Here is a 144,179-nt window from a genome sequence, read left to right on the forward strand (position 1 = left end):
GAACCATCCCTAAAAATTCCGATAGGCCCACAAACAGAGCTCGTATCCTGGAATCTCCTATCAAGACTATGCTGTTCTTTCCAAATTGTTTGGCAATTCCTATCATACATTTTTTGGCGTCCCTGCAAAAGCAAAACAAAAATTGTCAAAATATTTAAAAGACCGAAAGAAGTAAATTTTTGTTTTAATTTTTAATTTCTAGTTGCTTTCTTCTTTGAGGGATATGGTCTTATAGCCGTTTTCCGGTTTCGAAAAAAAACATTCTCACCAGAATTGTCTTTTTGCAGCGGCTAAATATTAGGACTGTTAATTGGTGGTAAGTTTTTTTTTTAAATATGTAAATATTCAATGTCTGTAATTTGATCCAGCCTGTGATGTCACATTGTTATTGAGTCTCTGCTAACGCAACTCATACGGAAGCTATTTATTGTTGTTTCTATTTATCAAGGGAGGTTTGTAAATTGTACAAATTACTTTATGATGAGCATGCTTTATGAAACATGCAGCTCTCTATTGATCATGGCAACCGCACTCGAGAATGTTTTACTCAACTATCGCCTTTCGGCAGGTACCTCATAAATTCCCTGACATGAAGCCGCAGCAAAACAAACAGTAGCTGGATTTGAACACGCGACCTCACTGCCCAGGGGCTGATTTGCTACAGCGAGGAAGACGTTTGGTCTAACTGGGAGAACAATGGCTTAAAATTGGGAAGTTTCGAGTTAGAAAATCGCCGAAGGTAAAAGAAGCCTTAACGTACCATGTGACCTGTCAGTCGTGTTAGGCAACTATTTGATTACCTTTACTATAACATATAACAAATGTTTCGCAAAACATTATTAAGACTAGAGACACGATGGAAAAAGCTGAGAAGTTGAGAGTTTGTAAACGTAAAAAGTTCCTGATAGAAAGGAGTGTTATTTTGTCTGCAGAACACGGTGAGACAGTAAATATATATCAGCCAACTTTTTGTAAAATGTTTCATAAGTCACATGGCACAGTAGGACTATTTTTATCTTTAAAACCGCAAAACTCCCCTATTTGAGGTATCCAATTACTCTGTCAGCAAGTAATTCTCTTACCACTGTGTGTAATTGTGTAGATTACATCCTCTGGTCACAAACCACGGTTCCTCTGTTAACGGTAAACAGGCGTCGTACAGAACCCTGTCACACATCTTTGGTTCTGAAGGATCCTTTTGTGTGTTTATCTTGACTTCATAATCTGTTTCGACAGAGAGGTTTTTTCGTTGAAGTTGTACTGACTGAATATATTGATCTATTTAATTGATTGATGTACTCGATAATATTTCATTTATACGACGGTGACCAGAATCACGGTAGGAAAACCCATAACCATCCGCAGAACGTCGCATGCGCGACCGGCAAGGAAGACAGCATGAGTTGGGTTTGAACTCACAGCAATCGCACATACGAGACTCACCGCCCTGGGACATTGTACCGTGCTAGCACGCTACAACAACGTCTCAAAGAATAGAAATAAACAACACTGGACTTACAATGGTCGTGATCACTGCACGCAAACACAAAAGTTCATCTGATGTTATTTTCGTATGAAGTTTGGCGTTTAACCCGAGTTATTCATTTATAACATGCGCTGTTATCTGATTTATTCATTTGTAGCTTGTATCCTAACCTGATGGATAGACAATTCTCTGCGCAGTCAAAGTAACCACTGTCTCTTCTCTTAGTAATGGGAATAGAAAGAAAAAAATACATGGCAGTTTTATTTGGTAACGTTGAACATCAGTTCTCTTGAGCCGACAGTTCTTTGTTTCTCATCCTTCACCTCTCATCCTGCACTATCTGTATGATATATCTGATTATGTTCATATAATACTGATGTCAAGGAATACAAAAATCTTTCTCTGTCTTTATTCTACGTGTATTTTTCTGAATGATTTGGTAAAGTTCTTAGAACAGGATGGATGTACTGTAGTAACTGTAGAGGCAAATCAAGTTTGGACTGTAGAGGGACCGATTTAAGTAGGCCTACATGGACGTGTGTTGAGGATCAAACAAAAAATTTAATAACACAATGGAAAAAAATATCGAATAGGCAACAAAAGCGGTACACAGAATATATACCGTAGACTGTTATATGCCTTGAAAGCATTTTGCAAGATCTGAGAGATCATGTTACTTTTGCAAAACTGTTGTTGTTGGGAGAGAATCATTATATGTTTGGTTGTAAACATTATGCAGTCCTTCGCCAGAGGTTACCCGATAGTTCACTGAGCGGTGGAATAGGCGCCCCTTACTTTTTCAGAATAAAGATATGTGTATCCTTAGTAACTTCGCTAAAATTATCACAATTACATTAGATTATATTTTTAATATAATAATTAAACTAATAAAAGTCTGTATTTCGACAAACGTGTTTGTGTGTGTACTGGATGCACAGCCTCCTATATCCGGTAACAGACCTAGGGGAAAAATAGAGTCTATTCTATTCTATGGCTTCGAGTTACCGGTTAATTAACCAGATGTCATTCCCAGGTAAATCGTTCGGACCGGACTGAAGAGTCAGCTGTGAATGGTTTTTGTTACTTTTGCACTGTCGGAAAGCTATTTTTCTGTTCCCTGGATTTTAGCTAGAACGAACGCGTTAACAGATCCGCAACGCTCTCTTTGTTGCTCAAGTCACTGGTTGAACGCATGCATGGTTATGCGGTTTGTGGAAGTCTGTTATTTAGGCTATCAAAGCCTTCAACCTCTAGGTCCATGCTCTGGCTAACCGTCCATCTTCATACACCCTTCTGTCGTCCTTCGCCAGTATTTGATCACGGGTTATATTTACCCTGGACCATTGCGCCCAAAGGCCATTCCACAAACAGAATACTCAACATTCACTTATTTATTTTATTTGAGGTAATACTAAAAACTGGTCACCGCTACATTTATGTCAAAAGCAATGCGGCTTTCCTAGGAAATGTAAAAAAACGGGATTAACACCATGGTTCAATAGGATTTAGGATGAATAACACTGTCTACCCTCTATAACTGGCGAGTCCCGTCAAAATGCCTGGTGTAACGTTACAAAATTATCCGTGTGTTGAGAAGGGATACAGGGACATAAACTCCCAATTGTTCAATTTTGACCTTTAACCAAAGGCGAATATTTATCACATAAACAGCTATACTTGTGAATATAAACTACTGAGCTAAACAAAATCATGCACGCCATGGCCATTCCACACAGCGCTAATATGATATCGTGACATCCAAAAATTGACTTCAGGCGAACTCATGGTGTCACGAGACGATGCAGCCTGACTTTGGGCATCTGGGGTTCCCAAAAATGAAGAATTCATAAACGTTTCTACGACTGCTGGCCACTATTTATGTCCTTTAGACTTAACTTTCGATTCCTGTTTTTTCATGTACGTGTATACCAAATAAGTTATTGGCTTGCATTGCTCTTTAAGGACTTGCCGGGCAATATACATATTAGCACTGGTACAACGAATTACTTGTTTGTAGTTATTACGAAAAATGTTCGATATCTCGCTGACCTAGTATGCGTATATGCATGCGAACCACATGCGGTTGTCCTAACACTTACATACATAAAAAAAGATATTAGTCAGTAGCATAGTGAATCGATATTTGCACAACTTCAACATTATATTAGGCTGTTTGTCTGATTTAGGCTGTACTCAGAAATATTTCACTTAAACGACGCCGGCCAGGATTTTTGGTGGGTGGAACCCATGAAAGGTACTGAAGGACCGCAGGTTACTGAAGGACACCTTACCCCGTAAGTGCGGAGAGGAAGACTGCATAAGCTGGATTTCAACTCATAGCGGTCGATCCTGGGTCATTGTGCCGCGCTAGGACACTAACCAATAAGGGGCTTCAGTTCAGATTTATATATTATCATTATGTACTCTATGGTTGCATAGGATTAACATAAATAACAAAACAATGGGGCATGCAATGGAAACAGTTCATCTAATTAGCACAAGTTGAGAGGCTTTGAGGCCAGCATTCAGGGTCAGGTTTTCTCCCTGTATTGTCAAGGCTCGTTTCCACAACACCGTGTTAGTACAATCAGCTTTGTCAATAAGTTTGCAACAGGAGAATTTCGAGTTCGAACTCTTTTGTGGTTAAAGGTATAAACAGCCCTACTGTATTATGTGACCTGTGAGAAATGATGGGCAACCTTTGTTGACATTAATTTACCGATCACTTATCTCGCCATGTTCCAGAGCCACAAATGACACGTATTTCCTTCAAAAATATTCGCAAGTTCACGAACATTCAGCTTTTTAATTTTCGCCATCGTTCGTCTACTCTAAATTATTTTTTTGAAAGTTTTTACGGACACCCATGTTAAAGTAAATGTGATCAATAACATTTTTGACACGTCACATGATATAAAAGAGTTCGAACACGAAACTTCAATATTCTTCATAAATGAACTGCTTAGATGGAAAATCTATGTCCACTGTGGTGATTTTATGCTGTACGGATGTGCCATTTTTGGATAGATATGATAGTATTATCGAGGAGATGAGGGCACCTGGTCTTATAGACTGGGTCATATGAATTAGGTGTTAAAAAATGCTGAAAACAACTTACGAATATGCCGAAAATATGTCCAGAAAATCACAACGCAAAATAACAAAAAGCCTAGGGAAAACCGGGCTTTTTGTAAACGAAAAGTCTTGCAACTAGACCACGGTCTGTCTTTACTCGAGTCCATAATCCCGAGCGGGTGGAGATACAAGTAGTCCTCGAAGCTTTTACCCTAACCTGCCCTTGTGTCTGATCACCACCAACTCTTCCTCACCCCAACAACACCCGGCCTACGACTCACGCAAACCAGTCAATATCTCTGAGGTCACGTATCTAGGGCGAATTCAGCGCCCATTTTTCTGGAACGGGTTTACAGTCCTGTCTTATGTTTGTCCACCTCTCAGGCAAGCTGTTACTTGTGCAACTAAGCAAGAATGAATAGACTGCGGACTCACAATGCGAAAGAAAATTAAATAGGTCATCGAGAATTTTACATCACCTCAGAGACTGACAGCCTATATTAGAGGAGAACCGACATCCATAAGCAGACCGGAACATGTAACTTGTTCGTTTACAAATAACTGGGCAAGGTATGAGACTATAGGCCTGTATATTTGAGTAGCACTGGGCAGCCGCCATCCATGAGCAGAACGTCCACGAGGAGAACGGACATCCATGAGCAGAACGGAACAAGTAACTTGTTCGTTTACGGATAACTGGGCAAGGTACGAGACTATAGGCCTGTATATTTATATTGGCCTATAGCCGAGCAGATAAATTCTCAACACTTTAAACCCCTTATTATCCGAAAACACAGACATTACTGTAACCCTGAAGACCTTCTCTAATGTGTCATTGTTAATTAGTAACCTAATAGTCCTCCATCACTAACTTGAAGAAAAAATATTAAAGATCCACGAGGAGGACCTTGCCTAGTTCACCTCCCCATAGGTATAAAGTATAACATCCACGAGGAGGACGGTGGCTAATTTACCTTCCTACTGGCATAAGATACAACATCGACGAGAAGGACAGTGGCTAATTTACCTTCCTCCAGGTAAAAGGTACAACATCCACGAGGAGGACGGTGGCTAATTTACCCTCATATAGGTATAAAGTACAACAGCCACGAGGAGGACGGTGGCTAATTTACCTTCCTATACCCATAAAGTACAACATCCACGAAGAGGACGGTTGCTAGTTTACCTTCCTATAGGTATCAGGTAGAACCTCCACGAGGAGGACGGTGGCTACTTTACATTATTGCAGGTATCAGGTAGAACATCCACGAGGAGGACGGTGGCTAATTTAACTTCATATAGGTATAAAGTACAACATCCATGAGGAGGACGGTGGCTAATTTACCCTCAAATAGGTATAAAGTACAACATCCACGAGGAGGACGGTGGCTAATTTACCTTCCTATAGCCATAAAGTACAACATCCACGAGGAGGACGGTGGCTAATTTACCTTCCTGCAGGTATAAGATACAACATCCATGAGGAGGACGGTGACCAGTTTACCTTCCTGCAGGTATCAGGTACAACATCTACAAAGAACACGGAGGCTAATTTACCTTACTATAGGTATAAAGTACAACATCCATGAGGAGGACGGTGGCCAATTTACCTTCCTGCAGGTATTAGGTACAACATCCACAAAAGAGGACGGTGGCTAATTTACCTTCATACAGGTGTAAAGTACAACATCCACGAAGGGAACGTTGGCTAGTTTACCTTTCTGGAGGTGTCAGGTATAACATCCACGAGGAGGACTGTGCCTAATTTACCTTCCTACTGGTATAAAGTACAACATCCATGAGGAGGACGGTGGCTAATTTACCTCCATGTAGGTATAAGGTACAACATCCAGGAGGAGGACGGTGGCTATCTTACCTCCATGTAGGCATGAGGTACAACATCCACGCGGAGGACGGTGGCTAATTTGCTTTCCCATAGGTATAAGGTACAACATCCACGATGAGGGCGGTGGCTAATTTACCTTCATATAGTTATAAAGTACAACATCCGCGAGGAGGACGGTGGCTAATTTACCTTCATATAGGTATAAAGTACAACATCCATAAGGAGGACGGTGGCTAATTTACCTCCATGTAGGTATAAGGTACAACATCCACGAGGAGGACGATGGCTAACTTACCTCCATGTAAGCATGAGGTACAACATCCACGAGGAGAACGGTGGCTAATTTACCTTCATATAGGTATAAAGTACAACATCCACGAGGAGGACGGTGGCTAATTTACCTTCCTTTAGCCATAAAGTACAACATCCACGAGGAGGACGGTGGCCTATTTACCTTCCTATAGCCATAAAGTACAACATCCACGAGGAGGACGGTGGCTAATTTACCTTCATGTAGGTATAAAGTACAACATCCACGAGGAGGACGGTGGCTAGCTTACCTCCATGTAAGCATGAGGTACAACATCCACGAGGAGGACGGTGGCTGATTTATCTTCCTATAGGTATAAAGTTCAACATCCACGAGGAGGACGGTGGCTAGTTTACCTTCTTACTGGTATAAAGTACAACATCCACGAGGAGGACGGTGGCTAGTTTACCTTTCTGGAGGTTTCAGGTACAACATCCACGAGGAGGACGGTGCCTAATTTACCTTCCTACTGGTATAAAGTACAACATCCATATGGAGGACGGTGGCTAATTTACCTCCATGTAGGTATAAGGTACAACATCCACGTTTAGGACGGTGCCTAACTTACCTCCATGTAAGCATGAGGTACAACATCCACGAGGAGGACGGTGGCTAATTTACCTTCATATAGGTATAAAGTACAACATCCACGAGGAGGACGGTGGCTAATTTACCTTCCTATAGCCATAAAGTACAACATCCTCGAGGAGGACGGTGGCTGATTTACCTTCCTATAGGTATAAAGTACAACATCCACGAGGAGGACGGTGACTAGTTTACCTTTCTATAGGTATAAAGTTCAACATCCACGAGGAGGACGGTGGCTAGTTTACCTTCCTACTGGTATAAAGTACAACATCCACGAGGAGGACGGTGGCTGATTTACCTTCCTGCATGTATAAAATTCAACATCCACGAGGAGGACGGTGGCTAATTTACCTTCCTACTAGTATAAAGTACAACATCCACGAGGAGGACGGCGCCTAATTTACCTTCCTACTAGTATAAAGTACAACATCCACGAGGAGGACGGTGGCTAATTTACCTTCCTACATGTATAAAATTCAACATCCACGAGGAGGACGGTGGCTAATTTACCTTCCTACATGTATAAAATTCAACATCCACGAGGAGGACGGTGACTAGTTTACCTTTCTATAGGTATGAAGTTCAACATCCACGAGGAGGACGGTGGCTAATTTACCTTTCTGGAGGTGTGAAGTACAACATCCACGAGGAGGACGGTGGCTAATTTACCTTCCTACATGTATAAAATTCAACATCCACGAGGAGGACGGTTGCTAGTTTACCTTCCTGGAGGTGTCAGGTACAACATCCACGAGGAGGACGGTGCCTAATTTACCTTCCTACTGGTATAAAGTACAACATCCATGAGGAGGACGGTGCCTAATTTACCTTCCTACTGGTATAAAGTACAACATCCACGAGGAGGACGGTGCCTAATTTACCTTCCTACTGGTATAAAGTACAACATCCATAAGGAGGACGGTGGCTAATTTACCTCCATGTAGGTATAAGGTACAACATCCACGAGGAGGACGGTGGCTAACTTACCTCCATGTAAGCATGAGGTACAACATCCATGAGAGGGACGGTGGCTAATTTACATTCCTACTGGTATAAAGTACCACATCCACGAGGAGGACGGTGGAAAATTTATCTTCCTATAGTTATAAAGTACAACATCCACGAGAAGGAGAGTGGCTAATTAACCTTTCTACATGTATAAAATTCAACATCCACGAGGAGGAAGGTAACCAGTTTACCTTCCTATAGCTATAGAGTACAACATCCATGAGAAGGACGGTGGCTGATTTACCTTCCTATAGATATAAAGTTCAACCTTTATAGGTAAAAAATTTTCCATCCTTCAGGTATGCAGTACAACATTGATGATTACCAAATTAACTTCTAATAAAGATTTAACTGATTGATTAACACACAGTTATGAGGACAATAGATAAGTTATATGTCGTTTTGGTACAGCTAAAATCTATATGCGGAGGACTGTTGTCTTGTTTATTTCTGAGAAATATATATAACATATAATGTATAAGTATGTATGTAAGGTGATGGATACCAGGGTTTGTTACATGTTTAGGAAACTTTTTTAAAACTAAGTATTAGCCCGATTTGAATGGAAGCCCTATAAGTTATATAATAGCTCTTCGCCAGCCTGATCACACTTGTGTGGTAATTAACCATAGGTTGTTTATTGTTACTTAGAAATGTTGTATGTTTTATGTACATGATTATTATTATTGCTTTATTCTGTGTACAGTAAACTTCTGACGCTTAATGTTGTAATCCCTTTTGATCTCTGCCTGTGCATAGCTGTTCACAGCGCTCTTGTTGTCAATTAACGTTCAATGGCCATTTAATTAGTATGTAAAAACTTGTAGAGATATAAAGCCTGGCGAATTGTTACGCTCAGTTCCTTGATAAGGACAAACAAGGTCTTTGCTGCTGTTGTATAGCCTTATTTATAACCCCAAAAATACACATATGTAGCTTGAGACCATAATTTGTAAAGTGCGAAAAACATTGAATATTTAAGAAAGCTTATTTTGCCAAAGATATCAAGTAAGTTTTTCAGAGTTTGCTTCTTAACACACCCCACACATTATTTCCTCTTATGACAGAGAAAGGTTCAAGCGTCTAAATTCTGTGTGTCTGACCTCTGACTTTCATGCATGACCGAGTTTATTTTGTTATACCGCAGAAGCTTACATCCACATATATCAGATTTCACTGGTGGACAAGTGATCGCCCGCTTTATTGCTCCTGAATTCTCTAAGTGAAAACATTTAACTTGAAACTAAATTAGGCGTCTCCATCTTATAGGGTTTTCATATGTCGCGCTACCATAAAGTTACTTGCTTTATTTATGTATTTATTTATTTGATTATTGTTTAACGCCATACTCTCTTTAGGACACATGGTTTGTTTATTCACAACGTAATGTATATAACATCCTAGCCCAGCAAACCACGGTGGAATTTTTAGAAAGACATTATAGTCCTCAGACTTAAAAAGGAATTCAGACTTATCTCCTTGTCAAGGAAATCTGTCAGCTATAACTTTCTCATACCCAGAATTGTTTTCTTTGACCTAAGCAAGATGCATTTATTACTAGTATTATTCAGTTTTAAAAAATAAAATGATCAGAATCATAAAAATCCACACATCACAAAATATTTCTTAACAAATATGTGTACAGGCAAAAGAATGCAACAATACAGGTATATGTAAATATACCGTCAATGTAATTATGTAACTCAATTCGCATTAAAATTTGCCTTTCCCTGCCCGACAACCAAGCAGCAGAAGATCCATGTATAATACAATATGAATTGGGGTCGGGCTTTTTGAATAGCGCTTTGATTTTATTCATACAATGAATGAAATCCTCATGAAATGGCTGAAAAGGAAGTATGTCAAGCAAATACCATTTCATTTGTACTACCTAGCACATTGGGCCTACTATAGTGCTTGAAAGTCATATCTGCAGTGTCGTGATAGCTTTTGTTATGGTTGAAGAATTTAAAATGTACTTCGGACCAATATCTTCATCTTAGAAATTAAGTAGGACTATTTTATTTTGTTCATATGGACATGTTGTCTCACATGAATGATCTTCATGTCTCCTAATCCCAATTTACTTGGAATTCGACGGTGGAGAGTTATTTCCAGAAAAATTAACGAGTTCTATCATGTACGAGTTTGTTTATGTTTTTCGGACGCCAGAGCAATACAATATTTGGAAAAACTCGATGTTGATAGAGGTATAAATGATTTTCTAATTCGATTATAAGATAAAACATTTTCAGTTAAAGTTAAAAACGTGGAGTTTCTAAGAACATTCAGTATATAGGCCTGCTCTTTCTACACTTTTATACCTCCGTGCATCACTTGCCACAATGTCTAAACAAAACAAAATTATGGGTAACTTTCGTGTGTCTGGACCGTGGAAAGCCGAGGTGGCGGTGTGTTTGTAAACACAGTTTCCCATCGCATGTCTGCTGAAGTAATACTATCTCAGGGTGAATTGTTAGCTTTGCAGTTTGGCTAATGTAGTACATAGCTTTTATAAAAGCTTTCCACTTTTCCGACGAGTTTATTTCTGGACGCTGCAATGTAACAATGACAGCACACCAACCTGTCGTGATTCAGTCTGTGGATGAATTGTTAAGTTGTGTAAAAAGTTGCAAGGATTGTTGTAAAGGAGATTATATTTCATTCCATTGTCCGTTATGTCCACCGTCAAAGTTCAAGCCAACAAGGAAGAAGAAAGTAGAGAACCATTTGAGAGCTGTACACTGGAAAGCACGCGTTGAGGGACAAAACGGTACGTAAAATTAAGCATCAATACGTTTCATTCATCTAAAATACTGTGTACATATATAGTTATCGTCTGCGGCTTTATATGATAGGCGAGCTTTTTGATTAACTTTTCATGTTAAAAAAATAGATACATTCCCTGTCAATGAGATGATATGTTCTTAAATTATTTTTCTTCATCTTTTTTCGAAATGTATACTCCTAGTGGTCATCCAGACGTATATGCAGATTTATCGGCTCTGTAGGTGACGCCAATTTAAAATATTCTTCCACTGATGAGGCAGAGTAAAATAGGTATCAAAGCAAATCTAAACTTACAGATCTTATTTTCGTAATTGGCCCTGGAGATGGATGTAAAACAAAAAGATGCCATCAACTTCCGGTCGGGCAAATGCAAGTGTCTAATTTGCAAGGGAAAAAATAACTAACACAAATAGATCAGATCATCTATGCCTGCAATAGAACTTCTACTCAATGGCCTCATGTGAATAGTAGTTGTGTAGTGTTTGTGTACATATTCTCTCTATTAGACCAACAGATTAGTCATTTGGCGTGTATGTTTTAATACCACACAATGTAAAGAACGCTCCCGCTGCGCTAACCGTAACTCGAAAGCCAACAGATGTTTTTCTTACATAATGCATGAACGGTGGCAAAAATTTTAATGCCAATCACTGGAAAACTATTCGTCTGAAATAATTTGATACGAGAGAAGAGCACAATTTGTCCTGCTGACCAACTTTCAACATTGCACCATTACTGTTTTTCGCATCGTGTCTCAAAAATCAGAATAAAGTGTGCCTAAAAGCGAAAACTTCTTAAGAAACAAAACAAAGCCACATTCGTGGTTAGCTCTTTATGCCTAATGCATGAACAGTAGATAAATTGTGGTCAAACTTCTTAAGCTAGAACAAAGGCAAAGCCAGATTCATAATCTATTTGTCAAATTACACTGTATATATTCACACAAGAAATTGGATCAGCTCTGCACGGGTTTAAACTTCTTTCCAAAGGCTTCACTGTGCGAGCAATCTAATTAGGCTTTAAGTCCATGCACATATGTCCATAAAACTGACCGCCATCACATGGGCTGTAAATTGAGCTGTTTTTCAGGCGTAAAACACCATTGAAATAAATAACTAACTTATCACAATGTTCAAAAGACGTGTTTATTTTTGTAGGTAAAAGTGCCGTTCTTTGCCATCTAACTGAACACAGTTCTTCACGGCATTTCCATTGCACGTCATGTTCAAGGATAATTATTCGCACAGAGAACTTGAAGCACCACGTTCAAACATGTGGTAATAGTCTTAACACGCCTGTTGCATCCAAATTAATCCCCTCTACCCGTACAGCGAAAAATTCTTATTCGTCGCGTGCAAAACACAGATCAGAAAACCATCAGAATAACGTAGTAGAGGCACAGGAAAGTGACGCGGTGACAAGTGACAAAGACCATTGCTATGCCACCCAGAGTATTAATCTGAAGACGACTTGTTCTAGATCATTGGATTCCCATATTTCAACAAAGACGTCATCCCTTCGAGCACGTTGTACACTATGTGGTAAAATTATAACAGTGAAATGGATGAAATCGCACTTGAAATCTCACCAGTCTCTACAGCATGATGTTAATGTCTACAATCATCACCATACTGTTGTAATCGATCCAGCCAAAGAAGTGTATTGTTCGTCCAAATCAAGAAGTGGTCCTCAAATCCCGATACATCTGCAGAAAAATACGCTCACAAATGCTCCGATCAGCATTTGTGAAAACAACTCATGTATTGAGTTGAAATCGGCGGCAAGAAGAGGTGGGAACAGTTCCTTTGAGTGTGATCACGTTCGTTCCGTTCCTTATGCTATTCCTGGAAGAGAAACGATTCTTAGACAAGACACACTTGAATGCATGCGGAGTGAAAATTTCATCACCGAAAGTAGATACAATGAACTAAAGCAGTGCCAAGAAACAGCTGAAAGCTCAGGACGCCCATTTGTAGTACTCATTCCACCTCATCAGGACCTATTATCCTAGACATATTCATCTGTACACGGGGAAAAAAAGGTTCTGGTGCAAACTACAACGGACTATAGTAACGTACGATAAACAAAGAAACACCACAATATGCAGGTGCACAAAAAGCATTCGCACATGCCTCCATAAACTCATCTGCAAATGGTATCTAAAACAAGAGCTACCAGAATTGATATCGTCAGATGACGTGCAGTCATTATCTGATCAAGAAATTGACCAACAAGAATCTGACACCGAACAGGTAAACGGGAGCCAAAGGCCAGTTCCACTGAGAAATAACAGCCAACATTTCCGATCATTACCAAGGAGTATACCAAAGGATATCCCTCTGGAAGTCAGGCAAATTATCAGAAATCACAAAAGAGACGGTATCCTCGAAATCACTCCAAGAGAAACATCATGTGTTCGATGCCAATTACCACGCGATGTTCGTCTTGTTTCCAGCAAGTCGAAAATAATACATTTACAACTGGTGGTAAAAGGTAAGGTCTCCAACTATCAAGAACTTTAGGTCACTGTGCTCAGAACAACTGAAGGAATGAATGGTTATGGACATGATATATCGACAATATTCTTGTCATACGGTATCCTGGCACAAGCTAGGTCCAAATTCAGGACACTAAGCAGAACTGAACAATGAAAAAACCAGCTTGGCCTAATATTAAACATGACATTGTAATATATTCACTGTTAAATAATTATATTAAGCCTTTATGTCTGTTCCTATATATCATATGCTCATGGCATCGCGAGCAAAGCTGTCCGATAATTGAAAAGATTATGTGGATATTTCGTCAAATATACACCCACGTTGGAAATGTTCTCATAAAAAACACAAAAGCTTTTGGAGAGAGTGAAATACGTAAATATGATGTAGTGTATTAATGATTCAGCATGGAATAGTTTAGCATGGCAGTTCTTATAGTTCCTTGATTTTCTATTTGGTTACATTTATCTGAAATTAGACCATGTCTTGATATCCTAATTCTTCGCCGTTATATAATTAATAATAGTTAATATAATTAAGTATAAAATTTTAGAATTATCAAACGCCTTCTCTTTCAGATATAACCGTATACAACAAGGTATGCAAACGATGCCAACTGTTGTATCAATTGTGTCCTTTGTGGGTATCACCCTTCTATACTTATCTTCGACACCTGTCGCAAAGTAGCGTTCCGCCATTCAGGTAGGTGGGCATGCAGCGTATATGACAAGACATGTAATTGGATGATATACATTTCTGAATATTCTGAATCAGAAGATTAGATTTAATGTTACACAATGACATGTATAAACGTGGTTGAAAAGCGCTCTAGATATCCAGCAATATTAACATTAACACCCCAACAGCAAAACCATAAATACATATTCGATTACCTGCCCATACATGTCAACTTTCACGCCAAAAGCATAAAATTGAAAGTAGTTTCATAAGCCATCGGACTAGGTCATATTTGGATTGTTGATAAATTCTAAAACTCTGATGGTGTTAAATAATTATTTATCCTGGAAGTATAAAGTCAAAATTTCCGACATATCTTGCTGTTACTTACTATGGCAAGCCGTTCCGGCCTTAGAGCATTTATTTAAGACATTTTGAATTCATTCCAGATATCTTGAGTTCATTTGGACATATCTGGAAATCATTTTCAGACATCTGAAATTCATTTTAAGATATCTAAAATAAATTTCGTGCTGCATATATCACAAAAAGCATTTCCAGATATAACAAAATGAATTCAAGATTTCTTAAATAGACGTCAATTTGATATATCTGGAAGTCTCTTTGTGATAGGTGCCCTACATTTGTCTGGTTATTTATGTGAACAAAATGTATGCTCCTTAATTATATCACCACGATCATCCATGATGGCTTGCAGTACGCATGAGCAGATCTGCACTAATTCTGTTTCCGCTCAGGGAGCAGTTATTGCATTTTGTACATTTTGGCACAATTTCTGTGGCTCTTTTACGGTTATGTGCATCCCTGTTTTTTATTCCGAGATATGTTCAAAAGAATTTTTGATGTCTGGAAAGGATTTTCAGAAATGTGAAACACATGATCTATATATTAACACAAGGCTGCTATTTAAGAAATGTAGAAATGAATTGTAGATATCTGAAAATTAATTCAAGAAATCTTAAAATAAATTCAAGATATCTGAAAAAGGCAGTTTTTTGTTTCTCACACAGGTGCCCTGTAGAGCAGAAGATGACAAAATAGCCTCACCTGAGCTACACGAAGAGCTCCCACAGTAAGGATAACCTTATTACTACACGTAGCGCAGCGCAATGACCCAGAAGCCTCCCACCAATGCGGTGTCGCTGTGAGATTAAGTCCAGCTCATCCTGGCTTCCTCTCCGGCCGTATGTGGGAAGGTCTGCCAGCAACGTGCGGATGGTCGTGGGTCCCCCCTCCCCCGGCCTTTGCCAGGTTTCCTCCCGCCATAATGCTGTCATGTAAGTGAAATATTATTGAATACGGCGTAAATCACCAACTAAGTAAATAAATAAATATTACTACACGCGGATTGAATGAGTGAGTGCTTGGGGTTTAACGTCGTACTGAACAATTTTTCAGTCATATGACGACGAGGAGTTCTTCTAGGTTGTGCATATGAAATGTGTCTTCTTGTGGTAGGGCGCCAAGGTTTGCCGCCACTGGAACGTCATGCCGAAGACACCAAACGTGACACACCACCCAGTCACATTATACTGACATCGGGCGGAACAGTCCTGTTTCCTTGCTCTAACCTCTCAATGCTGAGCGCCAAGCGAGGCAGCAACAAGTTCTGTTGGTATGACCCGACAAGGTACTTCACGCGGAAACGGGCCTGTCAGCCTAGAGTGCCTCAATTCATAACACTAATTAAGGAAATGCATTTCAAATCTGAATTGAATATTGTACTCGTGTATATCTGCATTGTGGTGCTTGGGGCGACAAATGCTGGGCATGACTGAACATTGTTGCATGTCTTCGGGTTAAGGTCTTTGTCTTGAACACATTCTTTCCAATACGTTTTGCTTTAGAATGTGTAACGATGTGGCCGTCGATTTTGATAAGTGTTGCAGTCATTTCTCGTATGTTTTCAAGAAAGATACAACTTTTGTGATGTCTTGATTTCTGTAGGTTTTCGTCAGAAGACTTACAAATGTCCAGGATTATTCCATTTGCGGACGAGGAACTCAACAATGAGGAGCAGGATTCCAATATGTTTATTTGTGTATCTGATGTCATTTCACAGGTATGGATAAGGGAGCAGTTGTCATGCAGGTGACATTGATTTGTTTATTTGATTGGTGTTTTACGCCGTACTCAAGAATATTTCACTTATACGACGGCGGCCAGCATTATGGTGGGAGGAAACCGGGCAGAAATTAAATTATAATTTACAGACACAGTGTATTTAATTGACCCTTGTATTTGACTATATACAGTAGTTTTAAACATATGATCATCTCTGTATTTCACTATTCTTCTATAGTGGCGTGCAGCACCACTGTACATTCATATCACACAAACTCGAAAGATTTCGCTGCTGTTTGAAGAATAGTTGCTGCGATACAAATAATTAATTTGTTACATGACATATAGTTTAATGTATTGTTTCACATCATACAGCCACACTTGATGGTAGCATGTGATTTCATGAAGATCCTCATGCACTTCATCGCCCGGGATATATTATTATGTATCTAAAAAGAGTGTTTTAGAGTGTTTCACTGTATTATATTGATATCTTCTCCTAACCCCTTCCTCGTACAACTGTATACATGATTATGTGTTTATCTAGGTCCGAGAGCTCTGAGCTGGAGATTTTCTTGACAAATCCGAGAAGGGAATTTCTAAAGGGCTTTGGATTCGGTTATGTCTTGGACTTGGTACGTAAAAGTGTGATTTCGGTGTATAAATTGTTTATAAATTGATATTGACTTTTTCGCTTAGCTTGATTTATATGTACTGAAAATACCCTTTGTATGGAAAAAGCCCTGTTACTATATTTATATATGTTTTACGTACCAAAAACAACGCTGCGGGACTTTGGAATTTTGTAAATGTTTTGTGAGTAAATTATGGCCATTCTGGGTGTTATTGCGAATGGGTATGCGTATGGTACTTAATAAGATTTTCTCTTTTAGGCTTATACATATCTCGAAGCCTATGCGGAAAAAAAGTTCTTCAAACTGAAGCTTAGGGACAAACGGTACGTATAGGTACATGTAGGTAGGGTGGTTGCCAGTAATCCCGGTCTGCTCCATGCATGTTTCAAATTTTTTTTTGTTTAATGTTTTATAAGGGTTTTTTTGTTACAGTACAGATCTGGGATGTTCTGTTTGTTTGTTGTCACAACTTATTTTGGTCCAAGAGTGAAGAAGAAAGTGACGGATTCATTGCTGCTTACATGGAGCGTGATTAAATTATGCGAAACAATCTGCATATGCTTGTGTATACCTTGTCTGTATATGTGCATTGGAAATAGGCCATGCTTATCTTTCACTGTGTGATTATATTCTTGTGCGAAACATTGCTTCAGGCGCCCCGCCACATCTGGATTTGTACACAAGCTAGTCCAGCTACCAGGAACCGAGCGAATTAAGAAGATTTTAAATGTGGATGGGTTTGTATTTACCTTGTATTTTATCTGTCTGTTTTTGTTTTTAGGTATAATTAGATATGGCTATTTTGGCTCCAGTTATGCATGGAGTAGTATCGGAATGGCTTTCCAGCTTTCAAGTTATCTATATACAGACAGTTCAAATGTGTATAAACATTTGACAAGGCTAAAGCCATAAAAAAGGAGGAAAGTAACTAAGAATATTGCAGTCATCAAGTAGTCATTTACATGTAGATGTGTGTTTAATTATTTAGCATTATAATTTCATAATTTTGTTCCGCGCATGATTTGTTAAAAAGTGTGCAGGCATATATGTTTAATTAGTAGTAATCTATATACATTTCCAGATTTCAGTCTTTTACAAATGAATAGGAAGCCTTTAACAGGATTGCATTCTGTTCACATTTTTTCTTTGTAGGTACGAAGGGACAGTCAGGAGTAGGAGATGTAAGGAAGCCTTGGTTCGGGATGTAGTCGCACTGCTTGTATCCAACAAACTGCACATATCTTTACCAGAAGCAAGACGAAGATGCTGTCAAACTGAACATCCATCGTTACACACGGCACTTAAAAAAAGTGAACAATTAAGAGCACACCGCTTAATCAGCAGTACCGAGTCGTAAATGGCATGCTGTGTGTGTAAATAATAGATGACTGATGAGTTGACAATGTGTATTTTATATCATTGTTATCATTGTATCATGGCTATATGCCGTGTACATATAGCCTACACCTATAATGTATTTTCCATTCCACCTCCATACCATTCATTGCTTCACTTACACATGTATAGAATCTTAGAATGTACAAGAGAGTTAATACACTAATAAACTTGCCTAGGGTACTGCAGCATATGTAATGAAACACAACTTTTATCCGTACATCTCAGTAAAGCGTTCTTCAGTTTATAATAGTTTTTCTGTAAAGGTTTTTTGCAAACCGGATGAATACAATGCTGTAACCATTTTTAGGGAAAGGAACTTGTTGAATTAGAGTTTCTGTTGGCAAACTCTCCATGGGCGGTGGGTTATGGCACTGCGACAGGGCTCCTTAAAATACATATATTTAAACTAGAATGTGGTTGTTGACTTTTTTATTCAACTGTCCGGAATTGGTGGTCAATGGATTTCTCATATTGGATGATTCGAGGATTATATTCTAAGGCTCTGTGAAAACTTTCTCATCTACGTACGTGTAGAGAAAGGCAAACTCGGTTTGTCCTCGTTCGTGTTGGGCTTTTCCCATCTGCGGAGAAAAAGGATGGTAAATTAGTCACCGTCCTCCTCGTGGATTTTGTACCTGATACCTATAGGAACGTCAATTAAACACCGTCCTCTTTATGGATGTTATACTTTATACCTGCAGGAATGTAAATTAGCCACCGTCCTCCTCGTGGATGTTGTACTTAATACCTATAGGAACATAAATTAGTCACCGTCCTCCTCATGGATGTTGTATTTTATACCTATAGGCAGGTAAATTAGCCACTGTCCGCCTCAAGGATGTTGTACCTGACACCTCCAGGAAGGTAAAGTAGCCAACGTCCTCCTCGTGGATGTTGTACCTTTTACCTGGAGGAAGTTAAATTAGCAACCGTCCTCCTTGTGGATGTTGTAACTTACTTCTGTAGGAAGGTAAATTAGCCACCGTCCTCCTCATGAATGTTGTACCTTATACCGGCAGGATGTTAAATTAGCCATCGTCCTCCTCATGGATTTTGTACTTTATACCTAAAGGAACATAAATTAGTCACCGTCCGCCTCGTGGATGTTGTACTTTATACCTATAGGAAGGTAAATTAGCCACCGTCCTCCTTGTGGATGTTGTACTTTACACCTGCAGGAAGGTAAATTAGCCACCGTCCTCCTCGTGGATGTTGTACTTTATAGGCTACCTGGAGGAAGGTAAATTAGGCACCGTCCTCCTAGGGGAAGTTGTACTTTTTACCTCTAGGAAGTTAAATTAGCCACCGTCCTCTTCGTGGATGATGTACCTGGCACCTGAGGGAAGGTAAATTAGCCACCGTCCTCTTTATGGATGTTATACTTTATACCTGCAGGAATGTAAATTAGCCACCGTCCTCCTCGTGGATGTTGTACTTAATACCTATAGGAACATAAATTAGTCACCGTCCTCCTCATGGATGTTGTATTTTATACCTATAGGCAGGTAAATTAGCCACTGTCCGCCTCAAGGATGTTGTACCTGACACCTCCAGGAAGGTAAAGTAGCCAACGTCCTCCTCGTGGATGTTGTACCTTTTACCTGGAGGAAGTTAAATTAGCAACCGTCCTCCTTGTGGATGTTGTAACTTACTTCTGTAGGAAGGTAAATTAGCCACCGTCCTCCTCATGAATGTTGTACCTTATACCGGCAGGATGTTAAATTAGCCATCGTCTTCCTCATGGATTGTGTACTTTATACCTAAAGGAACATAAATTAGTCACCGTCCGCCTCGTGGATGTTGTACTTTATACCTATAGGAAGGTAAATTAGCCACCGTCCTCCTTGTGGATGTTGTACTTTACACCTGCAGGAAGGTAAATTAGCCACCGTCCTCCTCGTGGATGTTGTACTTTATAGGCTACCTGGAGGAAGGTAAATTAGGCACCGTCCTCCTAGGGGAAGTTGCACTTTTTACCTCTAGGAAGTTAAATTAGCCACCGTCCTCTTCGTGGATGATGTACCTGGCACCTGAGGGAAGGTAAATTAGCCACCGTCCTCCTCATGGATGTTGTATTTTATACCTATAGTAAGGTAAATTAGCCACCGTCCTCCTCGTGGATGTTTTACTTTATATCTATAGGGAGGTAAATTAGCCACCGTCCTCCTCACGGATGTTGTATTTTATACCTATAGGAAGGTAAATTAGCCACCGTCCTCCTTGTTGATGTTTTACTTTATATCTATAGGGAGGTAAATTAGCCACCGTCCTCCTCGTTGATGTTGTTCTTTACACCGTCAGAAAGGTAAAGTAGCCGCCGTCATCCTCGTGGATGTTGTACTTTACACCTGTAGGAAGTTAAATTAGCCACCGTCCTCCTCGTGGATGTTGTTCTTGATACCTGTGGGAAGGTAAATTAGCCACTGTTCTCCTCATGGATGTTGTACTTTATAGGCTGCCTGGAGGAAGGTAAATTAGGCACCGTCCTCCTAGGGGAAGTTGTACTTTTTACCTCTAGGAAGTTAAATTAGCCACCGTCCTCTTCGTGGATGATATACCTGGCACCTGAGGGAAGGTAAATTAGCCACCGTCCTCTTCATGGATGTTGTATTTTATACCTATAGTAAGGTAAATTAGCCACCGTCCTCCTCGTGGATGTTTTACTTTATATCTATAGGGAGGTAAATTAGCCACCGTCCTCCTCATGGATGTTGTATTTTATACCTATAGGAAGGTAAATTAGCCACCGTCCTCCTTGATGATGTTTTACTTTATATCTATAGGGAGGTAAATTAGCCACCGTCCTCCTCGTTGATGTTGTTCTTTACACCGTCAGAAAGGTAAAGTAGCCGCCGTCATCCTCGTGGATGTTGTATTTTACACCTGTAGGAAGTTAAATTAGCCACCGTCCTCCTCGTGGATGTTGTACCATATACCTGCAGGAAGGTAAATTAGCTACCGTCCTCCTCGTGGATGTTGTACCTTATACCGGCAGGAATTTAAATTAGCTACCGTCCTCCTCATGGATGTTGTACCTCATACCTGCAGTAAGGTAAAGTAGCCACCGTTCTCCTCGTGGAGATTCTACCTGATATCTATAGGAAGGTAAACTAGCAACCGTCTTTCTCGTGGATGTTGTACTTTATAGCTATAGGAAGGTAAAGTAGCTAACGTCCTCCTCGTGGATGTTGTACTTTATACCTATATGGATGTAAATTAGCCACCGTCCTCCTCGTGGATGTTGTACTTTATACCTATAGGAAGATAAATTAGCTGTCCTCCTCGTGGATGTTGTACTTTATAGCTATAGCCTCGTGGATGTTGTACTTTATACCTGCAGTAACATAAATTAGTCACCGTCCGCTTCGTGGTTGTTGTACCTTATGCCTATAGGAACATAAATTAGTCACCGTCCTCCCCGTGGATGTTATACTATATACCTATAGGAAGGTAAAGCAACCACCGTCCTCCTCGTGGATGTTGTTTCTGATACCTGGAGAAAGGTAAATTAGCAAGCGTCCTCCTCGTGGATTTTGTACTTTATACTTGCAGGAAGGTAAATTAGCCACCGTCCTCCTCGTGGAGGTTCTACCTGATACCTATAGGCAGGTAATTTAGCCACCGTCCTTCTCGTGGATGTTGAACTTTATAACTATATGAAGGTAAAGCATCCACCGTCCTCCTCGTGGATGTTGTTCCTGATACCTGGAGGAAGGTAAATTAGCCACTGTCCTCCTCGTGGATGTTGTACTTTACACCTGCAGGAAGGTAAATTACCCACCGTCCTCCTCGTGGATGTTGTTCCTAATACCTGTGGGAAGGTAAATTAGCCACCGTCCTCCTCGTGGATGTTGTACTTTATACCTATAGGAAAGTAAACTAGCCAACGTCCTCCTCATGGATGTTGTACTTTACACCTGCAGAAAGGTAAATCAGTCACTGTCCTCCTCGTGGATGTTGTACTTTATACCTGCAGGAAGGTAAATTAGTCACCGTTCTCCTCGTGGATGTTGTACTTTACACCTGCAGAAAGGTAAATTAGTCACCGTCCTCCTCGTGGATGTTGTACTTCACACCTGCAGAAAGGTAAATTAGCCACCGTCCTTCTCATGGATGTTGTACTTTACGCCTGCAGAAAGGTAAATTAGCCTTCGTCCTCCTCATGGATCTTGTACTCTACACCTGCAGAATGGTAAATTAGTCACCATCCTCCTCATGGATGTTGTACTTTACACCTGCAGAAAGGTAAATTAGTCATCGTCCTCCTCATGGATGTTGTACTTTATACCTTTAGGAAAGTAAACTAGCCAACGTCCTCCTCATGGATGTTGTACTTTATACCTGCAGGAAGGTAAATTAGTCACCGTTCTCCTCGTGGATGTTGTATTTTACACCTGCAGAGAGGTAAATTAGTCACCGTTCTCCTCATGGATGTTGTACTTCATACCTGCAGAAAGGTAAATTAGCCACCGTCTTCCTCGTGGATGTTGTAATTCACACCTGCAGAAAGGTAAATTAGTCACCGTCCTCCTCATGGATGTTGTACTTCACATCTGCAGAAAGGTAAATTAGTCACCGTCCTCCTCGTGGATGTTGTACTTCACACCTGCAGAAAGGTAAATTAGCCACCGTCCTCCTCATGGATGTTGTACTTTACACCTGCAGAATGGTAAATTAGTCACCATCCTCCTCATGGATGTTGTACTTTATACCTGCAGAAAGGTAAGTTAGTCACCGTCCTCCTCATGGATGTTGTACCTTATACCTGCAGGAAGGTAAACTAGTCACCGTCCTCCTCGTGGATGTTGTACTTTATACCTGCAGAAAGGTAAATTAGTCACCGTCCTCCTCATGGATGTTGTACCTAATACCTGCAGGAAGGTAAATTAGCCAATGTCCTCCTTGTGGATGTTGTACCTTATATCTGCAGGAAGGAAAACTAGTCACCGTCCTCCTCGTGGATGTTGTACCTTATACCTGCAGGAAGGTAAACTAGTCACCGTCCTACTCGTGGATGTTGTACCTTATACCTGCAGGAAGGTAAACTAGTCACTGTCCTTCTCGTGGATGTTGTACCTTATACCTGCAGGAAGGTAAATTAGCCAATGTCCTCCTTGTGGATGTTGTACCTTATATCTGCAGGAAGGAAAACTAGTCACCGTCCTCCTCGTGGATGTTGTACCTTATACCTGCAGGAAGGTAAACTAGTCACCGTCCTACTCGTGGATGTTGTACCTTATACCTGCAGGAAGGTAAACTAGTCACCGTCCTACTCGTGGATGTTGTACCTTATACCTGCAGGAAGGTAAACTAATCACCGTCCTCCTCGTGGATGTTGTACCTTATACCTGCAGGAAGGTAAACTAGTCACCGTCTTCCTCGTGGATGTTATACCTTATACCTGCAGGAAGGTAAACTAGTCACCGTCCTCCACATGGATGTTGTACCTAATACCTGCAGGAAGGTAAATTAGCCAATGTCCTCCTTGTGGATGTTGTGCCTTATACGTACAAGAAGGTAAATTAGCCAACGTTCGCCTCGTGGATATTGTAATTTATACCTGCAGGAAGGTAAATTAGCCACCGTCCTCGTCGAGGATGTTGTACCTTATACCTGCAGAAAGGTAAACTAACCACCGTCCTCCACATGGTTGTTGTACCTTATACTTGCAGGAGGGGAAATTAGCCACCGTCTGCCTCGTGGATGTTGTACCTTTTACATATAAGGAGGTAAATTAGCCACCGTCCTGCTCGACGATGCTGTATTTTATACGTACAATGAGGTAAATTAGCCACCTTCTGCCTCGTGGATGTTGTATTTTATACCTGCAGGAAGGTAAATTACCCACCATCCTTTTAATGGATATTGTACCTTATCCCTGCTGAAAAGTAAATTAGCCACCGTCCTCCTCGTGGATGTTGTACCTTATACCCGCAGGAAGATAAACTAGTCACCGTTCTCCTCATGGATGTTATACCTTATACCTTCAGGAGGTTCAATTAGCCACCGCCCGCCTTGTGGTTGTTGTACCTTATACGTATAAGGAGGTAAATTAGCCACCTTCCTCCTCGTGGGGGCTGTACCTTATACGTATAAGGATATAAATTAGCCACCGTTCTCCTAGTGAATGTTGTACTTTGTACCTTCAGGAAGGTAAATTAGCCACCGTCCTTCTCGTAGATGTTGTACTATATACCTGCAGGAAGGTAAACTAGCCACCGTTCTCCTCGTGGAAGCTGTACCGATTAGGTACAAGGAGGTAAATTAGCCACTGTCCGCCTCGTGGATGCTGTACTTTATACATATAGAAAGGTAAACTAGCCGCCGTCCTCCTCGTGGATGTTGGAAATTATACGTACAAGAAGATAAATTAGCGACCGTCCGCCTCGTTCATGTTGTACCGTATACCTCCACGGAGGTAAATTAGCCACCGCCCTCTTCGTGGATGTTGTACCTTATACGTACAAGGAGGTAAATCAGCCACCGTCCTCTTTCTGAATGTTGTAGCTTATACCTGCAGAAAGGTAAATTAACCACCGTCCTCCTCATGGATGTTGTACATTATACCTGCAGGATTCCTCGTCCTGGATGCTGTTCCTTATACGTACAAGGAGATAAATTAGCCACCGTCCGCCTCGTTGATGTTGTACTTTATACCTGCAGGAAGGTAAATTAGCCATCGTCCTCCTCGTGGATATAGTACTTTATACCTGCAGGAAGGAAGGTAAATTAGCCACCGTCCTCCCCGTGGAAGTTGTACCTGATACCTGCAGAAAGGTAAACTAGCTACCGTCCTCCTCGTGGATGTTGTACTTTACGCCTGCAGAGAGGTAAATTAGCCACCGTCCTCCTCATGGATGTTGTACTTTACCCCTTGAAGAAAGGTGAATTAGCCACCGTCCTCATCATGGATGTTGTACTTCACAACTGCGGAAAGGTAAATTAGCTACCGTCCTTCACACTGATGTTGTATTTTACACCTGCACAAAAGTAAATCATTCACCGCCTTTGTCGTGGATGTTGTTCACCCGCGAAAAAGGTAAATTAGCCACTATCGTCCTCATGGATGTTTTACTTCACATTTGCAGATAGGTAAATTAGCCACCACCCTCCTCATGGATGTTGTATTTCACACCTGCAGAAAGGTAATTTATTCACCGTCCTCCTTGTTGATGTTGTACTTTACACCTTTAGAAAGGTAAACTAGCCACCGTCCTCTTCATGGATGTTGTACTTTACACCTGCAGAAAGGTAAATTAGCCACCGTCTTTCTCGTGGATGTTGTACTTTACACTTTTAGAAAGGTAAACTAGCCACCGTCCTCTTCATGGATGTTGTACTTTACACCTGCAGAAAGGTAAATTAGCCACCGTTCTCCTCATGGATGTTGTACTTTAGAAAGGTAAAGTAGTCATGGTCCTCTTTATGGATGTTGTACTTTACACCTGCAGAAAGGTAAATTAGCTACCGTTTTCCTCATGGATGTTGTACTTTACACCTGCAGAAAGGTAAATTAGCCACTGTTCTCCTCATGAATGTTGTACTTTACACCTGCAGAAAGGTGAGTAAACCACCGTCTTCCTCTTGGATGTTGTACTTAATACCTGCAGAAATGTAAATTACTTACCGTCCTTCTCATGGATGTTGTACTTCACACCTGCAGAAATGTAAATTAGCCACCCTCCTTCTCATGGATGTTGTACTTCACACCTGCAGAAAGGTAAATTATTCAGCGTCCTCCTCATGGATGTTGTACTTCACACCTGCAGAAAGGTAAATTAGTCACCGTTTTTTCCATGGATGTTGTACTTTACACCTGCAGAAAGGTAAATTAGTCACCCTCCTCCTCATGGATGTTTTACTTTACACCTGCAGAAAGGTAAATTAGCCAGCGTCCTCTTTATAGATGTTGTACTCTATACCTGCTGAAAGGTAAATTATTCACCGTCCTCCTCGTGGATGTTGTACCTCATACCCGTAGGAAGATAAATTAGTCACCGTCCACCTCGTGGATGTTGTACCTGATACCTGCAGGAAGGTAAATTAGTCACTGTCCTCCTCATGGATGTTGTACTCTATACCTGCAGGAAGTTAAATTAGACCCCGTCGTCCTCATGGATGTTTGATTTCACATCTGCAGGAAGGTAAATTAGCCACCGCCCTCCCCATGGATGTTGTATTTCACACCTGCAGAAAGGTAAATTTTTCACCGTCCTTCTCATGGATGTTGTACTTCACACCTGCAGAAAAGTGAACTAGCCACCGTCCTTTTCGTTGACATTGTATTTTACACCTGCAGAAAGGAAAATTAGCCACCGTCTTCCTTGTGGATGTTGTACTCTACACCTGTAGAAAGGTAAATTAGCTACCGTTCTCCTCATAAATGTTGTACTTTATACCTGAAGAAAGGTAAATTAGCCACCGTCCTCCTCATTTATGTTGTACTTTACACCTGCAGAAAGGTGAATACGCCACTGTCCTCCTCGTGGATGTTGTACTTTACACCTGCAGAAAGGTAAATACGCCACTGTCCTCCTCGTGGATGTTGTACTTTACACCTGCAGAAAGGTAAATTAGCCACAGTCCTCCTCATGGATGTTGTACTTTACACCTGCAGAAAGATGAATTAGCCACCGTCTTCCTTATGGATGTTGTACTTTACACCTGCATAAAGGTAAATTAATCAGCGTCCTCCTCGTGGATGTTGTATTTTACACCTAAAGAAGGGGAAATTAACCACCGTCCTTCTCATGGATGTTGTACTTTACAACTGCAGTAAGGTAAATTAGCCACCTTCCTCCTCATGGATTTTATATTTTAACACATGGAGAAAGGTAAATTATTCACCGTCTTCCTCGTGGATGTTGTACTTTAGACCTGTAGAAAGGTAAATTAGCTACCGTTCTCCTCATAAATGTTGTACTTTATACCTGAAGAAAGGTAAATTAGCCACCGTCCTCTTCGAGGATGTTGTACTTTACACCTGCAGAAAGGTAAATTAACCACCGTCTTCCCCGTGGATGTTGTACTTTACACCTGTAGAAAGGTAAATTAGCTACCGTCCTCCTCATAAATGTTGTACTTTACACCTGAAGAAAGGTAAATTAGCCACCGTCCTCCTCATGGATGTTGTACTTCACACCTACAGAAAGGTAAATTAGCCACTGTCCTCCTTGTGGATGTTGTACTTTACACCTGCAGAAAGGTAAATTAGCCACAGTCATCCTCATGGATGTTGTACTTTACACCTGCAGAAAGGTGAGTTAGCCACCGTCTTTCTTATGGATGTTGTACTTTACACCTGCAGAAAGGTAAATTAGTCACCGTCCTCCTCATGGATGTTGTACTTCACACCTGCAGAAAGGTAAATTAGCCACCGTCCTCCTTGTGGATGTTGTACTGTACACCTGCAGAAAGGTAATTTAGCCACCGTCCGCCTCATGGATGTTGTACTTCACACCTTCAGAAATGTGAATTAGTTAACGTCCTCCTCATGGATGTTGTTCTTTACCCCTGCAGAAAGGTAAATTAGTCACTGTCCTTCTCGTGGATGTTGTACCTTATGCCAGTAGGAAGGTAAGTTAGCCACCGTCCACCTCGTGGATGTTGTACCTGATACCTGCAGGAAGATAAATTGTTCACCGACCTCCTCATAGATGTTGTACTCTATACCTGCAGGAAGTTAAATTAGCCACCGTCCTCCTCATTAATGTTGTACTTAATACCTATATGAAGGTAAATTAGGCACATTTTATATAGATGCCGGGGGAAAAATCACCCTCCTGCACCCGATACCAAGTACCTGTATATTGTATAGTTCTCTAGGCCTACGAACCCCATGTCGGGACAACGGTTTTGGAGAGGCCGTGGGCTGTTTTATCCTTATGGTATAGAATACCTTGTCTTATTCATCATCTATCGTCGATAGTTCGATTATTTGGGGAAGCCCTGTAGTAAATAAAATTTAAGCTAATGGTATGAGATATACAGTGATATAATCCGTATGTCTTTTTAGTGAACACAAATGTGTAACTATATCCCACTACTTTACATTTCGCGCCATATGTGTGGTAATGCGCACTACACTGTCGTCCTGATGGATGTCCGTTCTCCTAGTGGATGTACTTCCGTTCCCCTCGTGCATGTAGGCTGACGAGTACTGTTGGCTCATGGATGTGGGCTGCCCAGTTCTACTCGCTGAATTGCACAGGAGGCAAGGTGTCAGACGAAGACTAATTTTTTGAGGTAGCCGTGCGGTATAGCCGCCTGGGTAAAGACAGAAAAGTAAGTAGACGGCAGAAAAAGGGAGATATGGGGAAAATCTTTACGATGAAATTGATTTTAGCGGTGATTAATTACTCAGAAACAAAGTGTAACTACTGAAGACATTTTTGGACAGACTGTCGCTGTTATTTGGAGAAATCATACACAAAATACCCCTTTTTGGGGGTACTGTTCCAAAGCATTTAAGAATGGCACTAGTTGCTGTCTCGCTTGACACTCAGCATTGAAAGTTTAGGGCAATGAAACAGGAATCGTTGGCCCGGTGTCAGTATAAGGTGACTGGGTGGCTTGTCACGTTTGGTGTCTTCGGCATTATGCTTCAGTGGCGGTAGCACTTTGGCTGCATGGACTCGCCTTGCCCAAAGAAGACACAGTATGTGTGCACACACCTAATGACTCCTCGCCGTTATATGACTAAACAATTGTTAAGTTCGACGTAAAACCCCAAGAATACATAACATATATATATATATATATATATATATATATATATATATATATAATATATATATATATATCCTAGTAATCTTTGGTGTACAGATTCTCTCGCCTGTTAATCATATACATGTAGTCATGCAATATGTAAATCAACGTAGGCCTACATGTAAAGGGCATTCTCCAGAAAGAATTGTTAGTGAAATGAAAGCAGCGGCGGCAGACAATTGCATGTCATTATAAAATTGACCATAATTTTAGCGAAGGACACAATTTCCCCAATTTGTTTTACCGGAAGCACTATATTACGAAATTGTCACTCGAAAACCGCGAGAAAATTAGTAGGAAAAGAGAACACCAACCGTTTCATATATATGAATGCAGACAGAAAGTTATTAAACATTCTCATATGTTTCGATCAGGCCAAATTTGAAGGGACATAGAACAATTTCAAAAATCCGATTAGCACGAAACATTTGTAAGGGTCTTCAAATATTTCCTTGTTGAAGGGACATACCTGGTTTCGTATATTAGAAACATAAGCCCCATTGGATGCACCATTTACACATACACATTTAAGTGCCTATTAAAAACAACTACTTTCAAATTAACGTCCAATGGTAAATACTCATGCCGTCTGCAAATAGACGGTCAGTAACTTTGAATTAACTCTTGATGAGAGATCATTGATCATAACATCAAATAATGTAAGAGGAATAGGACCTGAAATTATATCGAGGTAAGAACGCATAACGGCATTAGACTTCTATTGTTATACATCAACTAAGCCATTATTACAGGGTTACACCAGTTAAATTACCTTTAATAACAGTGTTACAGCTATCCTTCCGTGAGGAACTACAATGCGGTGTAATACATCTGTGACTTTCACAATGTCGTTGTTGTTTCTTTTTTGTTTCATAACTTCATTAAGATTCAAACTGTGATGTGCATACCAAGAAAGTCATCTAAGCGGACTTCATTTATTTATTTGATTGGTGTTTTACGCCGTACTCGCTTGCATGATGGAGGCCAGCATTATGGTGGGAGGAAAACGGGCAAACCCCGGGGGAAACCCCGACCATGCGCTGCAAACCATCCCACGTACGGTCGGAGAGGAAGCCACCATGAGCTGAACTCACTGCGACCGCATTGGTGTGAGGCTCCTGGGTTAATGTGCCGCGCTGGCTTGCTAATCCCCTCGGTCACGGAGGCTCCCCGGACCTTTTCTCAATGCTGCTGTGCAGCATGGTTTAAACTGATGATGGAGGATGAGTGGCTTTTCGTCGTGTCTTACATGAATCTAAGCGTCGAAACAGACGTCCGTATACGTCAACCAATATGGACATTCCGGGTCAGTAATCGCAATTCCCAAAACGACGTTTAACACAAGCTACCTAACAACTAAGAAAGTATATAAAGTATGAAAATAGGACGGAATTATACAAAGAGGAGCAGTTTTCAATGATGTAGGAAAGACACAAGGTATGTTTTAGGCGACTAGAATATAAGTAGTCGATAATAAAATATGTATTTCAGTTGCTCTTTGATTGCAACTGTTCATATATCCAAAGTGACAGTCTAATTCAACACGATGAATACATCGTCCCTAGCACCGGGTGAAGCGGAATTAGAGACAATCATGAAGCACAGCGCCAAAGAGTCCGTACACTATGTCCATAATTACCTACCAGGGAATTATACTCATTGTAAAACTTAAGAAACTTGGAATGAAGGCGTTTAACGGATTTGTGCATTAAAAACCTTTGACGTTGCATGAAATCGTCACACAAAATGTAGGATCCAACGAATGCTTCAAGGCGAGATATGTTCACGCCATATGCAGGACCATTCGGACCATTCGGTATATTGCTTATCTGTAAGGATAATTTTACAATGTCAAAATTGAAACTAAGCAATATATTGCTTAGTGAATGAGAAAGATCGGGGCTGGGGAACATTACTCCTTAAGAGTATCTGCATATAGTTGAATTCATATGAGAACAGGTGTAGGTCGGTCAAAAGCGGGGCACGGTTTGCACCCATCGGAATACCTATACTCTTTCATATATAGATTCCCTTAATTTCACACAAATGGTGTCTATGAGGAATTCCAGCAACTCAATGAACATTGGAAACCTCCCAAAAATGGCAACCCTTGTATGTACTGGAATTGAAAAAGGCTTTGTTGCCTTTGACGTTAACGTAATTATGTCTATTAAATCCGTGTGAGGAATCGTAATATAGAGAGTGGAGAAATAACAAGTAGATATATCCTAATATGGAATGGGTTTAATAGCGTATAGTTCTTCAGTGAGACGCTTAGAATTTTTAAGTGTGCACGCTCAGTTGACGCCTGCATTTTTTGCAATAGGGCAACGGTAGTTGTTCCAAAATGAGGCCTTTTTACTATTGCTTGTTAGACCTGAGGTGAACCCTGGGAAACGGGAACGCAATAACTTTGGATGAAGGTTTCACTTCCACAGTATGAAGTCCAGGGCTCGTTCTTATATAAACGGTATGGTATTCTCAAGCTAATGTACTAACACTTCACTCCAAACTACACTGGACTTTTTTGTGTTCCGATTCAGAAACGTCATCAAAGACGGCTATAACATAAACATCCAAATTTCTTATTTGTGTCACTTTTGCTAGTCGCTATACCTCACTTTAACCATTAATTTTGCAGATTTACTGCTCTACACATAATTTGTTTTGGAAGTTTTCTCTCGTGTCCCTTTTGCCTATGTGATATCTCCACATTTTAAGGAAGCCGTCGGAGTGACAATATACTAAACATAACAAATAATTAAATATTATCGTCGACTTCTCAATATTTTATTAAATTTGTTGTCTTTAAATATTTTTTTGTGGAAATATATCTATTTAAGGCTTTGGGATTCAAAGTTTTTCACCATCAAAACGTATCAAAAGTGTTGCTAAGATGACCACCAAATCAACACCAGTTTAGCTAAACCACTGTACAACCCGGAAGTTAGGTATATTGTTCAAAGATGTATTTTGAGATTGACTATATAAGGATTTGATATGTCACTTTCGGGACTCCGATATTCATGATGCATTTGCTCAGATGAACGTCTGTGACCTGGCCAAGAAATCCAAAGACACGTTCAGGAGCAACTCCTGTATCACAGGCTCTCCGAGTAGTACATCTTATCTGGGCCCTATATTTATACAAAGACCAAAACGGTTTCTTCTCTCGCAGACTGTACAATAGGGAAAGTTTCAAATTTCACAGTGTAAATTATCATTGCTCGGGCAGCAATATACCGAAGGGTCCTGCATATGGCATGTACATATCTCTTCTTGTAGCACTTCGTATATACTGTGTGTTATGGTAATAATTTTCAATCTACGTCACAGGTTATTACCGCAAAAAAAATTGTGCATCAAGGTTGTTCGATCAAACGCCCTCGTCAAACAAGAGGCCGTATTTCACCGAATACGTGTGACCAATTGCCAGATGTCACACTGTCGTCGCTGCTCTGCTCTTACACTCTGTGCAGTACGTCTTTAATTCTATCCATTGTTTTACAATGAGTATAATTATCTTGTGAGTAAATATGGACAAAGCGTCCAGAATCTCTTGCACTCTGCTTCATGTTGTGTCTGATTTCACCCAGGGCTAGGGGACGTATATTCATCGTGTTGAATTAGATCGCCACATTAGATATATGAACAGTCGCAATCAAAGCGCAACTGAGATACACATTTTATTTTCAACAACTTTGTATTCTATCATGCTACACGGTTTGAACACGGATTTCACTCAATCACCTAGAATATACCCTGGGTCTTCCGCAACATCACGGACAACAGTTGTTGACGGCCTCTCTTTACATAATTCCGTCCTATTTCCGTACTTTATACACTTTCTAATAGTTTGTGTTAACGCCGTTTTGGGAACTGACCTTGCTATTATTGACCTGGAACGTCCATCTTAGCTGACGGCTGATATACAAATGTCTGTTTCGACGTATAGATTCATCTTACCGGTGAGACATATAAAATATGGATATTCAAGTTCTGCCGTTTAAAACCGAGACACTAGTGAATTCTGATTAGTCGATTGTTTTCCACACGTGAACTTTTCAATATATTAGAGAGTAGGATAATTGCTGTTCAGTATTAGATTGTTGGTTGATTGATCAGTGCTTAACACCGTACTCAGGAATGTTTCACTTCCATGATTTCGGTCAGGTTTACGGCTGGGTTAAACCAGAATGCACGGAGTAGACCACCCGACAAGCCTCTTGACGTCAAATGGTAGCCGAAACAGCGAGAGCGGGATTCGAACACGTGAATTAACTGGTCAAGGACCTGACAGTCTTGGACAGTCATGCAGTACTTTTGTCATCGGAGAATTTACATGAGCATTAAGACTAAAATCCTAAATGACATAAATTGAAAGACCGGATTTCACCGGTTTCACTTGACCATTTGCCAACTATCACCTTTTCGTCGCTGCTATGGTTTTACTCTCTATGCTGTAGTCCTTCAGAAGCTCTGATCTATTAACGTTTGCTGGCTATACCCTTCTTTAACATAACAAAATACGTTGCAAATACAGAGTATTGTCCCCTTGTACATATGGGCATGAGTCAGGTTTCCCTTTTCCCAGAGCATTACTTTTTAAATATCGTGTCTTTCTAAAATCGGCAACTGAATGAACAAATAATGAATAACTGAGTATTGTTGTTTTTTAAATTTTATTTCTCACATTTTCTTTGCACGTGATATGACATACTTACTATCCCGTGAAATCCGATAATTTACTACATCTTTGCATCCATCCAGCAGGGTGTTTGCTATCGAAGGTTTAAAAGCCTAAACATCGAGTAAGACATTCAAGGGTTAAAGTTTAGGGAAACTACGTATGTCATGGAACTACAACGTTTTGTAACCAAAGGAAATATGCCCCACAATATCCCTAGACGTGTATGTAGTTAGTTTAAACAATCTGGTGTATCAGAATTGTTAAAAGACGATCAAGAAACGGACGTACAACCATCAAAATAATACGAATTAATACCAGCATAAGACAGTTTCCATCCAAAATAGGATTCAGTTTCGCCAAGTAGCTCAGGGGATACCCTATCCACAAGCAGTAACAAATCAAAATAACAAAAGCAACTAAGGTCAACAAGTTCTACTGAGTTGTTATGGTCTCCATGTGAAAGCGTGGAAATAAGTTTGATTAAAAGTAGTCGAGGAGATGTCCTGCTGACAAACAGTAACCAAGCCAAATAGTTAAAACAAGGCCAAGGAACAAGCAGTAATTGAGGTTTTCATAATTACATATGTTGGTAATCAAATTTGATAAATTCCCTCCCAACAGTTTTAAACGTATCTTGCAGGCTAGCTGCATTGACTGACGGCTTTCAATTGACATCATAAATTCATTAGAGGACACCCCAATATAAATAAGTGATACGTAACAACCAGGATCAAATATGTTTTTTTTTTCTACTCAGCACACAACACAGACAAAAGAAATATAAATAGTTGGATTATCATTAAGCCACTCTTTGCAACACTGGACGCCATTGACCTGGATATAGTGACAACACTGGACGCCACTGACCCGGATATGGTGACAACATTGGGCGCCTTTGCCCTGGATATGGTGACCACACTGGGCGCCATTGACCAGGATATATTGACCACACTGACGCCATTGATATGGTGACGTGTATTAGTGCTGTTTTTACAGAAAAGCTACTCGCTTGCACAAGAATCGTATAAAATCACGAATACGATGAACTGAAACCTTAAAACAGATTTTTTTGTCATCAATAGTGTTTTCTTTCCTTTATCGATGAGAAACCTAGCAATGTCGTTAGTCTAGTAGAATGCGATAAATAAGCGGGAGAACGATAAGGCTTACTGCCGGAAACATTTGATGTCAACTTGTGAAGATTCATTTGTTATGATGTCAGCAATCAGCTGATAGCCTCAGTTCTGAGATCAGGTTCCACTGGTATCTGTTACAACAAACAGAAAACAATCTCTTAAGAGATAAATATCGCATGAAGTATAAGCATGACTTCTGGCAACTGCCAGACACGAGGCACACGATGGATATGCACAATCCCTGATTTCACAAGAAACTATAGCCCTCTGTTTGTGACATGGATAATAAATCTGTCTAACCCTAAAAACTTGATGCGAAACTCGACACAGAAATGTTTAAAGAATACATGAAAAGGTACTATAAGACGAAATGTATGATAAGGAAAATAAAGCAAGATACGCCAAAAATGAGAAGTGAATCAAAAATCTAATTATACAGACGCTTAAGTCGTCTTTTTACACGACAGGCTAGGTCGAGTGGAGCATAATGTTGAACACCGAGTTATATAATTCTTCTATAGACCTAAAAGATTTTTTTTTTTTTTTGGATTGGTGTTTTACGCCGTACTCAAGAATATGTCACTTATACGACGGCGGCCAGCATTATGGTGGGTGGAAACTGGGCACAGCCCGGGGGAAACCCACGACCATCCGCGGGTTGCTGACAGACCTTCCCACTTACGGCCGGAGAGGAAGCCAGCATGAGCTGGACTTGAACTCACAGCGACCGCATTGGTGGGAGGCTCCTGGGTCATTACGCTGCGCTATCGCGCTAACCGACTGAGCCACGGAGGTCCCTAGACCTAAAAGAGCTTGCTTTTCTATCACCATTGACATCGCCAAGGCAGCTTACCAAAATTCCGGAGTAATTTATTTTGAGTTCTAAGAAGAAAGCTTAGAAGTCTTTTTTGTACTTTCATATGTTAGGCCAAATCATATCCATCGCATTGAGGAGAAACCCAAACGTTTCATGTATTCTTTGATGCTTTTTCTGTCCTAGACCCATGCAGAATGTTTCCATTCATATGGGTACCGAATTGGCTCATTTTCAAACTGCGTTCTTTAAAGAAAGAGAACAGGAAATGAACTCATCGGCTTCTGACATACCTTTAAAAACTAAACTATCTGCACTGTAAAACAATATTTTAGCCACATTAAACGCATTGAAATATTTGAAACGTGAAGTCGGATTTATTGTGATTTTGTGCAAATGTTCATCGTTGGAATGCGCAGCCGTTCTTTAATCTATTATAGCGAGTGTGAGTTGTACAGGCGCATTTCAACTGACACTTGCCAGCAAATGAAATGATGTATATGCTATATATAGGGGGCTTGTCTGCTATAGTCAGTACTTATAGTGTAATACTTTACTTACTACTGCCATTTAAAGGAAATCATGGGGCCTCCGTGGCCGAGTGGAGTAACACGCAGGTACGGCGCAATGTTCCAGCAGCCTCCCACCAGTGCGGTCGTTGTGCGTTCAAGTACAGCTCAAGCTGCCTTCCTCCCCAGCTGTACGAAGGAAGGTCTGTCAACAACCTGCGGATGGTCGTGGGTCTCCACTGGGCTCCACTCGCTTTCCTCCCATAATGCTGACCGTCGTTGTATAAGTGAAATATTTTTGAGTACGGCGTAAAACACCAATCAAATAAAAAAAGAATATGAGGAAGACCTAAAATACCAACCCGCCAGATGCAATTAATGCAAAAGTGGTCGCGCTTTACTTCTAATTTAGCTTAATTTAATATCCGTTTTATTCCATTGTTCAGGTACTATGAAATGAATCTAAGCGAAAATGGCAAACATTATACAGATAGCGGATACTGTGGGATAGGATATGAGGAATTGTCAGCTGGCAAGAAGTGATATTCAATAAGGGCGAAGTCCAAGTTGAATATCACGTGTAGAGAGCTGACAATTCCTCATATCCAATCCCACATCATGTACCATATGTTTTATTATACGGAAAAAACAGTGTACCTTTCCAGCTGTGTTTAAAACGCCGGATTTGTACGACGATAACGGAGCTGTAGCCGTAAACAATTTGTTTACGAACACGTACACGTCGGAAAGCTAATTAAGGGAGAAAACTGCCCTGGAATAAACACACGTGATCGTTGGATATTGGCACGAGATCGTTGGACAGTGCCTCGTGGGATAATATATTATGAGCGTGACGTTGTATTCTTTGGGCGCGTGATCGTTGTACATCATGTTTGGCTAAAATTTAATGTGACCGTCTCTCGACCAGTGGAAGCGGACCAATGGAATCCTATGGGGAATAATGACATGGCTTGTCCGCACGATCGTTTACAGAGAACAAAACTGATTCGTTCAACAAGTTTGTTGCGTCTAAAAGTCAAGAAAAATGTCATCGCATATAATGGAGACTTTCATAAATGAAAGTTCGGCTGCGGTTTTAAAACAGGGTATATGTTAGGTACTTAACGAAGGGCGCGGGTGTCCTAAATGCCCCAGGACTTACAACTTTCATGACTGTTGAAAATTAGCATTTAAGTACAAATACCTGGTAAGCCACAAGTGAAGAATAAGTCTGGCTTTCAGTTCAAGACTGCTTTGTGATCCCTAAGGCTTTTGTTCAGCAGTGTATTAAGAGATAAGCCAGGCTTAATAGCAGCCTAATAAAAAACTAATGACATTTGAGTCCACACTAAATTTAATACCGGGCTTAACTGCTAATACACTGTCGAACAACTGGAACCTGGGGCCTCGATCCTAGTACTCCTGTTTCCTCCATCACTCATATACCCGACGGCCGTCATATCAGTGAAATTTTCAGAATACGGCGTTCAATGGCAATGAGACATCAATAAGTAACATAGGGATATCCGTTTATGTATTGGTATATATCTGCTTATCTGCGTAAGAAATATAAACTGGTCGTAAGGTAGCCCCCCCCCCCCCACACACACACACCCCACACACATACACACACGCACACACTTGAAGGTTATGTTTTAGGCAAAGAGCGTTTGCTTTCATTTGGACACTACATAGTTAAAGACATTAATTTTCCCTCAACTTACCTTTAAATTAAAGTCAGCGGAGCGCTTAGCTACATCAAATGAAGGTATGTTGAATATTTTGGTCTCTGTGTTTGCTGTAAAAAAAATAAACGAAAGCTGTTCAAAAACAACTTTGCGGAAATGCTGTACGCTCGGAAGAACTTTGTGAAATTTTAGTAAATATGCACAATGAACATTTTCTTGTTCCTTTAGACATTTATAAACAGACGACAGTAAAAATAAACCAAGTATTATTGTCATTGCAGGATAGAGGTAAATTCCTACCTCCACTTAGCGGGGTCCCCTTTCACGAAACCTCTTCAGTTTATTCTTGGCTTAAGCAAAACTAAGCGATTATCGTAGTTGACTCACTCAGCTATGCAGTGGGTTTTTTTTTAAAAATACGTGACGTTGAGAGTTTAGGAAAACACTAGTAACCAAAGCAATTTATTGAACTTATGAAGTAGCGTGAAACATTAACATCCCGAAATATTTAAAACCCACACAATTTTTAACTCTCTACAAGAGAAGGCTATAAATAAATTTCCTGGAATCATGAATAATCCTTACCTTGTCCAGCTTCCGGAGCAACTTTGCTGGAATACCTTCCAGCAGTGGACGGTGGACTACTTACTGTCAAATCTCTGGCCGTTTCTCGCGGCCGCACACCGCCCTCTGTTGTCATGAACACTTTACCTGCTTGCTCGTTTCTTCGTAACACCTAGAAAATTAAAAACAGCCGTGTTGTCATGAAAAGTGTTACGTGTAAAAATGGTCTGATATTGTGAACCGGGTCTGAACAGGAAACGGTTGTATGGCGTATCAGTCATGTAAGGCGAAATCACGCTTTACAGAGTGATATTGGTATGTTATCGGAGAGACTCGTGTTCACGTGTCAGTCCGATCATTTTGAACTAAATTCACATTGACAATCAGGATTTCGCATTCCATGAAGTATATCCCGGAAGTGTCAAAACTAAAGGTCGTAAACCCGGCATTACTCTTTGAATTCAGTTAAAGTTAGTGACGACTGGTAATATACAATATAAAAGATTCTAAAACGACACAAAATCACTAATTAAATAAGGTAAACAGAGGCTTCGATTAACGCCTTAAATCAGGAGGCTTATAAACACATGGTAAAAATGGAGTTTTACCCCTGGCACACTGATTTCCTGTACTCATCATAAAAAATACAAACAAATACAAAATATGAAAATAAACTACAACACCTGTGCGTGTGAAGGAAAATAAACAATTGAAAAATTTTCTTTGTAAGAAATTATTTTGCCAGAAACAAAACCGATATGGGAGTCTCCGAGGCAGAGGTGGTTAGCATGATAGCGCAATGACCCAAAAGTCTCTCACCATTATGGTCGCTCCGAATTCAAGTCCAGCTCATTCTGGCTTCCTCTCCGGTCATAGGTGGGAAGGTCTGACAACAACCTGCTGATGGTCGTGGATTCCCCAGGGCCTCGTCGGATGCCGTAGTATTAGTGAATATATTCTTAAGTAAGGCGTAAAATACCAATCAACTAAATAAATAAATAAATAAATAAATAAATAAATAAATCAAACCCACACCTTCGGACGTTAATCAGTAACCATAAAGCATTTTCTTCATAAACGTGTTGGAAAGGGTTATAAAAATCAATTAACGTTGCTTTTGGACAGACATAATAAATATTCATTTATATACTCTTATATGTAACAATCATAGACAGTTTGACTACCTTGGGAACAAATACAATGCACAAAACCAGCGTGGTGCAGAAGATGGTGAATGCCGAGGTGATAACAAAGGCGGAGCGTTGATTGGGTGTCGCTTAGCACGTGATTTACGGGAACTGCGAAGGCACAAATCACCACAACGTTGTACACACAGAAGCCTATCAGCCGTGAATCATTGAGGACGGGGATGGAGACTTTTCGTGTCTCCCAAGCCAGGAACGTCCCGAATATGAGGAGAAGCCCTTTGTAGACATAGGCGGCGGCTAACCAGTAGGTCTGGTAAGGACTAACGCACACAATGTACATTTCCATTACGATGACGTCACCGCCGGATTGCTCCTGTGGAGAAAACAGCAATTGTACGAATTTTAACAAAAGGCAAACTTAAAAAATACAATAGTAGCATTGTTTTCTTATTTAAATTAAATGCTCTCAAATTTTCAAACTATCTGATTGCACTTAATTAAGGTTATATTTTTTTCTTTTTCACATTTACCCATGGGTTACGGACATGTCGACTGATTGGTTTAAATTATCTCAGGTCGTATGTGGGAAGGTCTGACAGCAATCTGCGGATGGTCATAGTGCTAACCACCGTCGTAGATGTGAAATATCCTTGAGTACGGTGGTAAACATTAAATAACTAAGTAAACAAATTTTCACAAAAGCGCAAAAAGAAACAGTAACACATTCAACTGGTTCATGGCCGGTTTCCTCCCACTATAATGTTTGCCGCCGTCGCATAAGGGAAATTTTCATGAGTACGGCGTATCCACCAATCAAATAAATAAATAAACATAAGTACTAAGCGATTATAGAAGACCCACAGCTGAAAGTAGTAAACGTTTACATGTACGCAGGAAAAGTATTACCTTGCAATGGATGGTATTGTTTTTTCGAAAGTTACATTTACCAGCAGAAGCCATACACGAATCCTATGGTGTATTAAATATTTTATCCACAGACAGACAGCAAACTTTCACATGCGCGCACTGTGTCACGCATGTCAAAAAGGTGAGAAAAGGGGTAATAAAAAAAACCAACAACATAAAATGACCTTGAAAGTATATTTTCAAAGATAACTCCGGCCACAATAAATTCGATACATGGTACAACAGATCAATATAATTGAATGGAAGTTTTGCCCATACCTGTCTAGGAAAGTTAAATGAAGTTTTTACCTGTTCAGCATGTTTAAGGTGCTTCTCTGTCAAGGGATGGACAACTTGCCAGGGTATAAGTATAACAAGGTCTATTAACAACAGCAGCCCCACCAAGCCGAACAGCCTCTCGTCACGTACCGTCTGCAAGCACACACGTTAGTGAAACGATGAATTAACATGACAAAGGCGTGGTGTGTAGAGACTTCTTTATTTTTACGAAGCCCATAATTTACAGTCTAATAGTTAACATAAAAGACTACATTACGGAGAGAAAAACCAGAGCAGCGACTACAGCTTGAACTCTTGAAAAATATACCTTTCGCTTTAGTCGAGTATTTCGGAAGAGAATATGCACCCGCCATGTTTTTGAGAACAGCGCACCAAACGACAAGGTAAATCCAAGGGAAGTAACCCAAACACGTGCCTAAAAAGAAACGTCAGCCTGCATAAACTTTGGCAATAGACAAACCCTTGAACAGCCAAAAAATTAATCTGCTAACTTTAACAGAAAGTCTGTTATCTGAGTGATGCTAGAATGTATTCTGCTGTTGCAACAGATTCTCTTAAATATAACACACATATTCTAATAATCCAACATAAAGATTCTATTTGGGGCCTCCGTGGCTCAGTCAGTTAGCGCGATAGCGCAGCGTAGTGACCCAGGAGCCTCTCACCAATGCGGTCGCTGTGAGTTCAAGTCCAGATCATGCTGGCTTCCTCTCCGGTCGTAAGTGGGACGGTCTTGCAGCAACCCGCGGATGGTCCTGGGTTTCCCCCGGGCTGTGCCCAGTTTCCTCCCACCACAATGCTGGTCGCCGTCGTATAAGTGACATATTCTTGAGTACGGCGTAAAACACCAATCAAAAAAATAAATAAATAAAGATTCTATTAAGACTGACAGAATACGCTGCTGAATATAACACAGTATTATGTTATAAAAATAGTATACATTCTAGCATTACTCGGACAACAGACTTTCTGTTAAAATTATCACCTTGATTGATTGAGTGAAGCATGTTGCTATTTACATAACCGTGGGAAGAAGCACGTTGAGTCGAAAACAAACAATAATCGGCAATAATCTTCATCATGATTAAACCTTCCCACAGGTCGGCGGAAGTCAGGTACTCTTCTTCTGCACAGCTTGGGTGTGTAGTTCGAAAACTGTACTGTCGAACAGCTCGGAGGTGTTCATGTAAGTTGGATGTGTCGTCTGGGTACATACCCCTTACAAGGGCATGTGCCGATGGTTAAAGCTACAAATTTTGCTTGAAATCTTAAACTACGCGAAGATCACGTAGTAACAATGAAGAGGCCGGAGATGAAGTCAGAAAAGCAAAAACGCTAATCCATACTTGACACATTTTCTTCATCTAGAGTATGCACAACGAAAAGCAATATGTTATTGAAAATGCTGATTATAGCTAAGAGCAAACGCATTAGCGGTTAGGCAAAAACTCAACAATCTCACGTGTGTCACACGTGTTCCATGGGTCAAACTTGTGTAGTTGTGGCAGTGAAGTAAAGGGAGTGTATACTGCGATGCATGCGCTGTAAGGACTATGTTCTGGGCACTGTTGCACAGTTTGGCAGCATTCAGAGAAGCAACTATCATGCATTTGAGGTTTAGTCCGGGGGACGGTCCCCAAATTCGGCGAGATTCATGTAAACACTTACCATGCAGAGATTTGAGGTGTTGTCCGGTGGACGGTCCCACAGTTCGGCGGAGTTCAGATAAACCGTAACGTACATGACGATAGAGCCCAGTATAATTAGGTTGTTGATGTTTGGACTTGACATCTTTATTGCCCTGCAAAATTAATGCAACCGTTGGATAGGGGAAGTTAATGGTTCTTCTGTCAGCTGTCCCGTCAGTTTAGTAAATCAATGTGGATAGGACAAGCACAAGCCCCCTTAGACCTGAACGCTGGTATTTTACCTGTCAGGCTAGTTCAAGTGGCGCAATTATTTGAGTTTCGGCTTATATAGTTCTTCTGAAAACGTGACGTTGTTTGTTTTTCCGATGGTTGAACGACATTTGTCTACTCAACGATTAGAGAATGTGAAAATGTTTGTTAAGATGCCAGCGTATGTACGAAACATATTTAAACATAAAGCTATTAAACACCTCCTCCAGGCCTGGTCATACCAAAGAGAGATTAAAACAAGGAAACAGCACTGGTGGACACGGCCTTGGTATAATAGAGACCTTTAATTAGCTGTTAGTTTATCTATTCTAGTTTGAAGTCACAGTTCAACTTCTAACCAAAGGTGTTTAATGTGATTAGGGGGAGTGTCTCCGGCGGTAGTGATACTTCAGTGGCAGTAGCACTTTGGCGGCCCTGCCACAAGAAGACACAGTACATGTATATGTACACAAAACTAGTGACTCCGTGTCGTCACATGACTGAAAAATTACTACATCTATGTGCGAAGTGTAAAGCTCAAAGCATTCATACACCTCCTGCGCTAGACAGTCATTGTTTCACGATGACATGCGCTGCCAGTGCTATTGGTTTGGACATTTCTAAAAACTACGTTTGACAAACGTTCACCAGCGAGTAATTTAACAAAGCAATTAAAACAAGAGTAAATGTGTGGAAAATCTATTTACAGGAAGACAAACCAAATATGGATACTCGACACAATTAAAAACCTGACACTTGCTTAAGTGAATCTAAAGTATTTCGTAAATAATAATGAAAATTGATGTTTATCGTAGTGTTATTATACAGGTAACAATATTGACAAAACAATACAACTGGATTATAGTATCAATGTAGGGGAAAATATGCACCACATCCAATTACCACCCTATGTAGTATAGTAAACACGAATTTCTATAGCTATGTACACAATACTTTCAGTGTAAAATTCAAGTAGACAATTATCAAGCTATTAAATTGGGAAATAAGTCAGAAATTGAAAAATATTGTAGAAAAAAAAATGCTCGCAAATATATAAAAAAAGATTTTGTAGAGGTCATATATTTCGTTTCACGTAAATGACAACGCTCAATTACTTACCGTTGAAGCAATGTTAAATCACAGCACAACTTACAGTTTGGTGCGGAAAGCTTTTTTAAATCATCGCACATGTTACAGTTAGGTAAGGAAAGCAATGTTAAATCACCACACAACCTACAGTCGGGTGCTGAAAGCAATGCTAAATCACCGCACAACTTACAGTCGGGTGCTGAAAGCAATGTTAAATCACCGCACAATTTACAGTCGAGTGCCGACAGCGATGTTAAATCACCACACAACTTACCGTCGGGTGCGGAAAGCAATGTTAAATCCTAGGCATAGAATGGCACAGATGACGCCAGCAGTGTTGAAGACGACGATCAGGGCTACAGCGGCTTTGCTCAGTCGTGGGTACCACTCCATGTAGGTAAACTTGTCCTTAGGGGTGTGGCCGTCTGACGAAAACATAAATTATTGATTGGTTGGAACGAAGAGTTTATGAATTAATTGACTGATTAATTCTATTAAATGACTGTTTGAGTGATGCATTCATATATTAATTGATTAGAATGTAAACGTGTCCAAAGGAGTGTTACCCTCTGGCGACAAGACAAATAATTGATTGAGCGGCCGGAACGATGAATTTATGAATTCATTGACCTGTTGATTGATAAATTCTGTTTAAAATGATGGTTGAATGATAAATTGATATATTGATTGACTATAATGTAAACGTGTCCTTTGGATGTGATTGTTTGGCGACAAAAGAATTTCCTTATTGATTGGTTGGAACGATGAATTTATGATTTTTGAAATTTATGAATAGATGGCTTAACCGGTTTTAGTAAATGGCTGGTTCATGATAGAATCTGACTGACATATTTACCGACAGCTTTAAGCGGACATTAATAAATTTAATTATTGATACAGGTGCACTAGTTTAATCATAAGATGACTGCGCTATTAAATGACTGACTTACTGATTAATTGAATAATCGACCGACTGATTGATTTATTGATTGATTAGACGTTAACCTATGTCATGAGTTTCACTGTCGCATTCACGAGGCTAAAGATTCATGCATTCCGCATGACTATTGTAGAAGTTTCTAGCAATTATTATTCTTCACTTGGCTTATTTTTTTCTATCCTATACACCGGCTAAAATAGACCATTATATTGTGACTGTGTGTGTTAACGTTTCTATAATTGCACTCCAATCATAACTGTAAGTTTCCGGTCGAAGTCAGGACAATATTTTCACTGTCAGTATATATTTGCTCACTCAATAGCCAGCACACCGCGTACATATACATTTGTAATGACTGGTCGCATGGTAACAATAGGAATCCACAGTTTACGGTCATTACAATGACCCACATAACTGCATATACAAGGTGCAACGCGCTTGTCCATAAGAACAATTCAAACCAATATTCCCCGTTATTTACATAAGAGCACTTCAGACTGAAAACTCCGCCGCATGTAACTGTAAGCACGCCTGTCTACGTATATTGACGTTCTGTATCACTTACCTGTGAGCGGTAAATACATTGTCCGAAGCCTTCACAACCCAGGGCAAAGCGCATCTACACGTACAGGGAAGTCGGATACAACAAGATGCTGATTGAACGAGGCTATATGTTACATATTCGCAGTTGGAGAACATGTACTCCAACGGAAGTGTGCAACATTGTCAGATAGACGTCGTTGGTTATGATGGGCAAAAACAGAGCTTTAACAGCAGTGTGATAATTGTAAATGGTCACACGTAACCCATGAAGCCCGGTCCCTCATCAATTTACCTTATTCGAGGTTTAATTCTAACCGTACAAATAACTTTTTAGATAGAAGAACACTTACCAGTTCCTTTTTTACCACGACTTTACTAGAATTAAGCACAAAAATACCGTGATGTTAGCCACAATTTATTTGACGTCATTAGTTGCTAAGAAAGGGCCAATGCGTGTTAGGCGATGATTTGACCCATTTAAATTCGATGTGAACTGGAGTGGATAGAAAACATCATCATTTTACATTACCAGAAAAGAAGCAAACATCAATTGCTTACAACTGAAAAAAAGGCCCAAGACATTTGTCATGTTGTGTGTTCTAACAATTTGCACACATATAAATTAATATGAAATTCGCGGGGCTTCCGTGGCTCAGTTGGTTAGCGCGCTAGCACAGCGTAATGACCCAGGAGTCTCTCACCAATGCGGTCGCTGTGAGTTCAAGTCCAGCTCATGCTGGCTTCCTCTCCGGTCGTAAATGGGAAGGTTCCGCAGCAACCTGCGGATGGTCGTGGGTTTCCCCCGGGCTCTGCCGGTTTCCTCCCACCATAATGCTGGCTGTCGTCGTATAAGTGAAATATTCTTGAGTACAGCGTAAAACACCAATGAAATAAATAAAAAATAATATGAAATTCTTGTCAGCGCATTACACAGGGGCGTGGACTGGATAACAAACAAGTTAACGTAAATGAAGCAAAGGAGTGCTGCTTGCGCATTCAATAAGCGGGCTTTGGTTACGTGAGCACTGGTCAGTGATAACTTTTTTCGGTATGCTGAGAGTTTGATGACGTTCCAAAGGCTGACCTACATGCTCGTATAAGGCGACATTCATATTTGTGTATCACCCTGGCACACAGACACAGCTGTTGACACACTATAAATTTTCCCACTGTTATTTGGCACGTAGTTAAAATATATCAGAATATCACTTCGCTTCCAAAAGCAACAGCTAAATACGGCGGTCATGCTGATGGGGTTTTCGATATGTTGTAGACAAAAATGCAAACTGCGTGTAACGGTATGAGACCGACCAAATGTTGACATATTTGAATGTTTTGGGGTTGAAGTTGACAAATTTTATTTGAAAAATAATAAGGAAAATCGATAAGCTCATGTAAAATTAACTGTCCTGTGGAAATTCGCCACCCCAAATAACTACCCTTCCACCCCTGCCCGGAAATCATGACAGAGAGAACATATTCATAGTTAAAGCCATGTGCTTTCCAGGTTATGTGATACTCATATAAATATATTCAGAACTCACAATTTACTTAGGTGATGCAGTTACTCATTACGATAGATAATGACAGTAATCTTTGTGGTCTTAATTTTACTGTTTGCATTCAGACATACATGTATCAAAGGCTTTATGCTATATGTCTGTTCTAAATAAGGCATCTTCAATTAATATCCGGATACTTCTCTAATCATAGATTTAAAGGGATTCTTTGTTCATCGATGGAAATTGTCCCCAAGATGGCGCAGAAGTAAGGTGTGTTTTTTTACGTATAAAAAGCGAAAACTTTTTCCAACCTAAAATTTAAAAAAGTGCAGTGATCTAATTCATACTTTTGTCTTATAAGAAGACAAACCTAAAGTCAAACCAGATTTAGTTATTCTAATGGCAAAGGAAACAACAAAGTGCAGTAAATGTCAGATAAAAGACCATTAAACACTGTGCATGAATATAGTTTGATTTACTTTGTTTTTTTTCAGCAAGCAAAAATCGAATTAATTCGCTGGTCAGGGTTTAATGGTCTTTCAACGTTTTGTTTTCTTCAAACCCCATTTCTAGGGAAATTGGTTAAGGCCCAGTCTTATTCCAGCTGTTTATGTTAGCTGTTAAATTGTAGACACTATAACGGCTCCACGGCTTATGCAGAATTACGTAAACAACAATTGCACTGAATGATAATTACATCTAATTTATTACTTGCCACTGGTCTAAAATTACTCAAAATGCTGTGTTTTCATCACAGGTAATAATCATATAAATAAGAACAAAGCACAGGGACCAGGCCGCTGGAATGTGTTATCCACAAGCGTGAAGAATTTGCTTCATGAAGCCTCAGGCAAACTTCTGCTTCTGCCTGAGGTAAACTTCTGCTTCAGGTCAGTACCGGAATTGCCTGATCACACCCAATACGATCAAGCTTATCTAGTGCGGTATAACGTCTGATTCACTCCGTCAGTATTGACAAAACGTGGCTGTTCAGCAATCCCTGTGTTTGCTCGGTCCTGTAGTAAATCCCGAAAACTACGAACAATCGTCCCATTAAGCGTCAGGAAGAGTAATGTTTTACTGCTCGTTAAATATAACTGTTGATCAGGTGTGTGTGGTAGTGTGGGGCGAGAGCTTTTGGGGGGGTGGGGTGGGGGGGGGAGGAGAACCTTGAGTCCAGCACAGCAAACATGACTGGTTTCAGTCCGTCGACAGTCAGTGACGGCGTTTCTATCAATCTGCAAAATGTGCGCGGATTGTTTCTGACTGGTAACTTTATTTATTCTTATTCACAATTTGAGATTTATAAGGTAACGATTTACATTGCCATTTACTTTTTGAGCGACGTTTCAATAACAGCCTACTGCGTATTACAGGTATGCCCTTGCCCGTTATGCTAGATAGATAATGGTATTAGCCTCAGGCAGCTTATGGGAAAAAAGGTGTCCACATAATTTTATTGTGTTATATTTCCATTGATTGCAAGGTTCATGTCGCTTCTGTGTATGAAGCATATGCTAAAACACACAGTATGTACCGACTCGACAAACGCTTTCAGCTTTTAAGCTTTCACTGGCCGCTTTAATTTCTTTCACCGTTTTCGTGACACCGTCTAGCACTCCATAAAACCGAATTAATAACATAAGGTACTGTGTAAGCCTCTGTAATACAAGAAATGTCCACATATGACATTTCCACATAGGACAGTGATAAAAAGCTCAGGGGTTATATTTTAGATCAGGACGACCTCGCCCACAAGCTAACAACCTTTTGCTTTCATAACACGTTAGATGCAGAGTTAACCTTAAAGCCATATGCATATATAATATTGATAAAACAGTCAAGGCCGAAGTACCATGTCCCATCTTCACAGTACAAATCTCCACACACACAGAAACACTATTGTTTATTACCTAACCAAAGGGAGTCCGGAGACACATGCCACACGAATTGGTCGGTTTCCGGAAAGTATGTGGCGACGACATTGGCTTCCCCATCTGACAAAAATAAACCAAAACAAAACTGGGAGATCTTCTGCACACATTAAATTATGAGTAGCTAAAAGATATAGAAATTGAAAATATGCTGATAAAACTCCAGTCAAATTTGAAGGAAGGTTAATCTGAATACTGAAATGATATGCATATCACCATTCTAGCAGAACTGTTCCTATCCCACATTTGCAGTGAGGCTTCATTTGACCCCGCTATGCTGAGTAAGTAAATGCTTGGGGTTTAACGTCGTGCTTAACAATTTTTTAGTCATATGGCGACGAAGGAGTTCTTATAGTGCATGTAATGTGCCTCCCTGATGCAGGACTAATTTCCACCTCTCTTTTGTCTAGTGCTGCTTCACTGAGACGCCTTACCGAAGGCAAGTAAGACACCCCACCAGAGCCATTATACTAATACGGGTCGATTAGTCCTTGCACTATCCCCGTCATGCTGAACGCCAAGTTTGGAAGTTAAAACTCCCTCTTTTACGGTCTTAGGTGTGACTCGACCCAGGACTGAGACTGGATCTACCGCTCCCAAAGCGGACGCTCTACCAACTGTGTATACCAATCGGGGCCCGGTCCGCGCTATGCTGACGGCACCTGCCAGACACCTGCTAGATGTACGACATCCCAGCGCCCTCACAGTTTTCGACATCTTGGTGGCAGTCGATCTCTGAGCTCTTAGGCCATTCAGGCCGTTCAGGTGGTCTTGCATGAGGTTCACTGGAAACCACGTAAGCCAAATAGCTTTTTGGAGAGCACATGACCGGTATTTCTTCGCTACAGAATAAACAAACTCACGTGGCGGATCAACATCCATGTTAACGCCTAGTGATCAGCACCAATGGCACACAGTTAGCTAAATTTTGCGAGTCTTAAATTAACCTTTGTAAAACCTAGAACTGTAGTTGGACTCCAGTATAGTTGCGAGCTGAAATCTTAGAAAAATTCACATAAAAACCTAAAGTGAACTAAATCCTGGCTTGTCAACAAAGGCATTTAAGTTATACAATCAGGATTGAACTCGCTTGGAGTTTCACTTGGAAACTCGGGTCCAAGCTGGATTGGTCATTGCCCTCTTGCAAAGTGTATGTAAAACGTAACCATAATGTCCACAAAGGCCTCATGAATGAATGAGATAAACGACTTAGGCCGGAAGTTTTTTCCCTCGGTCTATGAGGTGGGAAATGTTGATTAAGCAGGTTTGTAACTGACGTTAGTCAAGAAGCACAAAAAAAAAACACATCCCTGGGAGAAATCAATAAATAACTCATATTTTGTACAACAGCTTTTTATAGAAGGCGCCCGAAGTCGCAAAAGTATCTATTCAAGATTGCATCTGACAACAAAAATGAATATTATCGGATATGGAAATCCATGTCTGTCTTACCTGTGGTTTGATACAAGTAGGTGGGTCCAAGCCTTCGACCGTCACTATCGAACGAAACTGGTCCCTGGAGAGAAGGACAGAAAACATCTACAGGCATTAAGTCATGTCACACTGGCAGATTTGGAGTTTTTTTCCCTCGGTCTATTTTCATGCTTCGGTCTATTTATATAAGAACAAAAAGGTAGATTATGCTAGTTTTACGTTTACGTCGCACACCTTTCTTCAGTGGCAATGGGTTTAAATCATTAGCAGTGGGCACTGTGATTACACCGTTGTTAGTTGGCACTAGGATTAAACCATTGCTAATTGTCACCATGAATGAATCATTCTTTTGGGGCCTCCTTGGTCGAGGTGGTTAACGCGCCAGCACGGCACAATGGCCCAGAAGCCTTTCACCAATGCTGTCCCTGTGAGTTCAAGTCCAGCTCATGGTGATTTCCTCTCCGGCCGTACGGAGATAAGGTCTGGCAACAACCTGCGGATGGCCGGGGGTTTCCCGCGCGTTCTGCCCGGTTTCCTCCCACCACATTGCTGGCAGCCGTCGTCTAAGTGAAATATTTTTGAGTACGGCGTAAAACACCAATCAAATAAATAAATAAACCATTCTCAGTTGGCATCATGAGTAAACCATGCATAGTTGACAACCATTTATAAACAGACTAAAATTGTTACTGAGCGGTATTTTCAATCTGACATTGTTTACTTTGCTATTAAACATATATGCTTCTTTTTATGTTTACTTATATAAAGGTCACATTTGCTCCTTAAGGTAATATTTTCCGCGATCTGACGAGAAATTGCTGATTTCTGAAATCAAGAAATGCTTGCTTCAGATTTGTAATCTACTTATATATCTTAAATTCACGGTTATTGCTGGACGCTTTATTCATAGACAACAAGTAGAGGGTAAAATCAACACGCTGCGGATACTCAATGTCCTGTATTTCACGGTAATACATGTAGTGGTATACCAAAGCCTTGCAAGGCTTTCCTCTAACCAAAACAATGACAGCTTGCGCACCGTGAGAAATTTGTTTACAGAACTGACCAACAATCCAATGAAAAAATATTATTTTTCTGAAACTCACCGAAACGCCTTCAAAATGAATAGATCCCAGTTCTCTTTTCAGCGTTTCGTATATTTTAGTATTGTTGTACGAAAAGTCAGTCAATGACGTTTCGCCAGTTAAAATGGTCGAAGTCTTGTTCAGAGCCAACGCCAAGGCCCACACAGCGTCATAAGCAAACGAAATGGCTTTGGACCTGACAGATCTGTCTCCCACAAGAGCACGTGAAAACTCATCAAACTCCTCTGGGGTCTGGAAAATACACAGAGATGATCCCTCTAAGGAGCAAAGAAAGCACGCAAATAAAGTATATCCGATCAATATTAAATACATAGGGAGTAAAATCAGACCAACAACAAGAGGCCGTACTTTTATCAGTTGCGTGTAACCATTTAGCAACCATCACATTACCGTCTCTGCATGCCTTTTCTCTGTGATGTAGAATTTTTATATGTTAAATGCATTGATGTTAAATACAAAGTATTAGATATCACAGGTCTACAATTACTCAAATGGCATTTTTTCATCGGACTTCTATTTCATGTTAGAATTTTCTTCTACTTTCAATCGACCGACTTTCGAACAGGGTTAAAAACAATTTCTACTTTTTATTTACGAATGCTGCATTAACAATTTTGAAGCTTGCATCCATCCATACCTCGACTTTTTTTCACTTCTCTTTAATGATGATCATTATTAATTTCTGTATCGGTTTTTGTCAACATCATTGTCGTTATTCTTTTGATTACATTACGACTTCTGGCAGAGGCCACAGTCCTCATTTCCATGATATGTATGGTGCTCTCTCCGTGCCGACATCCAACTCTGGCTCTTCTGAACAGTTAGAATAAAACCCTATCTGAAGTAGACTGACAAGAAGCCGGTTTTCACCGGTAACGTGTGACCATTTGCAAACTATCGCACTGTCGTCGCATCGCATATTACTCTCTGTTTTGTAAGTCCTTTATCATATTTTACCCTTGCGGCCTATATCTGCATTTACATGTAAATGCGGGGCCTCCGTGGCTCAGTCGGTTAGCGCGCTAGCGCATCGTAATGACCCAGGAGCCTCTCACCAATGCGGTCGCTGTGAGTTCAAGTCCAGCTCATGCTGGCTTCCTCTCCGGCCGTAAGTGGGAAGGTCTGCCAGCAACCTGCGGATGGTCGTGGGTTTCCCCCGGGCTCTGCCCGGTTTCCACCCACCATAATGCTGACCGCCGTCGTATAAGTGAAATATTCTTGAGTACGGCGTAAAACACCAATCAAAAAAAAAAAAAAAAAAAAAAAAACATGTAAATGCTTTCGGACAAGCTGAAATCTATAATTAGAATACATTAAATGCCTCATTCACCGTGATGACAAATATATATATATATATATATATATATATATATATATATATATATATATATATATATATATATATATGCCCGTTCATGTATATTAATCGATAGTTAGATATTGACATGCATTAATACTGCGTACCTGTCCGGACACAGTTGTGATGTTAAGGTGGCCAAGTACACTGTTGTCTAAAGTGAAGAATCCGTTGGCCACGGCCTGTAGCTCTCTTGGTGAACAGTGGAGGTCTGACTCATCATACACCCCCCAGTTAGTAAATGTGTACGCCCATGGCAGGATCCAGACAACATGTCTGCCGTACAAGCCTTGGCGGTAAGCCTGGAGAAGACGACTACATTATTATTATTACAGGGGGGAAAGTCCTTATGCGTATCCTGGATAATACTAATAAAATGGGAAACCAAGATTGAGCGCCTGTCGCGTATTCTGTTTTGATGTTGACAAATACAGGTTTCTAACTTATAAGAGGGAATATTAGATCGAAGACTGATGCCAGTTTGCCAACATTTCAATGATTAAAGTCAATCAGAAAAGCATAGCGTTTTTAGGACTTTCGTGGATTGGAAAATGGATTTTCCAGGAAAAGTCCTCACTCTGAATTGTCGTCTGAAAGGTTTTTTGATGTTGTTTTCGCCTAGAGATTAAAAAACCAAATCCTTGGAAATATTGCTATAGCACTTAACAATATTTCAGCCATATTTCTAAAGTTTCGTCTTGTCACACGCCCGCCTAAATACCGACATAAATATAGTGCTACCTCAATTGAACAACCAATCCGGAGACACCAGACGCGACACCCTTCTCAAAGTACTCTAACACCAGGCCGACCAATAGGCTATTTCTGCTACACTCTCAAAACGCGAATGACAATAACTTAAATGCTGTAAAACGTGAAACCGGACACCTTAAAGTGTTACGTCACGTAATTACTCTTAATCAATTTAACATAAATCAGTGTTAAGCTTGCGCATTTTTAAAGTATTTTATAACGTGATAGAGTATGTAACAAATACGTGCATGTCAGGTGTCATAAAAAAACGTATAGCTTACCTCGCAGAATATGTAAGGAGCATGGTGTCCATAGAATGACCCGACAATGATCCGAGCGCGATAGTGCTGTCAGCGCGGGAAAAGCAGAGAGATGGACAAAAATGGAATTATTGAGTAACTCACAAATAGCTCAGCTGGGAAAACGTATGACTCTTTTTGCAATGTCATAAATAGAACCCATCCTGTATTTAAAGAAAAAGACCTCCAAAAATCGAAGTAGGCATCACTTCATAGACCACATAAAACTATACATAACTATACTTTCATTTAGTGTTTTAGACTTTGGTGAAAAAGTTAAAGGCGTTCAAACGTTTGAACGCTTAATGGACCAGGTTAGGAATTCTGGCGTCAAAGAAAGTTTTCTTCCAACTCTAATCACGATACTGTATGTTGCAATAACTCTTTTTACCCATGAGTCAAAGAGTACTGAAGTAAAAAAAAATCACTTCTTTCTGGTGAACATCAGGCAAAAAAGGTGATGTGAAGTCAGAGTTCCTAGATACCATCAGTATGGCTCATAAAGCCCAACATGGCTTTCAAATACTTGAAAGACTTTCAATACTTTAAAAAAATCTGAAAAAATAAGTGAAAGTATTTGTACGTATAGACTTCAGTTGTCTGTATGATGAACCTTACTTCATATTTTAGTTTTCTTTTACTTTAATTATCTATTTGGTTGTTGTTCAACGTCATACTCATTTTTTGGGGCTTATATAAAATGGCGTTGATTTCAGAGGTGGGCAAAGCGGAGTACTCTGTGTAAACCACTAACCACAGGCAACTCACTGCCAAACTTTTCATTACACATTGGACTTAGCGACTTGCACATCATGTTAATTGAATAACAAGTGGTCTTCAACGAACTGCGCATGATTGTCGTCGAACGCATTTTTATGGCCAAAGCCCTGATAAAAACTTAGAATGAATCGCGCCTCATGTGCCTTTTGTTTTGAAATCGCGCACTTTAATACGCCGCAAAGTCCCGCTCTAACCATAATCTTAGACACTTTGTTACTGTGAGTATACTTTTAAATCATACTTTTTATGACTTGTGAGTCATATGTATACTTACTAGGTTTATTTTATGATTTATTTCTTTGGCTTGGTTTTGCAATAAAATTTATAATATTAAATTTATTTCATTAATGTTTAACACCATATTTTAAGGCTTTTCCTGCGGCCACAGTCCGGTTTTTGGGAAGAATAAACTCATCCGCAATGTTTTGAAAAACACACTGGCTTAAAGTAGGAAATGAACTCGCGACAGCTGGATTCTTTGCCGTAGCTTTATTATTCGGCAGCGATGAAAGGGCAAGAAAACATAAAAACTGTACCAAAATCAGAGGAAACAGCGTCAAAACTTGTTTGCAAATACGGTCTTTAATACTGTTTGAAAATATTTTTGTATGGTGGATCCCAAATACCCACCATAAACATGTTTTTTTTTCTTGAAGTGTCCTTTTCTCTTTAAAGAAAAATCGGTAAGTATTGAAGACCACATTTGCGACTAAAGCTTCGCACTCTTTCATTTGAACTTTTGTAATTTTTATGTTTTCTCCACCTTTGACTTTCTTTACGAAGAGACTGTTCAAGCCCAGCTTTCAAACTATAGTGGAAAAAACATTGCAATTATCATTGATTGGCTTCTGTTTCATCAACAGGTCAGACTCAATTTCATGGGAGATAAGTCGTGTGGCCTGTTTTCACTTTAAAATTAATCGCTTTTTGGAAAACGAAGATGAAAGACAGAATCCTAGGGTAATGACTATTATGTGACTAATTATCCTACCTTCAATCTTTGTATGTGATCGGTGACTTGGGTTACGTCTGTAATGATACCAGACGTCAACAACGTGAAGTTGTTTTCTTCCAACAGCGTGTGAAAGTTATCAATTCCCTGCAGGGAGAGAAGTGTGTACAAAAAGTAAACCAATTATTACACTTTTCAGATAAGATATACACTCACACGTGTAGTGAATATAAAATTTTCCACATTAACTTCCGACAATTGATTTCACGATTAATTAAAACACTAAACCATTCCTTGAAGGATGTCCTTTCTTAAAGGAAAAGAACTCTAAAAATCGAAGTAGGCATCACTAAATAGATCACTTAAAACTATGCATAAATATACATTCACTTTTTTTTAGGTTTTTTGTGAAACGAGTTAAAGGCGCTCAGACATTTGAATTCTAAGGTGGGCTTTATGGACGATAGTATCATAGGTTAGGAACTCTGGTGTCATACGAAGTTTATCCAACTCTAATCATGACACTGAATGTTGGAATAACTTTTTTTGCCTTCAGTAAATGATTACTGATATAATGTCCCAAAAATTCCTTCCTTCTGTTGAACATCAGGAAAAAAAGGTAATGTGGCGTCAGAGTTTCTAGTTCCCGTCGGCTTGACTCATAAAGCCCACCATAGTATTAAAACATTTCAGTGCCTTTCAATACTCTTTCAAAAAATCTGAAAAAAAATAAATGAAAGTATTTTCACGCACAGTTTTCGATTGTCTGTATGATGAACCTTACTTCATATTTTAGTTTTTTTTTACTTTAAAAGACTCAACGCAGCAAATAAGCTTTTCAAAATGTTTGGACTTACGCGTAGTCCATTTTCATTGCAAGCTTTAATGTGGATTTCACAAGCACTTTTTAACCTACCTGTGGAGGGGGCAATAGAAACGCATATCATTCCAATAAGAAACAAGTAAAATTCAGAAACGTCATGGCGTCACTATTGTGTTGGAATCTTTGGTTGCTTTTCCAACGCAGGCCTTACATCAGGCATAATTCGAGTGCTTATAGTCCCAGAAACCACTAAAATGAAGTACACGCCAGATGAAAGACCATTTAAAACTGTACAAGAAAATAGTTCGATTTACCTTTTTTTTTTCAGAAATTTTCCAACCGAGTGAAATGGTTTTAAAACAACAGATTCTACGGTGACCTTTTGAGAACCAGAGGGTATCAGTGACGTGCCATTCATATTTTTTTCAAGGACCATTCAAGGAATATATTTATAAATTTATAAGTATATGCATTTTTAATGAAGAAATGTAATAGTCTCTGTGTGTTAAGTGACACAAAATGATGTTACGAACCTCGTCCCAATATTGTTAGAAAAAGGAAGGCTTTTTATTAGATTGAAAAATATTAAAATAAAAATGAATCGAACTATTTTTGTGAACAGTGTTTAATGGTCTGACATATACTTCACATTAGTGTTTTATTTACCTTTAAAACCTCTGCTTGTCAAGATGAACATGTGAGAAAAAGTCAGGTACTTAGCGACGTCATGCATGAAGTCACAGGAAAAGACCCACTCAGTTCTGTTCCAGGAATGTCCGCTGGACGTCAGGTTACGCCAGATAATACGAGGTTTTGCTTGATTAAGAACAATTAAGAAAAATCTTATAATCCTCTCCAGTCGTACGTCAGAAGATCTGCAGCAACCTGCAGATGGTCGTGGATTTTCACACAGACTCTGCTCTCTTTTCTCCCATCATGATGCTGGCCGCCGACGTATAAGTGAAATATTCTTGAGAACAGCCTAAAACATCATACAAATCATTTAGGAAACGTATGGGATGATTGGAGTTTGGGCTATTGATTGTCAAATAAACGTACTGCTGTGAACAGATCACTAGCCATCGAGAGCGTAGCGACCTTCTTCCAGCCGAACTTCTTCATCATAGCAATTCTTGGTGGGTTGAAAGTTTCCTCGAGGAAATTTGTCAGGAACACGCTGGGGTAAGACTCTCTGTCCGCCAGAGTTGAGGAGCGTGGAAAAAATGTCATCTGGGGAAGTAAGGATATTGGAACCTATCTTAGGTATATCAGCGAAAAACTTCAATTATTGCAACCTGCATACATACAATGCCATTTTTCAAATGCAGTTTTATAATTACACACATACCCTAAATATATTATTCTATCGTCTCACTGGACAGGAGTTGAATCAAAAAGTACACAGATTTCTTCTCACCTCCACACCGTTTTAGTACTGATATCTTGCTCACCTCTACCGTATTGCAGTACTGATATTGTGCTGACTTCTACCCTGTTGTAGTACTGATATCGTGCTCACCTCTACCCTATTGCGGTACTGATATTATGCTTACTTCTAACCTGTTGTAGTACTGATATCGTGCTCACTGCTGCCCTATTACGGTACTAATATTGTGCTCACTTCCACCCTGTTGTGATTCTCATAATTGTCCTCACTTCTACCCTGTTGTCGTCGTCTGAAATGACTGAAAATTTGTTATGTACGATGTTAAACCCCAAGCATTCACTCACTCACTCTACCCTGTTGTGATACTTATATTTTTTTCACCTCTACCCTGTTGTAGTACTGATATTGTGCTCACCTCCACCATGTTGAAGTAATGAGTCACTTGACCTATGACGAGGGCTTCTGGTGAGCTACACGGCCCAAGCACGGCGAGTTTCGGCGGATATTCCGTCACCATCTCCTGGTAGCGCTTCAGGGCAAGGCCGGGTTTACCCTGTGACAGTAGATAGTATGTGATCTGTTATGATTTATTTATTTATGTATTTATTTGATTGGAGTTTTACGCCGTACTCAAGAATATTTCACTTATACGACGACAGTCAGCATTATGATAGGAAGAAACGGAGCAGAGCCGGGGGAAACCCACGTCCATCCGCAGGTTGTTGTCAGACCTTCCACAAGCCAGCATGAGACTCACAGCGACCACATTGGTGAGAGGCTCCTAGATCATTGAATCGCGCTGGATAGTTAACCTCCTCGGCCACAAAGGTCCCTGATGTTATACACCTAAAACCAGCATGCAGATCGTCCATAATTCTTATTTATTTATTTCATTGGAGTTTTACGCCGTACTCACTTATACCACGACGGCCAGCATTATATTTGGAAGGAAACCAGACAGAGCCCGGCGGAAATCCACGACCATCCGCAGGCTGCTGTCAGACCTTCCCACGTGTGTCTATTGTTCAGGTCTTAGGATCATCAAGCGATCTTAAGACTTGAGTATAAACTTCAGATCAGTTTAAAATGGTTATTTATTAATTAACAAGGTCAATATATTGCCTGACAACGTAAATTCTGGGCATTTTATGGTAAAACAAATTTTAGCTAAAATAACAGAAAGGAACATGCCGAGTTTAATGAGTGAAATTAAGTAAACTATAAACTAAGGTATGTTTAATAATTAGCAAACCTCATTACTTATTTATAGAATTATTACACTTTTTATTACACAAAAGGGATATCCGCCTCAACATTGTCTCTTAATCCATGAAAACCTGAAAACCTCAGGATAAGGCTATAATTGCAGTATTATTTGTCTTTTCATTTTAAGCTGAACCAAACCTGCATTTTGAATAATCTGCAATTTTATTGTCTTCTGACTTGCGGTAATGAGAATGAATTGTCACTATACATGAGCAGATGTTTGATCACCCTAAAGCCGTTGGTTTTCCTTGTTTTAAATAAATACTGGCACAGTGGTAATTCACCAACGAGATTTTAAGCTGTAAAACCTAAGATAAATACTCTGAAGGAAAGTTAAACTCAAATGAAATAAATGAAATAAATAAATAAATAAATGAATAAATAAATAAATGCATGCTTGCTTATATGCCTTGGGGTGTTACTGTAGTGTGTTACATGTGATAGACACACTCAGCCTCATGTATTCCTCATATACACACTAAAACAGGTGTTTTGTTCTTAAACCCATGTCTGGTGTTTATTCATAACAAGAATATGTTTAGTTACTATACACATGTTTACACAGTAATATGATGGATATTTTTAATGAACGCAAGCATGCCCATATTTATATTATATGTAAAAAGCAAACAAACATATAAAAGTGTTTACTGGCTCGTGCCATGTCTATACAGTAAATCTACATGTTCACCATGTAAACATGTCACGTTTATTGCATTTATTGTGAAATACAAGACATTACTATGGAAATATTTCACATGTCACTACAATAAAGACATGTTTTGTTACTGGCTAAACATTGCTTTTTATGAATAAACACTAAAACGCATTTCCGAACAGTGACGGAAATATGTTTAAAATCAAAACACTTGTTTTAGGGTGTATGTGTCTGAATTTCATTCAACGTAATAGTGATTGTTGGCATTGTTAGTCATTGTTTTGTTTAAATCACCCATCGCACACAGTAGTGTCAGAAGGTGTGCGCTTACTGCAGTCATTACGGTTTCCTCCAACTACGAATCTGAGCGCCGTCGATATAAGAGGAATGCACCTCTTCTTATTACGTTCCCCCATTACAACACGCGATTCAGTATAACATGGTAACAAAGGTGTTCCTCAATTTCTTTTTACAGAGGCTCTCATTAGAATAAACTCCATACAATAAGCTTCATCTATAACACAGTAGACAGATCTGTGCCCCAACAACAGCGTTGCGGCTAAGTGAGGTGTATTCTTGAGTACGGTGTTAGACGGTGCGAATAAATAAATAGATGAGTCACTTTGTGTGTTTGTGTTATTCAAAGATTTACATATAAAGCCAACATCATATGCGAATTAAAGAGGCTACACCACAGATTTTGGCAAGATACAGATCAGGATCCAGTAACTCAAATAATTACCTTGAACAACGGTGTTACCGTTCAAAATCGGTATTAAAAATCGAAAAATTTATATAACAGGTCGCGTTGTAACTTTATCAAACTTTCAAATCATTTTACCACTAAAAACGGTACAGGCACAAGTCTGACATTTACTAAAGGAAATAATTTGAGCTATTCTTGGTAAATACGGAAAATCTGATTTGATTAGCAAATATGGATTCTTTCTCCAAATATCTCGGGTATAGACTTTTAATCGTTAATTGAAATACTGAAATATCCTATCAAAGAAAAGTAATGCAAAGGTGTTACTATACACTGTAACAAATGTCATTGTAATTTTACAGCGAAAAGTGCTGGCAATTTTGTGACCAGTTCTTTCACTGTAGATTTACAAGATGTTTAATATTTACACCCAAAATAATTGCATATTTCCACATATAACATTGTAAATAATCAGTTAACTCCATTGCAAATTAACAAAATCTACATATCTACCAAGAAAACCAGTCTACATTTACATCAAAGTGCACTGTAAATGGTCAAACCGCTACAGTTTTACAGACAATGCTGTAAACACACAACGACTGGAGTAAAATTACACCACATACGTGCAGAATTGCGCTGGGAAATGCTGTAAAATATTTACAACATGATTTACTGTAATAATGTACGGTGCCTCAGGCTGTTAACTTGCATTCAATTCTTACAGTGTAGTCCATTTTCTTTTGCTGCAATATAACCTGTATAAATTAATTTTACTTTATCTCTTGTAGTATATGATCTCATGGCAGTATGGTTTTAGAGCTGATAGGAAATTTATAGTAAAAACAGTGTAGCCTATTTACCGCGTGGAGTTTGTTCTAACCTCATTTTGATGTGCCTGTTGCAAAACAATTACTCTCCAGGCACATTCTCCAGCGTGCCACTTGTTCTTAAATAATTATGGCATCCAAATTCAATGATTTATTTATTTATTTGATTGGTGTTTTATGCCGTGAGCAAGAATATTTCACTTATACGACGGCGGCCAGGATTATGGTGGAAGGAAACCGGACATAGTCCAGGGGAAACCCACGACCCACTGCTGGTTGCTGCAAGCTTTAACATTAACATTATGAATTAGAAAAAGTATTACAACTGCATTCTCCTTGCAATGATATTTATTTATTTATTTATTTGATTGGTGTTTTACGCCGAACTCAAGAATATTTCACTTATACGACGGCGGCCTTGCAATGATACAAACGTACAAAATATCGATATGTAGAGCTTGCTGTGTAACGTGTCACTAATGAAAGGCAATTTTAATAACTAATATGACTAATGATTTATAGATAGATGAATTTAGGCGACTGTCTGAAAGAAATAGACTGTAAGTGGAATGATCTTGCTTTTTACCTGTGTATCCTTTAAGACCAGGTTCAGTCTATATCCGGGTAACAAATCGCTCTTGTTCGCTATCTCTTCAAAGGCGTGTCTGATGAGGGCAGGGAAGATTTGGGAGTAGGGTGACCACCAAAATTTCGTCATGGGAAGCAGGGCTCCAATATATATGTCCTTAACTGTCCCATTTTGAGAAGCTTCTAGGTTGTGCACCAGTAAGCAAGAGAATAAAAGAAATTTGTAAATAAATTTTCCACTCTTCATTTTGGTGTTTATCAAGTGTTCATTCAAATTTCACTAACGAAGAAGATGAAATGTGAAATCAGTGAACAACCGAGTTGAATCAACACGTTCAATGGTTAAAAGATCTGTACTTTCAACACGTTCAAGAAGCCAGTTGATTTAGCACGACGGCTGATTGCACAAACAAACTATTTCAGTACGTCGGATGACTCAACAATCAAACTAATTCAGCCCGGTGGATGATTGAACAGAAACACTGATTCAGCCCGTTGACTGAATGATTGAACAGACAGTCTGAGGTCTATTGATTGTACAATAAAATGATTGAGCGCGTTCGATGATTGAACAAACTGGTCTAGAGTCAGTTAATTGATCACAGAAACTGAATCAGCATGTAGGACGATTGAACAACCAAGCTGCTTTAACACGATTGAACAAACGGTCTTGCTTCAACAGAGCCAATGAATAAACAAGCCATTTGCATTATCCTGTGGGATAAATATGCAAACATAAATGCATAATCTCGTGAGGCACCGGAGGCATCAACACTTTGAATCACCGAACACATCTGTGACTTAAGCTCAGCTAGCATGCACGTTGAATAAACACACAAATTTCGCATGGTAACAAGAGGTGGCATTGTATAACAACCCAAGTGTTGTAACACCGAACGATGAATAAATATGTGAATGAGCCCAGCCCATATCCTGATGACGTCTTTTAGCTACACATATCCACATCTTGTAAGCACATCTGTTACTAAACCAAAATAAACTTGAAACGCAATGCTACTTGAGCAATCACACTATTTGGCCAAATTTGCTCTGTACTCGAAGATATCTCTTCGTTGATTTGTTCAAATGCCTGCACCCTTCACAAAATTAACATCACCCTTGTACAGTGTATTCGGCATTTTATCGATGAGAAATTCTTCCACCTTGACTGGGTGGAACACGTAATGAGGACCGGCTATTCTCTGTCGTGTCATCCAGTGTTCAGGTCTTCACTCTGCAGGCAATGGAGTTTCTACTGCATATTGAGTACAATCCATTTACTGAGCCATTCCACTCTTTAGCTCCACCGGCATAATCCGGATTAGCTGGCCATATCATCTAGCTTCCGTCAATTAATTTCGCATATGTTCTTCGGTGATCGCCACTGGCAGTCTGGATCTCCATTATTCCTCTTTGTTGCCGTTCTGTTTTTTTTCCTACGGACCCGCGTACATATCGTATGCGAGACACATTTTCTCATCAGGTTGCCAGGTTCTCGAAGTAGACGCGCTGTGCGCAAGCTGTCCAGTTTTCCCGATATTTATAGTCCTTTTGCATTCTCACACCTTGGGAGAAAACTCCTATTGGAGTAACTTCTGTTCCTTGATCTACCTGGAGGCAAGCCTGTCTCGTCTCTACTCGATCGAAAGTTTCGTGATGAAAACGCTTCCGATGATCACTCGCGGCCTTCCGCGTAAAGACACACAAGGCGAGGCACTGTTACCTTTTCCTACAGTCCACCGGATATATATACAAACGCCACAATGGCCAGAAAGATCGATGATGGAAACATTACACGATTGCCCTTCACAAACATCTCCGCCAACATTAGTTCTTTTCTTCTGCCACTATTCATCTCCCTGTGAAACCAAACATAACAAATTTGGCCAAATTATCATTATTCTTGGCAGCTCTTAGTTCTAAATAACAATGTGACCCAACCTCGTTTTACAATAATAATTGCCTACTCAAAACCTGTTTTGCGAAAAGCCCTGTGTGATTTCCACATCAGCTTGCAAATGAGTTGTTTGCTGATGTCTCGGGTGTAAAGGCCAAATAGCCTGTATACTGGAAACATAATATAGATGTGTAAGTTATGGAAAAGCAAGGTTGGTCTTTTTTCTCACCGAATCGTTTTTGATTCTACTGTGTTCAACAATACACCGAAAACATTCTTTCGATGTCGGTGTGGCATGAACACGTTATATTAGCTATAAAGCCTTTTACTTCTCGATGTTTCAATATTTAATGCCACAATGGCTGTAAAATGTTGCACGACTTCAAACGCACTGCAGGAAGGTCTTTATTTGGAGATCACTACGCTGTCAATGCTTCAATAATTTTTGTATAAGGAAAACGTGTCAATATTTCATGATCGAACTTATTTTCCAGGAAACTGCTATAGATAAAGCTATAGCCTACGCATTAGTCATAGTTAACATATGGGTGTTTTGAGATGGAACTCTTTTGTTGTCTTCTTTTTAAAGGTGAAAGAAGTCCGGCTCTGTGACTCGTGGAAAAAGTTCCTAAAATTTTTGAGAGGGCTGCACTGTACACTAGGACCTTTCTTTTACCATTAGTGACAAAGAGTTCGAAATTGAAGCTGCAGTATTCTACGACACATGCAGTGTGTTTCAATAATATCGCGTGCAACTTCTAAATATGTTACATGTCAGATATGAGCTGTTATTTTTTAACATTGAAAAATTCTCATTCCTGCTTAGAAATCAGATTATCACACATACGTATATAAAAGACTAAAGCATAGAGAGTAAGACAAAAATAGCGACGACAATATGATAGCTGGTATATGATCATGTGTAGCCAATGAAATACGACCTTTTGTCAATTTACCTCAGTTTATTTATTTATTTATTTATTTGATTGGTGTTTTACGCCCTACTTAAGAATATTTCACTTATACGACGGCGGCCAGCATTATGGTGGGAGGAAACCGGGCAGAACCCAGGGGAAACCCACTACAATCCGCAGGTTGGCGACAGATCACTTCCGTTTTAATCTAACTGTTTGTTTAAATGCTTGCTTAAGTATCGGCCAATTACACACCGCCTGCAGAGCTATGGATTAAGTAAGAATTAGGTAAAGACAAAATATTCAGGTCTAGAATTACTCCAATGCTGTGCTGTGGTCACATTTAGCCAAAAATAAAACGGAAACAATGAAGAAGCTAGTCGTGGTCTACTAGTTCAAGAGTTTCAATCGCTATACATGGAGCGTGTTCAAACATAGCCTTGGGGTCGCAATGCTTGAGGAGAGCATGTGGCGCCTATGTGAGAATAAGCGTTAGACAAGGCTCTTGTGTTCGTTTGTACAATCTGACGTTCGTTGGAGACCATTTGCGTTCCAGCTGTCCTGTTCATATGTTCATATCCTTACGTCATATGTGAATGGTTTTACCTAAGGCACTGTACGGTCTCCTCCGCTCATGAATCTTGATTTATTTGATTTGATTGGTGTTTTTACGCCGTACTCAAGAATATTTCACTGATACGACGACGGTTACCATTATGGTGGGAGGAAACCGAGCAAACTCCAAGGGAAACCCACGACTATCCGCAGGTTGCTGGTACACCTTCCCACGTACGGCCGGAGCACTCATAAAACTATGCGTCGAAACAGACACTCGGATGCCAGCCTTGAACTAAAATGTACCCATGAAACTGTCCACGTCGTATAAATGAAAATGTTTTGAGTGTTTGTGAGTATCAAAAACTTCCTTTAGTTCTATCTTTTCCTACATTTCCAGAAGCGTGTAAACTCTTTACAACGAGTGCTCTTTATAGAGCAAGGTCATTTTAAGGCACATATGCAAGCTTGTATTTATAATGAAATTATATAGGAAAATGTATATTTCGCAATAACTCTTGCTTTTTATTATAAACCTTTTTACCCAGGTGAATATTTTAAAAATATACATGCGTGCACGACTTAAATTATGTTCAGAGAGGCTTAACTTAGAAATTTTTGACTGAAAAGAATTTACTGCTGATCGGTGACTCACCTTGACTGCTGAATTACAACTGAGCGTCGAATTTACGACCTGTATACTATATGCATGCCAAAATTTTACGTTTGAATGGTGAACATCCATTCAAACTGTACCTATTTATTAACTCGCCTCCTGGACCATACTTTGCGTCTTTCCAACTTTCGTTAAAAGCTGTTAATGATTACCTTTTTTTGCATTATTCTTTCCTAATTTTGAACAATATATACTTCCTTAGTTCTGTGGTAGTTTGTTTTAAACGTCGCGTTGCGAATTGACCTTGAGATTATTGACCTGGAACATCCATCTTGGTTGAGAGCTGCTATACCAATGACTGCTTCGACTCGCAGATTGTACAGCGTTGATTCTTTATTTAACTTTTTACATGTAGTGCTACCTGTTGACGGTGTTGTTATTTTTCTTCTTCTGACTCTTGATCATGGAGTGAATGATCATTTTTGTGGGACTAGGAGAGAAAAGCGATATCTTGACTTTGTTTGTGTGATTGTGATTTAACATCGCCTTCAAAATTATTTCAGTCATATCTCGACGGCGTCTCCGTGGACCCAATGGTGCCTCACTGGAACAACACACCAAAGGAAACAAATACCACGCCTCGTCATATACTGACACTGGGTCGACCAGAACTTGATTTGTTCCCCTAATATTGAGCTCCTAGCGAGGTAGTACCTAGATATTCGAGGTCAAAGTCTTGAGGTTGACTCGATCTCGGATTGAACCCGGGATCTACCGTTTCTAACGAAGCAGGCGTAAACGTGGGTATGCACTTTTATATATGGACTCAAGGATAAACACTTAGTATGAAATATAGTATAACTGTGCTACGTATGTGGCTGTGGTTATATTGGTGTATATATCTGACAGTCTGCCAGCGATGAGTTCATCACTATACAGTATAGCATTCGCATGTACTGTCACGTTTGTAAAGTAACATATATAAAGTAGACAAACAGTCCCATATCTGAGACTATGTTTACCTTCCCACATATAGGCCATTTTCGTGCTGATATACACGTTAAGTGCCACATGTTCACTGAATCCGTTAACATCGTCCCGTTGTATTGTGAGAAATGTGTGCTTTACTATGTCTTTGTCTTTCTACATTCACACCTGTTTTCCGAAGTGTTCATAATTTAGGTAAGTGTAAACGAAAAAATGTGTTAAATGGGTTAACTTTGAGAGTTCTGTGTACCCATTCAAGAAATTAATCTGTGAATTTTAACAGAAAGTCTCTTGTCTGAGTGATGCTACAATGTATTCGGTCACTATAACACAGTATTCTGTCATATTCAACATATTATCCTGTTTGTGTAATAGACTGAATTAATAGAACATGACGGTGTGTTATATTTAGCAAAATAATCTGCTGTAATAGCAGAATACATTCTAGCATCACTCAGACAACAAACGTTCTGTTAAATATAAGATTATTTTTTAAAGTCTACTGGTATACTTGAAGTTAATAATTTGTCCACTCACTCTTTATAAAATTGTTTTGATAATTCTTTATGTATAGCGGTACATTTTTGGTCGGTAGTGCGTGCGTCCTATTGTTCTGCTAATTCCATATATAAAGCCGCTTTTATTTGGTAATTTGTGCGGACGTGCTACTAGTATATGTATGGCGGAGGTTCTTCTGTACTCCTCTCATTTGGTCATTTGCCCAGGGGTGTTATTTATTTATTCATTCAATTGACTGGTGTTTTACGATGCACACTCAAGAATATTTCCTTTATGCGATGACATTAAGCATTATTGCCGGAGGAAACCGAACTGAGCCCGAGGGTAATCCACGACCATCCGCCCGTTGCTGACAGACATGATCTTGACTTTTGGTGTGTGGTGAGAGGTTCATGGCTCCAGCGTGCAGGCTAATCACGCCCACACAGGCCCGCGGGCGTTCTATTCATGCCAGGGTCATACTGGCAGATATGTGGTGGCGGATGTACTTTGTGCAGGCCTGTCCTTCTGTAACACTCACTGTTCCTGTTTTCTATCCACGAAAACCTACATAAGTGGAGAGGCTTAATTATGCATCAACTGTATTTAGTTCCTACGGAATACTTTTTACGTCTCGTTAAACAAATCTAATTCGCAGAAGGGCTTTGAAGAGACTCTTTCCTTGTTCATAAATGTCGATTAACACGCATCGGAGGTCAGGCAAGGAAAAGATGTCTAGTCCCCATCATATTAATACAGCTAACTTTGACTGAACACTGAATGCCTGAAAGAGTTAATGCCCATGAAAGTGGATCAAAAGAAAAAGTTATTACAGAGATCTGAAAATCATAATGTGAGAGCTATGTTTCTCTTTGAAACATTTATATATAATGAGATGTCAGTAAAAATCAATACACTTTTAGGACAATTATGGTAATGAAGTATAGAGCTATGTTTTTTTTGCTATATATATATATATATATATATATATATATATATATATATATATATATATATATATATATATATATATATATATATATGTGTGTGTGTCTGCTTATTTTTCCGTTCTTATACTTAATTAAGATTTTATGAATGATCATGTTGAGTTTATTTTTCGCTTCGGATGGATCTGTTTATTCTCCATTATTTTGTTTGCTGAAGTATAGATATAAGCTCGGCATACACGAGAGCTCACAGAAGTTCAGACTTCACAGTTCCGTTCTGACTGGCTGGTTTAAGAAACAGGCAAGTCCAGGCTATGCCTTATCAAAGCTGAATTTTAGGTATGGACCCGATGACTATACAGCTTTAAGACTGACCAATATGCGAGTAACGACTGGAGTAGATCTGGAGTTATTTGGCCTACACGAGTGCTTTGTAGGACCCGACGCAACAGTTGTTTTGAGTTCGGTCAATGCCGAGCTTTAATCTTCATTCTACTAAGTGGGGGTTCCAAACATCCCCCAGACAGAGTTTTCACATGCCACAGCATTATCAGTGATCCAACTGAGTTCAGGTTCTATAGGGATTTGTTTGTTTTTACAAGCTTTATCTAACGCGTGTGTTACATGTCATCTTAGAATCCAGAAAGATAAGCACAAGAAGCAGCCAGTTTTCTACTTCGGGTTTGATCTAACTGAACTCATGTTGTTTTTGTTGCATATAACATGCGTTTTTGTAATAGCGTCATCTAATCGTGTATCATCAGAAACATAAATAAAATGTTAACAATAACATTGTAGGGTGATATTTCAGCGAGGATTCTGTTATTTTTTGTTCAGAGCGAGTGTAGTCTCGCAGAACTGTATGTCTCGTGTTACCTGACGACCACCGAACAGTCTGGTAGCAGAACCATTACAGGCGTAATTCATGTAATGATAAAGTGATAATAAACTTCCACAGCATGACCTCATTTTCTTTTCTTTTTTCTTTTATTTTTTTGCATTTTTTATATATTCGCTGTAAAAATCAGAGAAACCACGAACAATTTCAATAGGAAATTTTTAAATACAACACGAACATTCGGTTGCTGAAAACGATTATGTGGTAGAATTCATATTGTCTTAATTGTTTCAGCACGTCAGTTTGTTTACATGCTTTGGAGAGCAATCATGCCACGGGGAACCAATGGTATCAATGCTGTGTGTTGTTGTATACTGATCTTTTTCGTTACCAGGCTGTCAAGTAACGCGAGATAGTAAGAAGTCTGGCGAGACTGGCATGACCGGGGTACACGGTGTTATTCAGCCAGCAATGACGTCAGTCAGGAATCTTTTACACTTTCTTTTGCCTTTACACGTGTACTTCCCCTACCTGTAGAGTGAACGTACTGGGCTAAATAGAGGTATGCCATGTAGATCATGCGGCTTGTATCATTTATTTTCAACGAGCACTCCATACTGTACGGTAGCTCTAATTATAACGGGTTCACAACTGGCCCGAACTCCACCCTCTGACAGAAAGGATCCTTTCATAGAAGTCGAGATTCAGAAATTGTGGAGGTATATGTACACATTTCTTCTGTAGTGTACAATGTCAAGGTTTGGTGAATTAAATGCAACACGTCTGCATGTACAGTGATTCGAATACTCTTTTCCCGTATGTCCTAGATGTTTTAGTTATACGCTGTTGGTCTATAGAATTAGATACCGGTACCCGTCTGTGACATTGAACAATTGCGCGTGTATTACTGCCCGGGTTGGTGCCCTACATGTTTTAGTTGTAACAAGCCTTGCGTTTTTCTCGTCAGTTTGCACCACTAAAATGTGATGACCTTGTTACGGTGCACTGGAAAACGCATACTGTCATCAAACCAGATGTTAACAAAAGGCAGGAACGAACTAGCAACCAAGCACGCTGTTTCTGACGAAATCTGATCATGTAATGAGTAGTTACAAAGGAGCAAAACTTATCTGCCATGAGCTGACCAGTGAATATTCATCTGTCGTCAAACAGAGTTTGTGACTGCAGCAGAGGACTTCTAGGTTTGGTGCCATTGGCTATGTTTCACAAAATTGTCTTGAACTTACATAAGAGGGACATTAGTGCAGATTACAATGTAGCTTTTTGCTTGTTAGTTTTTTTCATAAACCGCAGTTGGTCTAACATTTGCTTATACCGTTTTCACTGAAGATTTTTGGTAGATCTCAAACTTATGAGATGGACATACACATTCCTAAGAAAAACATCATCTCACAAATTTGGACGATTGGTAGTAAAGCAGTAATTCTCTTGTATTACTGAATGTTATTCTTTAGTAATATCATCTTATAGGTTGGGATTGCTGTGTATAGTGTTAGGCCACTTGAATTGCTGCATGTATTCATTCTTATACACTATCTTACATATATCTTATTTGGATTGTTTGTAAAGTAGTAATCTTCATGAATTACTGTACGTATTCTCTTCACAAACACAATTTTACAGATTCTGGAATAATCCTTTTAATTTAGGTTTTCCCTTTAAAACACCATGGTGGGATTTCTTGTCTGAAAATTAATCCTCATGAATTAACTGCACGCGTTTCTTTATAGATTTTTGGATTGTTTGTATACTATATATCACTTCTATTTGCAGGTACCAGATAAAACAAGGCTCGAAACATAAAGAATGTAAGTTTTAGAAGAAACAACATTAACAATTAAGGAAATTGGATGGGATATCTATCCATAGAGCAGATTTTCTTTTCTTTCCCCTTATGTTCCCTGCGTTTATTATCATGAAAAGTAACATCAACTCAGACGAACAAACAGAGAATGTGATTTGTGCAGCGAATATATAGGACAAAGGATTAACAGATCAAGTTTATGGCAACCGTTGTGAGTTAAGAAAACCAAATGTTTTTCTAATTTCCAGCTGTGGCTCTCAAATTTCTTTTCAAAGATGGCATCCAGGAGATCATCAAAAGTACGAACGGTTGTGCTGGTCTTCCTCGTTGCACTATTCGTCTTACTCATGGTGATTCTTGGTTTGGCATTGTTTATTGTATCTAGGAGAGATACACTTTGTCAATCGACAGTGGGTGAGTAAATGATGCAAGAGCTGACCCACGTTATACACCTGACTTATCCAAGCCGTGACTCTTAGGGATGCATGCAGGAAACTGGAGTGCCAGGGGAAAACCATTGACCTTTGGCAAGCAATTAATACTATTTCACATGGGTGAAATACAGATTTGCACACCATTATGGTGATCATTAGACTTCCTAAATGGTTACACACCCTTCACAAACTGATATTTCCAATTCCGAACCCTGGTTTCAAACCGCACTCCATGTGTAAGTGAAGAACAAACACCTTAACTACTAGCACTCTTTTTATCTATCACTAAGATAAGTCTACTGTCTGATGATATGTACGACAGTTTTCTGTGCAACTATTTGTCTATATAAAGAATTCGGAATACTGTGGGGATTTCCGGTCGCTTGCTTAATACCCTCGGACGGGATGGTCAAAAATATTATCTTTTGCGGTAGTTTGACACTACGGTGTCAGATTGATTCAATTATTCACTTTTTTGGGCCACTATCGTCATTTTCAGAATTCAAAATAGTTTAAATATTAATTAAATTATTGGAAGAATTAATCTGTAACGCACATTTTCAATGACTCGTTACAGAATAATTCTCCCAATACTTTCATAAACGATTGTTTGCTTATTTGAGGCTTTACGTTGGTCAAACCGAAGACAACCTAGAGCGTTACGTAATAAAAATGATTAGGGAAGGAGGAAGTCAGCTCCGTGGCCCAGGGGCATAGCACGCAATGACCTAGGAGCCTCCCACGAATGTGGTCGTTGTGAGTTTTTGTCCAGCCGTGGGTTCTTGTCCTTCCTCTGCGGTCGTACGTGCTAAGGTCTGGCGGCAACCTGCGTATGATCGTGGGCTCCTCCGGGCTCTGCCTGGTTTCCTCCCACCATAATGCTGGCCGCCGTCGTGTAAGTGAAATATTCTTGAGTACAGCGTAAAACACCATTCAAATAAATAGATAAATAAATAAGAATGATTTGAAATTTGAAAAACAAAGAGTGCGTTCAGAACGTATAACGGACTGCAGGATAGGAAGTCTTTCTGTCCAGGCTGTTTCCCCTTACCTCACGTCGAGATTTTGCTCGTCTGCCTGTGTGGGTGTGCGTCGCTATGGAACAAATCACCCATCACTCAATGCAATTAGGCCGTAAATATTTAATATAGTGCAATCAGTTCAATTGAATTGCAGTAGTTCTGACTCTATATAGCAAATTGTTGGGGGTGAATGTTTTATTTTTTTGTCTCTCTCCGCTAGGTGGATTGAATCTATGTCGAGTTTTCCATTATGCTCCGGAGGGCGTTACGGGTTTGTAAGCGATTTGAGAGCAAATTGATATATTGCACCGGCCTTAGATTACATTACCGATATCTATGCCAACATCATTCGGCTACATTTAGCGATGCTCCTGAAATCCAGTGTGGTTATCGTTTTTTTCAGTAAATCACGGGCTACTGAAAAATTGTTTGCAATGTAGCGTTAAATGCTCAGATAAACGTTGGGATGAACATTACAGTTGCCATCATCAGTCATCAAGCCATCAAGAGCCTGATGACAACACCATTGTCATTTGTCAATTGCCCGTTGTTCGGCAATATTTGCGATATTGCCATTAAACGGGCAAGTACTTGTATTTTGTTTGTGTAGAAATGAATAGCTATCAGATCCAGCCTTATCTGGACACTCATACCCAACAACGCTTATTTGATGAATAGAAAAGGAAGTTAATTGTCAACATTGCTCATTCAATGACGTTGACCGCTTCGGTGGCTTAATGGTTAGATCGTCCGCCTCGAAGTCAGGAGACCCCTGGGATCAAACGGAAGTCGGGTCATACAAAAGACTTTAAAAATGGTACTTGCTGCTACCTGGCTTGGCGCTCAGCACTGAGATGTTGGAGCAAGGAAATACTTCTATTTATTTATTTATTTGATTGGTGTTTTACGTCGTACTCAAGAATATTTCACTTATACGACGGCGGCCAGCATTATGGTGGGTGGAAACCGGGCACAGCCCGGGGGAAACCGCATGATACTTCAGTGACGGCAGCACTTTGGTGGCATGGACTCGCTTTGACACAAGAAGACATGATATATGCACACACACCTAGTGGTAACTCGTGGTCATATGACTGAAAAATTACGACATTAAACCCCAAGCATTCATTCAGTGACATAATAATAATCCGTGTGCATCAGTCTTCAATAAAAAAAAAAACTACCGGTATTTCAAATAGTTCTCAGAAACACTATGCATACTAGATGACCTACTTTTAATGAACGACCATTATCAGTTGCCCTGTTATAGGTTGCATTGAGTCACTTATTGCCCTGAACACTAATATCTTAATTTTAACATAATATAATGTTTTCTGAGTTATTCAAGACTAGATTACGTTACTGAAAATGGTACTATGCTATAGACAACACAATATGCCGTTATACACAAACAAAATGTGTTCATGTTTGAATAACGAAACACATCTATTATATATAATGCTATTTGGTAATAATCTATTCTGCCTTTATCCAGAAAACTTAGTTTTTTAGAGTGTATATGCTTGTAACAGCTGTATTTAGGTCCCTTTGTATTTGTTCAGATTTCTGAACGTTAAGCAGTCAGGTTAATTACTTTTATTGCTACTGTTTATTTTGGACGGCTAAGAGAGCTTGGGGTTTAACGTCGTACTTATCAATTTTTCAGTCATATGACGACGAAGGAATCCCTACAGTGCATGTAATGTGCCTCCTTGTTGCAGGACGGATTTCCACCGCTCTTTTTATCTAGTGCTGCTTCACTGAGACGGCTTGGCGAAGGCAAGTAAGCTGCACCGCCCGAGCCATTATACTGATACGGGTCAACCAGTAGTTGCACTATCCCCTTCATGCTGAATGGACGATCAAGAACCAGATGACCTAATACCAGTATGGCGTACAGAATGCAATACAACCTTGGCTGAAACATAACCTATATAGTAGGAGAGTTTCTAGTTCCAACTCTTTTGTCTTTGAAGGTAAACAACTCCTAACGTATCACGTGACCTGTCAGAAGTGTTAGGCAACTATTTCTGATCATATCTACAGCATATAAAGTATGAAAAAGTTTGAAAATAAAGTTTTTTAGGGAGACGAACAATGGAGAAAATTGAGGAGCTGAACGTGTGAGATTATGTAGGACATGAAGGAAAGAGGTGTCGTTTAGACCTTTGGAATATAAAGGTTGAAACAGGTGGTAAGAAAATTAATGCCAACAAAATTAACTGTAAATTTGGACAGTCAAAACAGTAGGCCCTTTTTGTTTAAAGCAACAAAACAATTTGAACTGAAAACTCGCCTATCAGGCTTATATACATGACTCTCCCAATATATAAAAAGAAATAAATAAAATCTGAGTAACAGAGCTGCTTGCAATTACTTATTTATTTATTTATTGATTTGACTGGTGTTTAACGCTGTGTTCCAAAGCTCCAAAGAGGCCAGGATGATATAATATGATTCAACTATGTGCAAATACAGTGACTATGCTTCATAGTGGCCCGTAGACATATTTTAGGCGACATACCGACTGGTTTTACCAGGCCAAGTCTATTTCGTATATAGAACAACCTGGTAAAGGCTGGTGAGCAAGACTACATCACAAGTATAGGCAACAAAACCGCCATGGCGGAGGCGTTTCAGCTCGAAATATTTGTGGACACCTAAAGACGACACAAGATTCATCTTGGAATGCGATATATTTAATTATATAGCCTAACAGGAGCGATGGAAGACAGAACTGGTGGGTACAAATAGCCCTACTTGGGTATCATGTAAATCTGCTGCACATTCCATATATAGGACTACATTAAACGTCCGTTTTGCAGTGTAGTCTCGCTGTTACCAGATCTGCGGAACACTTTCTGACGGTTTGTCAGCCATTGCTGTTTTACCCCCAGACCTGTGTTCCGTAGATACATTATAGTGAGTGAGTGCGTGGGGTTTAACGTTAGATATATTAGAGCAAAACTCTTGTACATAAGCGTGCATATATGCATGTACATACATACGAGTTATAATATATATGATTACAGCATATTTATATATTTATTTATTTATTTATTTCACGCTCCGCGAGCTGAGCGAACGGGGCCGGTATATAGGTGAAGGAATCCGAGGGTATAGTGTTTGGGGGTAAACCACAGGCCATTGACGAACATTCCCAGGTGTACTGTTGGGAATGTGGACGGTAGATTATGAATAAATCTATGTGCTGGGGGTTTGTACGAGTACAGATTGTCATAATGTTAAGGAATTATATAATAAACAAAATAAAATAATAATAAAAAAAATCAGTGGTTAAGCACAAATTAAACATGTTTCTGCATGGAATATACAAGTAACTAATACAAAATAGTAAATAAATACATACTTCTTTGAATCAGTTTCAGGACCTTTGAACTCTGTGACAGCGTTCCTTAAAAGCCTGAATGTGACTGACGGTTTGGAGATCGCATGGTACCATGACACTGGATCACGTGATCAACTTGAAGAATCTTTGAAAGGTAAACTCCGTTTGTGACTTCCACCAGGTTCGTTCTATTATGTTCAGAATAAAATCTTACCACATGTACATGATACTGGTAACATATTGCAGATGCATCGGAAAAGAAAAAAATGGTGTGGGAAGGAGATCAAAGAATGGTTTTATGTTATTTATTTATGGAATAAAAGTTGTTTCCTCAACTGAATGAACTATTCACATGTACATACAATGGGCATGCATAAATAGATATTAACAGCATAATTTATTTTATTGTAATTGTTTTATTATTCAGACACTCCAAAAAACAAAAGCTTTCTTCAAATGGCATATAGGGAGACTGTACTTAAATGCAAAACTCAGGTTGATTAGAAAGACAGGCTAACCAAAGTCATGTTTTTCTTTTACCGTTATGACGTTTTTCCTTTGATTGACCGCTGAACGACTTCTCAGTATAGATGTTATGATTTGAAACATAATCTTACTACTTCGAAGGTAGAGTTATCAAATAAATCGTGTACAATGTACTGGTTGTGTTCGCCCTCTAATGTTTGCGTCTCAAAATAAACGTGGGCCTTACTGATGATCTAAATCAGCCCATATACAATTCCACTTTCTCACCTCTCAACGTGGGATTAGAGGTCAATATTAACGTCGGAAATTTCATCTGTAATCAAACGTGTAATGTAGATATGTGACATTTAGTCCGGTGTATGTAGCATACGGGAACATGTGATGTATAGCAGGTAGATGTGGATAATCACCAGTTGCGGTTGTGTGAACGGACCAACGGTGGCCTAGTTAAAGAGAAATGTGAATCCCCGTGCCATGGAAAAAGCATTAAAACGGGTATCTATAACCTTTAATAGAAAAGACAACACCAGACTAAATATATATTTGCATCTATAAAATATTCCACAAGTGTAAAAAGCATTATTTTTTGTCCGTCTTTGTGATGTTGTATAACCGATCGCAGCTCAAAGTAATTAAACTTACACATTCTGAGAAACTCGAAGGCACTTCCATGTCATCAAGTTTTATCAATTAGACGCCTTTCTGACCATAGGTGCGTGGGGTACGAGTGACGTGGAATCGTGTTTTATACACGAACAGGTTATATCATTTTGTTGTCTGTTCTTGTAATTAATTATGCAAACAATTATATACCGATACCGTGCATGTAAAACGATTCCTTAGAACGATGTTAAACCCCAAATCAGTGAATCGATCAATTAATCAATAAATCAATCAGTCGCGAGAAGAGTGTCATTCATATAAGATTGGGACCAACAACAACTGGGACCAAGTACATGTCGCCAAACGTAAAACAGGTCCCAGGGTCGTCGGTGTTTGTTTTGTCTAAAGTATTCTTTTCAACACAACCGATCTGACCCTGACATGACCAGTGTATTAAGCACTTCTGTGCAGCTTTATATGCTTTTAACGATCATCAGTACTTTGAATGAATAAATCTGATTTGGGCACTTTATTCTACCTATCAAACTGAGCACTCTTTTAAATCAGGTGAAAAATTCTTGCGTATCGCGTCAAACACTGGTTGGGGCCTCCGTGGCCTAGGGGGTTAACACCTTTACGCGGCAAAATGACCCAAGAAACCAACAATGCAAGCGTTGTGAGTTCAAGTCCAGCTCAAGGCGGCATCCTCTCCAGCAGAATGTGAGAAAGTTTGCGGATGGTCATCGTTTTCCCCCGGCCTCTGCCCGGTTTCCTTCCACCATAATTCTGGCCACGTATTCTTGAGTGCGGTGTAAAACCCCAGTGAAATAAATAAATAAATAAATAAATAAACAAATAAATAAATCAGTAAATCAAACAATAGTTAAATAATGAAACAATGAATAAACCACCCTTTGGATATTTTGAAATAAGATGTTTTACCAAAAAATACAGACTGTCATGTGGTGATGTGAACCAGGTAATATTAAAAGTATATATTCTATTACAAAATTCTGTAAGCTGTTTTATTTTTACTTAGGAAACATGTATCATATGTTTATCACCATTGTATCAATCCGCCACGAATCGGGCAGTGATGTGGTGTACGCCGGAAGTAGTGGTGCGGGCCTATTTCGTCTGTCGGATTGGCTGGACACAGTACTTTCATATTCCTGGAAAGGCGCATTGATAGAGCTCCAAACGGATGATCAGGTAGAACAAGTGTTAACGTTACTACAGTCGAGGAAAAATCAGGCCAAACAATCAATCTGGTTCAAGCTGAAGGTTTCATCGACTGATGGGGAATCCAACACACCAGTCGATTTCGAAAAGTAAGTGTAAACGCAAACTACGAAGTCCGATTATATTATGCGTAATTTAACATGACTGTATTTCCATCTTTCTTGAATGAAACACAATTGATTGTACTTTTTGTAAGTTTTTTGTTATCTAAGTTAAATGTGCGTTTGCATGAATCTTTACGTGAAACATATCCGAAGTGTAGTCCGAAATAAACATTGACTTCATCGACACGTCTTGAACAGTATTCACCTGAACGTTATATTTCTGTATGACCTATGTCTTCATGAAAATTTAAATCGCATTATCCTACATTTCATTGATCAGGTTCAGATATTACTGGAACAAACTGACGTTTAACTTTTTTCCAGCTGTCGAATTTTTTCCTCGTTTGAGAGATTTGTAAGACAATGTAAATGAAAATATCTTTATTAGTTTTGCAGAGAAGGTTGCTGTCCTATATCCTGACGCTCAGGTATCTGTGGAATGGGTGTCAGACAGTTGTTGTGAGGAAGGATACAACAAAACGGTCGTACGACAAATGTGGACACGCCTTCAGCGTCTCAGTCAGCCAATCAATATTGTCGCCTCTGCAAAGGTTGTCGACAATTCCTGGTCGAACTTAAAATGGCTGCTGGACAGGTCCACTAACACCACGATGACAGTAACCACGGGAGCAAATTCGGAGGCCTGTCCCAGTTTTGACCTGCTCAATGTTAGAAATGATTTTATTAAGACTAGAATATTTTTTGATATTGGTCAGGGTGGATGTCTAAGTGAGTTTAAGAAGCTTGCTCATACCGCGGGCAGTGCTCTTCATCACTTTGACGTCGACTTAGATGCCTCCAGAATCACGTGGGGACACGGAGTGAACAGTCAAGAGAAGCTGAAGAAAGCCCTACGTAGTACGTTAAAAATTTGTCAGAATAATAGGTTTTGCCTGAATAATATTATGTATATGTTGTCCGTCCGTCCGTCCGTCGATATGTTTTATTGATTGGTCAATTGAATATTGTTGAACGCCATACTCAAGATTCCTTCTCTTTTACTGTCAGTATTGTATGGGTGGGGGAATCTAGAGTACCGGGGAAAACCCAATGCGGCAGGTTACTTCACAACTGTCACAGTTGGTAGAGCGTCCGCTTCGGGACCGGTAGATCCAGGATCAATCCTCGATCGAGTCAAGACTTTAAAACAGGAAGTTGTAACTTCCTCGCTTGGCGTTCAGCACGAAGGGGATAGTGCAACGACTGGTTGACCCGTATCAGTGTAATGGCTCGGGTCGTGAAGCAGCACTAGATAAAAGAGCGGTGGAAATCCGCCCTGCAACAAGGAGGCACATTACACGTACATGCACCCTAAGGATTCCTTTGTCGTCATATGACTGAAAACTTGTTCGTCGTACGACCTTAAACTCCCAAGCACTCACATAACAACTGTCTGTTCGTTTCTCTGTTTGCGGCCTAATGTCGTTCTTTGGAATATTTCACTCATTAACATGCAGTCATATCTTTGAGTGAAATTGTGTTATCACGGCTAGGGCGATGGACTTTAAGCAAACAGTAGCATCTGTAGCACCATGCAATCCGCGTAAGGTGTCTGTTGTACAGGTGATAGTTCTTTGTTTTCTTAATCGATGAGCAGATCAACTATATCCCCTGTATGCTTTACATTTGTACATTCTCAGAGGGCGTGATGTTTTTGGAGGCTGACATTCTGCTCCGAGGTCAGGGGACAGACACACAGACGGACATTCCAGTCATGGCTCATGACCCTCCCGCCACTGATAGTGACATCACCTTAAGTGAATGGTTGGACATAGTCGCCCAGACCGACAGGGGGATGAAACTCGACTTCAAGAGTATCGAGTCTGTAATCCCATCGCTACGCATCCTGAACAGTAAACGGGAACTTCTTCATCAACCCGTCTGGCTCAACTCGGACGTTCTCCTGGGACCAAACACCAACAAAGTTCCTGTGAATGCCACAGCGTTTCTTCAAGCGGTCAACGAATACTTCCCCGAAGCCACGTTATCACTGGGCTGGACAACAGGCTGGACAAACACGGCAGCTGATGTCGGGTACAGCGAGGAGATGGTTCGTGCCATGAATGACTTGTGCCAGACTTTGTCTCAACCAGTCACCTTCCCAGTCCGAGCGGCGGCCGCCAAGAGGTCGTGGTGCCAGCTCCAGTGGTTGGTGGAGCAGTCCCACCGATACAGCATCACGGTATGGTCAGGATCGCAGGATGTGATGCAGCAGGATGAAATGAACTATGTACGTCGTCACTCCCAAAAGTCCAAAGTTTACTTTGACGTTCCTGGTCACCTCATGCCTGATGTGTAAGAAGCAGGGTCACCAACGACAAGGTTGTTGCAGTAGACCTATAATTGCATGGTGTTAATTTCTCTCATTTGGAAACCCGGACATTGGATGACTTGGGTAATGTGGTATTAAAACCAATTATTTTCTATTATTCTATTACACGATTAAGACATTTGTTTGTGGAAAAGAAAATATTTTATTAGCAAGCTGACCTCGACTATAATCATCCTAAACAGTTTCACCGATGGGTGAGCCGATCACCATCTAACTCCGTCATCAGTCGCAGGCATGAAATAGACTGGAATACATAAAAGTTATTTCAAAATTCAAAACATTTTATGACATCATATAATAGACCAATGGCGAGCTTCTAAAAATTTTAAGCGATTATAATGTATGCTTAAAACTTTACAGAACTATTATCTCTCTACATGCTTATCACATTTTTAGAAGGCTTCGCTCAAAATGGCCGCCAAATTATGTAGCCTAGAAAAACAAACATCAAAACCCTAAAAGACAACATGCGCGAGAATGTTGCAACCAAATTTCAAATAGGTGCAGTTTGCTAGTTTGCTAGAAAAACCACCAAAAATCACTGCTTGAAAGAATTTTTAACTGTCTGAGGGAAAACAATCAGCTTCCAGCTTTTAGTTTCGAAAATCGATTAGGCACCAGTACCAATAATGGAAATGATCTGGTGATATTACGAAAGGTTGATATGATTACACGACACTTGGGCTCTGTCTTTGGATCTGCGTGGAGATTAAAAGACATATACCCTCAAAAAACGTTGTTTTAGTTTCTTGAAGTCTACTATGCAGATCAAAGACATTATTTTAATTTGTTCTGTACGGGATACTCATTCAGGTTTTTCCTCCTCCGGACCTTAATCTGTACATTGCATTTCCCCGTACCGTGGCATTATGTGTCTATACTTGTTTACTAATAAATTATCACGCTGTCGTTGCTGTCCTCGTTTTAATCTCTGCACTGCAAGTCTTTTTGTGTTGTATGGATCACACAAAGGTGCCATTCCTTGAATCTTTCAGGTACAATGCCATTTCAAATCACAAATTGTCTTCCGGATTTCACCATTTACGAGTGACCATTTGCCAAATGTCACCCTGACATCGTTGCTCTAGTTTTATTTATTTATTTATTTATTTTTACGCTGTACTTAAGAACATTTCACTTATATGACGACGACCAGCATTATGATGGGAGGAAATCGGGCAGAGCCCGGGGAAAACCCACGACCATGCGTACTTTGCTGCCTTCCTGGAGGGGAGAGCCGAAGATAGCCGCAGAGGAAGCCAGCGTGAGCTGACGAACTCACAGCCACCGCATTAGCCGCGTTGCTAATCCCCTCGGCCACGGAGGCCCCATACTCCTTACAGCGCATGTGCAGCTCTATATGCTGGCTTTGCATCACTGCCACAACTACATACAGTACAAGCATGGCGTTTGGAGCTTGTGCGACATACGTTATCTTTTTTTCGACTTGATCTCATTACTGGTGCCCTCAAATGGAACAATTCAGTCAGCATTCATCAATAAAATTGTTTCAGTGTTGGATAAAGTCATGTTGTCACACTTTAGATGAATAGAACACGTATATTAAATATTCCTTAGAATTGCAAAGGTTGCTAGATCTTGTTATACTCCAAAATATATGTTCATTGTAACAGAAAGTCTGTTATCTTAGTGATGCAAGAAAGAATGTATTCGGTTATTAAAACACAATATTGTGTCACATTCAACAGAATTTCCTGTCAGCCTAATAGAATGGTTATGTTGAATTAATAGAATATGTGATATACTTAACAGAATTATCTGCTGCAATAACAGAATGCATTATAGCATCACTCAGAGAAGAGACTTCCTGTTTTATTTAACATATTTTTTCCTGCCCCTTCACTGTGACCTGGATGACTTCAACGTTGTTCAACATTTGTGTACGCATTTTACTCGTAGTGGGAGTGATGTAAAGCGAACGTAGAGAGCGGCGCTTGCGCTGTAAGGAGTTTGTTATCATACAGGCACAAACCAGGGTTCTGCTGGTGGACTAAGCATCCCCGGGGCCTGGTCCATTTGCATTTCTTTAATGTTACTGTATGTTAATTGTGATGGCACTCAACCAATGGCACCCAATACATGTGAATTAACGTCTGATATATTGCAGTTAACATTTACGAGTAATTTGCTACTATTTAAGCATTTATATGAACAGTACAATAAATCTCTAAAAGAGGTAAACTGACATTTGCCAACGATCACAGTCCTCGCTGCTAGGGGTTTGCTCCCTATGCTGTGGGTTTAAGTAGTTTATTGTATTTTATAATTACTCAAATTAGCTACCCTCATTTGTGTTTACTCAAGTGCCTATCACGCGACTAATGGTGCAACTATAAAATACTTATTTATTATTTATTTAATGGGTCGACTTTTAATGCCAGTATCCATGATGTTCCATTTGTAGTTGTCAATGTCATAACTGGATGAAACCCCATTACCCTGAGTAACCCACCAGCCAGCCAATGACGCCTTCAGTGGGAAGCACGACACACTTGTCTCTCACACACTATAGTTTTTATATAGTGTTTATACGTCAACAATATCGGATGCCAGCTTACTATCTAAACAACATAACCTACTTCATTTCATAACAGTACCTAAGGCACATTACTTTCAGCTTAACATAAAAGAAAAACAATTAATAAACACATGGATTTGCTGAAGCTGTGGACCAAAGTCATCAAAATGTATTATGATGCTTGAGTGGATCAAGCGATGCCGATATTCATGGGTGTTACCTGGCGTACTCAAGAATTTTTCGCTTGAGCGATGACGGTCAGCTCTACAGTATATCGGTTCAAGGAACGGAAGATCTCCGGGTAAACCACCCCTCAATGTCGGGAACCTAACAAACAAATTTCCTGACTTAAAGCCGAACTGGAGACAGCTGGATTCGAGCCTGTCACCCTATTCCAATGAATTGGTTACTGGTTCGACGAAATGCTTACAAGTGTGGAGGACGTTTATATATTCATTAAGTAAGAGAGAATACAGCGTATTTCAATATTTATTTTCAAGGGGAAAAATACACATTGAGGCAAATCAACAAATTGACAAGTATTTTTCAACGGTGTGAGTTATACAAAGCAGAAAGGTTATTACTGACTGCACACTTCTGGCGAAACAAACTAGCAGATTTTGTTTTTTACTACAACGTAAAATACATGTGAAACTGTGTCCACTAACGACTGACAGTTTTACTTACACCATTTACGGCGAGGCACCCTGTGCTTTGTAAAAAGGATAGTGTTCAAAACAGAAAATATATGTCCGCCCAACAAAAATAGTTTTGTTAAAGACGTGCTATTTATAAACATACTGGACATACACGACAAATATAAGATGGTGGAATGTGTAAAAGTGTTCTCAAATCTGAGTATGGGTGAATCTATGCTGACAACTTTATGTTACATATCAGTCATAAATATCTAGTTAATGGGCATACACGTATACAGTGTGACATTGAACAAAACTGAAGGCCGAACCGCTTTCATGGAAAATGAAAACAGAATTCAGTGACAGGTTTTGGTGATGCTGCATCATACGCTGTCGAGTTCATCGCATACGGCATGAAAATGCATGTATCGCAGCACTGTCTGGCGGTCAAAGCCCTCTTGAAGAGTATCCAAGGGACAACTGTGTATATAACATATCTGCGGTTCATTAATCCAGCGTTATACGCTTAACTCACCCTTTAAGAGCGTCAAGCTACCAAATATAATCGCATGTAAATCAGTTAATTACCCAGTGCAACCTTATTTAATCGCATGTAAATCAGACAATCATCCAGTCAATTTAAACAATTCTCATGCAGTACTGACTTGATTATCGGTTAATCCATTTGGTTATTAGGAAAACATATTATTGCACTTACCATAAGGGGTTTATATTTTACATGATATAGCTACACATACCACGTTTTAACAACTCGTTCACGTGTACTACAGGCCTGTACTAGTGAGACGTTCGAAAACAGATCCACAACAAATGATGTAACATTTGTGTTCAGTTACACCTGGGAAACGTTCTACCCACGTTATATGTTCAGGTGAGTATTTGCTATCACACTTCCGTAGCTGCCCTCATTTTCCTCTCTGTGCTATAGTCTTGTATAAGTGTGCACTGATGCTTTATTCTAGGCCCCGATACCACGAAATTTTGTACGTCAATGCTAAGTGTGTAGACGTTTTAGACCGCGTTATAGCATTTCTCGCTATGTCTGAGGTCATCCCTTTGTGACGACTTTTTTGATCGGTAATTCCAGCTCTGTTCGAATGTATGTAACCCTTTTCGACCAACGAAGTGCCAAAGCGAAGGACCTCTTGTGACCAATTAGTGTTCTTCTCAAGTAGGCAAGGCAGGCTTGAGGTCACATGATCACATGAATCAATCAGGACATATGACCGAAAGATACATTCATGTGCGGAGAGATTTTACTGGATGGCCCTGTGAATGCTAACATGTAAATAGTCGTATTATTGGATACAATCAAGGCATGGCCTGTATAATGCAGTACAAAAAATCTTGACTGATTGGTGTTTTACGCCGTGCTCAAGAATAATTCACTTATCCGCAGGCCAAAAATAAAAAAAAAATAACTTGACATTTTGAAGGTATCTACACAGTTGCATGTTAATCATTTCAGGAATTTACTTGAATTCATCCTGAACGTCCGCATGCTTTCAACAAGTGGCTTTCTCGGTCATCTGAGATCATCTGAGTCAATGGTCAACTCTGATCACTGACCTAATTCTGGAAATCTAGCTCTATAATACTCTTCTGGAAAGCAGGAGCAATGAAGATTCCAAGGAAACACGGTTTTTCGCGTCGACCAATCACTGGTGATCCCAGACGGGGAACCTCACCCGATTAATTGACTTACAGTGTACGCTGCTCTACATCATGTTCAGCACAAGGTCCAAACTTCAATGTCCACAGTAAGGCGCTTCACACAGTAAAGTAATGTGTTTCGCCACAAAAATTAGGCACAAAAGTACATACGAACCCTCACAGATAAACCCTGTGTTGAGCACTGAGATTCAAAATCCCTGGCCTTCCACAAAGGACATGCACAAATCAAAATAGATCGCAAAGAACTAGGTATAGCTTTGAGAGTTATCACACTGGCATTCATGTAACATTTCCTTGCTACATATACAAGTTCAACTAGTACAGGTCCATAAATGTCAGTACTATAATTGCACATCTATCATATGGCACGGGCAATATGACTCAAAAGGGGATACAAAAACCATGTTATGTTTTTAAACACACGTCCACGCCTACAAGTACAGGAAGTTCTGCCAGTGGACATTACATGCACAGCACAAATTTTACAACATTCACTTCACCTTAAACACTTAATTCACACCACTTACAAGGGCTTCAACCGCCTTTCCAGGGGCCATGTGGGTCAAAAGGCACGTAGTGGACTTGTTGCAGGGACACACTTTTAAACGGATTATACACACAATGGTTATGGCAGTTAAGGCTTCGGAGATGTACACATCAAGTTGAGCATGAATTGCATTATTAGCCGCGACAAACAAAATCTTTGAGATGCTGTTTCTTTGTTTTTAAATAACAATAATCATCCACTTAACCAAGGGCCTGAGCGCAAGTCGACATCATTGGACTCCTTGTGAGATGTGGCAGGTACTGCGAATTTGTTACGTTTGTTTGAAAACACATATGAATGCATGAAACAGTACGTGAACACGAAAAAGTCATTATTACTTTCCTGTAGCATAGCTGGGTGTATTTTCTACATTTTTTTTCTCCATCAAAATGTCTCACATTGCAATGAACTTAAGACAAATAGACCTACTATATGAACAAATATTAATAACAAAAAAAAAAAAAGAGATAGCCCAAACCAAATTGTATAAAACAGGATTTACTCTTGGCCACACACATACAAGTACATAGGCTGCATGAATATAGGTGTATGTAAATGTCTATCAATAGGCTGTTATATGCTTTAAGATATTTCAATGCATGAAAGACATATTTACTAAAAATGATGTACTACACACACCAAAAGCGTAGAAAAATCCATAATGGAAATATTTCATTGAAACAGACAATCTGCCATATTTCTACAGCTATATCCCTAGTCACCCATCTCCATATATGCATCAAATATTAACAGGAGATCTTTCTATCTCCAGCTTTATGTCTGAACCTAAACATAGCTAGGGCAAATTTATTGCATGATGGCTTGTATGCATATATATGATAGTACATATACACAAAACCAAAGAATTGTACCAATTTCTCCAGTACAGAGGCCTAAGCCTTTCATGCATATTCATACCCTCAACTCCAGCATCAAGTCAAAAAATGTAATGAAAATAACGCCAAAAAAAAAAAAAAAAAAAGAAAAAAAAACCACTCATAAAGTTGATCATAAAACTTAACAAAACAGAAAAAATTGATAAAAATGATGATTCTCAAATAAATCAAAAGCTTGAGCATAATGTAAAAACATTCAAACCACAAATAATCTGACAATTCACATATATGACATTCAAATATGTCTAAAAAATCTTGAGGTCTGACCTGAAGGCAACAATTAAAACTTAAATTTTACAGAAGTTGAAATATGGAAGCATCAAGTATGTGATTTCTCAGTATATTCGAAGTGTTTATGTTTTTGCATTGTGCTGATAAAGAGGGATAACGTCTTTGATAAAAATCTTTACATACAGATACCAGTACAGGTAAGTCTTGTACAAATACACACACTTAAACTGTTACATTTTCATTATGCGTTGTCCACATGTACACACACTTAGTCCCAAACATCCATATACATATACACTATATGTAACTTTCTCACAAAACACTTTACAGTGTCTTTCAGAAACACGTGCACTAACACGTACACACTTCTTTTTAAAAACTACCACATTTGGATTAAACTTCATTTAAGGTGTACATTTTAAAAAAAAAAAAAAAACCCAGATATACATGTAAAGAGCAAATATGAACATCTTTAGCTGACTGGCATAGTCTCCAAACCCAGGCCTAATAAGCCTGGTTTGTCCTGCCCGAGGTATGGTCCGGACACCCTGTTACAGTGCCCCCTCCTCGGGCTCTCTCCACCCCTGCTGCCCCTTGACTGGGTGCACTGCACTGATGATCTACCTCCAAATTAGCTGGGACCGGTGAAGAGTTAGAGTTGGTCATCACTTCTGAAACTTGTGTAGTAGGCACTGAGGCAGTCTGGGAAGATGCTGACAGAGAAACAGAAAATGTCCCATAATAAATATGGAAAAATTACACACACACGTAGATCGAGCCAGTTTTGAACTTTATGTGAGGAGCCACAAAATAAACATGCATAGCAAATTTACTCACAATAAATCAATATTTGGAGTAGTTATTGCACAATAATCCAAGCAAAGTCAAGAAAACATCACAACACGATCAACTTATCGACAGATCTGTGTTTTTTTTTTTTCAAAATATATCTGAAGAGAAATGATCAGACAAATTCAGAGAATTTATATCCCACCATTAATATGACAAACTACTCCACATTACCATCACCTGATACCATTCTGCCGAAGTTCGGAATAACCTCGGCAAAACTACATTGTATTTCATTATGTATTTGGCCACTCTGCCGCTGGGGGCGTGGAACAAGGGAGATAATATTATACAGCTTGTTCCAACAATAGTACCCCATATTACCTCCCTTTATCTAAAGGGTATTCAGAAGTGGCATTTGTCACAGAATCTATAACTTACTGTATCTTTATTACTTTATTACGCAGCACAGCAATCAACCCATCAAAATAATCTTCAGAATGCATAGAATATGCAGGAATATAAGATATTAAGAATATACACTAATTAGATCCTTTCCAATTATATGGCATTATTTTGTAAGACAATGGCATGGACAAGAACATGCAAAACTTTTCTAAATTTTAAACCTAATATTGCACACAATCACACAAAACAAGCCTTGTGCCTCCCTCTAAGGAACCCTACCCACATTTTTGGGAAATTTCTGAAAACAACAGTGTCAATTTAGTCATACAAAGTTTACAGTTATATTTCTTTACCTGTTTAATTATATAAAGTCTGATATTTTCAAACAGTACAGGTGTGGTGCCCTATATTCACATGAGTGTTGCTTTACATGATAGTTCACACATGCATATGCTATTGTCTATGATCATAGTTAGATTAATGTGAATTACAGATGGTTCTATATGTGTTGTATATATTTACTGTTTGACAACAATTATTTTGAGCCTTTTATTGTTGGGCTATGTTTAGTATAAACCAAGAAATAGTAAAAAACACATTTACTGATATCTGACATCAGGAGACCTTTAACATCAATGAGAGACTCGAGGACATTTCGCAGTCATTTTCTCCTCTGACCTTGTGGTGCGTGTGTACTTCACATGTGTTTTATGAGCACACGTACACTGATTGTTGTGATGTAACAAAAGAAAGAAAACAAGAGTTTATAGCTTTGGGCCGTCTTGTTACGGATGACAGGGAATTTTATGAGCTCTTCATCAATCTTGACCAAGCATACACTGCTGTATATATAATTTCTCACTTTCCCAACAGAGCACAAGTCATTTGTTGCTTTCCTTATTAATGATGATAGAGTTCTGCTTCTTACAGATACATCATTTTACAGCTGTTCTTATTTCTCTAGGGAATCTGCCAGGCTGGCAAATTAATGGGTACAAAACACTAACCCTCGCCATACATGACAATGCCACAACACATACATTAATTGGCCCTCCATGTACAACAGTTTTAGTTTGCAAGAGACACTCGTTCATTCCATCACCATTACTGTAATTCTTCAACACTTTCTCATGTTTGCTACCTGTTTGTTCAAGCATTTTCTGAAGCAGACAATTATTTTGTGTAGACTGATAAAATTATACTTTTTGTGAAGCCCTGAAAATGGCAGATCCAACCAATGTAGTGTTATCTCCAAAATCAACTTAAATGTGCATAAATTGCACTGAAAATTGCTCTTTCATATGCGAACAGGTTGAGGAATTGGGGTACTGTATTTCATCTAAAGTTTATCTTTTTTTCAAGTTACACATTTTGCTTAATTCATCCCCCTTACAAAGCTGCATAAATAAGAGGTATTTTTGGGGCTACATCTTAATAATTTTAAAAAAGCACCATTTTAAGGTTTTTATCTGCTTCTGAAAGTGCATTTTTACAGTCAAACTTAAGGTGAAAAACAGTAATTTTACTTACCTGTCATGTTTATCTACATGCACTTGACTTGTATTTAACATTGTACTCAACAATTTTCCACTTACAATGTAGTCAGGTATATCAGTCAAGGAATACCACACTGGTACAACACTTAATTTTCCTACCATACAATTCTTACATTGAGCCAGGGACATCCCAAGCTATCAAAGTAAGATTCTCTTTCTGTACATCCCACATTCCATATACATTAATTATACTTACACAGGTGGTTGTTTGTGGCTGTGTTAGCATCAGGGGCTGCAGGGGGAGGTGCGTCATCCCCCGGGTATGGAGGCAGCTCAGACTTGTTTACTGGGTACAAATCTGGCTGAGACACAACCTGTAGGTTTATACAAAGTTTCCTCATTATACATTAACATGCACTTATTTATCTATTTATTTGATTGGAGTTTTATGCCAAACTCATGAATGGTTCACTTCTATGATGGCGACCAGCATTGTGATGGGAGGAAACCTGAAGGAAATCGGCGACCATCCACAGGTTGCTGCACACCTTACGATGTCCCGATGGAGAGGAAGCCAGCATGGACTTGAACTAACAGCGATGACACTGGTGAGAGGTTCCTGGGTCATTGCTGGACTGGCATGCTAACCACCAGGACACGAAGGCCCCTTACAGGACAAGTAGGCCCCTTATGTACATGTACATAAAACATACAGTATAAACAATGTAACAATACAAGCCTGTACCATTTAAACCACTGCAAAAATGTTCCTACAACTTTTTTGAAAGTATTTTTGTTGCAACATAAAAAAAAAACCCTTGAGTAAGTGAGTGAGTGGAGTTTTAACGTCATACTCAACAATTTTTCAGTCATCTGACAACGAATGAATCCTTAGAGTGCAGGTAATGTGCCTCCTTGTTGCAGGACAGATTTCCACCGCTCTTTTATCTAGTGCCCCTCCACTGAGATGACTTACCAAAGGCAAGTAAGCAGCCCCACCGGAGCCACTATACTGATACGGGTCAACAAGTCATTGCACTATCGCCTTCATGTTGAATGCCAAGCTCTTTTAAAGTCTTAGGTGTGACTCGACCCAGGATTGACCCTGGATCTCCTACTCCTGAAGAAAGCATTTGAAGGACGACAGAACACAGTGGCCTTTTCGGACCAAATCCCAGTCATGTCATGTTACTTTCACATTGCTTATTTCATGAGATCTTTCAGAACAAGTGTGGAAAATTACAAGAATGAAATTCAAGCCCGAAGCTTTAAACATTCTTGGGTACATGTATAAATGGCTAATGAAAGAAATTAGAAGGAAATTCCTACTGAAGTGGACACTCGTACTGACCTCAGAGTATGGGGGAGGGGCCATGAAGTATGCTCCGGGATCTGCCCCGGGGCCTGAATACGCATAAGCATGTGGGTATATTGGCATAGCCACGGAGACAGGCGTTCGCGAGTTCCGGTGAGTCGATCGAGGAGGAGGGGCCAAGGAGAGGCCGGACGCCCTCTGACGAGCAAATAACATCTGTCGTCTCTTGTAGTATCCACAACCTCCAAAACATGACATAAGGATGAAGACGATGATGAACCTGCATACAAAACAAATAACTTTTTAACAGGATGAATGAATGAATGAATGAATGATTAGGGTAGTACACCACAATGGGACTATTTAAAGCTACACCAAGGTGAGAACAAGCTAGAATTTATTTATTTTTTTTATTTGATTGGATTTTTCCCTAATCAAAAATATTTCACTTATATAACAGTGGCCAGCATTATGGTGGGGGGAAACCGGACAGAAAATGGGGGAAACCCAAGACCATCCGCTGGGTGCTGGCAGACAGCATATTACAACCGGGAAACAGTTGAGTTAAACCTTACAGTTAGTTGTATGCAGTAAATACAGTATCATAATAGGAGCATAACCAGGGCAAAAGAAAAACCAGGTCCTCTTAAAAATCAACTAAAACACACAGGAAATCAACTGTAATTTGAAAATCACATTAAAAATATGGTTCGTATACAATATCCTAAAATGAGATTAAAACTGTTTTTTTTTCACATTTATTCACAGTTTTGACATGAATGCTGAAAACTATGCTGTCTTTTCTGCTAATCGGGCCCACACAAGAGAGCTCTAGATTAGTCATTTTTTTTACAGCACAGATGCCTTGAGGGTTCAAATCCCATTCTCTTTACTACTCCCAGAGACCTCAGGAGGGTGAGTGACAGTTACATGTACTTGGCGACCTAATAAATTTATAACAAATTGCTTTTGGACAACAAAAGCTTGTCATGACCTATCAGTGAAACTTGACTCAGCAGTGTATGGGTTTAACTCAGGGATTAGTGGAACTTACCAGAAATACCACATGTTCCAGAGGTTCCACCTGTAATACCTGATCATGGAGGCATCGTAATCCTGGTCAGTACAACAATCTGACCCACAGCACCGTGATGGAGCATTACAGCTGAAAACATTCACAAATACACAACATTAGTAACTACATATATGTACATGCAGGTTACGCAAAACACACATACGTCATCAGAAGCCATGAACAGCGGACAGCTTACACACATACAGCACCAGTAACCATGGACAGCTGACAGCATACACACATACAACATCAGTATAACATGGACAACTGAAAGCATACACACATACAGTATCAGCAGAGCCATGGACAGCTGACAACATACACACATACAACATCAGTATAACCATGGACAACTGAAAGCATACACATATAAAGTATCAGCAGAGCCATGGACAGCTGACAGCATACACACATACAACATCAGTACAGACATGGACAGCTGACAGCATACACACATACAGCATCATTATGACCATGGACAGCACGCACACATACAGCATCAGTATGACCATGGACAGCAAACACAAATACAGCATGAGTATAGCCATGGACAGCATACACACATACAGCATCAGTATAGCCATGGACAGCACACACACATACAGCATCAGTATGACCATGAACAGCACACACACATACAGCATCAGTATAGCCATGGACAGCACACACACATACAGCATCAGTACAGCCATGGACAGCATACACACATACAGCATCAGTATGACCATGGACAGCATACACATATACAGCATCAGTATGACCATGAACAGCATACACACATACAGCATCAGTATGACCATGGACAGCACACACACCTACAGCATCAGTATGACCATGGACAGCACACACACATACAGCATCAGTATGACCATGGACAGCATACACACATACAGCATCAGTATGACCATGAACAGCATACACACATACAGCATCAGTATGACCATGGACAGCACACACACATACAGCATCAGTACGACCATGGACAGCAAACACAAATACAGCATCAGTATAGCCATGGACAGCATACACACATATAGCATCAGTACGACCATGGACAGCAAACACAAATACAGCATCAGTATAGCCATGGACAGCATACACACATATAGCATCAGTATGACCATGGACAGCATACACACATACAGCATCAGTATGACCATGGACAGCACACACACATACAGCATCAGTATAGCCATGGACAGCACACACACATATAGCATCAGTATGACCATGGAAAGCATACACACATACAGCATCAGTATGACCATGGACAGAACACACACATATAGCATCAGTATGACCATGGACAGCAAACACACATACAGCATCAGTATGACCATGGACAGCACACACATACAGCATCAGTACGACCATGGACAGAACACACACATATAGCATCAGTATGACCATGGACAGCATACACACATACAGCGTCAGTCACCACGGACAGCTGAAAGCATACGCACATACAATATCAGTAACCATGGACAACTAAAAGCACACGCACATAAAGTGAATCTACAAAATTCTGTGTTTGTGAAAGGGATTGAGTCAATGTCACAGGTATCCTAGCAAAAGGGAGGCAGTATGTTTTTTAACACATGATGTACAGTTAGTGTGAAGCAGGAAGCCAATGTCCCGTCAACGATGTCATAGTGATATGCTGGGAAACGATGGTTTGATGTCAATAAAATGGCGTTTAGGTCCTCAGGCATTTGACAGGCCCCAGGATAACAAACAAAGCCATCTTAGGCTGAAGTCAACATTTTAATCGCTAAATTTGACATGTTCCTTTCTGTTATTTCAGCTAACAACCTGCGCCAGTATTTACGTCGACAAGCAATATTTTGACTTATATTCTGTTATATCAGAAATTTGAGAATGCTTCGGAATTTTGATTTAAGTCTAAGACTGCTCAGTGATCCCAGGACCAGGGTCCCATCATGACAAGCAACCACATAAACCACGTGGTCACAACACAACCCTTACATGTACATGGACGTATATGTGAACACTGGAGAAGCACTACAACATGAGTGAGCGAGTGAGTGCTTGGGGTTTAACGTCGCACTTAACAATTTTTCAGTCATATGACGACGAAGGAATCCTTAGTGTAATGCGCCCCCTTGCTGCAGGATGGATTTCCACCGCTCTTTTATCTAGTGCTGCTTCACTAAGATGCCTTACCAAAGACAAGTAAGCCGCCCTACCCGAGTCATAATACTGATACGAGTAAACCAGTCGTTGCACTATCCCCTTCATGCTGAACAACATGTACGTGCAGACTGTATTAGGTGTATTGATATCTCGACACTACTGCATTGGAAAGAACAACTGCTGATGCCTATATAGGATAATACAGTGTACAATATATATACTGTGATAACTGGGTGTTGGCCAGATAATGACAGGGGACAGTAGGTGTGTCACCTCAATGCATTGACTATCTCTACACAAGCTTCATAGTATGATACACATCCATGTGCATTATGTGTGGGGAAAAAATTTGACCTATATATATATATATATATATATATATATATATATATATATATATATATATATATATATACATGTACTAAAATTCTTGAAGTGGTCACACATCCTATTTTAGATACCCTTAAATGGCAAAATCTTGTTTCCTATTCAGGAAACCCTAAAAAAATGTATTATTAGACAAATTCAGGATCATATAATTTTATCAAATGTTACCAGCACACCCAACTTGGAAAATGTTCTTTAAATCGTGCATTTCTGCGAATAAAAATGAATTTTCTATATGCATGCTTGTATAAATAAATCTCAACAGGTAAAAATGAACTTACTAATGCCCATATTCTTTGCATAGTTCACCAGATACCTGCAAAAAACAAAACAAAAACATAATGGGTCAGCATAGAAGGCATGGTTAAAATATGGTAGAAGTATTTAATACTCAGAAACATTGTCATAAATGTCAGATAAATTATCAGGCATAGGTATTTATTCATGTATTTGCTTGTTTTACATTGTAGTATTAGATTATTTCATTTTACAACAGTTGCCAACATTGCGGTGGGAGGAACTCGAGGGGTGGGGGGAGCCCTGACCATCTGCAGCTTGCTGGCAGACCTTCCAGTGTGAACTGGATGTTTGGAAGAGGCTCCTGAGTTATTGTGCCACACTGTCACTCTAACAACTCGCTAAGGGACGCCCCCCCCCCCCCCCTTCCTCCCCAGCCTAATTAAGGTATTAAGACTACGTGTACATTAACAGACATCTAATGACTACACTGCAAACTTACCTGTTCCATCATTTACACAGACATGCCAGCCATCAATGACTCATGTACATGTACATGTATACTCTTCAATTTTATATAATCTCTTTATTAAAGAGTTACCTTTCGAAATACAGGTAAATTACTAATGAATGACAGCAAATAAAATCTTGCAAAACTATCATGTATGCTTATGCAAAGCTCATACCTTGTACATACCTGCGTCCTTTATTTATTTATTTAATTGGTGTTTTACACCATACTCAAGGATATTTTACCTACACAATGGCGACCAGCATTATGGTGGGTGGAAACAGGCAGAGCCTGCAGGAAACACACACCCATCCGAAGGTTGCTGCCACATACGGCCAGAAAAGAAGCCAGTATGAGCTAAACTTGAAACTCATAGAAACCGCATTGGTGATAGGCACCTAGGTCATTGCATCATGATGGTGTGCTAAACCCCTAAGCTACAGAGGCCCCTCCATTATTTTGTATACAATGTAAGTGTTCATTCGTACACATGTAACATACATGTATACATACAATATATATGTATGTATAACATTATAATGGCAATATAGTAGCAGCTTGCAGATTGTCTATTGCTGTTTCTCTAAACCCAGATGGCCATTAAAGTGGTACAGTGAAATGTTATATTTTATGTGGTGTTTAGTAAAACGGTTTGAATGATTTTCTCATGTACCGTAGTTATAAACTGACTGTTAGCCCTATTGTATGCATTGAAGCCCCTCATTGCAGTAGAAAACTTGTATGTTTGAAGCCTATGAAGCCCCTACTACTGGCCTCGACAGAAGCAGAAAAGTTGTGTGTTTGTGAAGTGCCTATGAAGCCCCTACTATCAACCACAACAGAAGCAGAAAAGTTGTGTGTTTGTGCAATACCTATGAAGCCCCTACTACTGGCCTCAACAGAAGAAGAAAAGTTGTGTGTTTGTTAAGTGCCTATGAAGCCCCTACTACTGGCCTCAACAGAAGCAGAAAAGTTGTGTGTTTGTCAAGTGCCTATGAAGCCCCTACTATCAACCACAACAGAAGCAGAAAAGTTGTGTGTTTGTGCAATACCTATGAAGCCCCTACTACTGGCCTCAACAGAAGAAGAAAAGTTGTGTGTTTGTTAAGTGCCTATGAAGCCCCTACTACTGGCCTCAACAGAAGCAGAAAAGTTGTGTGTTTGTCAAGTGCCTATGAAGCCCCTACTATCAACCACAACAGAAGCAGAAAAGTTGTGTGTTTGTGCAATACCTATGAAGCCCCTACTACTGGCCTCAACAGAAGAAGAAAAGTTGTGTGTTTGTTAAGTGCCTCTGAAGCCCCTACTACTGGCCTCAACAGAAGCAGAAAAGCTGTGTGTTTGTGCAATACCTATGAAGCCCCTACTACTGGCCTCAACAGAAGCAGAAAAGTTGTGTGTTTGTGCAATGCCTATGAAGCCGCTAATACTGGCCTCAACAGAAGCCAAAAAGTTGTGTTTGTTATGTGCCTCTGAAGCCCCTACTACTGGCCTCAACAGAAGCAGAAAAGTTGTGTGTTTGTGCAATGCCTATGAAGCCGCTACTACTGGCCTCAACAGAAGCCAAAAGTTGTGTTTGTTATGTGCCTCTGAAGCCCCTACTACTGGCCTCAACAGAAGCAGAAAAGTTGTGTGTTTGTGCAATACCTATGAAGCCCCTACTACTGGCCTCAACAGAAGCAGAAAAGTTGTGTGTTTGTGCAATGTATATGAAGCCGCTACTATCAACCACAACAGAAGCAGAAAAGTTGTGTGTTTGTGCAATACCTATGAAGCCCCTACTACTGGCCTCAACAGAAGCAGAAAAGTTGTGTGTTTGTTAAGTGCCTATGAAGCCCCTACTACTGGCCTCGACAGAAGCAGAAAAGTTGTGTGTTTGTGAAGTGCCTATGAAGCCCCTACTATCAACCACAACAGAAGCAGAAAAGTTGTGTGTTTGTGCAATACCTATGAAGCCCCTACTACTGGCCTCAACAGAAGCAGAAAAGTTGTGTGTTTGTTAAGTGCCTATGAAGCCCCTACTACTGGCCTCAACAGAAGCAGAAAAGTTGTGTGTTTGTCAAGTGCCTATGAAGCCCCTACTATCAACCACAACAGAAGCAGAAAAGTTGTGTGTTTGTGCAATACCTATGAAGCCCCTACTACTGGCCTCAACAGAAGAAGAAAAGTTGTGTGTTTGTTAAGTGCCTCTGAAGCCCCTACTACTGGCCTCAACAGAAGCAGAAAAGTTGTGTGTTTGTGCAATACCTATGAAGCCCCTACTACTGGCCTCAACAGAAGCAGAAAAGTTGTGTGTTTGTGCAATGCCTATGAAGCCGCTAATACTGGCCTCAACAGAAGCCAAAAAGTTGTGTTTGTTATGTGCCTCTGAAGCCCCTACTACTGGCCTCAACAGAAGCAGAAAAGTTGTGTGTTTGTGCAATGCCTATGAAGCCGCTACTACTGGCCTCAACAGAAGCCAAAAAGTTGTGTTTGTTATGTGCCTCTGAAGCCCCTACTACTGGCCTCAACAGAAGCAGAAAAGTTGTGTGTTTGTGCAATACCTATGAAGCCCCTACTACTGGCCTCAACAGAAGCAGAAAAGTTGTGTGTTTGTGCAATGTATATGAAGCCGCTACTACTGGCCTCAACAGAAGCAAAAAAATTGTGTGTTGGTTAAGTGCCTATGAAGCCTCTGCTACTGGCTTCAACAAATGCAGAGAAACTGTCTGTTTGTTAAGTGCCTATGGAGACCCTGCTACTGGCCTCCACAGAAGTAGAAGAAATGTGTGTTTGCGAACTGCCTGATTGAAGCCCATCATATCAGGTTGAGTGAAGCCCCTATGGAGCACATCTGAAGTAGGGGGCTTCAGCTGGAGTAGGTACTCTTTCTGGCTGGTTTACAGCCTTCTACTTTGAATACTGTGATTTTGTAACTTCACGAATATTACACTATGTACCTTTTAAAACACTGACTTTAATTCCATTGCTACTTTTAGTTTTAGTTCTAGGCATCAATTTATATTCATAATGCTTAATAACAATCTTAACGATAAGTGTCCTTGTTCTAACCAAAGCTTAAATGTAGAGATCATGAATTTGAACATTAGAACCTTATAATATAAGTTATATGAATGAGGACGTCTCATATAAACTGTTAACTACACAGACATGTACAGGTATGACTGGTAATTAATTGAATAAGCTTACCTGGCCTCTAATATGATGATCCAAGTCCTCCGTCAACATTGTAAGCCACATTCAGTGGTGTGACAGAGTTCTACACTAGTGTTAATCAAGGGCTTGACAGTAAATACATGTGCATGCACACATACATGTAGCCAACAGAAGCTGTTAAAATCAAAGTACAGTCACCCACACAAAAACAAGCTACATATATATGCCTGCCTCGATCCAGCCGCAAAGTTTTAGCTTGAAAGACAAGATGTACCCACAAACGTGGTGACCAGGTCTTATGCAAGTAACTGCTAATGGGCAATGGTCTATGAGTGTTGAAATGTGTTCAAAATGAAACATTACAGTGACAACGCCCGACAGCTGCATGGAGCACAACAACATTAAGCATCCCCCATCCCTGTGAATCAATAACAGATGACAGCCCAGTCACCATAGGATTAACATGATTAAGGTTACCTGTAGTCCATCACCCCCCTCCCTCCCCGCTTCCACGTGCGCATACAGGTAACCATGGAGACGTCACAAATTTGCGCACTTCGCAATTTGCAGAGGCATTTCACCCACAGCATGTTGTTGGGATATCAAAGGCAGACGGCATGGTACCTAATGTCAGGACATCTACAACGTGCTAAGTCAGGTGTTCAGAGACCCAGGTACTTTAACAGCTGAGTAACTTCCAAGGCCAGGCTATCATGATTTACCTATCATATTTATTTTTATATTTCATTTAGGATTTAGTGGTGTCCTTGAGGCTGAGTTTTTATTTAATGAGATGTGAATAATCTATCCCAGTTTTTCTGTAACCAATACATTGCAACATTCTGAGAGAACTACATGTACGTGGTGTAGAGAAAATAATCTGCACAGTTTTATGAAGTTTGCATCTTTATAGTGACACAAACAAATCATATTAGGTGTCATTTTCACAAATGCAATAATTATAAATTGGACTGAAAATAGTGGTTTAGTGGTTGAAAAGGTTTACAGTATTATACTGCATTTGATACTCAAATTGGCATCTTGGGATATACAAGACAAACTCAATGAACTTTCTAAGAACCAATTAACACTGAAAATTTGGATCCTAGCATATAACTTAAAAATGCCTTTATTTTAACTCTTTTGACCTATACATGTATGCAGCTTTAGAATCGATCCACTCTTAAAATATTTCTCCTTTTAGGTTTACACGTAACATACTGCTCGCTAATCTGGTTAACTGTGAATTGGTGTCACGGCAGCCGATTGGTCCCTGATCTATGAGCTTGTTGCTTCATTGCAGTTGATTGGTCCCTGATCTATGAGCTTGTTGCTTCATTGCAACTGATTGGTCCCTGATCTATGAGCTCTTTGCTTCACTGCAGCCAACTGGTCCCTGATCTATGAGCTTGTTGCTTCACTGCAGCCAAGTGGTCCCTGATCTATGAGCTTGTTGCTTCACTGCAACTGATTGGTCCCTGATCTATGAGCTCTTTGCTTCACTGCAGCCAACTGGTCCCTGATCTATGAGCTTGTTGCTTCACTGCAGCCAAGTGTTCCCTGATCTATGAGCTTGTTGCTTCACTGCAACTCATTGTTCCCTGATCTATGAACTTGCTTCTTCACTGCAGCTGATTGTTCCCTGATCTATGAGCTTGCTTCTTCACTGCAGCTGATTGTTCCCTGATCTATGAGCTTGTTTCTTCACTGCAGCTGATTGGTCCCTGATCTATGAGCTTGTTGCTTGAATCCAGTTCTTCTAAAAATATGCAGCCAATTAGAAACCAGTAGGAGCTGGGTGTGAACATGCGATCCTCAAAGTGAAAGGTTGAAGCTTCATGTCTTCCAATCCAATATGCTAACTTGGCTAAAAATGACTTGACGAAATGTACTGCTCATGGCACATGGTTAATTTCACGTGACGGGTGCCACATTTAGAATGATATTTTACTCATTCAGGTATCAAATATACCGTTAAAAACTTTCAAAGGCATTTCTTTTCTTAAAATGGCCATCCTAGGGAATATATTAAGCGACAAAGTTAATACATCAACCCATCACCATAGAAGCTAATTTGCATAGTGCAAAGGGTGTTACACCCATAAATCACAGCTGACAATTAAGACTGAACCTTAATTCTGTAGCCGAATACTAGTTGAGTGAATACTGTTTATGAATCAATACAGTCTTTGAGATACAGAGATCGTATGTGGAATCAACGCTTAATCAGCATGACAGGTGTTACAGGGTTCTGTGACAGGTGTTACAGGGTTCTGTGACAGGTGCTACATGCTTGAAACTCTGCCATTCAAGTTATTTTAAAAGTAAACAATAACAACCAAAGAGCACATATACAGATGTAATCAATTTTTTTAATGAATGTGCCTTATAAAATTTTTAGTCTGAGTGATGATAATGGTAGACTGAAATCTTCCATCATTTCACAGTGTCTGTCATACATGTACCCTGTGTGTGAATCTGGGTTAGGGAGCAAGCCGACTGACTGGTTGCATCATTTCACTGTGTCTGTCATACATGTACCCTGTGTGAGAAGCTGGGTTATGGGACATGCCAATTGACTGGTTGCATCATTTCACTGTGTCTGTCATACATGTGCCCTGTGTGTAAAGCTGGGTTACAGGACATGCCAATTGACTGGTTGCATCATTTCACTGTGTCTGTCATACATGTACCCTGTGTGTGAAGCTGGGTTACGGGACATGCCGATTGACTGGTTGCATCATTTCACCGTGTCTGTCATACATGTACCCTGTGTGTGAATCTGGGTTACGGGACATGCCGATTGACTGGTTGCATCGCTTCACTGTGTCTGTCATGGATGTACCCTATGTGTTAAGCTGGGTTATGGGACATGCCAATTGACTGGTTGCATCATTTCACTGTGTCTGTCATACATGTGCCCTGTGTGTAAAGCTGGGTTACAGGACATGCCAATTGACTGGTTGCATCATTTCACCGTGTCTGTCATACATGTACCCTGTGTGTGAATCTGGGTTACGGGACATGCCGATTGACTGGTTGCATCGCTTCACTGTGTCTGTCATACATGTACCCTGTGTGTGAATCTGGGTTATGGGACATGCCGATTGACTGGTTGCATCGCTTCACTGTGTCTGTCATGGATGTACCCTATGTGTTAAGCTGGGTTATGGGACATGCCAATTGACTGGTTGCATCATTTCACTGTGTCTGTCATACATGTGCCCTGTGTGTAAAGCTGGGTTACAGGACATGCCAATTGACTGGTTGCATCATTTCACTGTGTCTGTCATACATGTACCCTGTGTGTGAATCTGGGTTACGGGACATGCCGATTGACTGGTTGCATCATTTCACTGTGTCTGTAAGTTTTCAGATATTGACTAAATATTAAAATGGAATTCTGATGAAATCTCACAAGATGTAAAGGTTTAGCATTAGGATAGCCTGTCACTTTAAACCATATTAGCAAGGATCTCTTGATTATTGTTTACATTCATGGTTACAGTACATACATGTGTACACCAATGCATACATGTATCTGATGAAAAAGAAAACAGGTACTTTGTGGACATATGCGGAAGGTAGACAAATTATTTATATTCTGACATCAGTTCATATCTACTGAGTACACTTGTGTCAAATGAAGTAATTCAGTGTACAGCCACATGCCTTTTCACAATCTATTACCCCGGATCGCAAAATCCTGTGGCAAATGCCACTTTTTACAAGGTCATATATATAGCCGTTGTGGGATGAGAGGACACAAGGAGACAGTTGGTGGTGTCAGGCTGCCAATGAATGCTTGGCACCCGTCCCAGCTGCTGGCATAGAAAGGTTTTGAGGCTGAACCTACACGTACGTCAAGATTTTAATGGCTGCTTTCTCCCAGTCATGAGTGTATAGTACATGTATATATACATATATATAGGACATAAATGTATACATATATACTGTATATGTGTAGAATACTGTGCATTAATTATAAATCACTAACTAGTGCAGGCAATGTGTCAGTAGTTGAGACCAATCACCAATGTCCCCAATAAAGCCTGGAGGATCCTAAAGGATGCCACTCCCCACACGTACACGTAGATGTGATGTAGTGGCTACAGGACAATATACGATGGCCATACAGATTCTCTGATGTGAAAACATGACAGATCACAGAGACACATCACAAAGAGCTATATATGTATGAAGCTCTTCCACTTGATGAATATCAGAAAACCAATGAGAGTCCGGAAATTTTATCAAAATCAACATGATTATCATTAGGCCAGATAAAAAAAAAAAAACGGTGCCAAAAATCTCATTCCAAAAGACAGAGATATTATAAACACAAAATGTGTATATAATGTTTCACTATAGAACAAATTAAGTTTAAAAATTAGTTCTATAAATATTTCCTATAAGACAACATAAATCTACTCTTCAGTTGAATAAATTAATCCTTGGCAGTCTAAAAAACCTCTTTGAAGATCCTCGATTTTTTAATGATTTTTTTACCATGTTCATGACCTCTTACAATTAAGCCCTGTCAAGACTACCCAACATCACTCAACTTTTGTTGACTCAACAAGAGTCAACTTGAAGTTGAGTAAACAAGTTGACCCATTTTGAGTAGCCTGAATGGGTTTTTCAACTCCGTCCGACTCAACATCATCCAACTCTGCTGAATCGAAAATGTGCATGTGTATTTTTTGTCAACAAGTTGAGTCAAATTGAGTGAATGTAGCCAATCAGTGGGCTTGTAGAAAAAATGTGACGGTTTTAAGGCAAGTGACCTGGGCAAAATGGCGGCGCCAAAGGCAAAAGAGAGAAACTGGTCTCACAATGAGATAGTTTCATTGATACAGGATATCAATGATATAGCCATGGCAATAAGTGCAGCCGAAAAATCCACCACGTGAGTTTTCCACCTGCTTGTCATTGTGTCTCATGCACTGGAGAGGAACATGGAAATTTCCCTCAAACCTATCTCCAGTTTGGTAAAAGAAAAACGCAGCTCAACATGGTTCAACACACGACAACAGTGTTGGACAATGTTGATCTATCTCTTTTGTTGGATGGATGGGACACTCAACTTTCTGTTGAGTCAACAAAAGTTGAACAATGTTGGATAGTCTGGGTGGGGCTTTAATGCCCCCTGTTAACCTTCCTCGCCATCTGCCATCTGTACTAGTACATGTCATCACCATGAACACACCCTTTAATACTTCTCTAGATACCACAAAATGCACTTTGCTACTTGTACATGTACCATACAGTTAGCAATAAGTAATGCTACTGACATACTTAGGTTAAACAATAAACACCATGTATTAAATATACTTACATGTATACAGTTCCATAATCAGACATTTTCAATTACTATTATGTCATTGTGCATGGGCTGTGAATTAATTCAATGAGCTGTCTAACTGTATACAAAACAGCTACACACACACACACAAACACACACACACACATATATATGTACAGTAGGCCCATGTATGTATGGCTGCCTGGGTTATTACAGGGTAGATGTACAAAACAGCTACACACACACACCCACACACACACACACACACACACACACACACATATATGTACAGTAGGCCCATGTATGTATGGCTGCCTGGGTTATTACGGGGTAGATGTACAAAACAGCTACACACACACACACACACACACACACACACACACACACACACACACACACACACACACACCCACATATGTGTGTGTACAGTAGGCCCATGTATGTATGGATGCCTGGGTTATTATGGGGTAGATGTACGTCAGACATAAGATAACGCTATAGTAAACCCTGATACATGTATACAGGTCTATTCTTGCTTGAAGAGTGACGATGGCATAAAAATTAATTCATTACAAGGGCACACCATCATGAACATTCATACCCAGTTCATATATTCCATGTACATTTAACTCTACAGTCCCCTGTAACTATTACAATTTAACTTCTATGTCTATAGTGACCTCAAAACATGCTGAATCAAAGTGCAGCAGATTTGAGAAAACTTCGCTGATCTGCACAACAAAGATTTGTCACAGCCAGATGCTGAGATTGTGCAAATCTGTCAAACTGAATCACTAGCTGTTGTCACGAGGTAACGCTGTGAAATCCATCGAAATTATCAAACAAGTGCCAGATCCGCTAGAAAATAACTGTACTTACAGCTTTGTGAATGTAGCCAGACATGTCTTACAAGTATATCCAATGACTGACAAAGCAACTGACTGACAGATTGACAGACTGTCTCAGGTGCAAACAGGTAGTTAACTACATGTAGCAGGTAAACTCATAAATGAACCCTACTTCAAGCAGGTGAGACTATCAAGAAACAGCCCTTAGGTAATTATTCTAAAGTTTTGCACATATACATCGTGTCATGCCACGTACTACAGACAACTGGTCACAATTTAAACTAGTACACTGATCCTTTAGATTTAAAAAGTCGCATTATGCTCATTATGCTACAGGTTACGAAACTATCGGCGCCTGCATGCAATTAATAATTTTTCACATTTTGTAGAACGCGGTGCACAATAATTAAATATTTATGACTTATAACGACAACATTTTGTGAAAACCTGTATGTTGGAAAGTTTTGAAGATTTACAGTAACCAGGTAACGGATACATGTAGGTACCCCTCTTTCATATCTCCAACAGGAAATAACATTCAGATTTCAGTTCACACACCAGTGACAAAACCTGCCCAGTGGGCCGGACTGTACTTCATTTTCAGGTCACATAGCTATTAAATCAATCTGTTTATCCTAAAACACACGAAGAGGTTTCACATCACATATCATAAAGCCGGAAGTATGTGATAGGCCTACATGCACATGTACAGCTAAACAGCTAAATTCCACATGTATTAATCCAGGGGAAGTTCATTTCATACAATGACGTGTTCAACTGATTCCACTTTTTGTTGTTAACAACACGTGTATAAAGAATTCACCTCCAACTCCGTTTCTGTAAAATGACCTAAACTTTTGCCTACTTCTTAACAGATTTATGTGTTTTAAGAACCGACTGGTAGAAAGTAGAAAAATAGTCCACTTGAAAATTGTAAGTTTCAGCACCAAAATATCATTATAGAACAGCTAGGCCACAGTCAAGTTCAAGAAACTTTAAACCTGTACATAGATACATTGTTAAATAGATAAATTTATTTTGACTGGTGTTTTAAGCTGTATTTAAGAATATTTCATTTCCATGTGGCCGATTCAAAAGGATAAATGTGTGTTAATAATTGCAAATCTGGAGGATTCTCTCTCTCTCTCTCTCTCTCTCTCTCTCTCTCTCTCTCTCTCTCTCTCTCTCTCTCTTTTTTGTTTTTTTTTTAAACTTTAACGCCCTGCCCAAGAGTTTAAAAGGTTAACGAGTGATGTCAAGTTTATGTACCTGTCCAAATGGTTTTGTCAGGACACACGTATACTGCCATATCAAGTTAGTAACAGCTCAGCAATAATCAGCGCTTCTCTGTGTTAACCCAGAATTGAGGCGATCAGCTTTAGTCTCAGGTCATGTTACCTTAGACCCAGGTGACCCCACTGAGATGTGACCAGTCAGTGTGTCACATTATAGAACCGAGCCCTTGTGGTTAACCACATGTCTGGGAGTACAGGTCACTTGGATTCAAAGCTAAGCCCACATCACCTGTCAAGGTACATGCCAAGCTTCATTTCAAAAGCCTGTGGCTTAGAATGACAGGTATGTTCTTACTGGGCTTATGACAATTTCATTCCTTTAATTTGTGGCAATTAAGGTAAGATAACAGCATTTGTCCGGCACTGTACCCATCGCAGACATTTTAAGCATGAAGTGCATACTCAGTGATAAATGTGTTTTATATGTGTACTGAATTAGTACATTAGTACTTAGTGTTTAAACTGAACTGATTAACCCATCAGGTTGTTGGACTTTAATTAATGAACATACATGTACTATATTAATTAAATGTATACAATATCATACAGTATAAAACCATTTTAAGTCCAAAATCAAAAGATGAAAATTGAACTCTACACATATATTTTAGATAACAGCCATCCATTATACTATAAATTGTAAGTCCATCACTTAAAAAAAAAATGTTACCTGACTGACTTTTAAAATAACAGAACTCTTACTAACAGTACTTAAAATGTTCTTACTGTGATTTCATAAAACTCCTGTTTTATTATTTTCCTGTCAGTATTAATTTCTTTGAATCCACATCTGCATGTACTTCAATAGCAAGATTAAAGAAAAAAATGTCCAATGACCAACCCTATTTTAATGGTACCTTTGGGTTATGCTCAATAAACAATTTAAGGATGTCTTTATTAATACCAGGCTACATCACCATAAAGGCATTTTTCTACACTTCTATTTAACTGTCACTTTTTAATAGACCTTCAAACATATCATGTATATTTTATATGGAGGCTGGATTTACATGTAGACTTACAGGCAGATGTGCAAAGACAGACACATGAATTTTGAAGTATTATCAGCCTGGAGACTACATGTGGCTGCATGTCTGTATGTATATACAATGTACATGTACTAATCTCACAGCCCACATCTGATACATACATGTAGACATTATGAAATCGGAAAAGCAATCAATTCACTGCACATGAAGCCGGAAGGCAAATGTACTGTATCACATATTCATCCACATACCTTTTTACGTCACTCCACACTCCATACTTCCTCTTTCTGCTTTATGTATAGTTTATTGCTAATGTCACTTGGAGATGTACATACATGTTATTAAAGAGACAGCTATTACGGAAGCCAGTGTATATGGTGTAAGGGTGGCATCCGGCTGGGACTTACAACTCACAGCAGATCCCTGGCAGAAAAATCACTCTTGACCTCTTTTCACATCATTGGAAGATGTTTTTTCAAGTACATTATTCCATCTAGATTATTAAAATTACACTTTTTGTGAACCCTGAAACTGGCCAGCTCTGAACCAATGTACTAGTTTTGTCTCCAAAATCAAATCAAAATTCAGAAAGGCAGCTAAATCAAAACATTGACTGTTTGTCCTGAATTTGACATGTATGAGAAAAGTTTGAGGAAATTACAGGGAATACAAGTACATGTGTGTACAAATGATGTTTTTTGTGATCTTCTGACAATAATATAACGAAAACAAGTTAAATCTTCCAAGTAGCCACTGTGTGAATTGTACTCTTCTCATGCACACACATACACTGAATTTGGTTTCATCAATCTATAGAAATGACCGCCATTGTATCAAGAGGGAACATGTCTTGAGTACAATGGTATTGATCAACAATCAGATAAATAAATGAAGATGTGCCTTCCTTGATGATTGCGCTATCTGTGTAGATGTGCTATCCTTGATGCTTGTGCTATCTGTGAAGATGTGCTTTCCTTGATACTTGTGCTATCTGTGATGATGTGCTTTCCTTGATGCTTGTGCTATCTGTGATGATGTGCTTTCCTTGATGCTTGTGTTATCCGTGTAGATGTGCTTTCCTTGATGCTTGTGCTATCTGTGAAGATGTGCTTTCCTTGATACTTGTGCTATCTACATGTGAAGATGTGCTTTCCTTGATGCTTGTGCTATCTGTGAAGATGCACTTGCCTTGATGCTTGTGCTATCTGTGTAGATACGCTTTCCTTGATACTTGTGCTTTCTATATGTGAAGAGTTGCTTTCCTTGATGCTTGTGCTATCTGTGAAGAGTTGCTTTCCTTGATGCTTGTGCTATCTATATGTGAAGATGTGCTTTCCTTGATGCTTGTGCTATCTGTGAAAAGGAACACAGTCACATGTGCCCGCATGTGATTATGAAATCTGAAAATTTTTACATGCAAGAAATACTAACAGTACAATCAGCCAACCAATGAAAGGATGTGTCAATGTCAGAAACAATTAAATTCCTCAGTATTCTTCAATGTTATTCTGAACTACTTCAGCTGTAAAATAGTTATAATATGACAGGAAACAGCAAACAGGCACTACCGTAATCGTTCAACCTTTTTGCACGTTGGTAAGGTGTTGTAATATTCAAGCATATTCTAAAAGCATTATTCTGTGTTGACTGATAAAATTATACTTTTTGTGAAGCCCTGAAATTGGCCAACCCAACCAATGTAGTTTTGTCTCCAGAATCAAATAAAAAATGTACATAATTTAATTGCTCTGAAGGTTGCTCTTTTATATGCGAAAAGGTTGAGGAATTAGGGTATTTTAAATTGAAATGTTTTACCTGTACAGGTAGATGAATAAAAATCAACCATTTGCACTGCACGGCTACATTTTTGTAGCAAATCTGACTCCCTCAGTAAATATGGATGAGACCGTTTGCAGTTCAGTCAAGGTTGAAGGACTGTTTTAATTTAGTTTTTATTAACAAGTACTTTTGCTTTTTTCCTGTTGTTTGGGGAATATGGATCCATGAACTATAGCATTTAAGTCTGAATTTTCTGTGCAGTTAAATATATCAACACAATGTACATGACTTACACTACACATGCAGGAAATGACTTGACCCTTGACTTAAAACTTCCCTATTATTATTGTTCATTGTTTGTGGATACATCTGAATTTTGCTGTATACATGTCCCCATTAGTCTTCTATGAGCTATACATACAAAAGCATATACAAATACCGTCTCTAATTGTCGACGAACGTGAACACTAATTGTGACATACATGTAAATCTATCAAAGGCTGTCGCTCTTGATTAAACCTTTTTGAAGACTGAAATGTATACCGAAATACACACTGACCATGTGTATTTAATCACCAAAAGTTCCATGTTACAGGCTATTGTAAATATAAATGTACAGTCTCGCACGCTTCTACATTTAAAGGACTCTTGAATAAACATGTCAAACAGGATTAAGTCACTGACCTTTGCCAAGTACTGTTTCAGGTAAAAGTTTTGACACTTTTAAAGTGACACATTTTGCTTGATTCTGATTGATTCATCCACCTAAGACAGGTCTTCATGACTAGAGTAGTGTTGGCATCAGAGTATCATGATTTCAAGGCTTTTATTTGCTTTTGAAAGTTACATATTGAACCAAAGGTAAAATATACAGTAAATGAATTTTACCTACATACTGACTGATTGATTGATTGATTTTATTAGCCATGCAATAATAAATACATACATTGGATTTCAAGACATCAACAAAATACAGACAGAATGTGACAACAATAAAATCTAGAAAGGTACAATACATGGTGGGAATAAAGCTCAGGTTGAGCTTGTTCCATCCCATATATAAGTAATAACGAAATAAATATACGTTTATTTTACCTCAACTATGCCTTAATTGTGTAATGTTAGACCAAAGATCGCAGCTTAGAAAGTAGAAAAGATTTTAACAAAGACTGAAAGTGTGATATAACGAAACTGATCTTAGTGTTAATGGAAGCTTATTCCATTCCCCAGGACCAGATGTTCTGAATAAATAATATGATAGATTTGTTTTATACACGGGTTTGTGGAATCCTTGATGTCTATGTCGCGTGTGATACAGATTTAAAATTTCCTGCTTGATTAAACTGGACTTTAAACTTACAGGGATAGTGTCTGTGGAATAAAAGTAAATAAGAGTTTGCAACAGAGTAGAAAATAGAGACAGTTCGGCGAGGGGTAAGATTTTCAGTTGGCAAAAAAGCGGTTGGGTATGGCAAAGGTGGCCTGATAAAGTAATTGTTCTAAATGCCCTTTTTTTGAACTATGTACAAGGGCTTGAGATGTGACATACTTTTCACAGTGAGGGGAATCATGTATACAATTATCATTGCCACTACCACTAGAGAAGATTGACTTTTTCACACATATGGGCTAATTGTGTAAGATCAGTCTCAGGCCTTAAAATAAGGTTCGGTCATGGTAACCAATGTACAGGTTACCACCTTCAGGTAGTTGGTAACCCATTTACAAAAACAGGTTACCACATGTTGTCGCCCGTGCAGCCAAATAGGAAAGCAAAAGTTTATTGCCAGTAACTGATCACAATCAAAAACCTGTATATCATATTTCATATCCTCTATTATAATTCACCACTGTTGTTTACATTCAAACCTGTGCTCTCTGTCCAGATGTGAAATCCCACAAAATTTGAAATTTCTCCCTTTGTGTAATGTTTCCTTTTTTTATTTTGTTAACATACATGACTTCATTTTTTTACTTCAACTTTCAATGACAATGCTTAACAAAAAATATATAAAAAAATGTATAAAAAATATGCTGTTTGTTGTTTTCTCAAGGGTTAGATAAGTAGGCCTATTCTTTGTCTAAAACAAAGTGAAAGTGTTTATTTCTTCATAATGATATGAATTCACTACTCCACATAGATATTATTTTTAAGAAAATGTTTGTGTCGGCGTTGTTATATAATTATAGCCTCTTAATTTACTATCCTCACGTATGAAACTAATTAACTTGTTGCGTGGTGGTCACAATGACTGCTCGAACTACGACAGTATGGAGCACCTTGCCGTCTTGAAGTGTCAGCCATTTTAAAGTGTCGCGTGGCCTTTATTCTTGGTTTAAAATGCAATTTAGCTTTGACATTGAAATCCTCGAGAGAACTATTATCTTTTGATTGCCATCCACAAGAACAACTTTAACCTCCTTAATTCAATCTAAAACAGCATAAAAAAGAAGTTGAATTTTTACTGCAAGGCTCTGCATGCTGCCAGCGTGGACTTCGCTGACAATGGTCTCATGTCGAGTTGAAGTTCGCAGATCTATTCGAGGCGATTTGTTTGAGAGGGGTCAAAGAACTGAATCATAAAATACGATGAATGTTAGAGTTTTAAATTAGCACACTCAGATCATCTAGAGGACTAGTAGTGACACTGATGTGCCTAAATACTTTACTTTTGTGAATATAATACATGCCCTGCACGTAATTTACCACCGCTTTTAGTGCCTGTCCTGAGATTCTTTGAAGCATCAGCAGATGTCGGTGATGCACCGAAGAGTCGTTAATTCATTCTTCTCATTCAAGCCATAAAAAGCGACATCTTGGAAATCCTGCGATTTGAATGTTTCATTGTGACCGTTTCGCCATGTGTTTACATCTTTGGTAATAACTGTTAGTGACATATTCTAGTCTTTTTCAAGCTGATTTTCACCATCTTGACAAGTAAAATATGAATGTCTCCCTAGTAACCAGGGGAACTCTTCTGTCTTTGGAGGTGGTTCAATCAGTGCCAGTGATACCAGAATGTGTCAAATTCGTAGGTGCCATCTCCTAACAGATTTTTTTAATATATTTATTTATTTTTATGGGGAACAGGGAATCGTTCTCGACATTTAGCATGTCCGCGATCGATGCGTATCCTTTGGAGCATTCGCTGCTTATTTTAAGCCCTGAGTCTCACTAGTAATGACCTAGAGGGAACCCATAATCCACAATGATCATTACAAACTTTTCCAAATAAATTAAACAAAACTGAAGAAAAGATTAAACAAGTGCAAATTATGGCAGTCATTGTTACTTGTGAATTAAACTTTACCCAAACTATCCACTATCATCCCTATGCCCGTATTTGTCACCAAATGCTGTACATATAAAACCAAAGTTGGCCTATTTATGATTTAGCACAAACGTTGTTATTGTTGTTACAGGCACCTACCTGAGTAAAACAGAAAAACAGAATGGCGGCGACACCACGAACAGCCCTGCCTATGTCACAAAACATCTTTCAGTGAACTGTCACACAAAAGTTTGATGTGTTTGTTTCAGTAGGGATGTTAAAAACACAGATCCAGTCAACCTGTCCTCTACAGCAATGTGAAACTGTAATAAAATGTTGTCCAGACAGTGAAATCCTTGCAGCTGTCGACAACACAGATTGTGTCAAAATGGTTTTCCCCGAGCGCTAGCGCAAGCGCAATTCTCATTATCCGGGCACTTTGATTGACAGTTGCCGCCTGCATTGCTAAAAATAGAAACTTATCCGATAGCGATTGGTTGACATAATGACGTCAGAGTTAAGTTTACATAACTAGGTCAGGATTTCCCCACAGGCTGTTTGCTCAAATGGGACACTTTCAATGCGCAACCCAAGATATTTCGAAATCGAAATCAAAACAGAAAACGAGGTGAAAAGATTTAATACAACGAGCATCCTGTATGACTGGACCCAAAGGATTAAACCTTGACAAATGAACATGGTATTGCTGGGCTGGACTGTTTTACCGGCACGTACCTAGACATCTACATGTACATATACCCCAAAAGCGCACAAAATATGTCACCATTATCAAATAGGCCGGGTCAATGTCCGTTTGAAATGACTGATTTTTCTCTGGAAAAAAGGTATAAGGCAATCGGGATTTGTCAACTTTCTTAGAACTCGAATGTATAAAATCGACATTTTTTAAGAGTTACAATGATACAGCATATTAAATATGGTCTTTGTGTAATAATGTTATAAATGAGAACGTAACACATTTGTATTTTTAATATATCCATAAATATTATCATAATTCGGATTAAATGCATATATTTAGATTTAAACAACAAATTTACATTCGAATAAATTTATTAAACATGTCATGTACCACATCTTTTTAAGAACATTATTATGCGCCAACGACAAACACCGAAAGGTCGTCCCCAAATACCTGCCATACAAACTATTTTCAAGTACCCTTATCTCATGAAAAAAATCGAAAAAAAAAATATTAAAGACCATCTGATTTGGCATAATTTTTATGTTTACTTATCGTTGGAAGTATTTAATTTCTAACGTCTCATTTAGAAATAAATGTGGTTATAGTGTGGTACACATATAAATGTTTTCTCACCTCCGTCAAACATTGTCAAAATGTTGGATCTAAAACATTAGTAAAGTTATAATATAACTTACATTTCAGTTTCCGGTCCTTTCCCAACTTCCTGGCTCCACCCACACTCGCCCACTGTTTTTACAGATCAATCTCGATTTGGCCTAAGGTAAAATATTATTCTCAAATATTCAAATACGAAACTGTCAATCAAAATTCATGCCACTTACTGAGTACAGAGTATTTGTGGGTTAAGTTATTAGCTGTGTGTTAGATGCCTATTGCTCACTTACTAATCTGTGGGTGAAAGCAATATATTACACGTTATTAATTGATTGTGAGTTATGAGGATGATTACAGTACGGTGGCCCGTTAGTGTCAATCGAAATGTTTAACATTTTCTACTGATTCATAACAATTCAGGAGGCCTCCGTAGCTTAGTTGGTTAGCGCGCTAGTGCAGCGTAATGACCCAGGAGTCTCTCACCAATGCGGTCGCTGTGAGTCTAAGTGAAATATTCTTGAGTACGGCGTAAAACACTAATCAAATAAATAAATAAATAAATAAATAAAATAATTCAGAGGACTTCTAATTAAACTTATTGTGACGATTATAGTTCCGAGCGGTCAGTCACAATTAATAACTGGTGGTAAACCTCTGCCAGTGATAACACAGACATCCAGATAACTATGAGAGCTAGATGGAGTACTGAACAAACCCTGGGGAAAAGATGACAGAGAAATGATATAACACACAAGCCTTTAATAAAACAAAGATACATGCGCAAAGTAAGACGAATTTTACGACAGAAAGACGGGGGCCTGACTGCTGCCTGATACTGCTCGTCAACACGGTCTCAGTCGTGTCCTGTCTGCCACGGTGTAGGCTCCGCCATAAAGGTCCGGCCCGGCCGCTGTCCTGGGGCCCTCCGAAATGTTTGAATTGACCTGCCTTACATGGCCTCAGACCCCCATTAATTTTCCATAAGCGACAATGTTAACGTCTAGCGCTGTAGCTCAGTCCCAAACATTCCGTGGCCAATAAGCTTTGGTGCATACCTGGCCCAGCCTGTGAGAAACAAGCCATAAAGATCTTGACATAGGTTGACCGTCAAAATCTGGACTTTTCCATGCTGGCAGCTGGGAGGCGTGCCTAGCAACGCCAAGGGGACGTCACTCGCAGCCTCGTCATTAGCTCACACCTTGTGTCCTCCCACCCAGAATCTCAAACTTTCATCAATAAAGCTCATACCTCCTCAAAGTTTAGACAGTTTCCAGCATTTTAATACCAAGCATGCACCTGTACACCAAAAATGGACGCCTGGCAGCCAAAAAAGACTTTATACCCTAAAATTCACAGAACTACAATCGTAGTTCGTCCGAAAAAACGGAAGTTGTAATGGGAGTCTGTGTCCACATACCCCGCTGCTCCCGTCTAGCAGCACTTGAGCAGTTCAGCCCTGATCAACCTCCTATCTTGCTGCTCGCGTCAGCAGTCTTCGATAGCAGACCTTACCAGCTCCCCCACAGCAGGGATTTGTTGCGCTAACATACACTCCACCAAAAATGGAACAGTCCGGGAGAGGGGTGTCCTGCGTAACCGAGTCAGACCTGTAGCACGTTTTCTCCGCCATGGAAACCTCTTTTGCCGCCATGAAAACTTTTCTCCGTGGTGCAAAGGTTTTATCCGGGGTGGAAAGGTTTTCTACGCGGTGTAAAACTTTTCACCGAGGCGAAAACCGCTTTTTCCGCGTTGTAAAATTTTTCTCCTCGGTGTAAACCTTTCCTACGCGGGTGAAAAGGTTTTCCCCGCGGTGTAAACCATTTCTCCGCGCTGGAAAGGTTTACACAGCGGAGAAATTTTTTCCACCGCGGAGGAAAGTTTTCTCAGAGGTGCAATTCGTTCTCCCCAGTGTTAACTCTTCTCCGCTTTGGAAAGGTTTTCTCCGCGGTATAAACCCTTTCTCCGCAATGGAAAGGTTTACACCGCGGAGAAAAGCTTTCCAAAGCGGAGAAAAGTTTTCTCATTGGTGCAAAACCTTTCCTTCGCGGTGTAAGCCTATTTTTTACGCGGTGTAAACATTTTCTCTGCGATGGGAAGGTTCACCGCGATGGAAACCCACGTGACATTAGTGTTGATCTCAGATATTACTCAATATCGCAGGCAGCGTATGTTCGTCAGGCCAAAGATGGCGAATATCTCAGATCGTGGGTTTCCACCGGGGTGAAAAGGTTTCCACCGTGAAGAAAACGTTTTTCACTGTTTTTCGAAGTTTAATGATGAATTCATCAATTCTGTTCAAAATATTTGTCAGTTTGCTTTAATTCCTTTGTCCATATACTTTTGAATTTTTGTTCCTAATAATAAGCTTTGATTACTAAAACCTTGAGGAACGCTAAATCATTAGAAAATGTTAAAAGTTTCGAATGGCACTAACAGGCCACCGTATTACAGGCCTGTATAATGCTACCCGCCTAGATCCTAATAATTGGAGGCCAATTTTCAACGTTCTGTAATTTTATGTGCAATGTATTGTTTATGATTTGCGTGAACTGTCATGAGTGTCTCATATACATATTCATGGGCAGTGTTTCAGCCTTATCATGCCGTATCCTTCTTCGTGAATAATTGATTATGGTTTAAAGCCACATCAGCAATATTTTAGCCTTATCACACCGGATCCTTCTTTGTGAATAACTGATTATGGTTTAAAGCCACATCAGCAATATTTTAGCCTTATCATACCGGATCCTCCTTCATGAATAACTAATTATGGTTTAAAACCACATCAGCAATATTTTAGCCTTATCATACCGGATCCTTCTTCGTGAATAACTGATCATGGTTTAAAGCCACATCAGCAGTATTTCAGGCATATCGTGGTGTGTCCCTTCTGTGCGAATCCTTTACATTCAGGTTCATTACTAGACGCATAGACGATTGACCCCGCGGATCCATCTGCATACTGATGAAGTAATATACAGTATATACCATGCTATATGGTGAAGCACCAAATGAAAGTATTAAGCCCCTTCTTCTATGAAGTATACAATATATATATATATATATTATATATATATATATATATATATATATATATATATATATATATATATATATATATATCTATTACTTTCGCTGATCTTAACTCTTCTTGAAGTTTACTCATGGAATGCTCTGGCTTAATCTACACTCTATATCCGCGCAACATTTTTACGCAGAAGTATGTTAACAGATTCTAATTTGCCACACACAGTTTTTAAAAGTTTATAGTAGTACATAAAAAGACCCAATCAAGATATTAGTTTTCCAACACCTGCACATGTACATGTAAAGGTGCAGGTACCTGTGTTATTTCACTTCGATTGGGTGCAATATAGCCCCTTTGAAACAAACCAATATACTGAGCACATGTTTTAAAGGACACTCATTTCAAAATTTGTTTTACAAATTTGTCTTACATTCTCCATACATTTGATTGATTAACCTATGGATAATTTGTTGTACATGCATGGGTGCCTTCATCAGATGTCTCATTATAAACTGGTTCATTGTTTAGCTGATTATGAAGACATTGAATATTATTAGGTGTGGATTATTTATCCAGGATATTCCTTGCTTTTGTAAACGGTACACTAGAACAAGCATCTGTTTTAGAATGTCTTGCTATGACGATGGTTGTGCTTTAAAATGGTTTCTTTCCTCTGCATATTTCTAATGCACGTTATTCGGGAAACTTCTAAGTACACTGAATGAACGAACATACTTAACACAAAAACTGTGATTCAGCATGTATTATTTGCATACTTTCGGAAAATCGTATAAATTTTCCACTGAAAGCTGTGGATTACCCTTGTCACTTTATTGAAAACAAATGATCTATAAGGAAAAAATGGTGAGCTTTCCTAAAAGCAACCAACGCCTCCCCACCCCCCGACTACCGACATCCCGATCATTACCACGAACTCCCCATCACCGGCTGCCCATCTTTGGCCACCAATTCACGACCACCGACCCCCGATCCCGACAACCAACTCTCTTTTTACACCCACGCTATGGATCCACCAGTGTTAAACTATGTTAAAAAAAACTTGTGTTAATGATCGCTGAAATGATCGGTTGTTTCGTTTGCGAACAGCCTATGTATCGTCATATAATAACATGGTGCTTCTACAGGTGTTGATCGTTTTGAGTTCGACAGTTAATCGATTGAATTTGTAGACAGTAAACACGTTCAGTACGTGTGAAGCCTTGGTGGAACTATTACAGTGTGGTATGAATAAGTGAAGAGATAATAAAACAATGGCATAAATAATGAAAGGACAATTAATTTCAAGCAGATTCAGTTGCAAATGTCAACTCTTGACAAATTCAATTTCTGTTTACGGACAATATAACGACGAAACGACATATACGCTAAACAATGTAACAATCTCACTGTGATTCGGTTACAAATGACAACTACAGACAAATTCAATCTTGGTGGAATGATACTACTCTGAAAAAGCATACATAAATAAAGAAAAGCAACAATGTATTAAACAATAAAAGCAGAATTACGCGGTGATTCGTTTGCAAATTACTACTTCAGACGAATTCAGCCTTACGGGAACGATAATAAAATTAAGAAACAAAAATGTAGGTATAGAGGCAACAACCTTAACAACAAAATGACAGCGTAAGAAAAGATAGCAAACCATTTGCATTATGAGGGATTTCATCAAAATTGAAACAGCAACAAATTCTGACTGTTCATTGTAATTCAAGTCCTTATTTATGGATGGTGTCTAGTAAGCTTTAGTCAGCCGTCTAAGTTTAGTTTACCATTGTTAATAAAGCAACTGTCTTTTTTGAATGTGCAGTTAGGTTCACAAGTGGCTATGTATAAGTCAAGTACTAGTATTGTACATACACCTGTATATACATATATACACGTAAAGGGAAAGTGGGGCAAAACGCCGACCCTGGGCATAGAGCACTGCTTAATCGCGCACCTTGCCACGGTGCATTGATTCTCAGACAAAGGCAAATCAATTCGATGGGTTATTACTGCCATACGGGTTTATTTGACTTTTTTCTTTGTTTTCTATATATACTTGTTAGTATGGCAGCTCCTCATTACGTTTATCACGAACGTTAGTAACCAAATTTTCAGAAAAAATGTTATTTCACATTAATTTTGTTTTCACAATAAACATATATATTTTTTCATATTAAATGGATAATTACATTTGTAGAAAACAATTTCCTGTATGTGAAAAAGTGATCCCATCTATTGCAAGGTGTTGCCATGATCCCACAGTTCCCACCATTTACCGTCTGCGTGGTTGGATCAGTGCTGGGTGGGTTGCAATCCATTGCCTTAGGTATGGACTTCCCTATGGACCTCAAGATTTATTTATTTATTTATTTATTTACCTGATCATTGTACTCAAGAATATTTAATTTATACGACGGTTGTATGCAAGCGTTGTTGTGGGAGATGATGAAGCCGGCATCAGCTGGATTGTCAACGCTTTACGTCTCGTGGGTTATCGTTTTCACCTCTAACTCAAAAAATATTTATAACATTAAACCTTCACTGTGCAATATCCTGTACATATCTGACAGTCGTGAACTGTTATTTCAACAGAATAATTTTGTTAGTGTGACATGGCATTGTGTTGTCCATAACATAATACATTATGTTATTATTATACAGTATTATGTTAAATATAACCGACAAGTTTGTGCAGTATTCACACAGTTCCAATGGGAAACTCGAGGAGGAGCTACACGGACGGTCCAAATGGCAGTAGAACGGATCGTTTTCTTCTGTAACGATGCCGTGCATGTGTACTTCATATATGGTTTATGAGCACACGTTCACCGGTAACTGTGACGTTAATGAAGGAAAGAACATTGAGTTCACAGTTTGGAACGCCTTGATACAGGCAGAAAGGAATTTTACGAGCTCCTCACTGCGGTTTCTGCTGTGATGATACGCATGTTGTAAAACACATGTACCTCTGCATGCATGTATTTGTATACATTCAAAGGGCCATGAATCTGCAGATGGTCGTGGGCTTTCCTCATGCTCAGCCCTATTTCTTCCCACGATAGTGCTTGCCGCTGCCGTATAAGTGAAATGAGTTTGACATAAAGCTTCATTAAAATAAATGAAAAAAATATGTATATGCATATATAAGAAAAACATTTATTAGCTAATTTAGCTTGGTCCAGTAAGTCTGGTCAGATCAAACGCCAAGGTTTGACTGTAACTGATTGGGCTTTGAAGTATTGTTCCTAAAATAACAGTTGTGCAATACTGCTTTGTTAGGCACACAAGGGGCGAAAACGAAACACCTAGTTAAGGCAATTATCCATCAAACACATTCACACGTATGTAGGACTATGCAGGCCGGTAGAGCGTCACGCGCACATATGCTTGTTTCAATTGATATAGACCAATTCAATCAAAATTTTACAGTAGACATGTTGGCAATATTTCGAACAAGTTTTAGACTTCCTATCATATCTGGAATATACGATGTCCATCAACAAAGGGCATAAAACTTAGCTTAAACAAACCTTCCCACGTCTGGTACGTAGGTATGCTTGGAGTCTTACGTTAAACAATTGTTCGGTCGTATGACAACGAGGTGTGTGTACATGTACTGTGTCTTCTTGTGGCAGCGGGAGCCCATGCCACCAAAGCACTTGATAAAACCCAAGTGTCAAAGTGTTCTTTGATGACGTCTCCGTTATTACAGTTCCTGACATATTCTTTCACTTCAACCGGTCATGAAAACATTGAAGTAGTATGCGATGTGTGAAGATTACCTTCATAATTATATATTATTCTCCTCACACCGGGCTAAGGTATATTCATCGTGTTGATTAAGATCTCAGTTGCATAAAAGCGCAAAGAAGGCATATGTTTTGATCAACGGCAACGTAAGATCAAACATGGTATACGATTTTTGATACTGATTAAAGTCATTCGCCTAGAACATACCTTGCGTCCTTCCGTCATCATTGAAAACATTTAACTGCTTCTGTGTGCATGAAGTATTCCTAATTCCTCACTTAATAAACTTTTTGGGTACTTCAATGGTTTGTTTTGAACGTTTGTACGGGAAATTGGTCTTACGCTTAATGACCTAGAACTCCCATCAATATGGTTGAAGGCTAAATGTACGAGTGTCTGTTCCCACGTCTGTACTTTGAGGAGTATAGACTCAGTGTGGAATCTGATGCCTGGCATTCCATTAAGCATAAAACATTACATGTTTAAGCATTAAACACAAGAATATCATTTTCAGAGTTTGACTACTGGTTGTTCAACGTTTACAAATTCAAAGATTTAATAAAAAGAAATAAGCCGTCATGTCCAATCAGTTATGAATTATTACTGAATAACCCATGTTTATAAGATGTTAGAAGTAAATTGATAAGGTTATGGACTAACGAATATTTAATTGTTTAAATATGTTTAATTCGTTCTTGTTAATCGTCATAAAAGTTTCACTTTTACGATGGTGATCAGTTTTATGGAGTGGTTTAGCTACATAAGTAGTAAGGTTAACCAATATGCTTACCAGTGACCTCAACGATTGTCAATCACCAGGAAGTATGACCATTTTCTTGTTATGATCATCACAACTGACAACAACCACACGACTCGATTTAAGAGGATAAATGTCCAGTGGACAGTCATGGGTTTCCACCGGGCTCTGTCCGGTTTCCTCCCACTATAATGCTGGCCGCCGTCGTATAAGTGAAATATTCTTGGGTACAGAGTAAGACATTTTTCAAATAGAGAGATACATTTGTCGCTGAGGCCGAAACACACAGAAAGAAATCAAAAGAGCCTTTGTCAAAAACAGGTACAATGTTTGCCTCGAAAACAAGGTAAACTTCATAATGGAACCTAAAATTTCACCACATGTATATAGACGTATATGTTTTTTGTTACGTCATTAGGCAGACTGACAGAGCGCATGTTTGGATGACACATTTTGACGACATAAAATGCAACCATGCGTATTTCCACGTCCCAAGGATGATTATAATGAGTGTGTTTGTATACACCTGAAATGTTAGCGTGCTCTCGTATAAAAAGTGGAGGCTTCTTCTAGTCGCTTTAACGGATCGTTAACTTTACTTGGAATGTAGGTTGTGTATTACTTTTTTGAGTGCCTTATTCAGGGACAGTCAGGCGTTCTCTGTTACCATACAAGTATATCGCTGCTCGAGATGAAAGTGTGGTCGCACTTTTATGGTCACCTTTTAGCAAATATTTATCATGCCAAACCACCGCTCAGGCATAAGAGACAATGTCTGTAATGTTGGTTTGTTTGATTGGGATTTGCTGGACACCTGTAATGCTTGTGTTTTTCTTTGATTAAGGATTATTGGACATCTGTAATGCTTGTCTTTCTGACTCGGGTATAACGGACATCTGTAATGTTGGATCGTCTCACTGAGGTATAACGGATATCTGTAATGTTGGATCGCCTGACAGGGGTATAACGGACATCTGTAATGCTGGTTTGTCTGACTGGGGTATAACGGACATCTTTAAGGCTGGTTTGTCTGACTAGAGTATAACAGACATCTGTAAGGCTGGTTTCTCTGACTGGGGTATAACGGACATCTGTAATGCTGGTTTGTCTGACTGGGGTATAACGGACATCTGTAATGCTGGTTTGTCTGACTGGGGTATAACGGACATCTGTAATGCTGGTTTGTCTGACTGGGGTATAACGGACATCTTTAAGGCTGGTTTGTCTGACTGGGGTATAACGGACATCTGTAATGCTGGTTTGCTTTGCTAATTGATTAGGGTTTGGCGGACATCTGAAATAACAGATCACTTGGATGCTTGCAAAATGTGAAAAGTATATTTAACTTTTCAATTCACTTCAATAGATATTTTCAGATGTTTTGTTTAAGTAAATAATCGACCGTTGTAAAGTGGACATGGTAAATACATAGTATATAACTATTCTGTTCGTTTCGCTGGGCACATTTCTGGTTTAACAGCATGTTTGACCCTGAGATAATCTGAACTCTATCTCGACACAGTACATTAGAAAATGTGGGGCTAGCGTACTTTGCCCGCTAGATGATTTTCGTTTATCTCTGTAGAACCGGACCATTCACAGATTCCTGACCTTCCCACGTGCAACCGGAGAGGAGGCCAGCTGGACTTGAAGTCACAGAGACCGCACCAGTGAGATGCTCCTGGGTCATTACGCTGCGCTAGCGCGCAAACCAATTGAGCCACGTAGTCTCCCTGTTAACTTCTAGTTGTAAATCTAACTTAGTGTAAAACGTGTCTACATCATATTCACTGTTTATATTCAACAAATGATGCAACATTTGCGAATACCATTGTCTTCATTACATGCAGGATATAAATTTAATTTGCTCTGGTAAATTTTACGGATATCTTAATTTAGTACATTAAATACATAGACAGATATCGATGCAATAAATTTAAACTGATTCATTTTGAACCACACAATTATTAGGCCAACGTGTCGGGCAGGATGCTGCAGTAACTTGTCAGGGTGAGTTGACAAAAAAACCGCGTTGGGAGAGTAATTGCTTGAGGAAAAATATTGTGACTTTGCATTATTTTCCCATACTTTATTACGAAAATGTTTCCCACAATCTGAGTGAAAGGGTCTGTTATCAATCAGAAGGTCCTGCTGAGTTTGATAAGTTCCCTGAAGTCGGTAGAGCCAGCTGGACAAAATGCTTACATCCAGGCAGGATGACAACGACCCTCGTGTCCACGAACATCGCCCTGTTCGAGCGCCAAACTAAAACAAACACGGAACAGAGCTGACACTCGGGTGTTTTTTGTTTGTATTTGCTCATTGTCACATTGTTTTTAACTGATACTACGGAGGAACTCAGGGTTTTGTGATGTCACTCTGGATAGCTATAACGTGACAAAATGGCGTCACTAAATGAATGGCTAGGTACTAACGCCTATTTGCTCTTTACTTTGTTCATAAACGGTGTAGAATTTTTAAACTGCTTTTAGAACATTTCTGGAATACTACTTGACTACTTTGTCATAACTTATACATTTCAAGAAATTATTACAAAACGTCACTGTCAGAGCGTATTTTTTGTAATGATTATTTTACAAATTGCTTTTTTGCGTTGTTACACTTACTCTGACAGTCACCTTTTGTGATAAATTATTACAAAAGTAATAAGTATTACTGATTGCGCTTTTATTACAAACTGCGTTGTTACAAGGCCGCAACAAGCAGCTCTGTTGGATTACGGCGATGTTGTTGTTCTCGTTACCGGTATTACTGGGAATGGTTGTAAGGTGGACATGCGCCGAAGCTGGTTGACTCACATTGGTCATTTTTTTTCTTGTTGTTGTGTCCTTAGGTGGAAAGAATTAACATTCCCTGATGAGCTACATCAGATGAACAAACTGTCATCGGGACATCGGCAGTTACAGTAATGTAAGTGCAGGCAGGCGCATTAGACCTTATAATTATACCTAGTATTCAGATTAAATATTAAATTTGCAGTTTTATGCAGAACGTTTCAAATATCAAGTTTTAATGTCAAAAAAATAAATAAATAAAAACATGTCCCTTAGTTAAAGGATTTTCGATTAAATTCAGGTTTAACATTATACAGGGGGCCTCAATGGTTCAGCTGGTTAGCTCGCTAGCGCAGCGCAATGAATTAGGAGCCTAAAACCAATGCGCTCGCTGTGATTTCAAGTCCAGTTCATGCTGTTTTCCTCTCCGGCCTTAACTGAAGCCGTGCTATCAGTTATATGACGATGAGGATTCATTGGGTGTTTGTACAATATCGTGTCTTCTTGTGGCAGGGCGAGTCTGGAAATTGTGGTCGTGAGGACGCACTATAGATGTGTCTGGGGTTTTCTTTTGTAAGGCAGCAAAAGAGATATGTTTTGTGTTGTGGTTCTGAGGCAGCGTCATAGACGCCTCTTGGGTTTTTCGAACGTGGGACAGCATTATAGATGTCTCTAGGGTTTTCGGTCGTGAATCTATATTGCAGCCCGCCTTGTGATATAACCCATTTAGCATCAGTCACCAAAGCTGAACTTTTTTTGTAATCCATTATGCTGATATTCATGTAATTATCCATGTGTTATTTGATGTGTTTTGGGCATTTTCGATTGTAAAACAGTATTAAACGCCGTTCTGCTCGATTTGGACGCGTGCAGAAACGTTTAAACTGATGTCTGCAAAACTGAACTTTAGTGATAATCCATTAGGAGAAAATTTGTGTGTGTGTGTGTGTGTGTATGTGTGTGTTTTTACCACTGTCGTATTTGCTCTCTTTTTTCAGGGATTCATTCATTATCAGGAAGGAGGTATTTTCCTTGATCTGGTGTTCATCACAGGCTCTGACGTTACTACCACGTCTGCTCGCTTCTGTTGACAGGAGGCGCTGGTGTGTCGTTGATTCCCTGCTCCTGAATGCGCCTGACGTCACACGTCACGCGAGGCGCGCCAAAACTGACCCAAGGGTGAGCTCTATTTTGTGCCAAAACTAATGTTATGCAAGAGACCAGCTTCTTTAGCTCCATGTCGCGCCAAAACTGACTAATGGGTGAGCTCCATTTCGCGCCAAAACGTCGGCTTGTAAAGTTGAGTTGAGCAGCTCCTTCAGCTCCATGTCGCGCCAAAACTGACCAATGGGTGAGCGCCATTCCCCGCCAAAACTGACCAATGGGTGAGCTCCATTCGCACGTGCGGTATATAAACTCCCCCTTTGCCGAGGCCTCTCCTCCTCCTCCTCCTCCTCCTCCTCCTCCTGCAGAAGCGCATCGTTTCATACTGACAGCGTAGCGTCTCTCTCTGGGTGAACGTGTTCTGGCGCTTCATGGTTCACACACTTCAGTTTTATCCCATCCGCGCGGACGTCAAGGAAATTCAAGCACCAAAACCGCGTGGTCACCCATTGGTCAGTTTTGGCACGAATGGAGCTCACCCATTGATCAGTTTTGGCGCAAATGGAGCTCATCCATTGGCCCGTTGGCTTGTGACCTCACGCGTATGCACCTAGGGGAGCGCGGACTCAACGATATGCAGATGCCTCCACAAATCCCTTTACAATGCGACACGTTTGCAACATTCTGTACTACTAGGGTGAATTCCCATTTCCCTACGGCGGAAGTAGCTTGGCACGGCAACATGGTGGACATGCCAAGGAAAACCTATTATTGGCAGGTAGGCGTTAGATCCCATCCACTTCTCCAGACTAATGGATGTTTAGTCCCTGTCTCGCCATTTGAGATTAGAGCAAGGAAACAGGACTGGTGGGCCTGGTGTCCGTACTATCTGAGTGCGTGAGGTGTCATGTCTTTTGTCCTGGTTCATACAGGAATTTATACACTATAGTTACAGTATAAATAAGTACACCATAAATAGTGTAGCCATTTGTTTTTATATATGTATATAATCTTCTCAACGATACAGATATCCTAGTTCCAAGTCACACCATTTACTACAGGAGAAAGTACAATATTGGTAGCGTGATACTGGTATATACTGATATTCAGTGTCGAACTCTGGAACAACATCTGTATACTTCTGGAGACGTTCGCTACTATGGATTCTTTTGAGTCATTCAGTAGTATGTTCGGGAAAACCACTAGTTAGCTCTGAACTTAGAATAACTAAGAGAAGTCCGATTTTAAGGTTCAACAAACACCAGCAACAGTTTTATTAAAATAGAGTAACAGGAGTATGAGTATATATATATATATATATATATATATATATATATATATATATATATATATATATATATATATATATATATATATATATATATATATATATATGTGTGTGTGTGTGTGTGTGTGTGTGTATGTGTGTGTGTGTGTGTGTGTGTGTGTGTGTGTGTGTGTGTGTGTGTGTGTGTGTAAAACTGCCGGTACTGTGTACAAGTACGACATCTGTACTTCAGATGGTTCGGATAACTGTGTTAGGGATATCTCAGGGAGGTATTAAACCTAGTGCTGCAGGGATAGCAGTATGTCCTACTGGTGTTATATAGACAATATGTCAGCCATGTGTGGGGACATTATCAGCAAATAATACTTTCAGGTCTTCTCTGGGAGTAACAGTTCCAGAAATGTTCCAGTAATAACTTGGGAAAACGAGTTCCAAATTCTGGGACTCGGCGTCTCACTGTGCCGAAAATGGGAATCCCAGTCCCACTATTGCTCAGGGGCACTTATAGACAACTTTTCCCAGTATAAATGTTTCAGCACATGCTTGGGAATTATAAAATTTTGGTCCAGAAAATCCCAGTTACAAACTACTGAGATATACTGTCTCAATCATGGTTGGGAATATCAGTCTCACAGCCTGGGAAAGTCAGTGCCACAGCCTGGGAACACTTCTGTCACAATTTGGAACTAGCAGTCCCACTGTCTCTAGGTATGCTCTAAAGCTGAAATCCCACTTCAGTGCTGACAACTTATCTAGCTACCACTTTACACTGCTTATATACATGTAAAATACCTGCCTTAGAAAGCTAACTAGGTGGAAATTTAGATGTTAACACGACGGTGGTCCGAGATCACCTGGGACTAAAAGTTTTTTTTATTTTATTTACTGGTTTTAGGGCCACTTTCCTGGCGGATATCGTTGCCCATCAAATCAGTGTTTTATTTTTTTTTTTAACACATGAATATTTTGGTTACATAACAGCAGTGCGTTGGTATACCATTTACATATGTACATGAGTCAATTAGTGGGATCAACCTCTCTGTGGTAGCATGTTATAGCTTATTGTATAGGCTCAAATGCTGCCATGGTCATTCAACAGAAAGGGGATAAATAGTAAGCTATTTACAGAGACCAACGCCATCTTTACATTAGAAATACATAGATCTGCATTAAAGAATTACAATGAGTTGCCTATACAGAAATTTACACAGAGAGAAAACAACAGTAGTGCCTTTATCTATTGGTCAACAGTTTTGTCCTCTTGCTTCCTCCTCTGTGGCGTGGAGTTAAGGAGCTCCCGCCACTTATACCGGACGCCGTCCAGGAAAAACCAGCGTACTGGAAAACCTGTGCCTGTAACAGGTGCGACAAGTATAAATGAGGAGCAAGGATGTCAGGCCTCATCCACTTAGTTGAAGCAAGAGATGGGACTAAAAATGGGAATTTGCCCAGTATTTATAGTCTACGCTCATAAATACTCATGAGTACCAAGGATGGTACTCAGAGCACTGATTGGCTAATACCAAAGTAACAACATCTGTGCATAGAAATACTATACATGTACATGCGTATCTAATGTCATGGTGCATTTTTTTTCTTTTTCTCAATAATGGAAAGATGAACAATAACTTATAGGTAGAAAAGAGATGAGCCTGTGGAGTGAAACTATTTACTTTCGCAAATACAAGTTAATGCCCCTTTTGAAACTCTTCAATATCAGTTTAACACTAAAGGATGTCGTAAAGTAGGCAACCTCCTCTAGCGGCAGTTCACCATGAACGACGATCGTGCGCGGCGAAGCAACAACAACAACCACAAAAAAATGATTTAGTGTCTTAAACTTGGTACAAAGGACGTTTTATGCCAAAATCATGCCACAGTCAGTGAGTACTAATGTTGTTTTAACTGGAAAGATGCCGTACGTGGTTTGTTACACCAAGAATATGTCCAAAAGTAATGGAAACTCTACTCGAATTTTTCACTTCAAAATATTAACAATGGCGGATGCTTCGCCAAACTTAAGGTCGCTAAAAAAAACTGTTGTTTGCAACCTAGTCAAACAATATCTGATCCCCAATCTTGGAGAGATGCATGTCAGTGTATTATACGTGAAATATGGTGTTCTAATTAAGTCATCAAGTATTAAAATTCTTACGTTGGAAAGGACAGGGGTTAACGGAAACTGTGTCCTTCAAAAGTTATAATAAGGCGCCAAAAACAACTTGCTCTCATGAGTCCACAAAATATCCTGTCTCTATATGTTAAAAAAAATATATTTCAAAATATTCCACAAAAATTCTAATTTAATTTAAGGATATCTCTAACCCATAAAAATTTACATTCTACAGGTAAAACCTGTGTCTACATTATGGACAAAGCAGAAAATTAACCCCTAACCTCCCATGCAGTTATATGAAATAATATACTGTCTCTAGCAAAATCGCCACAATAGTAAAACCAGAGCAGCGACGACAGTGTAATAGCTGAAAAACTCTCACATGTAACCGGGGAATTACGGCTTCTTTTCAGTTTACCTCAGTTAGGGCTGTATTCTAACTGCTCATTTAAATGCTTAGTCAGCCGCAAATTGCACGCACCTATCACCATGGCTTAAGCAGAATTAGGTAAAAAAGATGCAGTAAGCCATCCTCATGTTGCTGGCAGACCTTCCAATATACGATTGGAGAGGAAGCCTGGACGAGCAGATTAAGGATTGGTGAGAGGTTTCTGGGTCATTACGCCGCGCTACCACGCTAACGACCTCGGCCACGGACTACCTGACACAGTATATGTTGACGCCTTATGACGCCTCGTTTTCATACGACTGCAAACATGTTAAGAATGACTTACATCTCACAGCATACATACATACACATTATTTTGGATGGTTAGCAAGTACAGGAGACATTCGCATAAAATGCATCTTTCCGCAATTTTGCGCACTTTATCACCGATAAATGAAATTCCTTATTTAAAACACTCTGCGAAGTCGCACAGTTCAAGTCTGGTAAAAGGGAAACAATGAATATCTTGCTTTGTTTTGAGTGAGCAGTTAACAATCATCGCTTTTTTTGTGTCTGCATTGGTTTGATTCTCCAAATGCTTTTAACTGCAATCAAACGACTCTTTGATGCGACTTTTTAAAGTGAAATGTGACGACTAAACCGCATTTAAAGTATCTCTAGACCAGTGACATCAACCTAAGGATGGTCGTGGGTTTCCCCCGGGCTCCGCCCGGTTTCCTCCCACCATAATGCTGGCCGCCGTCGTATAAGTGAAATATTCTTGAGTAGGGCGTATAACACTAATCAAATAAATGTATGAACATAACAAAGGGAATACACGGATAACAACTTCTATGTATCTAATGAGCGACGTTTTACGTATAGGTACTAATGCTGTTACCAAGCATACCTTATGTTTGATAACGGTAGTATGCCTGATAACGGCATTAGTAGCTATACGGAAAACGTCGCTCACTGAATAAATAGAAGTTGTTATCCATATATTCGTTTTGTTATCCGACTCAACTTACATCGGTCACGTGTGATCATTTGCCAATTATCACATTGTTGTCACTGCTCTTGATTTGCTTTGTTTTATAGCGTACTGAAAAACAATTAAAGGATATTTCAGCTATAGTTTTTACTAATATTTCTTGCATACTGACGCCACGACTTCAGTTTTGTTTTGTTTTATTTCAAATATTTTGGGACAAGGAGTTTCTTCATCGGCCCTGCAACATCAGGTACGTTGTGCCTTATTTTTCCAGACGTATAATTCATATTTATGTATTTATTTCATCGTTGTTGAATGCTAGACCTAATTTTTCTCTTGTACGTTGGCGGGCAGATTTATGGATGAAGAAAACCGTAAACCACTGACCTTTGGCAAGTTACTGACATACTTTCCCACATTTGACTACAGATAAGCTTGCAATATTGATGGACAACAAGAAGTTTTATCAAAAGTCAGAATCCTCGGCCCAAGAGCGGGTTTAAAAGCGCACTTCGTGTATCCTAGTCATTGAAATTAAGGTGCCTCTATCGACTAGACAACGGCCTGCTCATCTTCTAATTCAGAAATCCGTTTTCCTGAAAAGTCATCAGAATTTCTATGTCAACATTTATAATCATCGTTTTGAACATAAATAAAAATAAATATAAATATTATAGCGTAAAAATGTTTCCAAACAAAGTACATTTCATCAAAGAAGAAATAAATTGTTTTAACCCACAAACATACTGCAATTCGTATGATGGCCTGGAACAAAAAGCAGTAAATTTTTTTTTTGACATTTGGGTCGAGCTTTGTGTTATAACGGGTTGTCAAATGTCGCTGACCTAGTGATTCAACTGTGTAATACATTAAAGTGACATGATCGCCCAAAATTTGAATTTTTAACAAATTCTGATTGTGACTTCTTAAAGAAGTTTTAAAGTTCGTTCATAGACTAAATCACTCACGTTGAAGTAAAAATATTAACTGAGTATGTAGCTTGTACGAGCAAGGAGAAGTTCTGCCGTTACTGGAATTCATCATAAAGAGGGCGGGCCATTTTGCCTCATTAATATTCAACCGGAAGGGCCCGAATCATATGCGCAGAGTTTCGGTCAAAACAAACATCTCGAGCGAGGAAGGTGTGTGACAGAAACAGTGTCTTCGTGCTTCGTCAGACCCTATTCTTTTTTCAGTTTACACGACCTTTCAAAGTGACTGTCAATTACAGCTCTTAACTTGCTTGTCAAGCTGTTGAGCTCTTTTTAAGCCTCTTTTTGGCCGACCCTGTCACGAACGAGCCGTAAATCCTTCTTTTACGCGTATAATCAGACATGTTTGTTTACATATGAAGTTTGCCTCTGCTCCATTTCCACTGAATTGACAGCGCCTCATTTAAATATTCTGGCAGACTTTTCAATTTTCAGGTTTTTGGTCATTTTTAAACATTGACTTAACCTACATTACCGGGGGTGACATTGACGAAAATCTTGTAACTTTTACTTCTTGAGAAAAATCTCCCATACTCATGTCATTCTGTAATAACGCCAAAATACCTAATATTTATGCGACCGTGTCGCTTTAACCCTCAGTAAACGCATTTATATGTGTTCTGGGTTTTAATCGTGCATGGCCGTCCACTAACAGCGTATTTTCACCTCAGTTTTTTCTTTCATCCCAAGGACGATCACACGAGAGGGATACATCACAATTACTGCGCTTAACACGTGACAATTATCGTACATTACAAAATTCAGGGCCCCTCTCTTTTGCGTATTTGAGCGCATTTAAGGCTGGTACCTAACAAACCACTTCATGTATTGAGTGCAAATTGCGCAGTTATGAATGGAATCGGTTTTTGGGAATTTGACATTGGATTTCGGCCTGAACTGTGACTTGAACACTACGCTTGTTATCCAGGCTGCGATCTTGAACCCTCCGATCACTCGACCGACTCATGCCGAAATTTTACTGATTGATGCTGTTCTTAATACTATTTTTGTTACAATTATAAACGAATTTAGCTAATTGTTGATGTGTGTTTTTGTTACAGGAAGTTCGCTTATACTGACGAGAACATTGCTACATGGCTTCCGACCCTTTTTGCAGAACATGCAGCTTTTCTTTGCTATAGGAAGTTTAATCGCTCTGTTTGTAACCAAACCATTTTTGAAGAATCGAATGTCAGGCAACGTGAATTCTTCCTTGGCACATTCGAATCGTAATACTTGGAATATATCAGGGAAAGAGGCGACAATGCAGTTTGTTGGAATAGATGAGCCGCGATACTTCAACTCATTTGGTAACGTTTTAACCCAAGTTAACCAATCAGTGATGTAAAAAACGCCTGAGACTGGAGAATCACCAATCCAGATGACCTTTTTTTCTATAACGCATGGCCTTTTTTTGCCCTAAAGTTGACGTTTGTATTAAAATGTGCCTTTACAGACCTTTGCATTTTGACCGGTTCGACAATTCTATTCTATAACGAACTTCGATTCTAAAGGTGCCTTTAGAAATAAAGTACGTAATTATACAAGGGGGAAAATAAAAAGCTGCAATTTTCCTGATTATCTTGTATATTTGATCCCGACCTTGGAGTGATAGCCTGTCACCTTCAAGAGAATGTGCCGGGCAGATTTAGTTATTAATTTGATTGGTGTTTTGCGCCGTACTCAGCAACATGTCACTTAGACGACAGCGGCCAACATTACAGTGGGAGGAAACCAGGCAGAGCCTGGTAGAAACCCCAAACTATCCGCAGGTTACTGGTAGCCCTCCCTCCGCATGGCCGAAGAGGGAAGCTAGCACGAGCTGTCTTGAACTCACAAGGACCGCATTGGTAAAAGGCTCCTCGCTGGCACGCTAACCACCTCGGCCACGGAGCTCCCTGCTGGAGTAGATGCTTACAGCGCTATCTCCTTGCGACTAAATGTATCAGAACCCGGATGTTGCGTGTGGGAATATAGATTTCGCTGTTTGGGCTGGGGCATTTAGACAACAGCTTTGTCAATTACCTTAAGAATATAGTTAAAGATGTACAGTATAGAGGTTAAAGCCAGAGCTACAACAACTGTGTGATAGTTGGGAAATGATCACACGTAACCGACTAACGGCCTTTGTCAGTTTCCCTCAATAGGGGTTTCATTCTAACTGTTCATGTAAATGCATAAATAGTAGCAATGTATACTCCCATCTAGCACCATGACTTCAGTAGAATTAGGTATAAATTCATGCAGAGATGTTAAGTGCAACTTTTAGACGTCATTGGACTATTAGTTGGTTAACCATCTAAGCCGACTATTTACTTCGGACATTAGGGGGACATCTAAGCCGACTGTTTACTTCGGACATTCTGGTGCTCCCCTTCCATAAACCTGACCACCGTTATGTAATACTCTATTACATAACGGTGTTATGTAATAGGGTATTACACCCTAATAAAATTAATAGAGGCCTATGTTTGTTTGTGTCCTGGCCCTAATGCCCTTCAAGGCGCATGCGGGTTTGACCTTGCTAGCCTTTGACATGATAAAAGTCCCCAGAGGTCAGACAGGTCTCGTCCGTTTTGGTTTAAATTCGAGGCTTGCTAGAAATGTGACTGCGCGCTTCAAAGTCTTTTTTCTATGATAAATGGGTTTCCAGTAGCACAAGGATTAAACTGGCGCAGAGCCAACAATTTATTATATAGCTTTTTAGAAAGCTGCAAATTGTAGCTGCTTAAAATTTGGCAGTAAAATTCTCTTAGGTTACTGAAGTTTGTTCACCTAGGACACTTCGTTTGGCGGCCACATTGGATTTAGAGCAAACCATTTAAACATTTTCTTTTAAATTTTTAAAATTTGAAAGATACATTAAAACCCATTAAAACTTTTTTAAGCTCGCTAATGGTCGAACTTATTACGTGATCAAAAGTTTGCCATTTTGGGAAAATTTTGATGCATTTCCAGTCAGTGATTCTTTTTTGAAGAAATCTTTTAAACACTGGTTTTACTTGTATAATTTCAACTGGCTGTAAATCCCAAACTATGAGAACTAAAAATGTGTAATTTGCAATAAACGTTTGCCCCGATTTTAATGAGTTGTTTAATTGTCTTGTTACCTTTCCATGATTTCCCAAAGGAGATGCATTGTTTGTTACTGAATGACTGTTACAAACATTGCCATGCCGGCTGCAGTCGTATAAGCGAAATATTCTTGAGTTTGGCGTAAAACACCGATCACATGAATAAATAAATTTCCATGCCATGCTCTGTGATGAAAACAGCCGTGAAGACTGTCTGGATGCCGTAAAAGTGTAGTGTGTTCTAGTTTGCATTTTTTGTCCCCTATTACTGCAAAGGTGACGACAAAGTCTTGTGAATTTAGCAACTGACCTCGACTATTCTCCTCTTTTTGTCTGTCCTGGTTTTAGTAATTTTAAGTTCAGGACTAACATACATACTCACCGGCGTCCACTTCGGGACCGGTAGATCCGGGATCAATCCTTGATCGAGTCACACCTAAGACTTTAAAAGAGGAAGTTGTAACTTCCTGGCTTGGCGTTCAGCATGAAGGGGATAGTGCAACGACTGGTTGACCCGTATCAGTATAATGGCTCGGGCGGGGCGGCTTACTTGCCTTCGGTAAGTCGTCTCAGTGAAGCAGCACTAAATAAAAGAGCGGTGGAAATCCGTCCTGCTACAAGGAGGCACATTACACGTACATGCACCCTAATGATTCCTTCGTCGTCATATGACTGAAAAATTGTTGAGTACGACGTTAAACCCCAAGCACTCACTCACTCACTCCATCGTCCACCGTATTGACAAATTTTTTTCTTCCCTTTTTACCGGCCTCCCCCAACCACAAAACTGTCATCGTACACGTCATCGTCATAAGTGAAAAAACTGTTGAGTATATTGCTAAACAACAATGAAATAAATAAAAAGATAATTTCAGAATAAACAAGTACACGAGAAAAGAGATACAGTTCAATTATAAGGAAATGATGAAACTTTAAGGGAGAAAAAAAAAATGAAAATGATGCCAAAATCAGATTAAAGTGCATGAAAAATTATGTGCAAGTATGGTCTTTTGTATTTGTCCTTTTAGAAGGAAACAGTAGTTGAATATATTTTTGTATGGCGGGTAGTTGAGACCACCTCTTTGTATATATCGTCTTTGCATAATAATGTACTAATTAAGGGTGTGGCGCATGGTTAATATATTTTTTTTAATGTATATTTGTTCTTCATGTATCCAAACACTTTCAATTAATCTGAATTGTGATTAAATACTTTTAAAGTATAAATCTGATCAAAACCCAGATAGAACACTTTTGTTAGCCGAAAAAGCCAATTTCTAGTGCAAATATATTTAGTACACATGTGTTACATCCTCATTAATAAAACATTACGACGCAAAGACAATATATACCAACGTCTGGTCCCAAATACCCACCATGAAAAAATTGTTTTCCCTCTAAAGAAAAATGGAAAAAATATAGAAGACCACAACTACAACTAACTATTTGCACTCTTTCATCTGAACTTTATGTAATTTTAATGTTTTCTCCACCTTTAAGTAATGCCAACAACATTCTTGTCTGACGGTTGGTATGGTGCTTATGTATTCTATGGCAATTGTGTAGGATAATATATAGGATATTATATCTTAATAAGACACACGGCGTTGTCCTGCTATGCCCTCTTGTCTTTGCTTCCTACCATGTATTTAAATGGGCGATTCTTAGCTGACGTATTCACTTATCCCAACACTGACACTTGCACCAGGCAAATCTTAGTGTGCGTGCTGAGCATTGAGATGGAAATATTAGAAGTCAGCGGCGGTGTCTGTTGTCGTCAGGCCGTGTTAGTAAAGCCTAACATTGCAAAGGTACAAATCCCTAATTCAGTATCACATGAGGGGTTAAGGACCATTGTGCCCCCGACCGTGACAACAAATAATGTACTTGTCAGGGTGTGCTTCTACACCATATATAGATTGTTAACCCATACTCGTCTTAATCAACGCAATTTAACTTGAGTGGATGTGCACCAGTTTCAACAAATGGACGTTTTCTTCGACGTGTTAATAAGAAAGGTATGACTTATTTATGCCCCTCTGATACACAGCATACCGTTCATTACATGTAAACTACTGGAATTGTTCTACCAGTGGAAAGAATCAGTGGTCAAAATTGTATGGATGTGATAAATGCATTTAACAGTTTCATTTGGATTACAATTCTGGACTGAAACCGGATATCGCTGCTCTCTTGTGTGTTACCGGCTATATTTCCTACTTGTATAATTTCTTACATACCTGTCTTTTGGAGCTAGTGTTAAACGTTGCTTTGGAAATTGATCTTGCGATTATCGGCTTGGAACGCACTTTACGGACTACGAATGGTAGACGAATGTCGGACATGACGCTTATATTGGAATATATAAACACTCGATCCTATAATACAGATGACGTCGTTAGCCAAGTGTTACCTGACCGTGAAACAGTATACTTAATCGGATTCAGGCTTGGTGAACAACACTGCCTTAATTTTTCATGTTCGGCCATTTTTTCCCAAATCTCTTTCGTGGTAAGAATATGTAAATTGAACTAATTGCATTTACGCAAGGCATTATTAGCGGTCGTGTCCAGCGACGTTAAAACTTTCGAATATTAGACAGCCAATTGCATTTATCTCACTTACGTATGATATACGATTGCTTTTCATTGATTTATTGGTTTGAATAGTTCAGTTATATGACAGCTCTCATGTCTTTGGATGTATAGAGGACATGTTTTGGATCGAAAACATCATTCTAATTTTATATTCAACCATATTCGACGCGTTTTGTTTTGTTTTACATCAAGATTTGAACGATAAATTTGTGTTAAGTCTAATCCAATCCTTTTTTCATGTCAGCCTAGTTCAAAATGCACGAGTAGATTCTCTACCGGTATACAATTCCTGTATATATGCACAGTATTTTGCTGTAAAAAAGATAAAAGTACTGTAAATACTATACAAAGACAAATTGAGAACCTACTGCAGGTTTCATTACCAATATGACATCGAATTACATACATTCATTTCATCTGTAACTTTTATATCTTATCGATGTTTCTATGATTGGCATCTTTACAGCACCTTTGCTGCGAAAAAAAAAAAACGATCACATGCAGCCATGCTGTAAGTTTACGTAACTACGCAAACAGCTGTAAATTTTGTCAGAAAGTAGGCATCATCCTGCCATTAGACATGGTGTAGAAATTAAAAAGAGTACACTCACCTTTCGAAATGTCACAATTTTCGTGCAACTGGACAAGAAGTACTGGAATTCGAAACAATCGAATGACGGGAGACGGAGTTAACAAGAGTATTAAAAGATCGACTAACAAAAGACAAGTGACCAAAACAGGCGCCAAGACTACAAAACGATGAGACCGGGCTAAATAGCGCCACAGGTAATAAATTTTCCACTATTGTAGAACAGCTTCTAAATCGTGCAGTACACTTGTTTATTTATATTAGCAAAGTTTTAACAAAAAAAACCTTGCGATATATGACGTTAATATTGAGGAATGGACATTCAGTGCGGATATTATACACCGACTGGCGTTTTCTGACCGACGTTGAGCCACTGACGGCTGCCGTTTCCGACCATGCTGCCCATCACCACCACAATGCCGATGATGGACCGCTAGAATATGCTGTGTTGGTAGCCTCAATATATGCAAACATTATCTGTGTTACTATCTGCATATCGAGAACGGTAGGAAAGAACGGCGAATGTAGGTCAAATAACGGTAACTGTATGACAGGTAAGTTAACATGGAAGGTAAGGCTTATTTTCCACTTAAGACTATCATCCTAACGACTCCGGCTCAATCTGTGTTAATCTTAAAGGAGTCTTGGGTGGCCCACGCTAGCTCAGATGCTCGCGTCATTGAAGCTGTTTAAGTGGGAAAAGTATCAAGAGTAGCCCTATATTCAAGCTGGCTTGTGGAAATTTACTTTTTTGGAAGTGCAGAATCTACTTGCTCAACTCCACGAAGGTCAGGTGTAGAAGAAAGACGACATAGAGCACACCTGGTTATTTCCCTTGATATAGTTAACGTGAGTGATGCGTGGTATCCTTAAACTTGTTGATTATACCGACAAGCCACTGAGACCATTAAGGTATGTTTCTGTTACTTAGCCTTATTTCAGTGCGAAAGCGACACGGAAGTATACACAAAAGATTTGGTGTGTGTTTTTCTTAACTGTTTTAACATTTGTTAAGAAATACGCTGCGCTTATATCGTATGCATTTTTCGTTTGATACAAATAACATATTTTATAAATAGGTTTTATGTTATGGAATATGCCGGTAAAAACAAATCAAGTAAATAAATAAATAACAAATCATTAATTGGCGTTATATATTGTAGTAGTCAACCCATAGCAGTATTAAAACGTGGTGAAACTACCCAATATTATTAAGACTTATCGCATAGATAGAAAAAAACGGGGTGGGGGATTGTTAGTCCAGCTAGCACCATGGCTTAAGCGGCATTAGGTAAAAAAATGCAGTGATATTAATTGCAGTGTATTGCAGCGTATAAATCTTTTGCAATTTTCCACATGTCTAGAATTAATCAAAGTGCTAAGTCACATTTAACATACAAGACATTAAAACAGCGCAAAGGAGGGGGAAGGGTGAACCACGAATTAGATGTTCATTATTTAAGATATATTTCGATCGTAATACCAACGGCAATATCCCACCACACTTCACCTTGACATACATGTTCACAGTCATCTCATAACTTTTGGCTAAATTCATTATTCTCTAACAATTGCTCTGCTTTAACCTAATTTGTTTTACTTTTGCTTTCCTGTTTTAGATTCAGTTGTCATTTGATATAAGGCCCGAAGCATCTTCTCATCTGAGGATACAGATATTTCCAGATATGCGAAACGACCAACAATTCCACATGGAGGCTGACAGTGATGAAACGAACAGGGACCCTGATATGATGAAGAAAGTCATGCAGACGATACTGGTCACTTCAACCTTGTTTATATTTGTAAGTCCAGCACTGAATACCGAAGAAAATCGCCGAGCGCCTACCATTGAAATAACCATTATAAGGGAGCCTACTTACATCAGTACATCGAACTGCAGACGCTATACTGGAGACGTTTTGCAAAAACTTTCATATTCGTTATTCAAATCAAATTTTCTTTTTTTACCAATGATAATCTTTCAGTAAATATCAGACTTGCACGAGCGCATTGCTGAGTATCTCCCACGCTGGCGCTCAAACCGCTCGGCGTCGGAGGCCTCTATTTTTGTTTGTATGCTAGTAAATGTTCTTACCATAAGGAGAAATCTGCTGTGCTGGCGTAGTGGTTAATTTCTATCTGATGTCTTTATTACGAATGAAGTAACACAAAACCGCACGAAAATCCGAATGACTTTAACTGAAAGAAAGAAAAATCATACCGTAACGGGTAAACCTCAGGCTTATGACATGGACAGCTGACCGAAAATTTAGTTTACGTATGTAGTTTTTTAAAGGCAGTTACACTCAGTTAAATTGTAAAAAAAATTTATGAATCGGTGGAATAGGTCTGATTACCTATGAGTACATATAGTTTTACAAAAATTACTCACTATGTAAAAAAAGAAAAAAGGTGATATGACGTCAGATCTCCCTGCCATTGGTTCTATGTCCACAAAAACCATCTTAGAACTTGAATATTTGGGTGCAATAAAATTTAGTGGAAAACAATGTAAAAAAGTAACAACATTTTTAGAGACAATTTGCAATGCCATTCCTCTTGATGTTCACTTAATTTTTTGTCGTTTTTATGGTCTTATCCTTTTACAATTTTTCTTGCTTCGTTTTTTTGTCAGGGGATAATGCGATGTCAGGAAGGAGTTATCTTCCTTGACCTGGTGTTTATCACAGGCTCTGACGTCACTTCCGGATCTTCCATGTTTACCGCCACTGCTCTGGGCCTTGTTATTGGTATTCTTCTGGTCTGCCCACTTTTTGACAAGTTCAACAACGACATTGTGTTCTGCGCATGCTTAGTCGGTTCCGGCGTGATCACTCTTGTAATGCCTTTATGTAAATCGCTGCTCGTCATAACTATCATGTTTGGAGCGAGAAGTTTTTTTATTGGCCCGGCAACTTCAGGTACCGTAAACTTTTGTTCTCTTTTTGGCCTTTTTCGTTCAAATTTCTTTTCAAATCTTTCAAAGTCGAATTTTCTTAGTCAGGTACACATGTATGCCATGATGTTTGCACCCCATTTAATTAGTAAAATTTCACCTGATCGAAGATACATTGAGTTTTAAAAACACCGTCAGCTAAAAAGACATTTTGTACAAACCGGAATACACTGTAGGCCTACATCGTCCTTTCACTCCATTTGTCACTTGTATAAAACTTCATAACTGTTTTTTGCTATTCAAAAGTTCAGCTGACAACAACACGTCCCGGGTAATGTGATGTTTCATATTGCATTTAACTTGTTCAGCGTTAAAATCTAAAGGGCTGGGTCGAACAGGGATTAGAACATTGTGGTCACGTGACAGAGCATTGTCAGAATTTTCACGAGGAAGAAATGGTTAAACCTTGGTGCAAAGTGGAGAAGTATTGCTTAAAACAAGATTCAGTAGACCTTTCCCGTGCACTCGCTGTTCGCGGGTTTTTGATGACAATGAGCGGTGGTCCAGCCATAAAAGTTGCTTGCCTTTCAGTTGGTAATTCACACTAGGTGGGGGTTCAAACCCGGCTTTGGGGAGGGAATTCTACCATTTCCCTCAATAACCACCGTTGTTAATATGGTCACTAATATTATTATATTCATTATGATAATAATAATCATCGTTAATATTTTCGTAAACCTAATGGTATAAACCTAAGCAAAAATATCATTATTTCAGGTGGCTCTGTGCTGCTGACGAGAGCATGGTTACAGAAGGCCGGTCCGTTCATACAAAACATGCTATTATTTTTCTCATTTGGCGGTCTAATCGCTCCTTTTATAGCCGAACCATTTTTGATGGAACGACTGACTGACAATGTGAACATTTCATTCATATCTATGAACGGAAGTACATGGAATATGACGGAGCGAAACTTTTCCGTGTCAGTCGACGAAAGCAATGAATCACCGGTTTACGTAACGTTTCTTATAACCGGTGGACTTCTCGTAATTGTGGCGGTCGGGTTTGTGCTAAAAATTTGTCTTTTCAGTTCTAAAGAATTCTACTGGACCCACAAAAATGGAAAGAGTACTATCAGTGATTCCACACGATTAGATCGTCTCGCTTCATTTTCTCTCAAGGCCAAAATTGTTTGTTACACGTTATTGGGAGTACATACAGTTTCATACGGCTGCGTTGCTCAAGTAAGTGTAGCGTTTCTGATGACCTTCGTCGTTGAGTACTTGGGCATGAGTAAAAAATCCGGATCTTTGATTAACACAGTTTTCTGGACTGGACAAGTGTTGGGGCGATTATTGGGCATTTTCCTTATTGAACTTTTGAAACCTCGAACTCTGCTCACCGTAGATATAATGGGATTAGTCTTTATGTTTGGGACCATGCTGCTGGCTAATGGCCTCTCCTGGAGTCCTGTCGTATGGTGGGTTCTTATAGGATGTTCTGGAGTGTTCTTTGGCTCGGTGAACGCAACAACCATATCCTGGCTTGATACAACCTTGACACCCGTCACCGGCAAGCTCATGACATTTGTGTTTGTTAACGCCATGGTTGGGATGTTCACTCACATGTCGTTGTTGGGATATTTGTTTGATCATTTCACAGCTATGTGGTTCGTATATCTGTTGCTCATGTACTCAGTTCTCCTTCTGCTAACATTCATTGGGCTTGTCGTCGCGGCGAAGTGCTTCACACGCTTGTATTGTCCAATGAAAAGTGACCAAGCCATGGCCACAAAGAGTATCGCATGTACTTTAGACAATAAATCAGCATCACTTTTGTCAGTAGAACAAGACAATCTTCTGGAGAAAAATGATGCAAACCTGTCAAGACCTTCTAACTAGTACCCAAGGATTCCAGCTCGTCATACTGAAGTGAAAGAAAGTGGAATCCTGAGTGAAACTTTATATAGCCAACTTCAAGGTTACTTCAGCGCCAAGACGATGTTACAGAATAAATTATAAGAATATTGTCACGGACAGTTTCATTGTTGCACTCTGGAGAAATGTTGCCCTTTTGGTACATCCTGACCACGCACTTTAATTCCCAGCTCGTAATATAACACGTCATCCCTGAATCTGAATATTAAACGATAAGAATCAGCGATGGATACATTCTTTACTATATAAATAATGGTCTAAATCAGACAACTGGTAAAATGGGTTTTTTTATTGATACACTGCTGCATCACAATTCTGTCCTTACGCATCTGTTATGATACTTCCGATACTATGATTTTGTTATCACCATTCAGTCATTACACTAATGTATTCCAGTCTGCATTTCTGTCATCACACTTCTGTTATTATGCTCATTTTCGAAACTACTTTTCCGACAATTCACTATTGTTATTAAACGTGTGTTATTACACGGTTGTGTCCACGAATTGTATCCTAAGTTAGTCTGGTCAAATTGTGTCAGTAAGTATTAAGTAGCGTATTGCATAGTAAAGTTAAACCAACCAAAAAAGTAATCCTGTATTGGTTACGACTTTTCGTGGTGGATTCTAACTATGAGTGAGTGAATGAGTGAGTGAGTGAGTGCTTGGGGATTAACGTCGTACATAGCAATTTTTCATATGACTCATATGTCAGTTATATGACTACGAGGGAATCATTAGAATGCATATGATGTACCTCCTTGATGCAGGACGGATTTCCACCGCTCTTTATCTAGTGCTGCTTCACTGAGACGACTTATCGAAGGCAAGTAAGCCATTATACTGATACAGGTCATACTCGAAAAAAATTCTTTAATATGGCAAGGGTCATTTTTTGGTGGAGTATACCCGGAGTAAAGAATCGACCACTACGTCAACCACTATATATGTCACCAAGACCTCAAGCGCCAAGAGGGAAATCTGCTATTTCCCTCTCCAAGACCGGTTTTGAACAAAAATCCGGCATGATAAAGCCTTGAGTACGGCGTTAAACAAGAAACAAAAAGGTAAGCATGTGAATAATGTGTTTCACTTAGCTTTGAAGGGGGAATACTGTATTCTCAGATGTATTTACTTATTTATTTATGTGATTGGTGTTTTACGCCCTACTCAAGAATATTTCACTTATACGACGGCGGCCAGTATTATGGTGGGAGGAAACCAGGTAGATCCCGGGGAAATCCTCGACGATCCGCTGATTACTGGCAAACCTTCCCACGTGCAGCTGGAGAGGAAGCCAGGATAAGCCGGACCTCAACTCACAGCGACCGCTTTGGTGACAGACTCCTGAGTCATTATGATGCGCTAGCACGCTAACCCACTGAACCACGGAGGCCCCCTCAGATAAAAATCTTCTCTAAAAATTAGTGTCATTCTGTGTAGGCGCTTTTCAAGGCGGATCGATCGCCTGTGGTGTAAGCAGGCACAGCACGACAAGGGGGAGAGGTCCAAATTTTATGGCGGTACGTACGACAGGCTCTTTTCCAGGCAGGACAACTGGCTGCATCATGAGAGAACGTACCACGCAGGGGAGAATGCGGGGAGAGGTTTACGTGCCCGACCTGCGGTCGGGCGTTTCCCCGCCGGTGCAATTTGATCCAGCACCAGCAACACGAAAAACAGGAGCGTGTGTGGAAATGTGATGGGTGTGACAAGACCTTTTACCGGTTATGGGATTGGCGCTTGCATCGACGTGCTCAACACGGAAAGGTAAGTCACACACCCTCCCACACACACACTGTTTGGTGAAAGCCGAACGGTTTGTACCACTCGGCTATGCGATACGATCCTGCAGTATAAACACAAGCCGCATTTCGTATGAACGGTCCAATTTTCGGTACTTGAGATTTATTGGTGAACTACTTTCGAAGTGACGCAGCGGGTGGTTCATAACCGTATGCTTCCAAGTTATAAGCTTTTTTTTACCTGTATGCTACCTAACACGTTTCTGTGGTCATATTCTCTGGATTTGGTGCCTTATTCATGTAAAATTGAATAAAACAATAAATATTGGACATCATAGATGGCGCTGTAGCGCTAATCTATGCCAACTTGCCATAATGCTCGCTAGGTCATCGCCCGCGGCTATTCACTTGTGCACATACATGAAAAGGTATGACTGCCTAAACCAAGAGATAATTGTGTGACGTGATAAGCTATTCTATAAGACAGTCCAGAAGCTGGAGACCACGTGATTTCCCTGGTTGCAAACAGGGTGGATAAAGAAATTCGTCTCGCAAAAAAAATATTGCACAGGACATGCCTGTTGTCAAATCGATGTCAACGATAGTGTATTCGTTGGAGTTGTGTCATTTTCTGCTCTCCAGTTTCGTACTATGAATGGTCCAATTTTCGATATTTGAGATTTACTGGTGAACTGCTTGCGCAGTGGCACAGCGAATCTTACATAACCGTATGCTTCCATGTTATAAGCTTATTTTTGTTTTACATATATATTGCCTAACACGTTTCTGTGGCCATGTTCTCTGGATTTGGTGCCTTTTTATGTA

The 144,179-nt window shown here is 39.5% G+C and overlaps 3 protein-coding genes across 3 annotated transcripts; 1 reads left to right on the forward strand and 2 right to left on the reverse strand.

The window, feature by feature from the left end:
• Nucleotides 1-35,079: 35,079 nt before the first annotated feature.
• Nucleotides 35,080-61,894, reverse strand: LOC135478088 (gamma-aminobutyric acid type B receptor subunit 1-like). Its single transcript, XM_064758359.1, is given in 18 exon segments — nt 35,080-35,121; nt 38,038-38,111; nt 38,587-38,737; nt 39,750-39,818; nt 39,820-40,086; nt 40,929-41,051; nt 41,227-41,334; nt 42,588-42,720; nt 44,181-44,331; nt 48,805-48,888; nt 50,278-50,341; nt 51,366-51,596; nt 52,830-53,024; nt 53,757-53,822; nt 55,546-55,653; nt 57,389-57,559; nt 58,132-58,269; nt 61,763-61,894. Coding segments are annotated over 18 exon segments (2,307 nt in total).
• A 13,009-nt stretch (nt 61,895-74,903) lies between these two features.
• LOC135477965 (protein FAM151A-like) lies at nt 74,904-81,306 on the forward strand. Its single transcript, XM_064758201.1, has 5 exons — nt 74,904-75,037; nt 75,681-75,800; nt 77,775-78,066; nt 78,470-78,939; nt 79,722-81,306. Exons 1-5 carry the CDS (start codon nt 75,022-75,024, stop codon nt 80,378-80,380), a joined length of 1,557 nt encoding a protein of 518 aa, XP_064614271.1. The 5' UTR covers nt 74,904-75,021; the 3' UTR covers nt 80,381-81,306.
• Nucleotides 81,307-87,333: 6,027 nt separating this feature from the next.
• LOC135477966 (WW domain binding protein 1-like) lies at nt 87,334-112,366 on the reverse strand. The gene is made up of 6 exons (XM_064758202.1): nt 112,138-112,366; nt 94,868-94,902; nt 92,022-92,132; nt 91,004-91,247; nt 89,909-90,026; nt 87,334-87,672 (listed from the first exon to the last, which is right to left on the reverse strand). Exons 1-6 carry the CDS (start codon nt 112,201-112,203, stop codon nt 87,464-87,466), a joined length of 783 nt encoding a protein of 260 aa, XP_064614272.1. The 5' UTR covers nt 112,204-112,366; the 3' UTR covers nt 87,334-87,463.
• Between the last annotated feature and the right edge of the window lie 31,813 nt (nt 112,367-144,179).

The sequence above is a fragment of the Liolophura sinensis genome, chromosome 11 (genome assembly GCF_032854445.1).
Source record: "Liolophura sinensis isolate JHLJ2023 chromosome 11, CUHK_Ljap_v2, whole genome shotgun sequence".
Lineage (NCBI taxonomy): Eukaryota > Metazoa > Mollusca > Polyplacophora > Chitonida > Chitonidae > Liolophura > Liolophura sinensis.

Bases quoted from the DNA above. Each gene is read 5' to 3' on its own strand.
- LOC135477966 (XM_064758202.1), bottom strand. From the start codon at position 112,203: ATGTTTTGTGACATAGGCAGGGCTGTTCGTGGTGTCGCCGCCATTCTG. The intron at 91,248-92,021 runs GTAAGTTCCACT...TTTTGTATGCAG, and splicing joins TGGAACATGTGGTATTTCTG to GTTCATCATCGTCTTCATCC. The intron at 90,027-91,003 runs GTCAGTACGAGT...ATAAACCTACAG, and splicing joins CCCCTCCCCCATACTCTGAG to GTTGTGTCTCAGCCAGATTT.
- LOC135477965 (XM_064758201.1), top strand. The intron at 75,801-77,774 runs GTAAACTCCGTT...ATTTTTACTTAG, and splicing joins ACTTGAAGAATCTTTGAAAG to GAAACATGTATCATATGTTT. The intron at 78,940-79,721 runs GTACGTTAAAAA...GTACATTCTCAG, and splicing joins GCTGAAGAAAGCCCTACGTA to AGGGCGTGATGTTTTTGGAG.